This window comes from Sciurus vulgaris (assembly GCF_902686455.1).
Source record: "Sciurus vulgaris genome assembly, chromosome: 16".
Lineage (NCBI taxonomy): Eukaryota > Metazoa > Chordata > Mammalia > Rodentia > Sciuridae > Sciurus > Sciurus vulgaris.
This window is the reverse complement of record NC_136477.1, coordinates 17,458,107-17,579,370: the sequence shown is the minus strand read 5'-3', so window position 1 is coordinate 17,579,370 and position 121,264 is coordinate 17,458,107. Positions and strand designations below refer to the sequence as shown.

Genomic DNA, 121,264 nt, shown 5'->3' with positions numbered 1-121,264 from the left:
CCTTGTCACTGCTTCTGAGGACCCGAGTTCCACTCTGGAAATGCAACAGACCAGGTCACCTGGCCGGCCAGTGCGCTTTCCTCACAGCCAGCCCAGGGCGGCTCGCGCTGGAGACGTTTCTTACTGTCCCCTAAGGCTTCAGTTCCAGCCGAAGGGTCTGAGCCACACGGTCGCCAGCACGCGCCGCCCCCGGCTGCCTGTGGGGCATGTTTTACTGGGGGTCCTGGGCTGGGTCCGCTAAGCCTTTTCTTTTTCTGTGCTGGGAACCAAACTCTGGGCAAGGGCTCCACCACTGCGCGGTGCCTCCATCGCGGGGCTGGATTTACGAACTCACTTCCGAGGTTAGACTGAAAACCAGGGCAGCGCACGACGGCGCCCACCTGAGCCCAGCGGCTGGGGAGTCGGAGGCAGGAGGATCGCCAGTTCCAGGCCAGCGTGGGCAATTTAGCTGGACCCTGTCCCAAAATAAAAAATAGAAGGGGCTGGGATGTTGCTCGGTGGTAAAGGGTCCCTGGGATCAATCCCTAGTGACGCAGGCACGCACGCACGAATGAGTTCCCATTTCCCAGCTTCCCGGGACACCTCTACCAGTAGGGTTGGCCATGGACCCGGATCTGACCAATGAAGCGGAAGGGAGTATACAGCAGAGATTTCTAGCAAAGCCTTGTCTCTCCTGATACAAGGGAGATGCAGCTGGGTTCCCACCTTACCTCCTTCTTTCTGCCTTGAATATGAGTATGACATCTGGCGCGGCAGCAGCCATTTTGCAATCAGAGGGCAACAAGCGTAAGGCTAAAGGGCACACACCAGAGGTGGCAGACTCAAAAAGGATGTCCTGCAGTAGGAGCAGGTGAAGAAAGGAAACCGGTAGCTACCTCGTTTCGGATTTCTTTCTTTGCTCGTTTTAGTTCTGGATATCTTGTTATTGCCATTCCCTTGAGATGGTCTCTGGTTGCGTTCCCAAGGAACCACTACCTAACCCAGTGAACAAACTGAAACTTTAACACAAGATCTAACAAACAGCCAGATTTCAGTTGAGTTTCAGCCAATCACAAACACTTGAGTTTCAGCCAGTCACAGCCCGCCAGCGGACCGCGCCAGGCTCGACACATGACCAGCCGTATCCAATCAGTGGCTTGCGCTGCTTTGCCGCTGGGTCCCCGCTGCAGAAGCCAACCCGCAGTTCCTGCTGCTGGGTGGAGCTTTCTAGGAGCCTTCTGGTTCTGAGGTGCAGGAGGAAGGGTCTTTCTTGGGAAGGAGGTGAAGCTCAGTGGTAGAGCTCTTGACTTGGTTCCATGCGCTCCGGTGCCGAAAAAAAGTTATTTGCTCAAAAGCATGCTGTTAAGTTTAATTTGCTCACAGTGTTTCTTTTAACATTATGTAGTACAAATACACCCCCGTCGCTATGTTTTGAATATGTGGCCCAAGGCACCCTCCAATCCATGGCGCTATTGGAGGGGGTGGAGCCTTTAAGAGGTGGGGCTTTGTGGGAGGAAGTTAGGTCATTGGGGTTTGCCTTTGAAGGGAGACTGGGTCGCTGGTCTCTTCCTCTTTCTCCCTGTGCTTCCTGGCTGCGGGGAGGTGGGGAGCAGCTTCTCTGCCACGTTCTCCCACCATGAGCTGCTGTCTGCCACAGGCCCAAAGGCAACAGGGCCAGCCAACCATGGACTGAAATGTCCAAGACTGTGAGCCAAAATAAACCTTTCTTCTTTTCAAGTGTATCATCTCAGGATTTTGTTATAGTAACAAAAGAGTAACATGCATATGCTTAGGAAAAATAAATAAAAGACTGTGACTTGCATCCTGGGTGCTACCTCTCTTGGGTCACTCCCGTTGGTGGAAGCCAGCTGCCACATCCCAAGGTGGCCCCATGGCAAGGTCCACCTGAGCAATCATGGAAATGGAGCCTTCAGCCCAGCCCAGCCATGATGCTACCACAGCCCTGGCCAACACCTGGAAGGCCACCTCTCAGCACCTTTTTAAGCCAGAGGTACCCAACCAAGCCCCTCTCAGAGTCCAGCCCCTTATGTGAGGTCATAAGTGTGTGACGTGTTAAGCTGCTAGATGGGGGTCACTTGTCATGCAGCAATACGTAACTTATACAGTAGTTCCTTGGTATGCCAAGTGAAGGAAGGAAGGAATCCAAGATACCCACACAAGAATTTCCCCCCATTTCTTCCTGGATCATGCCCTATCCAGATCAAAACCCACCGCCATGAACCTAAGAATCATCTGCAGGAATCCAAATCCAGAAACGAGTGCCTTCTGCCACACCTTGGTAGCAGCAGGCCGATGGTTTGGCTTTTGCTTGCTGCAAAGAGTGACAACACAACCGGACAAACCATAGCTCCGTGCTGTGCCTGGGGTCCTTGGAGAGGGCGCTCCAGTGCCCAGTGATTCCTCAGACCAGAGTGGGGTCAGCGGGCCGTGGGTCAGATCTGCCTCTGAAAGCCCCCAATTCTAGGAATCTGAGCTGAGAAGGCTGAACGTTGTTGTGTTTTTAAAAACTGTGGTTAAAATACACGCAACGGAACTTGCTATTGGAAGTGCACAGTCCAGTGGCCTTAAGTGTGCTCACGTCCTTGGGCAACCGTCACCGCCATTCAGCTCCAGGACCCTTCATCTTGCAAAGCGGAAGCCCTGTCCGCGTTAAGCACTCCCCCGTCCCAGCTGCCGGCACCCGCCGTCCTACTTTCTGGTTCAATGAACACCCTACAAGTGGACCATAGAGCGTGTCCTTTGTGACTGGCTCATTTCACAGAGCATAGCGCCTTTAAGGCACATTCGTGTTTTAGGATGTGTCGGACTCTCCCCAGCCCCTTTTTACTTTCCGGTACTGGGAATTGAATCCAGAATGTGCTACCACCGTGCTACAACCCCAGCCCTTTTAATTTCTCATTAAGTTGCTGAGGCTGGCCTCAAATTCACCATCCTCCTGCCTCAGCCTCCTGAGTAGCTGGGATGACAGGAGTGGGCTGCTGCTCCACCTGATCAGAACTTAGGTCTAAATAACCTTCCACGGTGCACATGAACTGTTCAGTCATTCATCCACGGAAGGATGTTTGGGTTGCTTTCACTTTTCAGCTGTTGCAAATAAGGCTGTTCTGAACATGGGATGTAACTATCTGTTTAAGTCCCTGCTTTCTGTTGTTTTGGGTCAGACAGGAAGTTGATCATATGGCGTGGTTGTTTTTTTTTTTTTTTTTAATACTGTGGGATTGAACCCAGGGATGCTTACCTGAGCCACATTCCCAGCCCTATGATGTATTTTATTTAGAGACAGGGTCTCCCTGAGTTGCTGAGCGCCTCACATTTGCTGAGGCTGGCTTTGAACTCACCATCCTCCTGCCTCAGCCTCCCAAGGCACTGGGATGACACCACACCCAGCTCATATGGTAATTCTGTCTTCAATTCTTTGAGAAAGCTCCATATCATTTTCTATAGTGGCTATGACTTTTTTTTTTTTTTTTAGTAAATTGTATTATTGATTTGCTATTTTTATTGGGGTAAAATTTGCATAACACAAAATTAATGAAAGTGGCCCATCCACATAATATAGACAGCATCGTTATCTAGTTCCAAACTGTTTTCATCAGCCAAAAGGAAATCCTGTTCCCATCAGCCCTTCCCTAAGTCCCTGGCAGCCACTGATCTGCTTCCTGCCCCTGTGGCTCCGCCTGCTCTGGGCATTTCTTATCATGGGGTCACACGCTGTGGCCTTTTCTGTCTGGCGTCTTCCTCTCAGAACCGTGTCCAAGGTTCGTCTGTGGTGCAGCCTGTGTTGGTGCTTCATCCCTTTCTAGGAGGCTGGCTGCAGATTCTAAGTCTTTGATCACATGATTTGTTTTTTGTTTTTTTGGTTTTTTTTTTTTTGTACCAGGGATCGAGCCCAGGGGCTCTCAACCACTGAGCCACATCCCGGCCCTTTTGCCCTTTTTATCTTTTATTTAGAGCCAGGGTCTTGCCGAGTTACTTAGGGCCTTGCTAAGTTGCTGAGGCTGGCTTTGAACTCGTGATCTTCCCGCCTCAGCCTCCCAAGTCACTAGGATTACAGGCATGTGCCACCACGCTGGGCTTTGGCCACACGTTCTGAGGTGTGATCATTCGGCGACCCCAGGAATCCTGGCCTGCTGTCCCCGGTTCAGAGACCAGCGTGGCTGCAGCCTCCTGCAGCTCCCAGGGTGCCCCTCTCTCCTGCTGTGTGCTGTGACCTGACTAGAAGGCCTGAGGCACCCGTAGGCCTCTCGTCTCAAAAACAAATATTTGAGCAAGGACCGAATTCAGCCAACAGCCCGAGCCTTCGTGAGAGACGGCGGGCTGGGTGGGCTGGGGCGGGAACGGAGCATTAATGGGTGACCCAGCCCTTCAGGGACGCACGCTGCAGACCAGACTGTTGTACCTGGAGTCGACCCTTCTCCTCGATAGGCTGCAATCTGTCACCTCAGGTGTGTTTTCACTTTGTCCCAGTAGATAGCCCACAATCTGAGGCCTCTCTCCCTACTTCAGACATGGGCTCCGCCGGCCCCTGCGGCTGGGGGTTCCTTGCAGACTGTGGTTGACCTGGCCACACCTCTGGCCAAAGGCAGAGGCTTTCTAAGGCTCAGGACTTCAGGACTGTGTCCTTTCCAACACGCCCACTAACAGACACGGAAAGTCCCCGAGGTGACGTGGCCTGGGAAACGGGTGAGAAGGCCCTGCACTGACAGCCCTCATCTCCCAGGACGAAGGTGTCCCAGGTGGCAGCTGCAGACAGGGAGGGGGTTTATCACCCCTGCAGTGACGTCGCTAGGAGGCGTTGATCTCCTTCCATGTAAATCCTCTCCAGATGCTGCCCACAGACCCCCGACCCCCCAAAAGTTCAAACTGCCCAAGGAAACTGACGTGCTCACTAGACCACCCCTCACAACAACCTGTACAAACCCACTCCCTTTCTTTGTTCAGTGGCTCATTTTCCACCAGGAAAGTGGGTCCCCCGGCGCCATGACATCCCTTCGTCCCCCATTCCTGCGTGAAGCTTCATTTCTGAATGAACAGCGGAGATGCTTCGGGGGGCTGCGTCCTCCCCGTCCTTTTCTGTTTAACACACACACTTTTTTTATTTTTTAAGATGGGGTCTCACTGTGCTGCCTGGGCTGCCCGTGAACTCCGGGGCTCAACTGATCCTCCTGCCTCAGCCTCCTGAGTGGCTGGGACGGCAGGCATGTGCCACCACCCTCAGCTTACAGCCCCCTGGGCAGAGGCCGCCCGGGCTGAGCCGTCCAGGTTGAGCTCATGAGCAGCAACATTGGACTCCATCCTGGCTCGACTGGACCCTGGGTCCGAGGGGCCACCTCGCTGGGGCGGGGAGGAGGAGAACTGAAGGAACCAGATTTGGGTTTCATGTCACCATGAACTTGTTCCGAGGCCAGTGGGGACCCATGGAGTGAGTGGGGCAGGAGTAGAGGTGGGACAGAAAGGGACAGCAGGAAGGGCAGAAGACGCCAGGGCCCGGCAAAGAGCCTGGGGCTTGGTTGGAGATGGAACGGAGGGACTTGAAGCCCAGTGGGCACTGCAGATGCTGGTGACGAGAGTCAGGGTGGAGGCCAGTCCCCGGACTCTGAGGACCCAACACCCCAGAAACACCGAGCCAAGAGCTGAAAGCAAGTGTCACTCAAGGACAGAACAGAGGTGGACTTCTCCACGGAGAAGGGCCCTGAGCTGGGTCTCCAAAGAAGGGGATGCCCTGCCCCTTTTGGACGCTTTACAGTCCCTCTGTTCTCCTGGCCTCTCCTCCGCACCCTGCATGTGTGACCAGTGGCCAAGAACCCGGAGATCCTGGGCTCGAGGGGAGGGAGCCCAGGGCCTTCGCCGGTGAACAGCTCCTTGCAGGAGGGAGGCCCCTGGAGGCAGGTTGCCTTGGCGACAGGCGGCCAGGAGGGAAGGGCTTTGGCGACATCAGCTTTTTATTTCCTCTCCTGTCCAGCGGCCCCCATCTTCCCTGCGGGACCCAAGTATTTCTTACCCACGCCAACTGTCGTGTGGACCCCACCTCGTTCGCCCCTCTGGAAACACAACTCTACCTGCTGATGCCGGAAAATGGACCGTGACCACTCCAGCGGCTCCCGGCGACGAGGGGGCGCGCAGGGCAAGCAGCCTGGGCGTCCCTCTCAGGACCGTCTGGGGTCCGTCGAGGGGTCCGTGACAAAGCCTGGTTCAGAGCAGGTCTGAGGTCCTGGGGGGTGGGCGCTCGGACGGGAGAAACCAGAGGGCGTGGGCACCGGAAGGAGAGTGATGCCAATCCCACGCGGCAGCGCCCGGAGCGCGTCCGTGGACGTCAAGAAGCGCAGAAGCCACGCGCGGCTCCCCGGGAGGTGCAGGAGTGAAGACGTTGTTCCCACCACCAGGGCATGAGGACGTGGCCTCTCCTTGGGAATGTGAGTCCTCGACACTGCCGCCGTCATCAGGAATGTGAACACAGCACTCAGTGTTTACGATGTCTCAGATAAAGTGTGGTTAAGATAGAGAGCGCCCTCTGATTCTGCAAAGCATCTTTTTACTGGCATGACCCATGTTTAGTAGACACCCTTTGTCTCTGTTATCTGGGGTCAGAAATCACGCCGTTAGGTGGTAGCGAGCAATGAGCAGTGAGATGCCAGGGAAGGTCATAAAGTGTTCTTCAAATTGCTTTACGGTCCTTCTTCAATCCAGCTTAAGAAATCAGATGGTGGCAGTTAGTCCAGAAAGCAAACAAAAGCAAGGGAGCCATCTGCAAATCACGACCAGAGGAAAGGATTCACGGAACCAGCTCTGGGTGGCTCTTGAGGTGGCGTGGGGTTAGGAAGCATGGCTGTGGGGTCTTGAGTTGTCTGGGACCCCTGATTGGTGAGGGTTGCTGACCCCAGTTTGCAAGTCAGCCATAAGATGGAAATAAATCTTGGGACAGCGTTGTCCCCTTTGCCCTTCTGTACTGGGAGACAGCCCGCTGTCTCCCTCAAGTGCTCTCTGCTGAGCCTTGCTTTGCCTATACTTCACTTTCACCTCTAATAGAGTTCTCTCATGTGGCTTTCAGTGTCTGACCTTAGATTTTCTTTCGTAGGAACATCACCCGAGGTTTGGGGTCTCATCCCCCTGCTTTCCTGTGACAATACTGGCAAACACAGACCAAGCCCACCTATGCAGCTAGGAAGATTTCTAGACCTTAAATTGATTAAAACCATCTGACTCGTAGGGTATTGTTGTTGTTGTTGTTGTTGGTTTGTTTTTGGTCTTGGTTTTGGTACCTGGGATTGAACTCAGGGGCACTTGACCCCTGAGTCACATCCCCAGCCCTATTTTGCATTTTATTCAGAGACAGGGTCTCACTGAGTGCTTAGGGACTCTCTGTTGCTGAGGCTGGCTTTGGACTTTCAATCCTCCTGCCTCAGCCTCCCCAGCCACTGGGATTATAGATGTGCACCACTACACCTGGCTGATAGTCTCTTTTGATAGTTATCAGGCGCTCTTGTTTAAGAATCCCTCTTTTGTAGTCTTTAGTCTTATTTACTCTTGGTGGGGCTAACACAAGTGCACATCTTAAGTTATATTCAAAGAAGTATTTTCCTTTCTTTTAAGTGCCCAGAGATGGCTGTGCTTTGGTTATAACTATTTTTGCTAGGTATTTAAGACCAAGTGGGTCAAACTGATCTTATTCCTATCTATTGTTAACACTCAGTGGCTCCTCAGGGGATCACTCCTTGAGAAGCCTCTTAGCTCTTTTAATGCCATCTGCCAGGACAGGTTAGGGTCTCCTTGATGACGTGGCTTCCCTTGGAAGCATCAGGGATGTCCCCCTTCTCCAGTAACCCTCCTCTTTTGCAGCATGTGCACTGGTCAGCTTTCTATTCTGCAGGGTCTCAGTGATCCCCCTGACTGGGAGGTCATGTAACCCAGAGTTGCAAAGCCCGTAGAGAAGTTCCCTTGTTCCCTGGGATTAGGCTGACTCAGATGGAAAGAGCCAAATATTGACCATTTTCTTTCTTTTCCTTTTACTTCCTTAACTTTAGTTTCTAAGCCTTGGTCTTAAACGGTGAGCAAGCCAGTCTCATCTGGTTTAAAGTAAGAGTACTGGCTTTAACTTTAATGTCTATAACCTGACAGTCATTTGCCCCTTCTATTTAATTGGGGGCTGTATTAGTACTGGAAGTTATCATTACCTCCTGTCTGTCCTCTGTAGATGATGGCCTTTTATCTCAAATTAACTCAGATGGTTATGTCGAAAGTCATACTTCTGTAAACCACTAACATAACAAAGTTTACAAGGCAAATACAAAATGAAGTTAACCAGAATAAAAACATATTGAGTTTGCATAATAGCTATGCACCAAGAAACATAATTTTCATAATCTCAAACCTTTACTTTGAGCTCTATGTTGGAGAACACCACCTTGGTAAATGGTCTTTTAAACCTTATACTTTAAAAACTTGTATACTTGGAAGATATGAATACATTTATTATTCCATGGAGCCAGTAACAGCACCACAGTTACACTGATAGTTTTATGTTAACCAAGTTTAGTCTTCGAAGAAAAATTTAGACTCAGTAATGTAGGGTAGTACTCTAAAATAACAGTTGTTGTTTAACCAGAGTTGTACAAACCCTAATTCCTTTAAGGTCACTTGCTCTAAATAATAAAACTTAACAGATGCAAGATTATCTTGATAGATAAGAGCAGATTAATGTTTTAAGAAATCTTTGTTACTTCAGCCTATAGAGGATTAAACTTTGGTTTATATCAGTACTTTACTATTTGACCTTAGGGAAAAACCTTGAATAACTTTAACTGATTGTGCTACTTATATGTGACCAATTTAGTTACACACAAACTTTTTGAAATTTGTACTCCACAAACCTTTTGTAACTTACTTAGACATTTTACAACTTTTTACTTTATCACACAGAGGCTCTCACCCAGAAACATTTCCTTTCCTTCTACTTTCCATACTAAACTATATTTTCACACCTAAGACCTTCCTATCATTTTCCTAGCTGTTGACCCTTCTTAATTCACACTCTGAAACAACGTGATGAAATTTTTGAATTTAGATAAATAACTCCACTTTAATAAGATGAAATACCTTTATGTTTTTATGGTAATTTACTCAAAATCCAACAAGAAACCTCTCATATTTTTTTGTATATAAATTACACATGACAGAATCTTTAACTCTTAGTAACCTTGTTTTAGTGAAGACACAGAGACAAAGCAATATTAAACCTTCTTTTATTTACCAATTTGTGAAAACTCACATAATGTTTAAATACATTACCCTATGGAATTTAAGAACTTGAGAGTACTTGATTTTATATTTAGCAGTTAGCAATTTAACTTCGTAAATTAACCAGATATCTCTAACAAACACATTTATAATTAACCCCATTTATGTTAAATCTGTTTTACTTATTTTTAACTGTAAAAATCAAGGTATCAGACTAGTGTTTTTAACAGTACTGGCCATTCTCATTGAAGAAAAATCCTAGAAGCAATGGATAGTATATTCTAGACATTTTATAAAACCAACACTCTATTAATTGCCTGACCACCTAGAAAAACTTGTGAGTTAGTAATTTTAAAGACAACTTTATTTTCATCTGTCTTTAAATTAAACCCCACTTTATTTTTTTATTTTCTCATTTTTTAAATATATTTTTTCATTAACTTTTTGACAGTAATAAATTTTGTTCATACATGTATATAGGGTAATAATGTCTGTCTTCAATCTATTGTCCTTCCCATCCCTACCCACTTAACCCTCCCCTCACTCCTCTCTGTACAATCCAAAGTTCCTCATTCTTCCCTACCCATCCCTCATTATGGATCAGCACCCACTTATCAGAGAAAACATTCAGCCTTTGGTTATTTGGGTTTGACTTATTTCACTTAGCATGATCTTCTCCAGTTCCATTCATTTACCTGCAAATGCCATAATTTCATTCTTCTTTAAGGCTGAGTAATATTCCATTGTGGAAACATGTTTGAACATGTAAATGTTTAAGAAATAAGCAAAATAATGACATAGTTTGGATTAATAGGATTATTGGTTTTTTTCTCCCCTAGGAAACATAAATAATGATGTTTGTGTATTTCTTATGGAATGCACTCAAAAAGAACTTTTAAGAAATTGTGGATGTGAATACATTTCTCAAATAAAATTTAAATCATAAAATAGTTTTATCATAAAGTATTTACATTAATTGATATTTTAATATGGATGGAAGTTGTATAGATTCAAATAAATTAAAATCCATGATAAATACTAAAAAAAAATATTCCATCATGGATATGCACCACAATTTCTTTATCCATTCATCTGTTGAAGGACATCTAGGTTGGTTCCATAGTTTTGCCATCATAAATTGAGCTGCTATAAACATTGATGTGGCTTCATCACTGTAGTATGCTGATTTTAAGTCCTTTGGGTATAAACTGAGGAGAGGGATAGCTGAGTCAAAAGGTGTGACCCCCCTTTTTAAAGTCATGTGAACTAAAAGATATTTGCATCCATTTCTCATTTAAATTTTAATTTATGAGTGCTCATTTATCTGCGTGCCCATTTTGATACCATGTACACGATACATGGATGCAAGCACATATAGATACAACACAATACACAAATGTGCACACGTACACAAAACAAACAACAAGCAAAGACCTTTTAGCTTTTTATAGGCAGACCTCCACTGCCATGCTACAGATGTTTATTAAAGACTCTGTGAGATTTATTTCCCAGCATCACCTTGTCTATGTCCTACTTAGGATCTTTTTAGAGGAAATTGTCCCAATGTATTTGACAGCTAACCCTTGAAAATTGGCCCCTGAACAAAGGCAGAAGGTAAAGTCCTCTGTAGTTAGATAAAATAAGACCGATCAGAAAAATATATTAATTTAGGCACACAGGATCAAAAATGTGAATTCACCATGAAACAAAAAGATAGAATTTTTAAAAACACAGGAGTTCTAAAAAGAAACAACATGGCCATAATTAGTAAAGGAGTCTGCAGAACATCTTTATCAGATTAGGGTTTACTCTTTGACTCAGATTAGAGTGAGTTTGGGGTTGGGAATGTAGCTCAGTGGGTGGAGTGCTTGCCTCACAATCACAAGGCCCTGGGTTCAATCCCCAGCACCACGAAAAAAAAAAAAAAAAAAAGAAAGATTAGAATGAGTTCAGATATTGAAAGAATGAGAGAGAGAGAGAGAGAGAGAGAGAGAGAGAGAGAGAGAGAGAGAGAGCGCCCTGGAATCCTTGGGTGGAGATTCTCAGGGTAAAGAAGACTTGTATATATGAGGTCATTAGATTGCCAGATTGAAACCAGCCAGCCTGTCGGGTCTCACGAGTGGCTTGGATTTCAAAGTGACACCTGTTTTCCTGGTCCCAGTTGGTCCCCTGCACGCCCTACAGGCCCCCAGTTTACATTTCGGCACCAGCCTTGGCAAGACGGAGCTCTGGCAGAGCCCGGGTGGGCTGCGTGGAGCACTCTCTTCAGGCGTGGTCCCACGGTTTGTGTCCTCTGGAGACCGGTTTTGTTCCCCAGCTGGTAAGCAGGCCAGGTCGGAAGCAGAAATGGGTCAGTGGCTCAGACTCAGCCCAGTGTGCAGGCTGGCGGTGAAGCTGGCAGAGCTGTGGAGACGAAGCTGCCCTCTGAGCAACGCCCGGCCACGTGAACCCAGCAAGAGAACAGGACCCAGAGTGCTGTGCCCGGGACTGTCTCTTCGGCTAGGGGACGTCCCCCATAAGGCTCGCCCCAGCAGCCCCCAGACGTGCTCCTGCTGATCAGCAGAGCGTCTCTCCCCGCATGGATCTGCCCACCCTGGTGTGGGCTGCATGCCCAGATGCCAGGCCTCCGCTTTGCCCTGTGCCAAAGACCTGGGAGAATTCAGACTCAGAGACGTTAGGGACCCTCGGCCGCCATAAACTTTCAAATGTGATGACCCACACAGAAGCCCATGGCGGGCACATGTCTCTGCTGGGGGGCTAAAGGAATCTCTGGGGGTCAGGAGGATCTCGAGTGCTCCTTAGAAGCTTGACGCCCCTTTTCCCAGAGGAGTCCGCAGAAAGGGGTGAAAATTTCTTCTGGGGCCAAAGAAATTTGAGGAGCACGTCGGAGCCCAGGAGCCACACGGGCAGAACCCCGAGGATCCTCAGAGCTTAATATGGGACAGAGGGAACCCAGGCGCTTCCTTAGGAGCCACTCCACGTCCCTCTCGGGTCCCTAGAGTCTGAACAGCTTGAGTCTGATCCGCGAGGGGAGGGGCGCGCGGGCGGAGCGAGCAGCAGAGCGTGCAGGATGGTCCCCGGGCGGACGTGTGGCACTGGCCCTTTCCCTCAACGCCACCTGATTGACCGGTCGCCACGGACACCCCGTGAGGGCAGTCAGGACGGGAGCCGGGGAAGGAAGCCCTGAGGTTCGCGGCAGCTCCCGGTTGCTCTGTGGGTCTCCACACACCAGAGGCGACCCGGGAGGGAGCCGGCCACTCCCGCCAGAAGCCCCCGGGGCCTGGGCAGGACGGCCAACAGCTTCGGCAGAACCCAACACGCCTGCCCCTCAGGACAGGCGACTAGAAACACCTGGGCTGTGAGTCCTGTCACCCAGCCTTGTAGAACGGTGGCCGGCACTAACTGCATCTCGTTAGCCAAGCGCCCATTATTGTCCTCCAGAAAGGACAGAACGACGCCCCTCAGGAAGACGCGGGGTGCGGGTGAAGGCGTTCATCTCGGGGTCGCTCTCGGTGGGCCCTCCAAATGTGATGCCGGGACGAGAATAGGGCCGAGGACTGTTCCCCAGACGCTGAGGACCCAACACCCCAGAAACACCGAGCCAAGAGCTGAAAGCAAGTGTCACTCAAGGACAGAACAGAGTGGACTTCTCCGCGGAGAAGGGCCCTGAGCTGGGTCTCCAAAGAAGGGGGGTGTCCTGCCCCTTTTGGACGCTTTACAGTCCCGCTGTTCTCCTGGCCTCTCCTCCGCACCCTGCATGTGTGACCAGTGGCCAAGAGCTGGGGGATCCTGGGCGCGAGGGGAGGGAGCCCAGGGCCTTCGCCATGAACAGCTCCTTGCAGGAGGGAGGCCCCTGGAGGCAGGTTGCCTTGGCGACGGGCGGCCAGGAGGGAAGGGCTTTGGCGACATCAGCTTTTTATTTCCTTTCCTGTCCAGCGGCCCCCATCTTCCCTGCGGGACCCAAGTATTTCTCAGCTACAGGACTTTTTGTTTTGCAGCCACACTGGGAATGGGCAGGGGAGGCTCCTCAGTGTCTGGCTCCAGGTCACACACGCCCAGTCCCTAAGGCCTGCTGCCCACGCACACGTCCACACGTGGCCAACGCTCGCCCCACGGCAAAGCCGTTCCTATTTATACCACTGTTGTGTGGACGTTTTCCATGATTTCACCAAACTCGGGAGCTGTGGGGGAGGGCTGTGGATTTTCATAACAAGTCTTCCAGAACAATCTGACCCTTTATTTTTGGTATCAGGGATGGAACCCAGGACCGCGTGTATACTCGGCAAACTCTCTACCACTGAGCTACAGACCCAGCCCTCTTCATTTTGAGACAGAGTCTCTCTAAGTGGCTGAGGTTGACCTTGAACTTGCAATGTGGATTACAGGTGTCACCCACTGCCCCCACATTCCCTCTTTATTGTGTGATTAAAAAAAATAAATAAATAATGGGGGTGGGCAGGGATCTCAATAGAGGAAAGGGACCAGCAGGTGGGAAGACAGAGGGAGCAGGAAGGTGTTGGTGATTGACATTGGTCAAGTTATATTGCGATATTTTCTGCATGTCTGAATATGTGGCAACACATCCCACCATTATGGAGGACTGTAATGCACCAATAAAAAATGGGAAAAGCAGCCAGGCACGGTGGCACACAGCTTGGGAGGCTGAGGCAGGAGGATGGTGAGTTCAAAGCAGCCTCAGCAATTTATTAAGGCCCTAGGCAACTCAGCAAGACCCTGTCTCTAAATAAAAATGTTTAAAAATGGTTGCAGATGTGGTTCCATTTTTAAGCACCCCTGGGTTCAATCCCCAGTACCTTAAAAAAAAAAAAAAAAAAGGCAAATTTTAAAAAAAGATGTGTAAGATTTGATTTATAAGAATTGACCAGGAATCATGTCTGTGATTTACATTTTCATGGTTTTTTTGGCAGTACTGGCGATGGAACCCAGGGCCTTGTGCATGTGATCAAGTGCTCTATCACTGAGCCCTGGGTCATTTTTGATGAAATATAAAATACAAAAAGTTTGGGCTTTGTGTTGCTAAAGCAACTGTGGATTTGATTGGTTCATTGAATAACTCATTGCCAGGCTAGGACTTGGAGAAAGCCGTGGGGACAACCAAGAGAGGGACAGGAACAGGCTGTAGCTATGCAGCAATTTCACTGGGATTTCACACTGGTGGGTGAGAGGGTGTGATGTGAGCTAATTCTTGAGAAGTCATCAGTTTGGTGAGGATCCCAGTTTCATCCCCAGCCTAGGATCTGGTTCCGGGGAGGGCAGGATGTAAGGAAAATCTGCCACCTTGCACTTCATGTCTCAGGTGAACCTGGAGCCAGCTGTACCTGAAGCTGACACAGCATGGGGCTGAGGAAGAGGCAGGGGATCCTACAGGTGGAAACCTACCTGCTTCCTGCCTGATCTAGCATTCTGCTCAGTCTGGCTGCTTGACAAGTCTCCTGCTGCAACCAGAATGAACAGGCTCCAGCTATGGATGCCAAGGTCAGCGGGGGAGACTGACAGGAGGCTTTGACCCTAGTGGGGAGGGGTCCCACCTCCTGGCCATATAGGGGAACAATTAACAGAATGGGGATGGAACATGGAGGAGGAGGAGAGAAGGAGGAGGAAGAGGAGGAGGAGGAGGAGGAGGAGGCTGCAAGGGCGCTGTTTAGGGTGCCTGGGTGGGCAGCAAGGTAGGCCATGGGGGAGGAGCAGTTCCAGGAGGGGAGCTGGGGGTCTAGGGGAATGCTGGATTGAAGTCGCCAGATTGACTTTGTGCCGAGATTCCAGAATCCCAGTGGGAACTGACTCTGCTGCAGAAATGCCATGAATAGGTCAGGAGCCTTTGCTCAAAAATGCTAAAAAAAAATATGAGCAAATTGAATTCAGCTGTGCTTTAAAAGACAACAAGAGCATGTGGGGTTTTATTACAAGAAGGAAAGAAAAATGTGGTCTTTGAAAGCCTTTCAGTGAATGAAAAGATGAAAAGAGAAAAATACCAAGAGATCATCTCACCATGTAGGGAAGATATCAGATAACATTTAGCAATCACTTCAATTCTGTAAACAGCTCATACTAAACAGGAAGAGGGGGAAATTAGCCTGATTAAAGATAATGTTTGGAAGGGAACCACCTGCATCATGTTGGATGGAAAAATGAGAGAGAATACATATTCCAGGATGAGACAGGGATGCCCACAGCCAGGGCTAATACTTGATGCTGACGTAGAGATGTTGGCCAATGCAATAAGATAAGAATTATGCTTATGATCATCAGTAGAAAACAAAAAAGAATAAATAAACAAATAAATAAAGCAAGACCATTAGAGAAGGAGTACAAGGGAATTTTCAGACAGCAAAACTATTCTGTATGATACTGTGATGGCGAATGCATGTCATCACACATTTGTCAAACCCACAGAGTGGCCTGTCATCCCAGCAACTCGGGTGGTTGAGGCAGGAGGCTGGCAAGTTTGAGGCCAGCCTTCACATCTTAGTGAGAACCTCAGCAACTTAGGGAGACTATTAGGGACTCTCTGGGAAGCTGAGGCAACATGGAGACCACTGCTTCCCTGATTCTTGCCATCAAATCAGAAAGATGACAGTCAGGTAGCTCAGAGTAACAGGCATGAGTTTATCAGAAAGGATGGAAAAGGAGAAAGGGGACACTCTCAAGGGAGAGAGTGGATTCTCTCAGAGAGGAGAGGGACAGTGAGCCTCTCCTATGCTCCCAGAGAAGTTTCCAGAGAGTCCCTCTCATGTCCACCTTTTGACTTTTGACTGACAGCAGGATGACATCAGACTTTCAAGTCCCCACTGCATGACAACTGTAGGTCACCATGGCCTATATCAATCAGTTTCAATTGGATTCTTAACCATAAGTTCTTATTGATTTTATGGTTAGGAGAAATTATCCTTATCTGCCTGAATTCTGGAATATGGTCTGTAAAAAGGGTTACAAAATCTCCCCCTTCAGGGTAACTTGGGGTCCTCTTGTCAACATTATTTTGGGCCTGCATTTCTCTTGCAGATAACGCATAGTTTGAATGTGACATATCCTGTCCACTGACACCAGGCAGGGCTGCAGGTAAATTGCTTTTTGGAAAAGAAAGCACGTGGAGGTCAGCACCGTGGGCCCATTTTGTAGAATTATTCCCTTAACCTTGTATTCCCACCACTCACATCTGTCTGTTCCCTATCAAGACCCTGTCTCAAAATAAAAATAAAAAGGGCTGAGGATGTAGCTCAGTGGTAGAGAGTTCCTGGATTCAATCCCCAGTACTAGGAGGAAAAAAGAAAAGCAAAAGGAAAAGGGGAAAAAAATACTTCTAATACCAGTAAGTGATCTGGCACACAGTATATGCTCAATAAATGCCAATCATTTTGAAACATTTTTCTTTTCGGACTATAAAAATCAATGACTTTAAAAATTAAATATATGGCAGGGGGTGAGACTCAGAGGGTGTGGCGCACTTTCCTAACGTGTGGGACCCCAAGTTTGAGTCCCAGTCCTGCAAAACTAAATAAAATATGTGCCATAGGAAAGGAAACCTTAGATATGTCCTTATTGATTATTTAGAGGCATAGAAGAGTGATACTCAACCAGAGATGATTCTGCCCGCCTAGGGACACTGACAATGTTTGTGAACATCTTTGGTTGTCACAAGTTTGGGGGAGGAGGCCAAAGGGAGCCAATGGCCTGCAGTGAGCAGAGGCCAGGAAGCTGCTACACATCCCAGAAGGCACAGAACAGCCCCCAATGCAGAGAGTCACTTAACCCTGAAATATCAACAGTCTCAAGGCTAAGAAATCCTGGTATTGACTAATTTAAAAAAACTAAGAGGGACCTGGTTATAAATATCACTGGGTAACTTGGTGAATGACTTTTAGTACCTGTCACCTGGGCAGTCTCACCCTGACCTTTGTTGGTCAGTTTGTTGCTTTGCAGTGCTGGGGATGAGCCTCACACACGCTAGGCAGTTGCTCTACCACTGAGCTACATTCCCAAGTCCCTGCCTGGCCTTCTGTCCCCTGGAAACACCACATCTTATAGTCTAGGCGTTCATGCTGCACATCTGAGTAGCTGATTTTTGTTTTTACTTTCAGCATTTAACTTTTTCAAATCCTAGCATACTCAACATGTGCACCAGACCGATTCCTCCAGCCAGGATTGGCTGACGTGTGGAGACTCAGAGTCCCTGATCCCTGCTGAGGCTGGAGTGTGTTGCTATGAAGCTAGCCTCTGGGGGTGTAGCCCGGTGGTAGATAGCTTGCCTGGCATGTGCAAGGTCTTGGGTTGGATCTCCAGCACCATCAGCCAGAGAAATTTTTCACCCAAGAGACATTGGCAATGATTACAGACAAGTTTGGTTATCACAAATCAAGGGCCCCAAAGAATGATCTGGCCCAAATGTCAGTAGTACTGAGAGTCAGAAACTCTGGCATAGAGAAATACAGCAAAGCACCAGAATAGAGAGTCCATAAATAACTCCACATGTTTGTGCCACTTGATTTTTGACAAAGGTGCCAAGGTAATTCAATTGAGATTAGAAAGAAACCTCTTTTCAAAAAATAGAGCAAATCAACTGGATAAACATTGGTTCCCTACCTCACACCATACAAAAAGTTTGACTCTTAAAATAATACAGCCTCTAAAACAAAACACAGAAGAATGTCTTAGTGACGTTGGATTAGAGAAAGATTTCTTAGAGTGGGTGCTGGGTGTATAAAATTTGCCTATCATGCACAAGGTCTGGGATTCCATCCCCAGGGCGCGCGCACACACACACACACACACACACACACACACACACACACACATACACAAAGTTTTTTTTAGATTAAACACAAAAAGCATCAATCTTCAAAAAAAGAAAGAAAGAAAGAAAGAAAATCCTTGCACTACTCTAATTAAGCTGACAAGTGCACTATAAAACAACAATGAAAACCAAAGTGATAGACCAACTTCCTCTATGAATATTGTCGCAAAAATCCTCAACAAAATGCTAGCAAATCAAATTTAGCAGTACATTAGAAAGATCATACAGGGCTGGTGATGTGGCTTAGTGATATAGTGCTTACCTAGCATAATCAAGGCCCTGGGTTCTATTCCCAGTACTGCAAAAACAAAACAAACCAGGATTATACGATATGACCAAGTAGCATTTATTGTTGGAATGCAAGAATGATTCAACATATGATCTGTCAACGAAGCGTGTGCATACACAGAATGAATGGGAGACTGTGGTCATCTCAAGTGATGCAGAGAAAAACATTTGACAAAACTCAACACAATTTCCTGATTAGAAAACACTCACCAAACCGGAAATAGAAAGAAACTACCTAACCATGTGTGGTGGCACACACCTGTCATCCCAGCAGCTCTGGAGGCTGAAGCAGGAAGATCATGAGTTCAAAGCCAAACTCAGCAACTTAGTGAGGCCCTAAGCAACTTAGTGATATACCCTGTCTCAAAATAAAATATAAAAAGGGCTGAGGATGTGACTCAGTGTTTAGTGTCCCTGAGTTCAAGCCCTGGTACGAAAAAAAAAAAATTCTAGCCAAGGTATTAAGCATGAAAAATAAATAAAAATCATCTTAATTGGAAAGAAAGAAATAAAATTATCTGTTTTCAGATGACATGAAAAAGAGAAAGAACCTGTCAGAATAAGCAAATTTGTAGAGTACAAAATCAACAGATATTTTGTTTATATATACTAATAATGAATAATCTGAAAAGGAAATTAAGAAAACAATTCCATTTCCAATCATCAAAAAGAACAAAATACTGAGGAATAGTATTAGCCAAGAAAGTAAAAACTACAATATATTGCTGAAAGAAATTAAAGACATAGGTAAATGGATAGACATACCATGTTCATGGATTGGGAGACTTGATACTATGGTCAACACAGCCAAAGTGTCTAAAGATTCAATGTGATCCCTATCAAAATCCAAATTTTTTCATGTAGAAAAATCCATCCTTAAATTCATATTGCATATCAAGGGACCCTGTGGACAAAACAATAATGACAGACACATAAGCCAATGAAACAGAATGGAACATACAAAAAAACCACTGTTAATGTATAGTGAGATGATTTTTGGCAAGGGTGCTAGGACGGTCTTTTTCGTTGTTGTTTGAAACCAGGTCTTGTTAAATTGCTGAGGCTCTGCTCAAACTTGTGACCCTCCTGCCTCAGCCTCCCAAGTCAATGGGATTACAAGCACACGCCACCACGCCTGACTGGGAAGGACTGTCTTTTTGACAAATTGTGCAGTAAAGTTGGATCTCCACATGCAAAAGAATGAGGTTGAAGCCTCGACTTAGCCATATATGAAAATTACCTCCAAATGAATTGAAGACCTTATATAGGAGCTGAGACTATAAAATCACTAGAAGAAACTATAGGCGAAACTTCATGACCTTGGATCTGGTAATGATTTCTTAGATATAACCAAGAAAGCACAGATATAACTGACAATGAAAGAAAACAACAGATAGGTTGGGCTTTATAAAAGTTAAAGAAACAACAAAGAAAGTGAAAAGACACAGAATGGCAGAATATCTGCAAATATGTGTGTGCATATGTGTCTATGTATATATTTTTTCAGTACTGGGAATTGAACCCAGGACCTCATACATGCTAGGCAAACACTCTACCAGTGAGCTGCACCTCCAGTCCCCAGAATATAAATCTTAAAATTCTTAAAAGTCATCAACAAGAGCCAGGTGCAGTGGTGCATGCCTATAATTTCAGCTACTGGGGAGGCTGAAGCAGGAGGTTGACAAATTCAAGGCCGACCCAGGCTATTTAGTAAGACCCTATCTCAAAATAAAACGTAAGGGCTGTGGCTGCAGCTCAGTGGTACAGCATTTGCCTTGCACGTGTGAAGCACTGGGTTCAATCCTTAGCACCACATAAAAATAAATAAAATAAAGGCATTCTGTCCATCTACAACTATAAAAAAATTTTTTAAATAATAAAAATACATAGGAAGGAATGGGAGTCAGGGGCAGTGGCTCAGGCCTGTAACCCCAACAGCTCAGGAAGCTGAGGCAGGAGGATCGTGAGTTCAAAGCCAGCCTCAGCAACTTAGTGAGGCCCTAAGCAACTCAGTGAGACCCCGTCTCTAAATAAAATATAAAAAAGGACTGGGATGTGGCTTATGTTAAGTGTCCCTGGGTTTAATCCCCAGTACAAAAAGAAGGAAAAAGGAAAAAGAAAATGCAGTCATCCCACAGAATCTGACATGTGTGGGGACGATAACGACACAAAACCCTCCAGGCGCTCAGGGCCCTTGGGTAACTCCCATGTCTACTCCCAGAGATTTTCAATCACTTCACATTACCCGTGATACCGACTGCGATGTAATGTGTGTGTACATGCTCGCACATATGCATACACATAAACAACATGCTGTATTGTTTAGAGAATCACAACAAGAAAAAAAGAGTCCATGCGTGTTCAGTATGGACACAATTTTTTTTCCAAATATTTTCCATCAGTGGTTGGTCAGACCCACAGATACAGAGGGCTCGGTGTTCTGTTCATACAAGACTTGTACGTGAATGTTCATAGTAGTTTTATTTGTTATAGCCAAAATCTGGAAACCATTCAGATGCCATTCATTGGAAAAGGAATGACGCACTGTGGCCCATCCACACAATGGAATACTACTCAGCAATGAAAAGGGAAGAAATATCGATACACATAACAACGTGGAGAAATCTCTAAACAGTAGCCAGACCAGTTTGTTCTGCCCTCAGGGGGACCTCAGCCATGGGTATCCTTCATACTTCTTCCCATCCCAGATTCTGTTCTAAGTGAGGACCACAAACAGGTCAATGATTCAGTCATTGATTTTAAAATTGCAATGGTCAGTTCTAAGTTTAAATTTAAAGATATTCAATCAAGACAGACTGCACAGAGGGTCAGGTCTCAGAGGGGTAGAGAGAGGCTAGATCAGAGGGTGTGTATGAGTTTCCTGTGGCTGCTGTAACAACTTATCATAGACCAGGTACAAGAAAAAAACAAAAATGTATTCTTGACTCTTCTGGAGGCTAGAAGTCTGAAATCCAGACGTCTATAGGGCATGTGCCTCTGAGGGCTGTAAGAAAGAGTCCATTCAAGGCCTTTCTCCTGGTTTCCAGTGACTGAGGGCAATCCTTGGGATTGCTTGGCTTGCAAATGTATCACTTAAACCTCCGTCTCTCTTCCTGTGGCTTTCTCCCCTGTGTGTGTCCGTGTCTCTTCTCCACGTCTTCTAAGGACCCTAGTCACTGGATTCGAGTAATCCTATCCCTATGGACCGTTTGCCTTAATTTATTAGTCAATTAAACCTGCAAATACCCTATTTCCAAGGAAGCTCACTTTCTGAGGTTCTAAATGAATTTGGAGGGGAAGCTGCTCAACCCTGTATGGGGCCCTCATTGCAAGGTGACCAGGGAACATTCCCCTGAGGGTATAGGGAGGCATGGCAGCTGTATGGTCGGCCCAAGCCATACAGGCCAGGTGGTGTTTGACTCTCCCCCACCCACCCTGGGAGGAAAATGGAGGGGGGTGGTGTCCAGCTTCTGTGAGCCCCTGATTTTCCATATGGCATTGGTCAAGGTGCTACTCCTCTCTGGGCCTCACTTTCTCTGCCTGATAAATGGGGCACAAAAGGTAGGGCCTGGATTCCTCCAAAATCCTTGTTAAGGTTAAACACATTCCAGGGGAAAGTTGGAGTCTTTTTCAGGCCCCGGTGTTGGGTCTGGGAGTTTTCTTTTGCTTTTTCTTTTTTCTTCTTCTTTTTTTTTTTTTTTTTGGTGGGGGGCATACCAGGGATTGAACTCAGGGCACTCGACCACTGAGCCACGTCTCCAGTCCTAGTCTGTATTTTATTTAGAGACAGGGCCTCACTGAGTTGCTTAGTGCCTCGCCATTGCTGAGTTTGGCTTTGAACTCATGATCCTCCTGCCTCAGCCTCCTCAGCCACTGGGATTACCCGCCTGTGCCGCCACTCCTGGCAGATCTAGGGGTTTTCTATGTTGTTCAGAAGAGAAGCCAAAATCTTTCTCATTGTGGATAGAGAAAGATCCAGCCTCATTTTGTGGGGCAGGGTGAGAAGGGGTACAGCGCCTGGCAGGAGGAGCGAAGCTGGGAGAAATGACCTCCTGGTGGTGGAGCCTCGGGTCTGCAGTCCCAGGCTTATTTGCATCTTATGCTCTCCAGCCAATCAGAGGTGGAGCCTGTTGGCTGGTGGCCTGGGATTGGTCCACCATGAGATTCCACCCAAGGTGGTTGGTCCAGGCTGGCCCTGCCTTCAGAGGTTTGTCTCTCCATGGTCTTGATCACCCCTGTGTCCAAGGCTGGGGCTCCGGGTGCGGGCCTCTTCCAGCTCCTGCCCCAGGAAGAGAGGATGGGCCTCATCAGTGGGCAGGAATCCACGGGGCTTTTTGGTTCCAGGAAGGAATTCTTCAGGACCCTGAGGGAAGGCGAGAAGAAAGGCCCCATCAGACATCCTGTCCCCAGACGGGGATACTGATGATCTGGCAGGATCAGCTGTGTGCAGGGTCACACAGTCTCTCCTGTCCCATCCATCGTCTAGACCTGCCTCTCTGTCTGCAAACCTCCATCCACCTCTCTTCTGTCTGTCTGGGCCACCTGCAGTTCAGGCCACTAATGCTTGCCCAGATGCCATGGCTACCTCCTGCCTCTCTCTGTCTCTATTTCTCTTCAAGAAAAATATTTTCCCATAGCAGCTGGAGGGAGCTTTAAAATACTCTGGCCAGGGCTGGGGATGTAGCTCAGTCGGTAGAGTGCCTGCCTTGCATGCACAAGGCCCTGGGTTCAATCCCCAGCACTGCAAAACTCTGGCCAAACCATTCCCTCCCGGGTAAGCCTGTTCCTGCCAGGGCAGTGCACCAGCTGTGCCCTCTCAGCTGTGCCCTCTGCTCTCCCCATGGCTGGCTCCTCCTCATGTGCAGAGGGCGTCAAGTTTTCCAGGACAACCAGCGGACTTCCCTGGCTGCAGATGCTCCTCTCTGCAGCATCCCGCTTTATTATCTTAACCCCCGTAGCTGCTGGGATCCAACTTGTTTCTCTTTGTAGATGTCATCTGCTCCCACGAGCAATCACATGGTGTTGGCCAACATCCATCTGCCCCATCTGTATCTTATGTAAGATTTTTCTCTGAGTTGGCTCATTTTTGAATTAGACAATTTTATCTTAAGAAGAGACTATATAAACTATTCTAAGGGCAAATCACTTTCCCATGCCAGAGATAGGAAGTGATTGTTAAAAAAAAAAGATACAAGCAAGGCGCAGTGGTGCACACCTGTAATCCCAGCAGCTGGGGAGGTTAAGGCAGGAGGATCATGAGTTCAAAGGCAGCCTCGGCAACAGCGAGGTCCTAAGCAACTCAGTGAGGCCCTGTCTCTAAATAAAATACAAAAAGGGGCTGGGGATGTGGCACAGTGGTTAAGTGCCTCTGGGTTCAATCCCTGGTACCAAACAACAACAAAAAACAAACAATATCCCTCCCCTGAGTTATGGCCACAGCCCATGTGCCTAGAGCCACAATACTGTCCCCTGCTGTGGAAACTCAGCCTGAGACTGACCTTCACCAATCTGTCATCCAGGGTGGTTATTTCCTCCTTGGGGGCCACTGATGCCGTCTGTCGAGAGAGGTCCCACCAGAGCAACCCAGGGCCCAGGGCGCTGCGCTTGGTGGGGCCTGAGGGGCAGGGAAATTGAGGCCATTAGTGACAGGCGGTGGGGGCTGGAGCCCTGGGGAGGGGGGTGGGTTCCAACCCCAGCCCTGCTGGCAGCCCGCTGGCCCTCTCCGAGCCCATTCTTTATCTGCACAGTGAGGGGCTGTCAGCGCTGCTGGCTGAGGCTGGTTGGGCCAGCTTGTGCTCCCTCAGAGCAGCGTCCCCAAGGTCTGGAATGGCCCCTAGCATGGAGCTCAACAAGGCCTAGGGAATGGAATGCGGCCATTCCTCAGGACATATCCCTATTCATTTCCCTTTGCTTGTTCCTGCTTCTCTGTGGGAGTCAGAAATCCCAGGAGGGCACGGAGTCACCACGTAGATGAGAGAAAAGCATTTCAGCACCAGGGACAGCGCCCGCGGCCCACCCACTCCAACAGCAGGGACTCCAGCGTGGAGCAGGGCTGCTCACAGGAGCCTCATTTTCTGCCTCTGCAATAGCGCCAGCCTTGGAGGTGGAGGCTGTCGCTGAGGTGAGGCGACTTAAAGGGGTCCCACGTGTCAAGCATGGAGGTGCTCCCTCCTTCCTCTCCCTGCTGGGAGGGGCCCCGAGGCAGGGGGATGACAGGGTGACCCCGGAGGAAGCACTTGCATCGCTCACCAGTCAGGTAGCTGACGAGGGCTCCGCACAGCATGGTGGTCAGCGTGCCTAGGGCTCCGTAGTACAGATAGGAGATGGCGTAGAAGCTGTCCGCTAAGGCCGGCCTTGTCAGGTCCATGCTGGAGCTGGAGGTGGGAGTCATGGCATGAGCCTTCTTCTTAAAATTAATTAATTAATTAATTGACTTGGTACTAGGGGTTGAGCCACATCCCCAGCCCTATTTTGTACTTTATTTAGAGACAGGGTCTCACTGAGTTGCTTAGGGCCTCGCTGAGTTGCTGAGGCTTGTTCTGAACTCGAGATCCTCCTGCCTCAGCCTCCCCAGCCGCTGGAATGACAAGCTGAGCCTCCTTCTCCACCCCTGTCTACATCCAAAGCCACACCCAGGCCTCCCACTGCTTCCCATCTCCGCTGCCACAGCCTGGCCTGGATGTTAGTGCTCACTCCATGGGTTCCGCCAGGGGCCAGCGGCCAGCTCTACTTCCCCCGCGACGCGCTAACAGGCACTCTCCACGCCCAGCCAGAGTGAGTATCACTAAAATGCATCTCGATTGTCTCCTGTCACTGCCCATCACCATTCATGGCTCCCTATTGACCTGAGTCAAACCAAATTAAAGTCTTAGAAGAAAATATGTTCGAAAATCTATGACTATGGTTCAGACAAGGATTCTTAGATATGGCAAAGTGGACGGAAGCAAACAGCCGAGCGGGACTTCATCAAACTGACAACTTCTGCCAGGTACGGTGGTACACGCCTGTGATCCCAGCAACTCAGGAGGCTGAAGCTGGAGGTTCGTGAGTTCAAAACCAGCCTCAGCAACTTAGCTAGGACCTAAGCAACTCAGTAAGACCCTGTCTCAAAATAAAAATTTAAAAAGGGCTGGGGATGTGGCTCAGTGGTTAAGCGCCCCTGGGTTCAATGCCTGTTACCAAAAAATAAACAAATAAATAACAACTTTTAGGCTGGAGCTATAGCTCTGCAGTATGGCTGGCACTTAGCATGTGCAAGGCTGTGGGTTTGATCCTTAGCATCACCAAAAAATTTTTAAAAATACATAAATCAATAATTTTAATAGGAAGGAAAATTAAAATTAAAATATTTTGTGTATCAAAGAATACTATCAAGAGAATAAAAAGATGAATTATAGAAGGTGAGAAAATATTTGCAAATTCACACTCTGATAAGAGCCTAGTACCCAGAATATACAGACATATATAGAATATGTAAGTTAAAACTGAAAAATGAAAGGACAAATAACCACTGGGGCTGTGGCTCAGTGGTAGAGTGTCATGTAACATGCACAAGGCCCTGGGTCCATCCCGGCACCAAAAACAATTAATTAATTAATTAAAATAAAAATTTGGGAAAGAGACAAATGACCCAATTTAAAAATGGGCAGTGGGGGCTGAGGATGTAGCTCAGTTGGTAGAGTGCTTGCCTCGCAAGCACAAGGCCCTGGGTTCAATGCCCAGCACCGCAAAAAAAAAAAAAAAAAAAAAAGAAAGAAAGAAAAGAAAAAAATGGGCAGTGAATAGATATTTCTCCCAAAAAATATATGAGCAGCCAATAAACACATGACAAAATGCTCAGCGTCATTGATCAGGGAAATGCACATCAAGCCCACAAGGAGAGGCCACTTCACACCTTCCAGGATGACAGGGATTTTTTTTTTTAACGGAAAGTAACAAGCATCCGTGAGGCTATGGAAAAGCCGGAACGTCACACGTGGCTGGTGGGAATGTAAGTTCAACAGAATTAGCATCCGATCCAGTGTTTCCACTTGCAGGTACACACCAAGAGGAACGAAGACACATGTCACGCCAACACTCACACGCAAATGTTTACAGCAGCGACATTCACGACAGGCAAGAGTGGGGCGACCCAAGGTCCATCAGCAGATGAGCAGATAAAGAAAGCATGGCCCGAGCACGCAGTGCAGTTACTCAGCCAGAGAAAGGACCGGAGCCAGCAGGGCTGAGCCCTGAATGACGCTGAGGCCGAAAGGCTACGCTGCATGATCCCCATTAAATGAAATGTCCAGAAGAGGCAAATCCATAGCGAGAGAAGGGGGCTGGAGGAAGAGGGGAATGGAGAGGGAGTGCTAATGGGACCGGGCTTCTTTCTGAGTTGATGAAAATATTTTTGGGTTAGATAGTGGTAATGTTTGCATAAATCTTTTGAATATACTACAAGACCCCCTTTTTAATGGTTAATTCTGTGGTATGTGAATTCTATCTCAAAAAACAAATCCAATCCAGTGAAACCCTCTACCTGCATGATGTCTCCCACCCTTCCCTCCTCCCATTAAACCCATTCCAACCTCTCTGCAGCTGGACTGCAGCAAGCGGAAACTGGCCTCAGGGCCTTTGCACTCGCTCTTCTCTCCTCATGGAATGCTCTTCCCTAGCCACGCTCCTTCTTCATCTGGGTTCAGGGTTCCTCCCTGAACACATTGTCTCAGGCCAAATGTCTGCCACCTCCCAGACCAGCCTGCTCACCTAGAGGTCCTGCTGGAGGCGTTGGTAGCCAGGATCGAATCCAGAAGGACAGAGGTGTTGGCTGAGAGAGTCCAGCAGCCAGAAGTGGATGACGGCAGGACCCCCATGATCTGTGCACTGGGTGGGTAAAGCGTGGCACCCACGGCCACCCACAGTGAGAGAGACAAGCCGGCGGCCAGGCCGGAGAGGACACCCTGGAAGCGGAGCCAGCATCAGGGGAGGGGGCTGCTGGGCGCCCCCCTCAGGCCGTCAGCGCGCCCTTCCCCACTCACCCACGTGTTGCAGGCGGGAAGGAACATGCCCAGGACGAAGGCCCCCAGCAGGGGGCCGCTGATGACACCCATGACTGTGAAGGACCCCTGTGGGAATAGCGGGGTGGCGCTGAGGGCAGAGCCGCCCCCTCTCCTGGCCTCGGGTCACCCGCGAGGAAAGCAAGACCTGGGGGTTCCCTCGTGGGCTCAAGACCCCGAGCGCCTTAGCTTCCCTAAAGGGAAGGGACCCTGCTTCCCGCTTCTCTGGGCCGTAGGCAGAGATGCCATTCTCTCTCCAAGGCCGGGAAGTCCTTTCTGTCTCCAGGACAAAGCCCCCACCTCCCACCTCCTCTCGCCGCAGGCCAACCGGCGCAGGAAGTGTCCTACCCAGACCCTCCCTGGCCTCACTTCGAGGTGGACGGTGCCCCCACCCTCTTGCGGCATCAGGACGGGGCGGGCTGCAGGGCTCACCTGGAGGACACCGCCCCCCAGCAGCGAAGACAGAGCCGCCACCGCGAGACAGGCTGAGCCGTAGACGAGCGCTGCGGTGGAAGCGGGCGGCAAGGTCAGCGGGAGGCGCGCCCTGCGCCCCTGTGCCCCTGCCCGAGCCGCCCCGACTCACAGAGCCCCTTGGAGATAATCACGAGCTTCCGGGGCGCCAGGTTGGGCAGCCGGGGCTTGATGAGGTCTTCCACGGTGACGGCGGCCATGGCATTGATGCTGGTGGATGCGGTGCTGCGAGGTAGGAGATGAGGGGTGAGGCCGGGTAGGGCGTGTCGCACCCGCTCTGGGGTCCACCCTTTGCGCCAGCCACTCAGTTACCAAGCCGGCCAAGACCCCACTCATCAGGAAGCAGAGGTGGGGGTGACCAGAGTCCCCCAGAGTGGAGGAGAGGTCCACCGCCCGTCCTCCACCCAAGACATGAAATACTTCCAGGAGAGCAAGGGTACTGTGACCAAGGTCACAGAAGACAGAAAGGCTGGTTGCAGAGGGGAGTGAAGGCATGTGGCCTGAAGTCCTGGAAAATGCATAACCACCAGGGCGGGAGTGAGGGTCAGCACCGTCAGGACCGAGGACAGCAACAGCGGCCTCATAATAGGTGCTCAATAAACACTCATTAGAGGAGGGAGAGCAGAGGAAGAGGTTGCGTCCCCACTGGGTGATAAGGCGAAGACGCTGGAGCTGTGCTCAGGTGTGCCCTCTGCCAGAGCCCACATGGACCAGTTGGGATGAGAGGTAACTGAATGGGTGGACGTGCCCAGAATATTCCAGCCCCCAGGGAGCTGTCAGGAACCAGGAGGCCCTCGGGGACTTAGATGTGGCTGCTGAGCAGGCAGGAGACTCACCTGAGGGTACCACTGTAGGCACAGGCAAGGAAGAGCCCGGGGACTCCAGGCAGCTCCTTGAAGATGTCCAGCACCAGCAGGGGCATGTACTGAGGGGGACGCTGGGGTCAGGCTCCAGGACAGCAGCACCCCAGGGGAAGTCTCCTCTCTGTCCTGACACCCCCCATACCCAGGACACATGGGGCTCAGAGTGAGCACTGGGGGTGTGTGTTGACTGAGCCCGTAGATCCGAGAACTGTCACCGAGCCCCACTGTCCTGGGATCCCAGTGACACAGGGTCCCATGTCATCAACATGTTACTCATGAGGACTGTGAGGCCAGAGGTGGCACAGCTGGGGGGTCTGGAGGCAAACAGCAGATGGGAGGGCTTTGCAGCTTCTGCTGACTCGGAACCGCATGGTTCAAGCTCCAGTTGGGGTGTGGCCCAGGAATGGGTCCTGGTCCCAGCTCTGCCTGACCTGCCTGCTAACCTCTGGAGCTTTCTTCCCGTTAAACCCCAGTTTCCTCATCTGCAGGGCGAGCGCTGCGGCAGCCTTGGTCTAATCACACACAGGGAGAGCCAATGGCAAACTGACTGCTTGAGAAGGGAACAGCGTGAGGAACAGCAGGGCTCGAGACAATCAGCATCAACCTCACTTCATGCTGGATCACATTCCCTTCTCCTTTTTCCTTCTTTTTTTAACTGGAGGTTGAACCCAGGAGCATTTTACCACTGAACTACATCCCTAGCCCTTTATAATTTTTATTTTGAGATAGGATCTTGCTAAGTTGCTGAGGGTCCTACTAAATTGCTCAGGTTGGCCTCAAACTTGCAATCCTCCTGTCTCAGCCTCCTGAGGAACTGGATCACAGTGCTTGCCACTATACCCAGCTCCATCTCCTCCTTGATATCCCTTTGGGGCTCTCTGTGGTTCTCAATATGAATGTACCCCTCCCCTGCTCACCTGGCTCCCCATCGCCTCCCAGACTCTCTTTCCCTTCATCCCAGAGCCTCCTCTGAGCTCTTTCCTGCCTCTGGGCCTTTGCACAGGCTGTTCTTTCTACCAGAAGGCTTTTCTAGCTGCATCCCCTGATATTGGAAGTGGGGCACAGCACCAACCAGGATCCTGAGTGGGGCTCACCTGATCGGGGGCAGAGATGCGCCCCGTGAGGAGAGGGTCACAGTTGCTGTAGAACACGAACATGACGATGCCACAGAAAGCCGCGCTGGACACAATCAGGACCAGGCCCAGCTGGTTGATGAGGAGGGCCCTGCGGGGAGGGGCAGCTCAGACTGGGGAAGGGGGCCACGTCCTAGAGGCCGGCCCTGCCGCCCCCGCACTCACAGCCTGGCCTGTCCCTCCGAGCGGCAGGCCACGTAGCGCTGCACCTGGGCCTGGTTCACGCCATACATGGAGAGCCACACCAGCGTGCCACCCACCACGAATGTCCAGAACGTGTAGCGGCTCCGAGGATCGGGGTCGAAACTGGGTAGAGACAGGGCAGGTCAGTCATGCGAAGATGTCACGTTGGCTTCACCCTCCCTGGGACCCCCAGGTAACCAGGCTGGAGGTTCTGGGTCTGGAGGGAACACCAGCTGTGGGCCCTGAAGTGTGAGGCGGTGCTTGTCTGATTGCAGTGCATTTTATTGTTCACCGAGTCTTCTGTGGAAGTTCACAGAACACACTCTGGGCTGCGGATGTCGCTCAGGGCTAACAGGCTTGCCCAGCATGCATAAGGCCCTAGCTTCCATCCGCAGCACCAGAAAAAGAAAAAAGGGAAATAGATTGTTCTTTTGCTGCCTGACTCAGTGCTGCATGCATGTAATCCTGGAGCCTCTGGAGGCTGAGGCAGGAGGATCGCAAGTTCAAAACCAGCCTCAGCAACTCAGTGAGGCCCTAAGCAACTTAGCAAGATGCCTCTCTAAATAAAATATCAAAAGGGCTGGGGCCGTGGCTCAGTGGTTAAGGCCCCTGGGTTCAGTTCCTGGGACACACACAAATCATTCTTTCTTTGTCCAGGTGGGAGCTCCAAGAGGCTTCCGGTCCAGTGTGGGCCAGGCACGAGAGGCAGACCTGGACACAGACCTGCCTCTCCGCCCCAGCAGAGCCAGTTCTGGGCCAGAGGGAGGGACAGGGCTAAGGGAGTGCAGAGTGGCGGGCTGGGCTCTGTCTGCAGGGATGCAGGGGAGGGAGCAGAGAGGCTGCCTGGAGAGGAGGCATCACAGGTTCTCCTGGGGCACAAAGGGAGGCCACTTTCATCCTTTCACAGTGTCCTCCTTTCTAGTTCACTCACTCCAGCAGGTTGACCCTCGAGTGATTCTGAGCAAGCCTGAGCACGCGCCAGGGCCCTCCCATGAGCATGGTGCCACGGACCAGGATGGCCCAGAAACCAGCCAACATCACCACCACCTGGAACACATCCGTCCAAATCACAGCCTTCATGCCGCCCTGTGGGACAGAGCAGAGAGGGGTCAGCTCGGGACCTGACTGGCCAGCCCTGTCTGACTTGAGGACCAATGTGTCTCTCTCCCTTAGCTTCCTCATCTATAAAATAGGGTTAATAATAGTTTTGCTTGTGAGATTTAAATAACTTATTGAGTGAAAAAGACTCAGAACAGCACCTGGAACTTATAGGATTCAGTGAGTGACTACTGTATGACTATTACTATCACTCTGACTACTGTCATTATTAGTTATTGTTATTATTATTACCATTATTTGGTACCAGGGATTGAATCCAGGTGCACTTAACCACTGAGCCACATCCCCAGCCCTATTTTGTATTTTATTTAGCAACAGGGACTCACTGAGTTGCTTAGGGCCTCGCTAAGTTGCTGAGGCTGGCTTTGAACTCATGATCCCTCCTGCCTCACCCTCCCCAGCCACTGGGATTACAGGCCTGTGTCGCCACACCTGGACATTATCAGTTATTTTTCACCCATCCTACCTCATGGCTTTGCTTTCCCTTAGAAGTCTCTGGCTTTTTCTTTGGAGAAGACCCCCTCCCTCTTGCAGACCAGCTGTAAGAATAGCCAATCAGAGCATCCCAGTCCTGCAAGCTGTCTAAATGGTTCAGCCTGAACATGGACCGCAGACCAGAGTGAGCCTGAGGCTTGAGACTGCTGCTAGGCCGGTGCTAAAAGGAGTTCACTTTCTGCTGGTCAGGAAGTCAGAAGAGGTGAAAGCCTGGAGCTGGTGGAGCCCAGAGAAATGGAAGAGGGACACAGAGGACTCCGTTGGAGGCCCCGAGTCCAGCCATGCCTGAAGCTAGCTTATCCCTAGGTTCTCAGCAATTAGCCTTTGAGATCACCTTTCATTATAAAGAAGAGAACTGAGACCCGCCTAGGACAGGGGCTTCCTCAAGAGAAAGTGGGGGAAGAGCGGTGCTGGCCGACCAAAAGTCTCCCCCATAGAAGACCCAGTGGGCATAAAGCCCCCACGACATTCGTGGGGACACTCACCACAGTCGTGTAAAAAGTGCAGATAATTCCGGTGGACAGGAGCGACGCCCAGATGTCCAGCCCGGTCACTGCAAAAAGATGCCCCCCAAATGAGGCCTCCCTGCGGAGAGCAACGTCTTAGGCCCTCCTCTCCCTCCCGGTCTTCGGACCAGCCTTCTTCTCCTGGACACCCTCCCCTGCTCTCCCAGGCAGACCTTGGTTCAGGATGAGCGCAGGTGCATAGATCACGATGCCGGTGTAGAGCATCTGCAGATAGAGGGCGGGGCGGTGAGGCGGGGCGGAGGCAGCGGCAGGTGTGCGGGGCTTGGGAGCGGGTGAGGGCGGGGGTCCTGTCGGGTGCGTGGGCGTGGCCAAGGGGAGGAGCTACACCGCTACGTGGGCGGGATCTGGGCGGGGCTCGCTTGGTAGGGGCGGGGCCTTGGGCGGGGTCCCGGGTGCTGCGGGCAGGCAGTGAGCTCAGCGGACTCAGGCTGGACGCCGATCGCGCCGCGTGGGTGAAGGGGCACTGAGGCCACTCACCGTGGCCACCAGGTACTGCAGCGTCCCGCAGAGCCGCACAACACGGCTGAATCGTAGCTCCAGGTACTGCAAGAAGGAGCCGAGGACTTGTGGTCACTGGGACAGCCTCGAGGACTCTGAGGTCCCTGCCAGACCTCTTGGTTTCTGCCCTCCCTCTGAAGGCTAACTGCGCTGGCGGTACTTTTGCCGGAGCGCCCCGCACATACCCGGATCTGTCCACGCACACGTGCCACCCGGTGTCTTGCACAGGACGTGTGCCCTGGAGGAGCGATCCGTGCGTGTACACGCCCCCCACTCACGTGTGACCGCTGGGGTCGCTCCGCTTACACCCTACAGTACCGGCGGCCAGTGGCATGAGGCTACCGAATTCCGGCCCCGATTGTCGCTTTTCTCTCTGCCCTGGAGGGACATCTTATAAATTTCTGGCTTTGGACAGGCGGGAAGCCTGAGCAGAGACGCACCCTTACTCAAATCAAGGTAGAAGGAAAGGGTTAAGCCGGGTTTTGAACCCAGAGATGGGGGTCTTCCCCTCTGGGGCGCATGAGTAGGAGTGTGCGGGACATGTCGGGGACAGGTGCGTGCCTGCCCACACGGAGTACACGCGGGGCTTACGCCCGCCCTTGCACCTCCACCAAAGACCCAGGACAGCAGCTCCTCTCTTCCTCCTTCCTGCCCCTGGCCCCACCGCCTGGGGCCTCTTCCCAGAACCCTCCTGCAGGTCTGCCTGGGGCCGGGTCAACTCCCAGGAGCGGAGCTGCCTCCTCTTGCACAGTGGCTGGGAGCCCCGGGGCCTCCAGCACCTGTCCCCTGGGACCAGGCAGGTCCTGCCTCTGGGTACCTGGTAGGTGCTGGTGAGCCCGAGGCGATAGAAGACTGGCAGGAAGAGCTGGGCGGTGAGCAGGGAGTTGAGCAGCTGGCCCAGGCACATCCAGAGGAACTTGAGGCCGTAGCGGTAGGCCTCGGCCGGCACCCCCAGCACCTGCACCGCCGACATGAAGCTGGCCGCCAGGGACAGGCCCACCGGCAGGGCCGCCAGGCTGCGGCCCCCGGTGAAGAAGTCCTCCGCGCTGCGCTGGCCACCCCGAGCCAGCCCGACCCACAGCCCGATGCCGGTGGACACGAGCAGCATGAGGGCGAAGACCCCGTAGTCCCAGGCTCCGAACGTGGCCCGCGCGCCTGCCTCCGCGACCTCCATGAGAGCAGGTGCGACGGCCAGCGGTGTCCCGGGCCCTCCTGGCAGCTCCGTGTGCTGACAGCAGCGAGGAGGCTGCACGGGCGGTGGGAAGATGCTCAGGCCCCGCAGGAAGGCCACACGCCTGCCCCCTCCAGGTGGGGTGACAGCACAGGAGGGGCAGGGGCTCCCTGGGCCAGGGGTCTGTGGGTCCTCGCCGCCAGGCTGCGCTCTCCCTGTGCTCCTGCCGTCTATCTGTCCACCTCACCTCTCTCTGGACCCAGCTGCCAGACCCAGTGCCAGCAACTGGTCGGTCTGTCCCCCTCCCTGAGCCCTGTGCTCAGTGCTGACAGCGGGAGGTCGCAGTGAGGCTTAAAGAAACAGTTCCAGGTTGTGGGCTGCGGATTTATTGAGCTCAGGGGTCAGAGTGGCTCCGCCCCAGGCCTGGAGGCGGGCAGGACCCGCACCCTTTCAGCTCTGGGACAGACCAGCTGGGAAAGGCCATGCAGGTATCTGCTGAGGGTGGGGGTGGGTGGACCTCCCCCAAACTCCATTCTCCCCGTTCCTTCGGAACTTTTCCCTGTCAATGACAGCTGTTGACAAGTAGGGAAGCAGGCTCAGAGAGGGCATGCCATTTGTCCAAGCTCACACAGCCTGCTTCAAGCACTCGAAAGTCCTGCCTTGCTCTGCGGCACTCCTCCGACCGAGCAAGGATTCACTTTCAGGGTGCTGTGGGTGTCACAGGGAAAGCTGCCGGCATCAGCCCCTCCCCACAACTGGTGTCCGGATCTACCCTTTCCCTGGAGTCTCTGGGGAAGGCCTCATCAAACCCCTGCCCTTTGGGTCGCTGGGTGGGAGACATTCAGGGCTCACAAGTCCTGGGTGGGTACATACTTGGGGGATTCTTTGCTTCTCTATCTGGGAAGAGAATTCTCTGGGGTCTCAGTTTCCCCATCTGTAAATGGGAACAAGAGAGCCTCTGAGGACTACATTGACCTGGCGGGTGGGAGCGCTTCGCCCGTCGCTTGTGAGTTCACTGCTTTGTTGGTTCACTGACTCCTTTAGCAGAGCTGGGGAGCCATCCTTGCTGGGCAGGCAAGTGGCCAATGGAGGTCACGGGGTGATACCGTCGTGGCTGTGAGCCTAAGCACATGAAAACCCACAGCCAGGAGACCCTAAATAAGCCCACCAGCTTCACGAGCTCCTAACAGACTTAAAAAGCTCTAGACGCGGAGGCCACACCGTCAGAGGGGACAACGCTGGTCCCTCTCTGGCTTTGCTGTAGTTCACGCCTCTGATCTGTGGGTCGTGATGATAACGGTCGCCTAGGTTACTCTCTGGGGACTGGAAGACCACGTTTTTTGGTGGGGGCTACTGGGGACTGAACTCAGGGGCACTCGACCACGGATCCACATCCCCAGCCCTATTTTGTGTTTTACTTAGAGACAGGGTCTCAGTGGGTTGCTTAGGACCTCGCTTTTGCTGAGGTTGGCTTTGAACTTGTGATCCTCTCACCTCAGCCTCCCGAGCCACTGGGAGGACAGGTGGAAGGAAGGCCACTTTTGCTGCACACACCTCCTCTTCCCGGGGCCTGCAGGCGTGTGGAGGGAGTCTGGGTGGGAGGAGGGCGCTGCACCTCTGCCTTCACACTGGGGTCTCTTTTCTCGGGGCTCAAGAAGCAGATGCAGCTCCACTCGTTTGAGCTGTCCGAAACCCTCCTGTGGACGAGTGACCTGGACCCTGCTCTCTCTGCCCCTGCCCGCCCCCTCGAAGTCTGAACACTCCCCATCCCTGGCCACCATGACCTGAATCGCCAGACCGAGAGCTGGCACCCAGTTCCTGGAAGACCTGCGCCTATTCCCAGAAGGGACAAGAAGACGCCTCCCCCTTCTCCGCGGGTCCCTCTCTCATTCTCCCTTCGTCTGGCAGCCCTGCCCTGGAGCTGAGCCCCACTCCATCTTGGCCACCGAGCTCAGCTTTTCTACCCAGGAAGGAAGGCGGATCCGCAGGCCTCCTGTGCGCTGCACGGAGGGACCGGAGGCTCGGGCTGGAAGTCTGCTGCCTGGGATCAGGCAGCCAGTCCCCAGGAGCTGTCCTCTCCTGATCTCTGGGCGAGTTCCTGCTGTGCACCCGATGTCCCAAGGGACCTCACTTGTGGAAGCTCAGTGCCCTCTCCTCCAGCCTCCGCCGCCCCCTGGTGGTGTCCTCTGACCCACACACGACACCCCCAAAGGGTCCCACACTCCCCGCAGGTTCCACCTGTCCCCACCCCCCCCAATGGAGTTCATGCCTTGCCCCATGCTGTCACATGGGCAGCTGTTGCCTGCTAGCATGTCCCTCCACCGTGGGTGACCCTGCCTGCACCAGGCTTGGGCTGTGAAGCAGGTTCATTGAGCGCCTACTGTGTGCAGGCCCTGTCAGGTGCTGAGCCACAGCAGGACCCAGGAAGAACTGCCCGCGTGCTGTCTCCTGACACTGCCCCGGGCAGCAGTCATCTCAGGAGGTGATGTGAGAGGTGGAGAGGGCCCACGGCCTGGGGGCGGGGTGGCTTCCTGAGGCGGTGGAGAAGGGCAGCCCAGGAGGGGGCACTGGCCATGGAAGGCAGTGGGAGACTGAGTAACCCCTGGGCCATGGGGAGGGTGCTGGGGAGCCACTGAAGAGCTTGGGGGAAGCGAGGAGCCAGGTGATTTCTCATGGAAGGGGGCCATCCCCACGCTGGGGCTGCAGGGTGAACTTGGACATTATGGAATTCTGCTGAAGGCTGGCCTGCATGGTGGGTGGGGGGAAATGCCAGTCCCACCTCAAACTCCCGCGTTCCCAGCTTTGATGGGGTCTGCGCCCCTGGTCAGGAGCTGGCAGGGGCCTAGGGCAGCTGTAGCTGGTGGAGGGAGGGGCCTGGGTGCCAGAAGCTGTGACAGTGCTGGGGCGCTGCCTGCCCCCACCTGTCCCCCGGGACTACCAAGGGCTACCTGAGGAGCCAAAGGTGACAGTCTGAGAGCTGCTTTGTGACCTTCTGAGAGGCCTTGCTCTAGATTCCTCTTCTGGGAACTAGGAGAGACAATAGTCCCCGTGGCAGGATTTCAGCCCAGGTCACCAGGCTCCAGAGACCACCTTGAACTTCCACGTGGTACTTGATGGAATTCCTTGATTCTGTCCCTGGGCTTCAGGATGAGTCTGGGCTCTCCTGGGCCCCTACTTGCCTTGCCTGGCTCAGGTGTGCACACCCATAACCAACCCCAAAAGCTCAAGGGTGACCCCAAGTTCAAGGCTAGTCTGGGTGACCTGGTTAAAGTCACAGCAAAATTAAAGGGGATGGAGCTCAGCGGAACACCATCCCTGGGTTCAAATCCAGTACCAAACGGGAAGGGGACAAAAACCAAGACAGTAGAATGAACTGGACAGGACTTCCTCGTGTTCACATATGGATACGCGACCAACTCCATCCACCTTCTATGCAACCGGACAAGAACAGGAAGCGGTCCTCCCCGGATGTATGACAGGTCAAAACGCACTCTACCGTCAGGTGTATTTGAGAAGAATTTTTAAAAAGAAAAACCCGACAACCCTGCCCAGCAATCGACTGCAGACACCAGCTCAGCATGCCCACCTCCTGGGCCTCTGCAAACCCACCGTGCAGGGGCGGGTGTGCTCTGGACACCCCAGGCCTGGGGTTCCCAGGGTGCCCATTTCCTCTCAACCTGTAGGTCTCCGGAACACTAACAGAGGCCCTGCAGCCTGTCCACAGTGCCCACAGTGGTGGTCATTTTCCAAGTATGGCCAAGACAGTGAACGTGTCCTGCTGACCTTCAGATGAAAATACCAAGGATCAGAAAGCCAGGGCTGCCCAAGGTCACACACCAAGGAAGGACACTCCCCAAACCCAAGCTCTTGGCTGTGCCTCAGCTCCATCAGCCCTGGCTTAGCTTCCAGCTGGCCGAGGGCTCAGCCAGGGTGGCTACCTGCAGGGTGGGATTAGCTTCGTGCCTGGAATTTTCCAGGCCTGAAGTTGTTCCCTGGAGGCAAGACCTTAACCTCCTACCCAAGATCGGGGCTGCAGCAGGTCCCTAGGAGGGCGGGCAGGGGCCCCCATGTGCCTACCCAAGAATCTGGGGAACTCCAGATCCAGTTCTAAGCTGGTTTAGCCAGGACGGGAGCCTCGCAGGTGGACAGGGACGCCACCCCACCACCTCCAAGGACTCTGCCCAGGTTCAGGAGATGCAGAGTTGAGTCTGGTAAAGACAGTGGGGACAGATCCAGGGAACTACAACCTGCAGCCCACGGCCTAGGACTGGTGAACAAGCAGGGGCATCTCAGGGGATGGGGGAAATGTGGGTTGGTTGTTTGCACTGAGGACTTTAGTCCACAAGACTCAGCTCAGCTGCCCCCGGGGGCTGACCCCTCTGGGCTCTCACCGCTTGGTTCTGAGTTCCGCAGAGTGCGCAAAAGAAAACGCACGCTGAGCCCAAGAACCAGGGTGTTCCCAAGGAGTTTATTTGAGTAACCTTGGGGGGGTGTTACACCTAGAAGAAGGTGTTGGGCCTCTTGGTGGTGAAGCGTGGCTTGTGCTGGCGACGCAGAACCCGATGGGGCAGCGGGAACTTGATCTTGGAGTCCTGTGGGGAGGAAGTTGGTGAGGAGGGTAAAGGTCTCTTAACCACATCCTCTGGGGGTCAACCAGGTGTGGCAAGGCCCCCTACCCAGCACTGGACTACTGCGTCACCCGAGGCACCCCCCGCTGGGTGCAGCAGCCCAGCAGGGCCCTTGGGGCACTCACGTGGAACTGCTTGACTGCCGGCCGGCGGCACTTGCTGGCTGCAATCTCCTCCACCTTCATGATCTGGATGGAGTGGGCCCGGGCACGGTGCCGGGCACCCATGTCTCGGTCTGCACAAGGGGGAGCGACAGTCAGCCAGGCGGAGGCCGGGGGCTCCAACTGGGGGCTGGCTGGGAGGCCGCAGGCCCTGGCCCCAGCAGGCCTGGTCACAAGGAGTGTAGAACCTCCAAATTCACTTTGAGGGGCACAGCCACAGCCTCTCAAAGGCGACGAGATCCACTTGCTGTGCGCACCTCTGTTTAAACCGCTGTTACAAGAAACAGCGATTCTTGGGTTGAGGTGCAGGTGAGAGGCGTGGGCCCTGGGCAGGTGACCTGCATGGGGAGGATCCCTCAACCAGGGGCCTAGGGCGTGGCTGTGATGGACAATGAGGCCTGGGGTTCTTTCCTCTGAGCTAAGGTCCACCTGCTGCCAGGGTCCAGACAATAAGCCCTCTGGGGCCTGAGCCTCCTCCACTCTGGCCCCTGGGTGCGGTTCCCGCGTGCCCCTGACAGCTGGCCTAGGCACCTCTATTTGCTCTGCTGCCACCTCAGTCAGAAGGAACTGGAGACGCCCACAGTGTTAGCCTGAGAAGGGAGGCGGGACCAGCAACTCACAGCACTGGGTGACGGCGCCCGCGGTGGTCAGGTCACGGTATTCCCGGTACATATTGTGGGTGCCGCTGCGAGAGTCGTAGCGCAGCCAGATGCCGAAGTTCTTCACCCGCAGCGGGGACTTCTCAAACACCTGCCGAGGCAAGGGACGGTCGGCACAAGGTGCGAACGGGAAGCAGGCCTCACGAGCCCAAGTCCTGCCTCCAAGACTGCCCAACCCCCAGAGGCCAGGTTCTCAAGCTGCAGCTTCCCAGTGTTGGACCGCTAGGCACCCTCAGGGGACAGGCCAAGTAAGGGAAATACCCCAAAAGCCCAGTGCAGCACCAGTTCAGGTGGGGCTGCCTACCCAGTACAACCTCCAAGAACATGTAGGCCAAAGTGGCCAATGCACCTGCCCAGTTACAGGGCTTTTCCCCACTTCATGGATGTGGCCTGGGGAGGATGACAGTCTCAACCAAGGAGTGTTACCATGCCAATCACCCTCCTCCCTGGGTCCCGGGTTTTCTAAATACGGATACACATGGCGAAGCCCATCCAACACCAGGGCCCCGTGGCTCTGAAGACTGCCAACCCCATAGAGATGCCTAACGCCCGCCGGAAGGTGCGAGTCCACTCCAGATCCCATGCCCTCCACTCTCCATACCTGCCCACAGTAGACAATTTCCCCCGAAGACTTCTTCATCTTCTTTAGCTGAGATACAAAATACCAGAAGCGGGACTTGGCAACAACATGATTAGGTGCAAAGATTCGCATTCGGTAGAGAGGTGGGGTGTGACATTTTGGGGTGGGCAGGCAGCGTCCCACCACCTTGTACTCTCGAAGCTGAAAGAAAAGAGCAGTAAGGCCAGGACTGTGCCCAGAACCAAGTGTGGAGACCCACCCTGCCACCTTTCCCAAGACTGGTGACAGCCAAATTCAGGAAATAGAGGCAGGGTTATCCTAGAGCGTCCAATGGGAATTCAGGGGCCTGTGGCTGATACAACTGACTTGAGCTTTATCCACAAACTACAGTGAGGGAAGAGAGGATTCTGGGTTAGGAAAGCAAAGCTAGACGCGTATTTCAAACCTGCTGCCCCTCCATTTATTTTTATAAGTGGGAAAACTGAGACCTAGACCTGTAGCCTCAGTCACTGACCCATTAGACAGCCTTTTTCAGTCGTCATCGTAACTGCTCTGCAACCCTGAGAGTCACTCTGCAGGTCTAGCTACCACCCTCTTTTACTGGAGGGCCTTGAGATCTCAGATAACTTCAGGAAGAACCAGGACAGCTCAGGGTTCTCTGCAGCCGTGGGTTCCCCACAGAAGTAAAAGTGACAATGTTCTGACAGATCCTAACCCCGTATTATGGCAGAAAGTGAAAACCCAGCTTTTGCTGACATCAGTGAAAAGTAGCCACAACTTTCCAAGACTCTGCTCCTATTTCCTGCTCTGCACTGGACCCACTGGCCTTGTGACCACACATTCAGAAACGGAAAGATGCAGCCAGCCCACAACTGGTCCAGGGAGGTAACCGAAGTCGGAGATCTGTACTTCACCCATTTACTTTTCTTTTTTCTTGAGGCAGGATCTTGCTAAGCTGCCCAGGCTGACCTCGAACTCGCCTTTCTCCTACCTCCGCCTTCCGAGCGGCTGGGATTCCAGGTGGGCGCCCCCAAGCCCGACCCAGCCGCACGTTTTCCCCGTCTGTGTACCAGAGCACCCTCCGATGCTGCCCAGCAGGTACCACTGTCACAAGACCCGCGCTGCTTGTTTCTGTTCGACGTTTATACTTTTCTACTCCCCGCCACGCCTGGGGAAAAGCGATACTATCCCTTTCCAAGTTCACTTTGCAGACGGGCAAATCAACCCTCGGAGGCTAGACGTCAGGCCGCGGCACAGCCCTCCACGCTGTGCGACTTGTCCCTTCCCTGGAAAGCAAACTCGATCCCCCCGCATCCTCGCGACAGCCCAGGCGACCCAAGCCACGCACCGGCCCAGCCACGCGGCGTCCGCAGGGCCGCCATGTTGGCGGCACGTTGGGGCGTCGGCGCGCTGCCCGGGAGGACCCAGACAGGCGCACGCACCGCGGACTCGGCCAGCGCCACCGACCCGGGCCCCTGGTGCGGCCCGCGCCGTGTCCCCCGGCCCAGGCCACACCGCGCCAGTCTCACCGTGCCCGAGGCCTTCATGGCGCTCTGTCCGCGCTCGCCGCCACCCACAAAAGGAAGTGCTTTCCTTCACGCAGCCGCTCACCATGAGCCCACGGCAGGAAGTCCCGCCCTCTAGAAGCTATGCGCTCATTGGCTTCTTGTCCAGGCGCTCAAGGAGGTCCGCTCCTTCATTGGCTTCGGATCCATCTACCATTCACAGCCCGGCCTCGCCTCTCCACGAGACTACATCTCCCAGGTTCGGCGAGTTTCGCCTGTTCCGGGGCCGTAACCGAGCGTCGGTGCGAGCGGCATTCTGGGAGTTGTAGGCACTCGAATGGTCTCCTTGTGGATTTCCGTGTTCGTTTCCTAGAACTAGAAGTACTTATGCACCGAACCCAGAGACTCCAGAATTTATGATGAACTCGTGGGGCTTCTTCCCATCCAGCGCCTCTTCTCCCCGGGATTGTGCTACGGAGGTCTTGAGTCGCGTGCCTAAGAGTTCTCATCTGTAAATGGGAATAAAGATATTTTTGTCCTAGAGATGTTCAACAGAAGGTTGATTTAACAAGGAAATGCTAGTTATGTTACTGGAGATCTGATTCGTGTTTTGTAGTAGCTGAGATTCAAACACTACCTGTTTGCTTCCCGTTCTCACCGATCCTGGGGGACCTGGGGATGGTGGTAGAGGACATCAGAATTGTTCAAGGTTCAATCCTTAAGGATGGGGGTCTATCTCAGTGGTAGAACACTTGCCCGGCATGCACGAGGCCCTGGGTATGATCCCAGCACAGAAAGCAGGGGAAGGATGCCCCAAATTCCAAGATCCAGCCTTCACCCTTGAGGGGCTTCTGTCTTAGCAAGCTGCTCAGGCAGAAAGAAGTCTCTTGGGAGAAAAGAAAATAACTACAAACAACTTATTGAAAAAGAGTTATAAAGTAAAGCAAAGAGGAACAAAGATGAATAAGGATATTTATTTTGGAGGTAGGGAGCTCTTAAAGGGGATGACATTTGAGTCCCATTGGCATTTTTCATTTTTAAATTAAAATTTAATAACAAATGGGACTGAAGGTGCAGCTCAGTCAGTAGAGCACTTGCTTAGCATGGACCAGGATCTGGGTTTGCTCCTTGGTACATCATCATCATCATCATCATCATAAAACAATTAATAAGATTAATTAAGATTCCATACAATTCCTTTTTTTTTTTTTTTTCAGTGCTGGGGATTGAACCCAGGGCCTTCTGCTTGCGAGGCAAGCACTCTACCAACTGAGCTATCTCCCCAGCCCCCATACAATTCTGTTAGCTTGTACAATCCACTGGGTAGAGAGGTGTATACCTGTAGTCCAAGCTATTTGGGAGGATGAGGCAGGAGGATCACCAGAGCCTAAGAGTTCAAGGCCAGCTTGGGCAGCATAAAAAGACCTGTCTCAATATAAAAAAAAAAAAAAAAAAAAGCAAGCAAATAAATCATACTATCCTAGGATTTTTAGTACATTTGCAAATACACTTTCATATACATTTCATATATGCACAGTGTGTAACCATCATCACCATTTAGAACACTTTTATCATCTCCTGAAGAAACCCTTTACAAATAGCTTTCACTCCCCATTCCATCCCCCCAGCCCTGCGCAAGTGCAAATCTATTTTCTTTCTATGCAAATTTGCCTGTTCTGGCCATTGCACATAATCATATAAAATGAGGTCTATTGTGATTAGCTTATTTGATGTAGCATAATGTTTTTAAGGTTCATATGTTGGAGCATGGCTCCATACTTTATTTTTTAAAACTTTTTAATTTGTTCTTTTTAGATATACACGACTATAGAGTGCATTTTGACATATCATACGTACTTGGAGTAGAACTTCCCATTCTTGTGGTTGTACATGGTGTGGAGTTTCACTGGGCATGTATTCATATAAGAACAGGAAAGTTCTGCCCAATTCATTCCACTGTCTTTCTTATTCCCATCCCCTCTCCTTCATTTACTTTTGTTGCTGAAAATATTTGATTGTACGAATATGTTGTGTTTTGTTTATCTCCTCATCAGATGGGCAATTTGTTTTTTCCCCCTTTGGCTGTTGAGAATAAAACTGCTCAGAACATTTGCATTCAACTCTTTTTGGGGGGTGGGAGGGATGTAATGGGGATTGAATTCAACCACTGAGCCCCATCCCCAGCCCTATTTTGTATTTTATTTAGAGACAGGGTCTCACTGAGTTGCTTAGGGTCTTGCTGAGGCTGGCTCTGAACTCACAATCCTCCTGCCTCAGCCTCCAGAGCTACTGGGATAACAAGCATGTGCCACTGCGGCTGGCTGCATACAACTCTTTGTATAAATTTATATCTTCATTTTTCTTGAGTGCATAACTACAAATGGAACTGAGGGTCCTGTGGTGTCTCTGTTTAATCTTTGGATGGTTGCTTAGACTCCTTTTCAAAATGCCCGCATCATTTTACATTCTGACCAGCAATGTATGAGGGTTCTAATTTCTCCACATCCTTGACAACATTTTTATTACTTTATTTTCTTATTATAGCCATCATGGATACATGGAGTAAGTATCTCATTGTGGTTTGGATTTTCATTTCCCTGGTGGCTAATAATATTGAATATTTATTTCCTTTTTACAATTTTTGCAGTGCTAGGAATGGAAGCCAGGGTGCTTGGGCATGCTAGGCAAGCGTTCTACCACTGAGAAGCATCCCCAGCAAACTTTTAATTTTGTTTATTTATTGCAGAACATCTACTTGGCCACTTACATATCTTCTTTGGAATACTTTGCCCAATTTTAAATCCAGCTGCCTTTTTCCTATTGCGTTGTAAGAGTTCTTTATTTTTTCCGTAGATACCAGGTCCTTATCACTTATGTGGCTTGTGAGATCCTTCCGTCCTGCAGGTTGTCTTTTAACTTCCTTGATGGACATCCTAAAATGTTTAATTGGGATAAAACCCAGTTTATCTTTTTTTTTTTTTTTCACTGTTACTTCTTGTGCTCTTGGCGTAATTTTTAAGGAACTATCGTGTGATCCAAGGTCATGCTGTTTATGCCCGTGGTCTACCTTTAGCTCTTCTCGGGGAGGACCCACTTTCCTGGCTGGTGTCAGGTGAAAGGCAGCTCCGTCTTAAAGGCGCTGCCGCCAGTGTCCACCAGGTGGCGAAAGAACCTTTCTTTCCTTCTGCGCAGCGGAGGCTGAGAAGCCAGACCCAGGTCCGCGGTGCGCTCGGGTTCAAATACCGGTCCTCGGTTGTTCTCTGGCGCATCGCCACGCTGGCCTTATTTCCCCACCGGTGAGATGGGACCAATACAAGGGCCCAGCTCGTAGGATCACTGTGACATTCAAAGGGCCGCATGATTATTCCGACTCGGAAGGCCCCATCGCTCTGTGAGGGGACCGGACACCGAAAGGGATCCTGCAAAACCAACGAGGGAGTCCAAGGTTCCCAGTGGACCCTGAGAGCTGGGAGGACAGGGGAAGGACATTAGGGAAGGGGCAGGGAGGGGCCCGGGGAGAAGGGCTGGAGAGGATCCTGAGGCCCAGCCTTGGCCTTGGCAGCCTGGCAACTCCATACACGACCTGGGTCAGAGTGACCGGGAGAGGTGGGAGAGGCCCGGTGGTGTGGGCGGGGTGGGCTCCTGAAGGTCTGCCCAGTATTTAAAAGCTTTATTTACTTGTTTATTTGTTTTGCATTTTGGCCTCTCCTGTGCCAAGGGAGGGACCACTCTTGGGACATACCCTTCTGCCCAGTGAGCAGCCCCTCCCCACAGACCTCTCCTCTGGAATCTAGGCCTGACCAGTTGGTCCCGGGCAACCTGCTGATTGACCTGCAGACCATGAGCTCTGCGTCCTGGCTGCCTGTCACTACATTCAGCCAGGTGTGGTTGAGTTCCTGGTTGGCAGGGCCGGGCCGACCACCCCGCCCGGCTGTCTTTCTTCTCCTGCATGACCTTGAAGCCACCCGTTTATTACTCTGGGATACGGGCCACACCTCAGCTCAAATTGTATCAGTCGCGGTGCTGGTCTGTCCCCTTCCTGCTCACTCCGGCACTTGCATCCTGACAGGTCTCTGCAGGATTCTGCTCCTGGGACGAGGGTTCAAAGCCCAGCCTCAGCCACTTAGCCAGGCCCTGTCTCCAAATAATGTATAAAAAGGGCCGGGGGATGTGGCTCAGTGGTAGAGCACTGCTGGGTTCAGTCCTGGTACCAAAACAAACAAAAAACAAAGGATTCTGCTCCTGACTCCAGGCCCTGGATTCCCAAAATGTCCTGAAGCCATCTCCTCCCCTGACCCCAGGTGCCTCCAGACCCTGACTGTCAGTGTCCCCTGCTCCTCACCTGCCCAAGCCTCCCTCTCTGAACTCATTCACTGGGGCTGTGTTCCAGGCCCTGGTGGCCCTGAAGACACAAGTGCCCAGGCCCCTGGTTGGGGTGGAGAGCTTGCCTACTGAGGCCCTGAATTTGATCCCCAGCCCTACAACTTCCCCCGACCATAAAAACCCACAAACCCCAGCCCTGGAGAGTCCACCAGGCTGGTTGTAATGGACAAAAGCCAAACTAAATAAGAAAAATGCGTGCCATGGCAGAGCTGCCGAGTGCGAGGCAGAAAACGAGTCAGGGAAGCAGGAGCAGGCCCCGCGTCCTTCCCTGACCCAGGAGGGGGTCCAGGACAGGGAGCCACCGGCGCCTCTTCCTTGGTCACTTGCCCTCAGAGCCCGGTTCCCCATCTCTACGTGGGGATCGCGGTGCACGGCTCTGAGGTTGTTGTGACAGCAAATGAACTGCTACCTGGGACACGCTGCGCCGGCCCGGCGGGCAGGGAGCACTTGATCTGTTTGCCGTCCCCATTGTTAAAGCGATCAGGTTGCTTCCTGGCCAGCCCGAGTTTCAATCACTCTTTTTTCCATCCCCTGCAGTTGAATGTCTCTCTTTTAAATCAAACACTTCCCTTTAAACACCATTATTATGAAATGCACGTACTAACACGGAAGGTCAACCACATAACCGTCTCCCTCCTTGGCCTTTCATGGCTCCCGATTCCGTCCCCAGCTGGAAATAAAGTCTGTTCCCTTCCGGAGACATCTGGGCAGACACAGAGAGATCCTCAGTCTCTCTCTCTTTTTTTTTTGGTCCCAGAATTCAACCCAGGGGCACTTAGCCACTGAGCCACAAACCCAGACCCTTTTTATATTTTATTTAGAGACAGGGTCTTGCCAAGTTGCCTAGGCCCTTGCTAAGTTGCTGAGGCTGACTTTGAACTGGTGACCCTCCTGCCTCAGCCTCCCAAACCACTGGGATTATAGGCATGCGCCACGGTGCCTGGCTCTTATCATATTATCTTATTCTTTTATGAGCTAAACGATACCTTCGTTACTCCTTATTCTGGACCAGGCTTTCCATGAATTCAGTTCCAGTCAACTATAGTCTGAAAATATTAAGGGAAAAATCCCACCTGGATGCAGTAGTGCCCTCCTGTAATCTCTGTGGCTCCAGAGGCTGAGGCAGGAGGGTTGCAAGTTTTGATTCCAGAAACTTAGTGAGACCCTCTCTCAAAATAGAAAATAAAAAGGGCTGGGGATGTAGCTTAGTGGTAGAATGCCCCTGGGTTCAGTCCCCAGTACCAATATACAAATAAATGGGAAATGCCAGAAATAGACAAATCACAATTTTTTAACAGTCTGCTGTTTTGCATAGTACGATGACACCTCTTGCCGCCCCCCTCCATCCCCTCATGTGAAGTATCCCTTTGTGCAGTGTATCACACCGTATCCACTACCCGCACATTAGTTACACAGTAGATGTGTCTGTCTATTCTTAGATCAACTGTTGCGATGTCTCAGTGTTTTTGTTCAAATAACCCTAAGGAGTAGCCTAATGCTGCTTCACATCACCCCCCTCACTTCATCTCAGATTATCACAAGGGTGAGTACAGTAAGAGATCTCAGCTGGGCATGGTGGCCCACGCCTATATTCCCAGTGACTGGGGAGGCTCAGGCGGGAGGATTACAAGTTTGAGGTCAGCCTCAACAACTCAGCAAGACCTTGTCTCAAAATAAAAAAATAAAAGGGTGGAAATGTAGCTAAGGGGTAAAGTACCCTGGGGTCAATTCCCAGTACTGGGGTGGTCGGGGGAGACGGTGTAGGAAAAAAACAGCATATATGGACTTTGGTATTATCCAGTTTCAGGCATCCACTGGGGGTCTTAGAACATATCCTGCAGAGATAAAGAAGTACTCCTGTATTCCACAGTAAGACTGGCCATAGCTTTGTCAGCAAATCCCCTCTAGCTGGGCATCTAGGTTGTCTCCAGTTGGTTGTAGTTATAAAGAGATACAATGAATGAAAATGTGTGTCATTCCCAGAAGGCCCAGTTCCTGGAAAGAGCCGGGCTGGGCTCTGGGGCTGGCTGCTGGCTCACTAGCTTGCTCACTCTCACTTCCATTCCTCTCCTGCCTTCTTTTTCTTTTCTTTTCACCAGGGACGGAACCCAGGGCCTCACAGAAACCAAGCAAGTGCTCTGCCAGCCCCCAACCCCCAGAGTAATTTTTTCTCCCATCTCTTACCTGATCCCATCCCCAGGACCGAGTCATTGACACTCCCGAGAGCTGAGGATGAGGATCCCTGTCTGCACACCCTTGCCAATAGGCTGGGTTCTCGAAGGTTTCATCCATGCTAGGCTGGTAGGTGGGAAGCGGGTTCGTGTTACTCTCCCCCGTCCCCTGGGCCATTGTTCAAATTACTGAGGTATATTCTGAGTACTGAATCGCACAGTTTTACAATGCACTGCTGAGATGGAAGTAGAGTACTAAGCGTCACATATTTATAGAGCACCGTGAACACAGCTTTGACAAATGTGTGAGTCATGGCCAGGGTCCTGACCTTCTGAGGCCCACCACCCCAGCAGGCTCCTTTGCCCTTTGCTGTGATGACTTCCTTCCCCTCCACCCTTAAGCAGCTCTGATCCACCTTTGGTCACTAGAGTCCTGTGTGTGTTCCAGAATTTTATATAGGAGAGTCTTTCTTCCTCTTTTCCTCCCTTTCTTTCTGCTAGGGGGGGAACCCAGGGCCTCACACATGCCAGACAAGCCCTCTGCTTCTGAGCCACATCACCAGCCCTTTTAATTTTTTAATTTTGAGACAAGTTCTCACTAAGTTGGGGAGGCTGGCCTTGAACTTGTGATCCTCCCAACTCAGCCTCCAGAGTTGCTGGGATTACAGGTGAGCACCACTGCTCTCACAGACTCTTAGGATCATTTTGGGAAGAAGGGTCATGTTAACAATATGAAGACTTCCAAACCATGAACATGGTATACCTTTCTATTTATTTAGGCCTCCATGAATTTATCTTAGCAATATTTCTTAGTTTTCAGTATTGAAGTCTTTTGTAAAATTTGTCCCTAAGTGTCTGTCATAGTCTATTTGGGCTGCTGTAACAAAGTACCATGAACTGTATAGCTCATTGGCAATAGAAATTTATTTCTGTTTTGGGTCCTAAAAAGTTCTAGATCAAGATGCAGCAGATTTTGAGTCTGCTGAGGGCCTGCTTTCTAGAGATAGCACCTTCTCTCTGTGTCTTCACATGAGGTGAGGGGCAAGGCCTCTTTCTGGGACCTCCTTTATAAGGACACTAATCCTATCTATGACAATCTTCTCTTATGACCCCATCATCACCTGAAAGTTTCTGCCCCTAATACTATCCATCTGAAGGCTAGGACTTCTTCTTTTTTTTTTTTTTTTTTTTTTTGTGGTGCTGGGGATTGAACCCAGGGCCTTGTGCATGCAAGGCAAGCACTCCACCCACTGAGCTATCTCCCCAACCCCAAGGCTAGAATTTCAACACAGTAATTTTTTTCCCTGCGGGGCTGGGGATGAGAGGCAGGGCTTCATGCATTCTCAGAAGCATTCCCCCACTGGGCTGTGTCCCTGGCCCTCTGCACAAATGTTTGGAGGGACACTAACATTCAAATCTGAGGAGCAACTTATCTCTTTTGACATATTCTGTTACAAATGGGACTTAAAAAAAACAAAAAAACAACCTGATCTTCCACTTGTCCTCTGCTAGCATATAAGAATTTAATTTCATTTTGTATTGAATTCAATTACTTTTTAGAAGTTTTTTGGGGGTTGTTGATAGACCTTTATTTTATGTACTTATTTATATGCAGTGCTGAGGATGGAACCCAGGGCCTCACACATGCTAGCCACCACCCAGCCCCTTCAACTGCTTTTTAACCTATGCTTTTGTAAAGTTCATTTATTAGTTTTAGTAGTTCTTATAGATTTTCTTGGGTTTTCAAAATCATCAAGCGTGTCACCTGCAAATAGCAAGTTTTGCTTCCTCCTTTGGAGTCTTTATGCCTTTTATTTATTTTTCTTGCCTTTTTACAAGGGCTAAGACGTCCAGAACAATGCTGAATAGATGCGCTAAGGACTGGCATTCTTGTCTTGTTCCCAGTTTCAAGAGGAAACTATTTGCTCTTTCACCATTAAATGTAATATTACCAGCAGGGGTATTGTAGATGCTCCTCATCCACTTGAGGAAATTCCCATTCATACTTAGTTTGCTGGGAGTTTTCTTTTCTTTTTTTTAAATCATGAATGAGTGTGGCCATGTCCTTGGCTGCCGGAGAAGGATGTTGGTGTTTTTGTTTTTTTTTTTTGGTTTTTTTTTTTTTGTTTTTTTATCTATTACCCAAAAAACGTATCTACGCAATAAACACACAAGAGCCAATACTCTCTTTATGAGAGGGGGCGAGGCAGGTCCTACCACTCCAGCCTCTTACAACAACTCCCCCAACTCTCCTCTATTTATAGACAGACCGGTAAAGGGGGCAAGGATGGGGAGGAGCTTCTTCTGTGATGGACAGGATAGGGTGGAGTTAGGGGAGCCATCCTCTTGGGGGGAAAATTCCAGAAGGTGACAGGGAACCACTCCCACGCAGCCCCACACGCTTCCCGTGGGTTCTAGAAGCCAGGCCTCTGCGCCCCATGGCTCAACCTATCTGATTCTGCTCAATAAGGACAGCTTCCCACAAATGAGTATTGAATTTCTTCCAATCAGTTTTGCATCGATTGAAATGATCATGCGAATTCACTGTGTCGTGATTTGCCCTTCCATCATGTGCTACGTGTTGAATGAAGGCCTGGTTCCCCGCCGCGGAACTCCTGGGAGATGGTAGTGGAAGGACGTCTGATCACGGGAGGGTGCTCTCTTGAAGGGGATGTTGAGGCCCAGCTCCTTCCTCTCTCTTTGCTTCTAGGTCACCATGAGGTGACAGCTCAGTGTGGTATACTGTGCTGCCACAGCTCCAAGGCCACAGGGCCAAGTGATCGTGAACTGAAAGCTCTAAAAGCGTGAGCCAGAATAAATCTCTCCACGTTTTAAGTTGACTATCTCAGGCATTTTTGTACAGTATCAGAAAGCTGACGGACGCATTAGGAAGGAGGCTGGGCATTATTTCTGGGTTTAAGGGCTCTTCGCACTTCATTATTTTTGTGTGTGTGATTTCTGGATTTGTATCTCTCTAAGTTGTTGGCATTGTCTTATTGTTAGTATTGTCCACATGTTGCTTATGTGAGGAGAATATTTCAACTTTGTTTTCAGTTTCATTTGTTATTTTTTGACAATATTTATGAACTCTCTGCCAGAAGAAAATTTTGATTTGCTCATTCTGTCATCTTGGAGCCTAAGGAGGAAACAGGAATTCTAAAAGGCAATAAATCTGAAGGGTGAGGAGCACAGCTGGCTCTACATGGGATCTCTGGAACCAAAGGGAACTCCCAGGTCTTCTTCAAATTGAAGGTGATTGATCTGAAGGTGGAGCTTAGTGGTAGAGCGCTCACCTAGCATCATGAGGTCCTGAATTTGATCTCCAGAACCAGAAAAAAAAAAAAAAAATTGAAGGTGTATATGCCCAAGAGAAAACTGAACTCTATTTGTGTACCATGAATAGAACAGTGTCTCCTGGTGGCAAACCAAAGAAAAACATTGTATTCGTGAGCTTCCTGCTACTATAACAAAATCCCTGAGGCAATTTACTTATTGAGAGAAAAGTTTTGTTTTGGCTCATGGTTCTGGGATTTCCAGCCCAAACTCAGGTGGCACCATTGCTTCAGGTCTTCAGTGAGGGCAGCACATTATGCCGACAGCAAGTGACAGAGCTAACTGCTCACCTTGTGAACCAGGAAGCAAAGGAGGAAGAGAAAGAAACAGGTCCCATGGTTTGTGACCTAGGAATCTTCTACTTGGCCTCATCTCCCAAAGATCCCAGCACCTCCCAATAGTACCACCTGGGACGGAGCCTTCCACATATGGCCCTCTGGGGGACACTCATCAGGTCACAGCACAGAGCAATCTGAAGAAGGTGACTTGCGTCTATGGAAACAGTGGCGAGGCTGGTGCCAGATTCCAGAGCAACCTTCCTGCGAAGCCATCAGACACCCTCAAGGATTTAAATTATGAAAAATAAATAAAAGTGGAAACAAAAGCAACACCATCATCTCTTTTGATGTTTGTGTCACTTAAGTTCACAAGGCTCCGGGCTTTGCCCCTAGAAGTTCCTTACGGGCGGGCCACTTGTCCCTTCTCTGGGGCTGAAGATGTCACCATTGTCCTGGTCTCACTCTTCTTGCTTATTCTCAAAGGATCGCAGAGACGTCACGCTGGAATTGCCAGTGGCCCAGAAACTCGCCTGTCCTTCTCAAGGGCGGAAACCACAAGTCTTGGCCAGAAATGGGGGACACAGGTCTCCGTGCTTCTGGGCCGAAGCCACACAGGAAGTGAAAGAAAAGCACTGAGCTCAGCTCCCACCAGCTCTTCCTGCCACAACAGCGCTGCAGGTCCCTCAAGCAGAGGGAGGACACACTCTGCCCCGTTCCCTCCATCTTACCTTGCCAGTGAGTGTCAGCTCACCGTCCCTGAAACCCCGCCCTTCTCAGGAACACCCTGATCACTGCCACCTCGACCTCATGGGCCCTTCCCCAAACCACCAAAGCCTTAAATCGCTCTGGCTCCTCCCGCTTGTCACTGTGTCCCTGAAACCCTACCCTTCTCTGGAACACCCCGATCCCATCCACCCTGAGTTCATCCGCCCTTCTCCCCAGAAACCCCCAAACCTCAAACCAGTCTCTGGTCCTCCCCCTTGTCCTTAGATTTCAGTCTCAAAGTCATTTCCTCCAGGAAGCCCTCCTAGCAGCTTGGCTCCAGGGTCCTTGGATTAGCTAGCTCCTGGGTGACCATCTACCATGGCCTCCACTAGACAGCAGCTCTTCCAGGCAGGAGCTGGGCCCGCCTTGTCCCCCAGGCCTGTCCCATAGGTGGTGCCCAGCCCAGAGGTTCAAGTCAACAAAATAACCATCGAAGTCAGGACTTCTCGTGGGATTGCAGAGAAAAGAACTCTCAAATCCAGACTCGAAGCTCCCCTTCCTGCTGGGCAGGGTGGTGCTAGGGAGGCTGAGGCAGGAGGATGGAGAGATCAAAGCCAGCAACGGGGAGGCGCTAAGCAACTCAGGGAGACCCTGTCTCTAAATAAAACACAAAATAGGGCTGGGGATGTGGCTCAGTGGTTGAGTGCCCCTGAGTTCAATCCCCAGGACCAAAATACAAAACAAAACAAAACAAAACAAAACAAAACAAAACAAAAAAGTTCTACTTCCTGGGGTTCATAGCCTCTGGAGGACAGTGACCCAGCTGCCCCCCCCCCCCCCACCGCTTTTTGCAGTACTAGGGATGGATTCCAAGGGTGGTCTACCACTGAGCTACACCCCCACTCCTTTTATATTTTTATTTTGAGACAGGGTCTCTCTAAGTCGCTGACGCTGACCTGGAACTTGCAATCCTCCTGCCTCAGCCTCCCGAGTCGCTGGGTTTCAGCTGTCTCTCCCTGCGTGCTGCCCAGGCTTCCACCCTGGCCTCCCGCCCCCTCCTCCCCAGGGTGGCTCCCAGGCCATGCTGGATTCCACCAGCACCCACTCTGAACCTTCCTGTGGCTCCTGGTCACTCTGAGAACAAAATCCGCCCTTCTCCTAAAGACCCTGAAGTCCCCAGGATCTGGCTCCTGCTGACGCCCCTGCCTCCCACAGGGGTCTCCTGGCTGCTCCTCACACCACTGAAGTCCTTCTCCCCTCTGGCCTTGCTGTGTCCCCTCCCGGGCGCTCCTTCCCTGGCTGTTTCTCAGCCTGAGCCCACCTGAGCCTCTCCTGTCACCTGCCTCTTCATGACCCTGGATAATTTGGCCAGCCAGACTGAGGCTCCGAGAGGGCGGGGCCTGTCTGCCTGTCTTTTTCGGTTCAGGAGTCCAGGGAATGGTATGCAGAAGTGACGATTAGCTGTCCGCAAGTCTCATGGGAGAAGCATCTCAAAGGAGAACCAGACCATGCCTGGGCTGCTTCCCTGTCTCCTTCCTGGGGAGATCCAGCCCAGTCCCCCCAGGTGCCGGTCAGTTCTCCTGAGCCCTGGTGGGCACCAGTGGCTAAGCCACAAGGTGGATCTGGAGCTGCCCACTCGCTATGGCCTGGGCCCCTCTCTGTGCTGTCGCCCCTTCCCTTGAGTCTGGGGTCTCCGAGGCCTCTCTTGAGTGGGGGCTACCCACTGCAGAAAGTTCTGGAACTTTCTGGCCAGGGCCCTGTCGCCTGCCCTCCCCCACCCCCCTTGGCTCTGACTTTCAGTAAATGACAGAGGCTCAGGAAACCAAGGGGCCCACACAGGAAGGAGCCAGTGGGACTTTCCTGCAGCCGCCTCCAACTCTGCCTTGCCGTCTCTGTCCAGGTCCCCACCCGCCAGGTAGGAGCTGGCCGTGCCATCATGGCTCTGGCCAGACCCAGGGGGCAGGCGGCGTGGCCCAGTCGGCTAGGCTGGCGGGGGCCCTGCAGAAGCCCGGGAGACGGAGTCCTGAGACCTCAGGCCTCCAGCGGGCGGCGAGCTGGGCCTCGTCTCCAGGGCCGCGGGCCTCCGGGCTCTTGGGGGTCGTGTGGTCCGCCTGGAGGAACACCCCAAGCCCAGGTGGCAGCCCCCAGGCCTGCCCTGAGCCCCGAGGGTGGTCTGACTCCCACTGGAGACTCTGGGGTCGTTAAGAAGAGGGGCGTTTTTCTGGGCCCAAATTTTACCTGTGACGTTTATTCTAAAAAAAATTCATGTTTTAAGATTTGTTTTAAATACGATAGTATCCTGTCCAGGAGGCTGTGCGATTCTGGCCTCTGGTGACTGGGAACTTTCTCTCCAGTCCACTATGGTACCCACCGCACCGCTGGACCCAGCGTCCTTCCTGTCTGGTTTAACAGGCATTGTTGAGCCCTCGCTGGGCCGGCGGCCAGGACTGTGGGGCTCTCAGCCTCACTCTGGGCCTGGGCTGGGCCCAGCCAACCTCCTCCCTGAGGCTGGAGGGAGTTAGCCCATTTCACAGCTGGAAAAACTGATGGGATACGGTGGGGCTGGAATCTGAACCCAGAGCCCGGGGATTTCACTCATCCCCAGCAGAAGGCTATATTTTGGGGGTGTTAAAACATCATTTATGCTGTGTCCTCTTCCCCAGCCCTGTCCCCTGGACCCCCAGTATTATTTTTGAGCCCAGAAAAAAAAAATTTTTTTTTAACCTAACGTTCTCTCTGGATGTCTCTGCTCAGGTCAGTTGGAGTAGCTCTTGGAACCGCGGCGCCTCTTGAGTCCTAAGCCCCACCCCTTGCTCCGCCCAGTCGGGGGTCCCTGAGCCAGGCGGGCCCAGGGGAGGAACCACAGGTGGGCCGGTGGAACGGCGATTTCCTCCTGGGCCGTCCCAGGGGCATTTCTTGCTGTGGGAGCTGCGTGGAGCGTCGGAAAAACGACTGGTGGCCAGGCCTGCCATCTCTGCGACTCTGGAGGTGACGCAGGACTGCACATTCAAGGACCCCCTCGGCAATGTATGGAGACCCTCATCAACTAGAGAGAGCCTGTCTCAAAATTAAAAAATATAAAGGGCTGGGGGTGTGGCTCAGTGGTAGAGCGCCCCTGGGTTCAGTCCCCAGTCAGAAGGGTGGGGGGGACATGAGGTGGGAACAGAGCTAAAGGGGACTGTGACAGGGGGGACAAAGACAGGGGAGGGAGGTGGAAAAGGGATGGGGGGACACCCAGAAACCCTTGTTGGTGGTCACCTGAGCCACCCCCAGGACAGTGGCACAGGTGCAGAAGCCGTCAGTGACCCCAGGCCCACAGGAAGGTCAGCGTCTCTATCCTCTAAAGCCCCGCGGGCACAACCAGCACTCTTTTGGCTCTCTGGTCAGGCACATCTGCACATCTGTGATCGAATGCTCATGCCTGCCCTGGGTACGGGCTGGGCTGGCTGGGAGGGAGATTGGAGGCTGCGGGTATGCAGGTAGACATGTCCCCACTGCAGGCCCAGCACAGCCCTCACCTGGGGGCAGACGGCTCCTGACACACCTGCTCACTCAGCTCCCTCTCTGATCGTGTCTCTCCAGCCCTGCCCTCCTGGCCCCAGAAGCCCTGAACACTCTGCAGAGGACTAAGGGCTGTGCCCATGGCACCGCCAAGTGAGGAGACGCCCCTGATCTCTCAGCGCTCCTGTAGCCTCTCGTCCTCAGAGGCTGGGGTGCTGCACGTGCTGCTGCCTCCTCGGGGTCCTGGGCCTCCTCAGAGCCTGTCTTTCTCCTTTGGGGACCACTCGGCCGAGGACCTGTGTGTGCGGGCTGCCAAGGCCAGTGGTGAGTGGAGACTAGTGGACTGTGTCGGAGGGAAGGCTAGGACTGTGCGGGGCCCAGAATGGGAGAGGAAGCAGTTGCCACAGGGACCAGCGCTGGAGCTGGGACTTTGAGGGATGAATAGGAGTTTGGTTAGGGAGGAGGGTGGACATCTGACTCTGAAGCATGATGGCACATGAGAAGAGCTGGACATTCTTTGAGATCAAAGAAAGCAGTGGGGAGCCAGGTGTGGTAGCGCATGCCTGTCATCCTTGTGGCTCTGGAGGCTGAGGCAGGAGAATCATGAGTTCAGCCTCAGCAACTCAGTGAAGCCCTAAACAACTCAGTGAGGCCCTGTCTCTAAATAAAACACAAAATAGGGCTGGGGATGTGGCTCAGTGGTTAAGCATCCCTGGGGTTCAATCCCTGGCAGAAAGAAAGAAAGAAAGAAAGAAAGAAAGAAAGAAAGAAAGAAAGAAAGAAAGAAAGAAAGAAAGAAAGAAAGAAAGAAAGAAAAGAAAAGAAAGAAAAGCAAGCAGCAGGAAGGACTTAAGAATGAAGCTGAGTGTGCGGCCTCTCTCCTGAGGGTAATAGGGAGCTCTAGGTTGTGTGTGAGCGAGGGTGGTACCATGTCCTAGCTAAAGGACAAAAAAAGCCCTAGTGCACTGGGGGGTGCAGCCATGGTACCTGCTGGGAGGGAACTGATGGGCCCCTCTCCTAGGCATCCTGCCCGTGTACCACTCACTCTTTGCTTTGGCCACGGAGGACTTGTCTTGCTGGTTCCCCCCGAGCCACGTCTTCTCTGTGGAAGATGCGGGCACCCAAGTCTTAGTCTACAGACTCCGGTAAGAAGCCCCTCCCAGCCCCAGGATCATACAATTTTATTATCTCCCTGAACTTTGAGAACATTATCACTGCCCATTTCACAGATGAGGCTAATGAGGCCAGAGAGGGTGGGTCACTTACCCAAGGTCACACAGCAAATCAAGGGCATACAGCCTGGGCTCTGTGAAGCCTCGGCCAAGTCTGCCACTGCACCCCAGACCTCATCCTACTGAGGCCAGGTCGCCCCATCCCAGGGCTCTCTCCTTTCCCATGCAGCTTTTACTTCCCCAACTGGTTTGGGCTGGAGAAGTGCCACCGCTTCGGACTTCGCAAGGACTTGGCCAGTGCCATCCTTGACCTGCCAGTCCTGGAACACCTCTTTGCCCAGGTGAAGTCTGCACGGGGCTCAACCCAGAGGTGGGATCCCAGGGCAACATCCGGGCTACTGGTTGGTGGCCATGCTGACCCTGGCTGTGCTCCCCCAGCATCGCAGTGACCTGCTAAGTGGGCGCCTGCAGGTGGGCCTCAGCCTCCAGGAGCAGGGCGAGTGTCTCAGCCTGGCGGTGCTGGACCTGGCCCGGATGGCCTGTGAGCAGGCCCAGCGACCTGCCCAGCTGCTGAAGACCATCAGGTGAGGGCTTGGGCCGAGCCTGGGAATGGGCCAGGTACCCCACCCCAGGTCCAGCTGGACAGAGGTCCCTCCTCCCGCAGTCACTAGAGAGCTGTGCTGTCCCTGTCTGTCCAGTGGGTATCAATGGCCCTTCCCCACACTGAGGTCCTGTCTCCAGTGGTGTTCCTGAATGTGTGTCCCTGTCTGCCTGCTGCCGCCTCCGAGGCTGCAGTTCCCCGCTGGACTAAAGCTCGGTTTGTGTGAGACCCTGAAGGACCCTCCCCATGCTGAAGGCCAGCTTGCTCCCTTCCACCACCGCAGCTATAAGGCCTGCCTGCCTCCGGGCCTGCGCGACCTGATCCAGGGCCTGAGCTTCGTGACCCGGAGACGTATTCGGATGACTGTGCGCTGCGCCTTGCGCCGTGTGGCGGCCTGCCAAGCCGACCGGCACTCGCTCATGGCCAAGTACATCATGGACCTGGAGCGGCTGGACCCTGCTGGGACCACCGAGACTTTCCGCGTGGGTCTCCCTGGGGCTGCTGGCGGCCAGGATGGGCAGGGGCTGCTCCGTGTGGCTGGTGGCAGCGGCATCTCCTGGAGTCCCGGAGCACAGGAGGTGCGCGCTTGCACTGCACCGGGTCTGCACAAGGACCGGCCAAGGAGGAGGGACGAGGGGTGGGCGTGGCCAAGGGGCGGGGCCGAAAGGAGAGTGAGAAAGTGGGCGAGGCTCAGGGAGGGGCGGGGTTGGAGCCGTCGGCGGGGGTGGGTGGGCGGGCGGGGCTTAGAGAGTGGTGGGAGGGGTGGCAACGAAATGGGAGCTGAGAAGGGGAAGGGACTTGGCGGTGGGCGGGGCCTACGAGGGCTAACCGAAGGTCCAGGAAGGAGGCAGGACTAAGGGAAGGGGCGGGGCTCCAAGAGCTGGGACCCTTGGACAGGAGGAGGCGGGGCTTGGCAGGTGGAGCAGGGGATAGGTGACCGGGATGGGCGTGACTGAGACAGCCGGGCTCGTGGGCGTGGTCGGTGGGGGTCCCCGTTTCCAAGAGGGATTGGGGGACCTCAAGGGGTAGGACCCCCAGTCTCAGTCCTCTCCCAATTTCCCAGGTCTTCCAGCCCTTCTGTGACTTTCCAGAAATTGTGGACATCAGCATCAAGCAAGCCCCGTGGGTTGGTCCGGCCGGAGAGCACCGCCTGGTCACTGTCACCAGGACGGACAACCAGATCCTGGTGGGTACAGGACCCCTTACCCTAACAGCTTACCCCGAGGGTGAGGACGCGGGACCCCAGGCTACGCTGATCGCTGATGGGGGTCCTTCACAGGAGGCCGAGTTCCCGGGACTGCCCGAGGCGCTGTCCTTCGTGGCCCTGGTGGATGGTTACTTCCGCCTGACTTGTGACTCCCGGCACTTCTTCTGCAAGGAGGTGGCACCGCCACGGCTGCTGGAGGAAGTGGCTGAGCAGTGCTATGGCCCCATCACGTAAGGACTCAGTCCTGCTGGCCAAGTCACGGTCACTCCATTCTGGGCCCTCAGTGCCTAGCTTTTCAGGAGCCCTGGACAAGGGTCAGGTGCTCAGCACCACGGTCGGCGCTCTGTGAGGCTGGGGTCTCCCTTCTGCTGACCAGGGCAGCCTCTCTCCTCCTGATCTGGGGGGTCCCAGGGCCATTTCCTGGAGAGGACCCAGATGCCTAGCTTCACCTACAGCCTCTCCTTCACCTTCCAGCTGAAGTCCCTTGGCTGATTCTATAAATGGGGAGGGGGACCCGGAAGAATGTTACTTGATCAAAGTCCCAGGGCTTCAGAGGGACCAGAATTCAAACCCAGGTCTGGCTGGCTTGGTCTCTCTTCTCCGTCTGTCTGTCTCTGCCTTTGGTCCCCTCCTGTCCTCTCTCTTCAATCCCACCTTCCCTGCAGCCTGGACTTTGCCATCAACAAGCTAAAGACTGGGGGCTCACTTCCAGGCTCGTTCCTTCTCCGCCGAAGCCCCCAGGACTTCGACAGCTTTCTCCTCACTGCGTGCGTCCAGGTTGGTTCGCCTCTTGGGGCCAGGCCATGGCGAGCTTCCTGGAGGATGTGACATTTGCCCTGAATTGTGAATGAGCCTTAGCTCTCCGCAGAAGCAGGGAAAGGCAGTCCCAGGGAGGGAACAGCACGTGAAAGACTTGGCACTGAGCAAGCGTGTGGTGCTGAAGGAGGAGGGAGGAGGGGAAGTTGAAGCCCCATCCCGCTACTCAGGGGTCTCTCCCCTCTGCAGACACCCCTTGGCTCCGATTACAAGGGCTGCCTCATCCGGCGTGACCCCATCGGAACCGTCTCCCTGGTTGGCGTTGGCCGTCCTCACAGCAGCCTTCGAGAGCTGCTGGCAGCCTGCTGGGATGGCGGGCTTCACGTAGATGGAGTGGCACTGCGTCTGACCTCCTGCTGCACCCCCAGACCCAGAGGTGAGCCTGCCTTCTCCCCTGAGCCAAGCCATTGATCTAGGGCCCTGACTTTCTACATCAGTGACAACTCTTATTTGGTGGCAAATGGCAAAAATCACAAGTCAAGGTGGTTTATTGGCCCATGGGCTAGAGTGCAACCTTCAGGTATGGCTGGATCTAGGCACAGTTGGATCTGAGTGATATCACTAGCATGTACTTTCTCTCCATCTCTTTCCTCTTCTTCTGGGTGAATTTTATGCTCAGACGAACCCCTCTGAAGGGACAGCTCCCTAGTGGCACAGAGCCCTGGTTGCCTACAGCATCACCCGGTGGGCACCCCCCAAAGGGCTCCTTCCTTCCTGCTCACATCCCATGAGAGCTTCTTGGGATCTCCTTTCAACTAAACCATGTGCCCTGAGTCCTCTCTGACTTCTGGGGGTTCCCCAAACTAAGGGAGCACACAGACCCTTGGGGACCATTCTCTGACTTCTGATTTTCTCCCTCCCCCCTCCCCATAGAAAAGTCGAACCTGATTGTGATTCGGAGGGGCTGCAACCCCTCCTCCACCTCCGCTGTTCAGCCCCAGTCCCAGTACAAGCTGAACCAGATGACATTTCACAAGATCCCTGCCGACAGCCTGGAGTGGGTAAGGGTCCCCAGGAAGTGGGGCACTACCTGGGTCCAGGAATCAGAGACTCAGCTCTACATCCGCCTGTCCTGTGCAGCCTGAGGCCATGGCCTTCTGGAGCCTCTGTTTCTCCATCTGTAAAATGGGGCCAGCATGTGTCTCACATAGGCCTAGGGCGGGGGTCCTGCAGGAGCCCCTCACCGGCCCCTCCTGCTGCCCCTCCTGCTCCAGCATGAGAACCTGGGCCATGGGTCCTTCACCAAGATTTACCGGGGCTGTCGCCACGAGGCTGTGGATGGGGAGGCCCACGAGACGGAGGTGCTGCTGAAGGTCATGGACGCCAAGCACAGGAACTGCATGGAGGTGAGCCTAGTGGGCACCAGACCTTTGGGTCAGGACTGGCTGGAGAGAGGGTCTTGGATTCGGAGAAATTAAAAAACACGGTTGTAAAACAACAAAAGTGCACCCAGAGTCCTCAGGAGGCTGAGGCAGGAGGATCACCTGAGCCCCAGTTTCAAGGCCAGTCCCAGCAACAAAGCAGAATAACCATAACAAACCCCAGAAGTACAGCCGCAGCATCCTGCACCATAAACTATGAAAGGCTCAGGGAAGCTCGATGCAGACAGTAAATACACTAGACAGACAGGAGAGCCATGCAAGGGCCTGAGGCAGGGTGGAGCGCGTGGCTAAGGAGGAGTGAGGGGGCCAGTTGGCTGGAGAGGAGCAGGCAAAGGAAGAGAGGAGAGCAGAGCGGTTGACATCAGCAGGGGATGGATGCACAGAGGACAGCTTAAGCTCTTCTCTAACCCAATTCTGTGTGAAAGACTTAAGGTAGATGAGAGTAGGACTTCCACTCCCCATCAGAAAATCATCTTCAAGTGTTGGGTGCATTAATGGTGAACTTCAGGATCAAAGGGGGCCTGTGGCCAGTTCTCCTGGTGCAGTTTTGCGAGCACCAAGTCTGGGGTCCTTGGTTCCATCCCAGGGAACCCATGCATCTTCTCCCCCTTCCCGCCCCCCAGTCCTTCCTGGAAGCTGCGAGCTTGATGAGCCAGGTGTCCTACCCGCATCTGGTGCTGCTGCACGGCGTGTGCATGGCTGGAGACAGTGAGAGCCCGCCCCGCCCGGCGCCCCGCCCTGGCCGCTGCTCACCCCACTCAGCTCTTACGCAGCAGCACCAGAGATGGCCCCTAGTGACCACCCTGTAGTCAACCCCCTTGGGCGGCAGCAGTCCAGCTTCCCACGGGTCCCCAGCATGATCTCGAGTCAGAAGGACCTGGGTTCCAACCTCGCCGAGATGTGTCCTTGCTGTGCACTTCTGCACAGCCACGTAACCTCTCTGGACCTCGGCTCCACCAGTCCACTCAGAAGCTGGTGTGTGGCAGGAGCTAGCACACGGCAGGGAAAGTGACAGGCAGAGCAAGAAAGGGCACTGTGGATGCTCAGGGAACCCTTCTGGGTGGGCGATAATTGTCACCCGGAAAGTTAAGGGCAAGAATAGATGGGGCCGGGGGCGGGCTGATCCAGCAGAGGACGCAGAGCGTGAGAGGCTTGGTCGCCGGAGAGAGCCCCGCCCCGCCGCGTCCAGGCACAGGGTTCCCAAGCCGGGAGGTGAGGAGGAGCGGGGAAGGAGCCAGGCAGAGCAGAGTCCGAGACCCCTGAGCGCAGGCTGGGGCGGAGCCTGCGGGGCTGGGGCGGAGCCTGCGGGGCTGGGGCGGAGCCTGAGGGGTCGGGGCGGAGCTGCGGGGCTCAGGGCCGCTCCCTCTCCCTCCCTGCTTCCCGCTGCCCCAGGCATCATGGTGCAGGAATTTGTTCTCCTGGGAGCCCTAGACACATATCTGCGCAAGCGTGGCCACCTGGTACCAGCCAGCTGGAAGCTGCAGGTGATCAAACAGCTGGCTTATGCCCTCAACTATCTGGTGAGCGCTCCCTGCAGGTCCACCCCCCTGGGGTGGAGGAGGAGTGGGAGCGGAGCGTTTGGTAAGGAGCAAGGGGGCGTTTTAGAGAGGAATAGCCCGCGTGCAGGCTGGAAATGTGACAGCCCTGGAGGTCAAGGGAGCTGGAGTTGGGGGGGGGCGGGGGAAGTAGTGAGTGCTGAGGCTGAGCAGGGGGAAAGTCTTCCCCAAGTGTGAGCATTGGAATTGGGGTTTTGAAGGTTGCGTAGGAGTTCAAAAAGAGGAGAAAGGGAACAAGGTTCGTAAGACTGAGGAACCGCCGGGGCAGAGGCTTGCAGGCTGGAAAGGGTGTTGCACATCCTGGGGCCCATGCGACTTCCATTGGCAGGAGACCAGGGTGGGGACTTCAAAGAGAACATCAAGGCCCAGGGCTTTTACTTTGTCCCAAAGACAGTGGGGAGGCACAGGGTGATTGTTATTTGAAAAGGGGAGGGACACAGTCAGGGTGGATTAGAAGAGTCAAGACAGGACTCCAGGAGTCTGGGAAGGTTGCTGGAATTCATCGGGCAGTAGCAGGTGGGCTTTGAAGGATAGATAGGAGTTTGCCAAACAGGATTCATGCATCAAGTCCTCGCTGGCACTTCCCTGCGCCTCACCCACTTAGGAGGACAAAGGCCTCCCTCATGGCAATGTCTCAGCCCGGAAGGTGCTCCTGGCTCGGGAGGGGGCTGATGGGAGCCCGCCTTTCATCAAGCTGAGTGACCCTGGAGTCAGCCCCACTGTGCTGAGCCTGGAAAGTAAGTGCCTAAGGCAGGGCTTTGAGGGCTGGATAGGAGTCTGCCAGGCGGACCGTTGCTCCTCAAATCCTCCCGCATTTGCACGTGCCTGGCCCACGTGGAAGGACCAAAGTCTCCTTGGCGGCAGTGATCCCTGACGCCACGCCTGTCTCTCAGTGCTCACTGACAGGATCCCCTGGGTGGCCCCCGAGTGTCTCCAGGAGACCCAGACCCTCGGCCTGGAAGCTGACAAGTGGGGGTTTGGTGCCACGGTCTGGGAGGTGTTCAGCGGGGTCCCGATGCCCCTCAGCACCCTGGATCCCACCAAGGTCAGCCCTCCCATCGGACTCAAGTTCAGCTCGGGAAAGTTGGTGGACCCAGGGGGGGCCCCGGGTGGACTGGGGGTGATCGGCCTCTCCTCCTCCCTCAGAAACTCAAGTTTTATGAGGACCGGCAGCAGCTGCCAGCTCCCAAGTGGACGGAGCTGGCCCTGCTGATCCAGCAGTGCATGGCCTACGAGCCAGGCCAGAGGCCCTCCTTCCGAGCTGTCATCCGGGACCTCAACAGCCTCATCACCTCAGGTGCCAGGAGCGGGGCAGGGTGGGTGGGGCCGCAGGGTCACCTTGGGCCCAGTGGGAGGAGCGTGGTTTGCATTCAGGGTCCCCTGTGTGCCGGGGCAGGTTGGAGCCCTTGATGCCCAACAGTCAGCAGGAGCCACACATCTGCTGTAACAAACAGGCTCCTGAACTCCAGGTTCAACTCAGTGGGTGTTTAGTTCTCATTTGATGAGGACGTCCAGGTGCACAGGCACCTAGCACTTCGCGACTCTACCCAGCCCATGGCCTTGGGTCTCTGTTGGATCCTCTGCAGATAAGGGTCTATGGAGTAGCCAAGCTAGCTTTCCACGGGCCAGAACTGAGGGGCCCCGGTTCCCTCAAAGACTGATCTCATAGGTAATGGGCAGTGGGGTCTTGCCAGGCCCCTCTGGGTCTGTGCCATGTGTGCACTGCACGAGGAGGCTGCCTTTGCCCAGAAGGTGCCTCTTCCCATTTCCTGCAAGGTACTCTGGCTCACAGTGGTCTTGCCATAGTGCACAGAGACAGCTAGTATGCAGGTCAAGGTTACACAGCACACGAGCTCAGGACCTGGGCCAGAATGAAATGTGCTGCTCACCACTGGCTGTGCCCCTAGACTACGAGCTCCTCTCAGACCCAACCCCTGGCACCCTGGTGCCCCGCGACGGGCTGTGGAGTGGCACCCAGCTCTATGCCTGCCAGGACCCCACAATCTTTGAGGAAAGACACCTCAAGTACATCTCACAGCTGGGCAAGGTGAGGGGACTGGACTGGGGGGCGGGCAGACCCCAGGCGTGTGGATACCAGCCCCGTCTTTCCCCAGGGCAACTTTGGCAATGTGGAGCTATGCCGCTATGACCCGCTGGGTGACAACACGGGTGCCCTGGTGGCCGTGAAGCAGCTGCAGCACAGCGGGCCAGATCAGCAGAGGGACTTCCAGCGGGAGATCCAGATCCTCAAAGCGATGCACAGTGACTTTATTGTCAAGTACCGAGGTGTCAGCTATGGCCCTGGTGAGCCGCCCAGGAGGGGTGAACTACAGCCTCGGGGCGCTTCCAGTTGCACCTCGCCATTCTCCTGCAGTGGGCTGAGAATGCCAGCCAGGCACTGTGGACGTTTGGTAATCTAGATCCAGATGGCATTGGTGCAGACCCTGCCCATTACTGGCGGAGCGAGCTTGAACGGGCCATTTCACCTGAGTCTTGGATTTCCAGCTGAAAAATGGATCATTATGAGATTTAAATGAATCATATATGTTGTAGAAGGTGCTCAAAAGAAGTATTATAGATGCTGTTCCTATTTTGCAGACAGCAACACTGAGGTACCAAAGGACACATGTCCCACTGAGAACAGGAGAAAGACAAGTGGGAAGCCAGGTGCTGCTCAGGAGGCTGAGGCAGGAGGATGGAAAGTTTGAGGCCAGCCTCAGCAATTATAGTGAGATCCTGTCTCAGAGTAGAAAAGGTTGGGGAGTAACTCAGTTTACAGTGGCTGCCTATCATGCACAAGGCGTGCGTTCCATCCTCAGTACTGAAAAACAAACGAGGGGAGCTGCCAGGACTCTGGGGGCCTTCGGTGACACCTCCCGCCCCCTACAGGCCGTCAGAGTTTGCGGCTGGTCATGGAGTACCTGCCCAGCGGTTGCCTGCGTGACTTTCTGCAGCGGCACCGCGCACGGCTGGACTCAAGCCGTCTCCTCCTCTACGCCTCGCAGATCTGCAAGGTGCGGGGCGGGAGTGAGAGTGGGGCCACCCGGGACCTCGAGGGCTGAGTGCTGGGCGGAGACTGCGTGGAGGTCGCGGTGGAGGCCGAAGGGTGGAGTTTGGGACCAGGGAGGGCTGGGGTGGGTCGAGTTAGGGCTCTGTCAGAACTGAAAGGAGGGTGAGTCCAGGTAGGCTCAGGCTTGGGGTCTGGCGTTGGGACAGAATTCCAGATCAAGTTCACGCCGCCCACCCGCAGGGCATGGAGTACCTGGGCTCCCGCCGCTGCGTTCACCGCGACCTGGCGGCGCGGAACATCCTGGTGGAGAATGAGGCTCACGTCAAGATCGCCGACTTCGGTTTGGCCAAGCTGCTGCCGCTTGACAAGGACTACTACGTGGTCCGCGAGCCCGGCCAGAGCCCCATCTTCTGGTGGGGACCCACACCTGGGTGCCCGGCCCGCCCCCTACCTTTGCACCGGCCACGCCCCTTAATCATAGTCCCGCCCACCTCGCCCGGCGCCCCACCCCCGTCTGAGCTCCGCCCTCCTCCCCCTGTCCCATCTCTAGCCCCAAGCCCAGGTCCCGCCCTGCCCCCACCATGGCCGCGCCCACCTCTCAATGCTGGCCCCGCCTCCTCCCCCTACCGGGCCGGGCCTCAGCTCAGCCCCGCCCTCCTGCGCCCCGCTCCTGCTCCCTGCGCGGCTCGGTACCCCCTCCCGCGTCCTGGCCCCGCCCCCTCCCCGCCCCTTAGCGCCGGCCCCGCCCCTCCCGCGGCCAGGCCTCCGCCCAGGCGCCCCTGGGGTCGCACAATCCAGGTGTCCTACAGTCCAGGAGCTGGACCGCCAGGCCGCACTGGCCTCATAGCCCGCCTCGCCTGGACAGCCCTCTGGTCAACCCCGTCCTCGGCCCCTCCTCGAATCTCAGCCCTCCCGTCCCCGCCCCGCCAGGTACGCCCCCGAGTCCCTCGCGGACAACGTCTTCTCGCGCCAGTCGGATGTCTGGAGCTTCGGGGTCGTCCTCTACGAGCTCTTCACCTACAGCGACAAGAGCTGCAGCCCCTCGGCCGTGAGTGCCGTCCTGGCTGCCTGGGATCCCTCACGCCAGCTCCCGAGGCCCCTGGGGAGCACCGCCCAGCGCGCCGCCGAGGCCCCTCCCGTGCCCTGCCCCCTGCTCTGGGCAGACCCGCCCCCGAGGCCCCGTTCCCCCGCCGTCGCGGGCGGTCCGTCCCCAACGCGGACTCTCCCTTTTGGTCCCAGGAGTTCTTGCGAATGATGGGGTGCGAGCGAGACGCCCCGGCCCTCTGCCGCCTTCTGGAGCTGCTGGCCGAGGGCCAGAGGCTGCCGGCGCCCCCCGCCTGCCCTGGCGAGGTGAGCGGAAGGCTGGGCCTCGGGTTCCTAGCCGGTAGATTCTTCCGGGGTCTTGAGCTCCCCAGGCCTTTGTCTCTTGATTGACAGCCGGTACTGAAGGGGATCGTGATCCCGAGTTAGCCTCGGTCTCCGGTGTCACAAATCACAAACACTTTTCAGAACCTCAGTTTACTCATTTCCAAAATAGGGATAATACGGCCCTGTGGGGGCGGGGGACCAGACTAGTTAAAACCTGTAAGAGCTCAGCTCAGAGCCCAGCGCAGTCAGGGCTTCATAAATGACACCGACTCTCAGGGCGTACAGTCCTTACTTTTGTGTGTCTGACATGTGGTTGGTCATTCATAAATTCATCCATTCAGGCCACCCACGTTCATTGAGAGCCACCTGTGTGTCAGACCCTGTAGTGGGTGATGGGGACTCAGCAGATACTGCCCCGTCTGCAAGCTAACAGGAGCACTCGGTGGGCATAGTGCCTTGACATAAAAACCAAAACAACAAAAGCCTGGAAAGAAATAAAGAGGCAGAAAGGATGGGATGGGGTCGTGGGGAGGTCCTCTTCAAGGGGGTGAATGGAGGAGGAGAAGCCATCCATGGGTACAGATGGGAGAAGGGATTCCCAGTGGCAGATACAGCAGGTGCAAAGGCCCTGAGGTGGGAATAAAGTTGGTGCTTTTAAATAACAGTGAGATAGAGGCAGGTGTGGCTACGGGGGCAAACAGGGAGATTCTAGGAGGAGGGCTTCAGGGAGGAGTTCTGGTTTATTCTGAGATCCACAGGGAGCCGGGGCAGGAGAAATGTGATGGAGTCTAATTTGTGTTTTAAAACTGTGAATGGGAGTCTCCTCCTTCCAGCTGCTCTGGCCTGATGCCATTGTCCTCTCACCCTTTCAGGTTCACGAACTCATGAAGGTGTGCTGGGCGTCTAGCCCACAGGACCGGCCGACCTTCAGTGTCTTGGGTCCCCAGCTGGACGCGCTGTGGAGAGGAAGCGGGGGTAGCAGCCAGCGCTCTGTGTGCCCTTAGGCAAGGAACTGCCCCTCTCTGGTCCCCTGAGACCTTGTGAGGGTTCCCTGCTTCGAAAAGACCCCTCCTGGGGCAGATGACACTGCTCAGCTGCCTGGTGGCCCCTGGAACTTGGGAAGATACAAGGCAGATGTCTTCTGAGCTCTGCCTGCTGTCGCAAGGGACTGAACCCAAGCCCCTCCCACCTTCCCATCCCTTCCTGGCCTGGCCCAGCCTCCTGTCTTCTTTCCAAAGCGGATACAATGTAACTTGAAGTAGGTGCTCTCAAGGATAAGAGCCCTGCCCGCCTGGCATTTCAGGGGCAGAGCCTGTGTCTATCCCTGATGGAGTAAGGGGAGGGGAAGGCCATGCCTGAGTGTCCCTGGGCTTCAGCTTCCCTACCTGTACATAGGACCCTTTCTAAGGGCCACACGACAGGTGACATGAGAGCCTGGTGGGAACTTTTCAGGCAGCCAAGAGAGAACAGCATGCCAAGGGTGAAGGGGCTCAGAGTACAGAGGGGAAGAGCCCGGGTGTCGGAGCCCACATTGCTGCCACTTACTGTGTGATGGTGGGCAAGTTGCTGCTCCTCTCTGGTCTCAGTTCTGCAGAGACAGAAGTGACCCTTTGGTGGTAGAGAGGCAGCTTCCAGAGGCTGGTGCGGAGGTGCCTGGTTCGCTCCCGTTAAGCTCCCAGCACCGTTCTTTATCTGAAAGGTTTTCTACTTTTGCCTCCCTGCGAAACTCTCACTCATCTACCAGAACCCCAGCTGCCACGTCCTTGCGTGTGCCCCCTGCCAGCTGTGTCAGCCCTATCCTGCCCTCCAGCCTAACCCCGACCCAGGGCGGGGGCTGCGTCTGTGTCCAGCTCTGTCCCCCTGACGTGGGGGCTCCTTGGGGGCTGGGCTGAGGCCTCTGCCCAGGGTGGGCACAGAGTAGAGCCTGGGAGTGTTTGTTGAATGAATAAAGGATTCCCCGGGAAGGAGGGTTTGGTACTGTGTTTGGCATCTGAGGGGTCTGAGCTGGGAGCCATGTGGTTGGGGGGATTCTCAGGTCAGACTGGGGGTGGGCAACTGGGGGAGACCTTGGCCAGAGGACAGACCTCCCCTCTGGCCCCAGCTGCCGGCCTTGGCTCCGTCCTGGGAGAGCTGATTACAGCTGTGTTCCTGGCGGGCGGAAGGAACAGCCTGCTCTGGGGGCCAGAGGGCAAGGCTGGAGGGACCAGACCGCATCAGCTGGGGCCAGACCAGCCCTCCCTGACTCAGAGATGCAGAGGCAGAGAAGATGGGGAGACAGGGAGGCTGAGAGATGGAGGCTGAGAGATGGAGGCCGAGAGACTGAGGCAGAGCCTGAGTGCCACACGAGGCTCCGTCCCTGCTCCCTTAGTCCCAGAAAGGCCCCGATTTGCTGGGAAAGTGAGAGGGCGGCTGGGGTGGAGCAGGTCCCAGGTTCCCACCACCTCTCCCTCCCTCAGCTCAGTCTCAGCTTTTGGCAAAAGGGAACCAAAAGACGCCCTGGGCAGACACAGGACAGAGGGGAGCTGGGGACAGCCAGGCTCTGTCAGTCCCCAGGACCTCGGGCAGGCCCGGGGTCCCTGCTCTGGACCCCAGTTTCCTTATTTCTACAGTAACAGGGACAACGAGGTCTGAACATTGCTGAGCTCAGAAGACCCCTGCCCCGGGTTGCACCCTTCTGTCTGCTGTCAGTCTGTCTGTCTGCCTTTCTCTCGGTCACTCTCTGTCTCTGTGTCTCTCCCTGGGGACTGACCCCAGGCCTGGGGCATCCACGAGCTGCAGGCGGCAGGTCACTATTCCCAGTTAAGACGGTGGGGGAGGGGAAGAGCCCTCCGTGGCTCCCCCCCGCGGGCGCCCCCGAGGCCCCAGCCGACCCCACCCTTGACCTTGCCCCCGGGCCATTCCGCGGAAGGCCGCGTTCCTCCTCCAAGGGCCGCAGCTGGGCCGGCGGGGCGCCTATAAGGGGTGAGTCCCGATGGGCTGGGCTCCTCTGCACCATGGACCCCCGTCTGCCCGCCCGGGCCTTGGTGCTGCTGCTCCCGACCCTGCTGCTCGCGCTGGGACCCGCACGCGCCCTGGATGCGCGCGAGAAGCTGTGCGGCCACCACTTCGTGCGCGAGCTGGTGCGCGTGTGCGGGGGCCCGCGCTGGTCCCCCGAGGCTGGGAAGTCGGCGGCAGGCGGCGACCGTGAGTGGGGACAGGCGGGGACTGCGATGGGGGGCCTGGGTGCAGCAGGTGCAGGCGGAGCGGGTGCCCGACCTCACACACGGCGCGTGTGTGGAGGCAGCGGCGGAGGAGTCCCCTGCCCGGGGACAAACAGACGGTCCAAGCGCTCGGGGGGCGGGGGTGCAGTCTACTGAACGACATTTTGATTTTGATGATTTTTTCCCCTTAATTTTGATGTTTAAAAAACATTTTCATTTAGAGACAGAACCTCGCTAAATTGCTGAGGCTGGCTTTGAACTAGCGAGCCTCCTGCTTCAGCCTCCCCAGCCTCTGGGATTGCAGGCATGGCCACTGCGCTCCGCTGAGGCAGGAGGACCCCGAGTTCGAGACGGGCCTCAGCAATTTAGTGAGGCCCTAAGCCGCTCGGTGAGTCCCTGCCTCTACATTTTTTAAAAAGGGGGCTGGGGCTGGGGCTCAGTGGTAGAGCTCCTGGGTCCAATCCCAGTGGACATGGGCGGGTACTGCATTACACTTTTTTGTTGTCGTTTTCGCGGTGCTGGGTTGGAACCTAGGGCCTGGCGCTTGCTAGGCACCGGCTCTACCACCGAGCCCCACCCCCAGTCCCTAAAACATTCGTCTTGGCTGCTGCTGCTCTCCTCGCCTCTCCCTCTGGGAGAGGCAGCCAGCCAGCCTGGGTGCCTGCGTGGGCACATGCAGAGGGCTGGGCGTCCCCGTGCGCCCACGGAGGGTCCCGCCGACTCTGTGCCTCCAGGAGTCTGTGAGTCCACCTCCCACCAGGTCTGGAACCTGCCAGGGGAACCAGCACCCTCTGCAGTACCAGGAACCCAACATTCCTTGGGTAGGGCTTGGGGCACGCGGGCGGCATGTGGAGCAGTGCACAGCTGGGGACGTGAGTGTGGTACGAGGGTGGGTGGGGCGTTAAAGGTGCCTTGGGTGCTGCAGGCTCCTGAAGTAGCGAGCCCTGCTCCCACCCCACCTTCCCTTTCCTTTCCTTCCTTCCTTCTTTCTTTCTTTCTCTCTTTCTTTTTTTTTTTCTTCTTTTCTTTCTCTTTCCTTTCCTTTTCTTCTTTTCAGACCAGGGATTGAACCCAAGTGTGCTAAACTATTGAACCACGTCCCCAGCCCTTTTTACTTTTCATTTTGAGACAGGGTCTCGCTGAGTTGCTTAGGGCCTCACTAAGTGGCTGAGGCTGGCCTCAAACTTGCCATCCTCCTGCCTCGGGTCCCGGGCTGCTGGATCCTAGGGATTGCGCATAGCCACCCCTGCTTCTGTGTGCATGATGAGCGTCTGGTGGGTCCTGGCCAGGTGCACACGGTGTGGGTGTCCTCTGGATCCCCTTCCCTCTGACCCCTGCTCTGTCCGCAGGCGAGCTGCTGCAGTGGCTGGCAGGAAGACATCTCCTTCACGGGCTGGTGGTGGACGGGGACCCTGCACTAGTGCCTGGCTCAGGGGCTCTGCTCCCCGTTTCTCACCGCCGCCGCCGCCGCCGGGAAGTGGCCTCCAACCCCGCTCGCCGCTGCTGCCGTAGTGGCTGCACCCACCACGACCTGATGGCTCTCTGTCCCCACTGAGCCCGCCCTGGGTGTGGTCCCGGGGAGCCCGAGCCCCCGAGCCCACAGAGCACCTTGAAGCCCCAGTGACCGGGGCACCATGACGCCGTCGGGGACGCGCTCCAGCCTCGGCCCGAGGAGCCCCGTTTTATGGAGATGCCACACGGGGAGGGTCAAACGTCCTCTTTGCAGAGAAGCCCAGGCACTGCCCTCTTTTGTCCCCAATAGGAAATAAATAATCCAAAGCAGCTCCGTGTGTTTGCTCTAGAAAAAGGAACGCGCCTGCGTCAGCCCCTGTGTGGGCTCGTCCACTGGTGGCCTGTGGACCTGCCACGCCTTGCAGGAGCCTGGCGAGCCCTTGAGGGTCATCACAATACCAGGTGGGGAAACGGAAGTCCAGGGAGAGGAGCACTCGGTGGAGTCAGATAAGGAGAAGGCCGGCTGCGGGGCTCCTCCCCGGGCTCCTCCAAGGCCCTGGAACAGTGGACACAACACACACGTTTCTGAATGATGATAATGAACATTATTCCAACGCTGACTATTCCTCTCACTGCGTCCTCCCTTCACCCTGAGTGGGGGATTGTATGATAGGACCCTTTCATAAGACTGATGAAACATCTGACTAAGTGACCCATGTACTTAGTGTCCAGGGCTGCTGTAACAAATGATCACAAACTGGACAACTTAAACCACAGAAATGTATTCTCTCTCAGTCTGGAGGCCAGGAGTCTGGACGCAAGGTGTTGACAGGGTTGGAGGCTCTGCAAGAATCTTCCAGTCCTCTCCCTTGGCTTCTGGTAACTCCTGAACACTTAGTTTCTTGGTTTGTGGCCACATGATGCCAGCCTCTGCCTCCATCATCACAGGGCCTTCTCTTCTGTCTTTTCTGCCTTTTAAACACCACTGCTGGCTTGAAAGTCCACCCTGATACAGCATCTCAGTATTTACCTTAACTCCGTCCGTAAAGGTCCTATTTCCAGATAAGGCCAAGTTCCGAGGTTCTAGGCAGACGTGAATTCACGTGGGATGCCCACGGATCCAACCCAGGACCGCAGGGGAGTTGAGGAGCTGGGACTCAGACTCAAGGCAATGGGGAGACATGGAGGGTGTGTGAGTGTGAGCAGGGACTGTGAGGTTGGACCTGCTTGTTAGGCACTCCTGCAGCCTGCCCCTCTTGCGGCCCGATTTGTCCAGCTGGGATGGGGCCTCAGCCTCTGTGTCCCCACTCCCCCTCCCTGAGTCCCCATGGCAGCCATGGGGCTTCTTAAAACAGCAGCCTCCTTCCTTGCTCCGAAGGTGCTGTCTCTGTGCCTCCCAGCCAGTGCTTGTCCCCACCACGCTGCGTCCTGGCACCTGGCTCCGATTCTCAAAGCCCCAACCTTCTGGCAGCTTCCTGTTCAATTTTGCACAGGCTGGCTTTTCTGTCTGGACGGGACCCCTCCCCATGGAGGGAGGAGAGACGCAGGGTGTGAGGCACACAGGAGGCGCCCACTAGATGCTGCAGGGGGAGGGGCAAGGCACAGCTGCCGTCCTGGTGGGAGAAGGCAAAGGGAAGGGGCTGGGTGGTGACCCCACGGGATTCAGAGGAGGGTCTAGTGTCCCACCCAGCTAAGAGTAGTGTCACCACCTGCCACTTCAGGGCCTGCAGACAAACCCTCAGCAAGAATCAGCCTTGGTGGACTGTGACTGAGGGCAATAGGGAGCCACAGAGGGTGCATGAGGGGTGGGGTGAGGTCCCATCTGCCCACTAGAAACCTTCGTACCCTCCGCTCCAGTCACGCTCTGCTGTCGCTGGTACTTCCTCCTGGAAAGGAGACTCGAGGAGACGGGTGTGGACCAGTCTTTTGTGAACACGGAAATGGCTTTAGAAAAATAAATAACAGGCTCTCCAGGTTTTCATGAAATGCTTTATTCCCTGAGGACGCTCCACCCAGCTGCCCCTCATCCCCACCGGGGGCGGCAGGGGACCGGCGGCTCACTTGGACACCCGCACCTGCAGACACGTGGGGCGGAGGCCCCTGAAGACCCGGATGGCCCCTTCTCCGGGCAGTGGGCGCGCTCCGCTTGGCCGGCCCGAGCTGTTCCTGAACGCTTGGGGGCCAGGCGTGGGGACTGAGCCCGGCTGGGGACAGGAACACTGAGCTCCCGCAGCCTTACGGGCTCAGCCTGGTCTGTCCTCTGCTGCCACCGCTGTGTTGGAGCGTGGGACCCACAGGTGAGGAGGGCGGCCCCTCTCTCCAACCGAGGGCTCCGTCGCGCAGGGGCGTCCCGACAGGACCCCGCTCGCCTAGGCTGAGGACCTTCTCACTCCAGCAGACACGGGAGTCCCCAGAGGGCCTTGACCTCATCTCCCACGAGACCACCAGGGCCTCACCTGGAGGGAGGCTGCTGTGGAGGGTCCAGCCTGAGGGTCAGGTTGGAACTGGGCGTGGGTCACCCAGTGGAAAGGGTGTGTCCACAGCTGGAACCCTCGCAGAGGGGCTTCTCATCATCAAAAGGAGGTGGTCACATTTTCAGGGTGTCCTCCAGGCAGGCAGAGGGCCCCGGAGTGTGGCCCAGTGGGTTTTGCAGGGTGTGGAGGAGCTCACCTGGCAGCATGTTCACCCACCAGCACCCATCAGGGCTCCGCGACGCCCAGCTCGCCTGGGGAGTCAGCCCCAGCTCCCCGGGAGGAAGGTCTTGCTCCTTTCTGTGCCAGTGGGCCCAGGAGCCCAGAGGCCAGGCCCCGCGGTGACCTCAGAAGACCTGCCTCTGCTGGCCGCAGGTGAGGCCGGGCTGGCTCAGGGCGTCCCACATGAGCAGCATCTCGTAGGGCAGGAAGCGGTGGACCAGCAGCAGCTCCCGGTAGAAGCAGGGGTCGAAGGAGGTCAGGCGAGCCGATGGGACGTGCACCCCAGACGTGCGGACGCCACTGTGCGAGGCGGGCCTCAGCCCCTGGTGCTGCAGGCACATGCCCAGGAAGACGTCATCGATGGGGAAGAGCTCCAGGGCCGGGGCGGCCCGGCGCAGGGCGGCGGCCGTGAAGCTGGACAGCAGGAAGCCGCCTCCCCCGCAGTAGGGAGGGTAGCGTTCCTCCTGCGTCACCACTGGGGGCACGTAATACTTGCTCCAGGGAACCCGGATGGGGCCCACGTTTTGGATCAGATGCCCCACAAAGAGGTGCTGGCTGGGGTCAAGGCCCTGCAGGTAGGTGACCATGTTGTCCGTGTGTGCAAAGACATCGTCGTCCCCGTTGAGCACGAAGTTGGCGTTGGCGCACCTTGTCTCTTGCCACTCGAGGAACAGCACCTGCAGGGTGGGAGGGCATTGGCTTGAGGGCTGGAGCCACTGGTGGTGGGTCCCTGTTGGCTGCCCTGGTCCGGCAAGCCTGGGAAGGGCTGTGTCCCCACACTCAGGTCAGCCCGTGTCTAGAATCTCACTCTCCAGGGTAAGCCGCGCCTCGGTTCCAGCTTTCCCAGCAGGCCTCATCACAGCACCTGCCTCCAGAATCATGGGGGACCCAGGAAAAGGTATTTCGTAAAGAACCAAGACATCCTGAAAATTGTGCCATTTACATTTAATGGGATTCCATTCAACTCTGCCTGCCTGAGCCCTGGAGCTCGATGGTTACTCATGTGACTCCTAGCTGACACCTACCTCCCCTGCCAGTCTCTGTGCTCTCAGGGTGGGGACGGTGTCTGCCCTATTTTTTTCCATCTCCCCAGAACCCAGCATGGGTCCAGCATGCCGCAAGTGCTAGGTGCATCCTTGCCAGGTGAAATGTAGCACACTTTTGCTTTAAGGAATCCCAGTTACTTGGGAGGCTGAGGCAGGAAGATTGCAACTTCAAGGCCAGCCTTAGCAACTCAGCGAGGCCCCGTCTAAATAAAATACAAAAAGGGCTGGGGATGTGGCTCAGGGGTTAAGTATTCCACGGTTGAATCCCTGGTACCAACAAATTTGACCTTAGGAGACAGGTGACCCTCAATCCAGGTAAGGGAATGGACTGGGCATTGAGCAAGGTGACACGTGGAGAAAGAGCCACAGAAGCCTTGGACCCAGCCCTGCACGCCCCTGCCCTGCTCCACTCAGCTTTGCTCTTCCCGCTGACTTAGGCTGGGTACGTGGAGCCTCCAATTCCTCATCTCATATGGGTTGGGTTTCCTCTCTCCTGGGTTCTTGCCCACCAAAGGGTCTTTACTGACCACTATGTGCCAGGCCCGAGAAGCAGTGTGTGAAATAGACACAGACCCCAGCCCCGTGGGGAGATAGAAGCAGAACAGATGAATGAGATACTTCCACTGTCACTGCCAAAGTTAGCTGAGGCTGAGGCAGGATTGCAAGTTCGAAGCCAACCTCAGCAAGTCAGTGAGGCCCTGTCTCTAAATAAAAAATAAAAAGGGCTGGGGGTGTGGCTCAGTATTGGGCCAGTCGGTCACCTGTCCACATGCCTTACAGTTCAGTTTGGTTTGCAGTGCAGGGGGTGGGACCCAACACTTCATGCATGCTGGGCAAGTAGTGTACCTCCGAGTGACACACCGACCAGAGGTGCCTTACTGATACTGTCTCACACAGCCCTCAGAGGTGGGGGGTCTAATTCACATCCCATCGCCCAGATCAGGAAAAGGAGGCCCAGAGAGGCAGGTGAACTCTCCCAAGGTCCCACAGCAACCAAGAGGCAGCGCCTGGTTTGAACCAGTGCCACCCCAGCAGATCTGTGCAGCCACCTCGGTCCCTCTGCCCTTGCTCCCAGTCCCTGGGGAGGAGCAGGTCACAAAGAGGATGGGGAAGGGCAGTAGAGGGCTCAGTGAGGGCGGGTTCCTGTTCCCTGTGCCCTGCGCGCAGGGGGGACCTGCCAGCACCCCAGCCGGCCCACCTGCTTGAGCGTGAGGTTGAAGAAGGAGTCGTGGAAGTCCCACTGCAGGATGTCACCGTTCGTCCGCGCCTCCAGCTCCAGCAGCCGGTTGACCTTGCGGGCCTCGTGCGGGTGGCTGGCAGTGCCCACGAGGAAGAGGCGCCGCAGCCGCGCGCCCCGCACCAGGCGCTCCTGGCCCCACGTGCGCCGCACCAGCTCCCGGCGCTCGTAGTTGCTGGGCGAGGACTTGATGGCCAGGAGCAGGAAGACGGGCCCCGCGCACTTCTCGGCCGGCACGTCCTGCAGCAGCGCGAAGCGGCGGCAGTGCTTGTAGAGCAGGAAGTTGCGCACGTGCTGCGGCTGCCCCGCAAACTCCGGGTGCGCGGCCACCGAGGTGTTGGCCAGGCAGGGCGCGGGGCGGGCGTGCGCGGGCGGCGGCCGCCAGGTTCCGAGCGCAGGGGCCCCGGGGGCCTCCTCGGGCACCAAGCAGGAGGGTGGCGTGGACACGTGCACGCTGAGGAGAACCAGGAGGGTGACGGCGCCCACGGCCAGGGCGAGGCTCAGCTCAGGCCGCAGGGGGCGCAGCGGACACCGCATCCTGGGCAGCCCGGGCGTGGGGTCCGCGGAGCGGCCCTCGAGGTCTCCTGCGAGGAAGAAAGGCCTGGAGGGCTGGCGGCGGCAGAGCTACCTGGGGCACCCCAACACCTGGCGGGCCTCCACCGTGGCTCCCGCCGGCAAAGTGCGGGCAGCCCCTCCCTACCCCCCACCGAGCTCCCTTCAGCGCCTCCCCTAGATTGGCTCTGAGAGGGGCCCAGGCTCTGCTGGCGATTTTTATTTGCCTTTTTATTTCTTTTCTATTTTTTTTGGGGGGGGGTACTGGGGATTGAACTGGGGGGCACTCAACCACTGAGCCCCCTCCCAGACCTATTTTGTATTTTATTTAGAGACAGGGTCTCACTAAATGGCTTAGGGCCTCACTTTTGCTGAGGCTGACTTTGGACTCGAGATCCTCCTGCCTCAGCCTCCCCAGCCACTGGGATGACAGTGTGCCACGCGCCGGCCCTTCTTCCCGTCTGTAATGGTCTGTCTCAAGCAAAGCCATCTCCCTGGCAAACTGCGACCACCCCCTCAGAACCCCTTGCAAACGGCCATTCTGCAGAAAGCGCTCACTGATCCCCGCCCAGGGTCCTGGTTGCCATTTCGTCTAGTCCTCGCTTCCCTCCCTGGCTCAGTCCTGGTTTCCTGGTGGTCTCCATGTCTGGCTTCCTCCTTCCCACCGCGGCGGCAGTGTCGGGGTTCGGCATCACCCCGAGTGAGGCAGACACATGGGGAGCCAGGGAGTGTTTACCGAATGTACAGATTAAAAGCGAATCACTCCGTGTCTCCGGTGAACGTGCACACAGCCTTCGAAACCCCGGCGGTCGTGACCCTTCCTCCCGTGAGCTCTCCCTCCGCGTGCCCAGGTGCAGCCTGCCACCCCCTTCAAGTGCCTTCCTGGGCTTCCCTAGGTGCCTTCGAATCCTCGAGTCAGGAGAGAGAACGTCTGTGTTGTCCTCCAGTCGAACTCGAGGCTCTGCTCTCTGGAGCAGCATGAAGGTACTAGATTAGACTCAGGCGGGACTTTCCTGTTCAGCAAATACTTACTGGCACCAGAGAGACCTGGAACATCAGTCCTGGAGAGCACACTTCAGGGTCCAGCTTCTGGGCTGAAGCTGGATTCTACCACCCCCCAGCTGTGCCCCTCATTCCCTGGGTCTTGGTTCCCTCTGACCTAGACGGGCACCTCCAAGAGGCCCCCAGCTCACAGGGTTGTGGCCATTAGGGGGTGCTAGCCACCTGTGCACAGTGGACACTTGAGTGTTCCGTTGAATGAGCTTCTAAAGGTACTTACCTCACACTGTCTTGGGGTCTCGGACTGTGCTGAGCTGGGGTCTCTTCTGTCTCCCCAAAAACACCTGGAACAGTGCAGGGCAGTCAGTGGATCCTGTTGGGCCCCTTCAACCCCAAGGGACCCCACCCAGCTCCAATCTGAGAGCAAGGCACAGAGCAGCTTCCCGTTTCCATCTGGGGCCACAAAGTAGCACTGGAACCCAGGCGGGGGCCTCCTTCGCTGATCCACAAGGCTGTTTCCCAACACGTTCGTCCCAGCCTGACCAAGGTCTCCTAGGCCAGAGAAACGTGTGCAGTTCTCAAATAGGGCCCAGATTCTACACCACAGGTTGCACTGTGTGGCCTTGGGAAAGAGCCTGACCTCTCTGTGCCTTGATGTAAAACACGAAGAATCAACACCCTGGGCGTGGTCCTGCCTCAGGATCTTTGCACAAGCAGTTCACGCTGCCGGGATTGCTCTTCCCTCAGATCTCTAAGCAGGTCGACTCCTTACTGTCTCTGCACCAACGTCACCTTCCCAGGGAGACCTTTGTGGCTGGGACGCACTGTCTCACGGCTATCCCAACCCCCATTCCACCTCTTTTTCTCTAGCACAGTCACCTCCTACAATGCATAAGACTTTTAAAAGGGGTTTTTCCTTGACCCTTCCCTCCATCAGGACGTCTGTCCCATTTCCCATTTTATCCCTGCCTCTGGGTACATACAGGTGCTCAGTCAAGGTGTGATTATTGAATGGAGGAGGGCCCGGTTGCCATGGCACCTGATTCTCAGAATGATCTACTACATTCGTTCACGGGCTGTGCTCCTCCGATACACGAGGAGCTGGGGACACAGCGGAGGCCAGGCATGGGGCACATGAGAGTTCCTGCTATTGGGGGGGCCCAAGCCCTGGAGGGTGGCAAACTCAGCGAAGGAGACAGGAGAGGAAAACTCAGGAGGAGGGTAGCAAAGCAGCTCAGACTCGGTTCCCTGCTAGGCACACAGTCACCTCTGCGACCCAAGACAGGCGGGGACTTCTCACCAGTTGCCAAGCCATCAGTTCCGCGGCGGACGCCTGCCGGGTGCCCTGCGACTCGGTCCTGCTCTGACTCCCCACCTGGACGCACGGGTCAAGGCTTAGTCCCCAAGGTTGCCCCCATGCCCAGCCCCATGTGGCTTTCTCTGTGCTTTTGGCTACACAGCCTCTACCACGCAAGAAGCTTCCCGCTGGCCCGGAACCTCCGGTGCTCCTGCCTGCCTCAGCTCCCTGGAGTGGCCGTGACGACAAGCATGCCCCGCCATGCCCAGCCTTGAGTTCTCTTGCCAGACACGGTGGTGCACCCTGTCCTCCCAGTGGCTCAGGAGGCTGAGGCAGGAGGACCGTGAGTTCAAAGCCAGCCTCAGCAATGCAGAGGCCCTGAGCGACTCAGCGAGATCGTCTCTAAATAAAATACGAAGTAGGGCTGGGGATGGGGCTCAGTGGTGGGGCGCTTGCCCAGCACGTGTGAGGCACTGGGTTTGATCCCCACATAAAAATAAAGGCATCGTGTCCATCTACAACTAACAAACAAACGACAACCCAGCACGAACACAAGACTGAGGCGGTCTCAAATCCAAGACGAAGTTACCCATAAAGCCCAGCCCACAGTGGACGAGCTCGTCCGTGCACAGAACCCAGGGCTCAGGTGGCCAAGGTCAGAGGCAAGAGACGAGGACCAGGAGGGGCGAGGACCCCGGCAGAAACCCGGGTCCCCTGCTGTCACCAGGGACTGCTTTGCCACCTGATCCGTCAAAGTGGTTAATGGGCACAATTCAGGGCAACCCAGGGAGGACGATGTCCATCAAGCAGCCAAAACAGACGGTTGACAACTGTGTCAGAGTTGGAGAGAAAGTGACCTGGCGAGCTGATCATCCACCCACGGTCTGCCCAGCGATGCCCGCCACGGAGAGCTGGGACTTCCCCTCCCCGGGGCTGGTGGCAGATGGATGCCCCTGCCCAGGGGTCATCCACAGCACCGCGCTCCAAGAGCAGGCCAGGTGGAGGCTTTCCTCCTGCAGAGATGGCAGAACGGTGGTCCCCAATGCCACCTCCTCATCCACCGGGACCTGAGGGTATGTCACGTAGGTGGCCAAGCAGACATGGCAGATGTGATTGAGATAAGCATCTGGAAATGGTCAGACTGTCCCGCCTGTCCAGAGGAGCCAGGTGTACGGAGGAGGGAGGCCTCGGGTGAGGAGGGAACGTGGCCTCTGGGCACTGGCGGAGGACGGCCCTCAGTTCTCGCCTGGGCTCCAGGAGGAATCCAGTCCTGCCCCCCTCGACTCTGGCCCAGTAGACTGAAAGGCTGATTTCAGATTCTGACTTCCAGAACTGTAGAAAACAAATGCATGCTGGTCTTGGGTGGGAAAGGGGGTATCCCGAAGGATGTGGATGGAGAGGCTCATGGCGCGAGGCATACTGGGAAAGGCCTGAGTGTCCGTGGCCCCTGGGTGTGCCACTCTGCAGGCCCCTCGACCGTCCCCTCTGACTGTTCCCCGTCTGAAAGTCCTCTGGATCCCGTCCTCCTGGGGTTTTACGGAGGCTCCATTAAATAGGCTCGGCTGAGGAAGTTCTTGGCCAACTGTGATCAACTCAAGCCCAGGCCCTCACCGTTCCCTGAGGCTGGGAACAGCCCCCGCTTGAGAGGCTATCCAGGGGCCGCTGCCACCTCACCTCAGTAGACACAAAGACACTCTAGGACTTGTACTCCAGGAAAAGAGAGGAAGACCAAATATGTATTTTGCAGCACCCTAGGAGGAGATGCGGTCTGGTGGCTGGTTTGATTTTAAGGTCTGGGTGACATCTGGGCTGAGATGTGAATGGACGGCAAGGAGAAGCCAGCATGGTGGCCATCTGGGGCAAAGGTTCTGGGGTGGGAACAGCAGGTGCAAAGGCCCTGAGGCAGGAACTCATTGGGCAGCTGAGGGCCCTGGAGTCTCAGCCTCTGAAAGGTCCCAAAAAGTCAACTAGGAAAAATCATGAGGGAGCTAAATGTTGAAGATTTCAGGCTGCATAGGAAGGTGGCCTCCCAGCCACATCCCGAGCCTCCATAGGAAGACCAAATCACCAAAGAGGAAATTGAATGAAAGAAGCCAGGGCATCTCCTGGGTGGCCCAGCAGCCAGGGTGCTCAGAGGCTGGGGAATGAGGGTGCCTCACGAACCCGACTCTGGGGCATGGGATCCAGTGGGAAACAGGACATTCAGGACTTGTAAAAATTTGTAGGGTGACTGCCCCTGTCCCATTTACAGATTACACTCTAAGTCGATCGTTCTTAACTGGAGTGATTAGGTCCCCAAGGGACACCTGTCGGGACACTTGTGTATATGTGTGTGCCCCTCGGCTCAGCTGCAGCCCCCGCCCTTCTACATTTTCATTTTGACCAGAACATCGCTAGGTTGCCTAGGTTGGCCTTGAACTTGTGATTCTCCAGCTTTAGGCTCTCAAGCTGCTGGGATTAGAGGCATGTGCTGCTGCATCTGACTGTTTGGGGATATTTTATAACATCGGTTAATTTAAAAAAGTTTTTGAGCCAAGATCTCACCGTGTCGCCAGGCTGCTCTCCAACTTCTGGGCTCAAGGGACTCTCCTGCCTCAGCCTCCCGAGTCCCTGGGACCCCAGGCAGGCACCACCCGGCCTGGCTGGAAGGTATCGTCAGTGCCAGGACTCGGGTGGGGCAGGAGACGGCCATCGGCACTGGTGGATGGAGACCAGGGACATCGTGTAACATCTCGCACTGTTACAGGACAGCTTCTGCACAGTATCTGTCCCCGAATGTCAACATTTTCAAGGTTGAGAAATTCTGGTCAAAACCCACAGATAACCCAGAGTAGAGAATTCAAAGCGAGGCGTCAGGTGTGCGACTCGGGGACAGAGCACTGCCACAGTGTGCACAAGGCCCTGGGTTCTGTCCCCCAAAACCAGAAGGCAAAACAAGACAAACAACGGTACCCAGGCACGGGGCAGGGGCAGGGGTGAGCAAGACCATTGCCAGTCCCTACCACTGGGGTTGGAGCACCCAGGCGAAGTGGAACTTCTTGGCGAGGCTGTTTGACTCTAATGAACCCCGCGAATGCCTCCTCTTTTTCTCGCATTTCACTTTCTTGTTTATTCCTAAGAACCCTCTGCGTGTGAAACACGTGCACCCCTGGGCTACCTCTCTTCTTCCCCAGGCTGTTTTCTGTAAATGGGGAGATTCTCAGGTCGGCGATCAGCTATCCTAGCAGCTGCGATCCCAAAACCCCCTGTGGAAATCATTCACTCGTGCGCAGGTGGGCGATGGCTGCTCAGGTTCTTGGCGGGGTCTGAGCAGCGGAGCAGGAGTTGGAGGGGGAGGACTCTCTCCTCCGCGCCTGCCCGCCCGTGCCCTGGACTCCCACTAATGCAAACAAGGCGCCCCCTGAACTCCTGGGCCCTTCAAACCTCAGGCAGGAGCATCGGGGCAGGCCCACCAGCCTGGCGTGGGAAGCGCCTCTGGGCCGCTCCTCTGCAGGGCTGACCAGCGAGCCTTCACTGGTCTGTCCAGTGGATCTTCTAGCTGCCACTTTGGTCTCTGTTCCAGGCGGTACCAACCCATCCTCATAGGTCTTCCGATCACAGGGGCTGGGACCCACTCCCGCCATGGGAGATGCGGGGCACGGGGGTGTAGCTGAGGGCCAGGGACTCTTTGGCTGCGGAGGGCCGGGTATTGATGGGCAGCCCCTCCAGGCCCAGGTTCAAGTCTGTGGTCCCCACCCAATCCTGGGGTCAGTGACCTCTGAGAAGCTCCTGTTGCAAAGCCCCTGCGTGGAAATCACCCATTCATTCCATAAACACGCGCTGGGTGCTACTGAGGAGCCCAGACGTCCCCACCTTGGACAAGGTCCCAGGAGCCAGAGGGGTACATGCGGGGGAGACGTCGCTTACACACCAAGCAAGCTGCTAACGCCACAGTGGACGCCAGCCGGGGTTCCTCTAAGTCCACCCCGTTCAGACACCAGGTACCTGCAGTCGGGGCAGATCCCACAGGTTGAGGCTCAGTCCCCAAGGCTGTCCCCTCCCCCGCTTCTGATGCCCTCAGTCAACCCCGATGGGTCTCCCAGTGTTTCTGACCCCCCAGTTGGAAATTGGGGTTCCCAGGACCCCTTCCTTGGCCCCATTAATTAGCAGAGCACGGACGGGGACACCTCACTGGCACTGACCCAAGTTCTCGGGAAGGATGCTGCTGCGGGGACGTGCACCCGGTGAGCTGGGGAAGAGGGTTCCACCTTCCTTGGGCTCTCAGGGCCCCTTGCAGGAGCTGGCCCCTGCACGGCTGAGTTAGGCTGCTCTGCTTGTCACCGAGGTCTCCTAGCGCAGGCCTGATTGACGGGCCACCTGGGGCCAACCCCCCTCCAGCCCTCTCCCCTCCCTGGAGGCTGGGGCGGTAACAAAAGTCCCAGGGGACCAGCACCCCTCCAGAAGCTACTGAGGGGCTGCCCCAACCACCTCTTTAGCATACAAGGCGCTAGGACTGCAAAGATTCCAGAATATTCCAAAGGTTTTAGGAGGTATCTGCCAGAAACTGGGCTGAGACCAAATCTGCACTTGCCAGCATCACGCTGTCGAATACCAGAGCCCCATTTGTGGGAAAGCGAAACGTTCAAGGCCTTCTAGAAAGTGCCTGGGGAGCTGGCACGATGGCACACACCTGTCATCCCAGCAGCTCAGGAGACGAGGCAGGAGTGCAAAGCCAGCCTCAGTGACTTAACAGGTCCTCAGCAACTGAGTGAGACCCTGTCTCTAAGTAAAATGTAAAGAAGGGCTGGGGGTGTGGCTCAGGGTTAGCACCCCGGGGTTCAATCCTGAACCTAAAAAGGAAAGAAAAGGGAGTGCCTGGAGAGACCAGGTAGACTCCCCCCTCTCACAACTGCAGAGCCTTCCAGAGTCAGTCACAGGAACCGTGTCACGGGCCACACCAAACACGTGGAAGGACGGAGAGCCCGGAGCCCAGTTGCACCCATGCGGTGCTGCCAGTCCCCGCGCAGACGCCTGTGAACGCGTGGGCGCGCTCCAGGCCTGCTCTTACCTGAGGCACTGGCCTCTGGGCCACGGAACAGTTACTGAGCACCTACTGTATGCTGGATTCTGGGGCTGCCAGCTCTGCCCTGTGACACTAACATACTAGTGACATAGTAACCGGTGGCAGCTTTTATAAATGCTGTGGAGGGAAGAGGAATCAGCAGGGGACCTGATCCACCTGGGGACCTGGGAGATTCTGAAGGCTGTCACGGAATCCCCTGGACAGGGCCCTGGGGGAAGGACATCCCAGACCTGGGCACAAGTTTAGGGTGCTGGAGGGGGAGATGAGGGAGGCGGAGGGTGGATTCCTGGACCAGGCTGGAGTCAGACAGTAGAATCGGGGAGAACCTCTTATTTCATGTGAGGGGCCACGGGAAGCCGAGCAGGGTGTGTGAGCAGGAGAGGAGCCAAATCAATTTGTGCTTTTAAAAACGTCCCCTGTGGCCAAGGGGCAGAGGTAATCCGCAGGAATAGAGGGTGGGGCAGCATCCAGGTAGAAGTGCTGGGGCTGGGGAGGGGCAGGTCAGCAGGATACAGGAGAGTGTGCAGGCTCAGGAAAGATGACGGGAGGCCTTAGTGCTAGAACCCGGATGTGGGGGTGGAGAAGAAAGCACAAGGCACAGAATGGGAGCCGCCTCCACTCCCTCCCTGGACAGCGAGATGCAGCGAGACCCAGTCTGGGGTGTAAGAGCAGGTGGACACAGAACAGCGGCCTGGAGGCCTGCGGGCGCCGGACGGAGGAGCACCCTGCATGACCTGTGTGCTGCAGACCTGGGCTGGGGAGCACAAGGTGGGTGGAGGAGTCTCACTGAGGACAAGGCCACAGGAGTGGCATCCAGATGACCCTCCAGGACCTTTATCTGCCCCCCGTGGGCAGACCAGTCAACTTCCTGGGGCTGTTTGCCTTCATGCACGAGTGCTGTTCTGCCTAATCCAAAGTCCGCTTCCTCCAGCCCACACAGAAAAGCCACTTTGAGTTACTGGCCAAAACCAGGAGCCTCCCCAGGGGTTATGGCTGCCGGATGTGGCCCTCTCCACACCCATCTTCCCCCACAACCTCTGCCCTGCTCACCAGCTCCAGGCACGCTGGCTTCTTGACCAGCTTTTAAGCATCCAAGCTCTGTGCTGCCCCAGGGCCTTTGCACCTGATGCTGCCTCCACCTGGGACTCCTTTCCCTCCAGAACTCGTCCACCCAGTTCTCTTTAATCTTCAAGTCACAGCTCAAAGGTCACCTCAGCAGAGTTCTGACCTCTCGTCCAAACCACCCAGCCCACATCTGCTCTTCTCTGAATCATTTCAACCAGATGTCACAGGAAATTGACTTGTTGCTCTTGTGTTAGTCTCCAAGCCAGCCTGGAGCCCCAGAGGTGGGACCGGGTCCCTTGTCCTCTATGGCTATGTCCCTACCTGACAGTAACCAGGTCATTTCCTCCCGCCTCACATCAACCTCACCCTCTCCTTCCATGAGTACTCTGCCTCAGAAAATGGGTAGATCTGTAGCTTGTGGGGACACACAGCATGTGCAAGGTCCTGGGTCCCATTCCCAGCACGGCAAAGACAGAAAAAAAGACCACCGGGCAAGGTGGTCCACGCCTGTAATCCCAGCAGCTCGGGAGGCTGAGGCAGGAGGATGGTGAGTTCAGAACCAGCCTCAGCAACTCATCGAGACCCTGTCTCTAAATAAAATGTAAAAAGGGTTGGGGGTGTGGCTCAATGGGCAAGCACCCCTGGCTTCAAGCACTGGTACTAAAGAACAAACAAAACAAAACAAAAAAAGGAAAGTAAAGAAAGATAAGGGGAGTCCACGTGGAGCGGAAAGGGCAAGTCCGGGCTCCAAATCTTCCTAAGGTGCTGGAGGGCTGAGCAGTCCCTTGTGATGCATTTAATGAGAAAGAACCGTGGCAGCTCAAGGAAGCGGGGTCTCCCGGTGTTCGTACTACCGGAAGCGCGGTTGACCCTGCAGATCCTCGGGGGACCGTCCAGGACGGCTGTGGCTACCCAAATCCGCATCGCCGGAGCGCCTTCTATGAAATGGTGCGGTGTTTGCACAGAAACGACGCAGGTGCTCCTGTAGACTTTAGATAATCTCTCCATGACTCATAACACCTCACACAAAGTCAAGACTGTGAAAGGTCGCGACGCTGGGTTGTTAGGGAATCACGACCCAAAAAAGTCTGTCCGGGTTGAATCGAATCTGCAGATCCGGGACCCCTGGGTCCGGAGGGCAGAGCAGCTGCAGAGTACCTTCGTGACCCGTGAACCGTACCTGTGCTCAGATGAAGCGTGACAGGCCACTCAACAGTCCCCAGGCACCAAATATTTGTGGCCTCTGAATATTCATGAGGTGTGGGCACTGAATATTCATGATCCATTGAAGATTAACAAGCCCCAAGATAGGCAGAAGGGCCGACCCAGCTGAATTCGTTTTGGACCCCCTGGTGGCAGCACTGCAGCCTCATGTCCTCTGTCATCATTCCCAGGTGACAGCCATCCTGAACGCTGGTCCTGGACATGTGTGGCTCCAGGCACTTCTGTCCCCGTCAACAGGAGGCCAAGAGGGGCGGTTGAAGGACACAGGCGGCAAGACCCGCCCACTCCCACAGCCCGGCCCTGCCCTCTCTGGCCTACACTGATCTGGTAACTGGAGGCCTGTCTGACCCCAGCATGGGGGCCTCCACCCACTCCAGACCTCCCACTTTCCCGATGAGAAAACTGAGTCCTGGAACCCTCTCGGAACCTGTCGCCCTGAATTCCAGTTTTTGCACGGTATGGGTAGCACAGCGACCAGGCCCTGCCCCGTCCTGCCCCAGTACGGTGGGTTTCCCGACAAGGGTTCATCTCTGCCTTACCCTGCAGCCATGAGGCCCCAAGGAACTGATGTCCTTGAAGTAGCAGCCCCTGGCAGCCCACTGACCACCTGAAGTCCCTCTGGACCTCGGAATCTTCAAGTTGGGATGGTGGCAGCTGCCAGCGCATGTCCCACCAGCTGCAGGTGTGACCATTCTACATTGGTGTTTGCTTCCGCGGGTCCACCCACCCTTCGCTGGGATTTTGGGGGGGTGAGTGGGTGTGGAACCTTCTGAGGACTTTCTCAGAATGTTCTGGAACATTCTTAGACAAAGTGAGGGGCGGAGGGTGATGGAAGCAATGAGAAGAACCCCCTTTGTGTGCATACAGGTCACGTACAGCTCCACATGGTGACTTTTGTAAGTGATGTTTATGAAACGCCCCCAGTATTGTTACTATCAGCAGCAGCCACTGTTATCACCTACATAAGCCCCGAGGTCCTGGGTGTCCCAGTGCTGGGTTAGGTTCTTGGGACTCGGTCAGGATAACAGAGAAAAGCCCCCAGGCTCATGGGACACACAGAGAGGAAGCAACAGACAATTTTCTGGAGATGGAACTCCAGGGTGAAAAACTTGCCATCTCTGAAGGAGCCCCAGGGCCTCTCATGGGGCCTTCCAGGGGGGCCTGGGTTCCCAGGCGGGAAAGCTGGCACAGAGAAGGTACCAATGCCCGTGGTCACATGGCTGACTGAGGCTGGAGGGACAGAGGGCGGTCCCTCACCTGTTGGTACCGGCTTGCTCTACCCGTAATGATGGGTGAGCCCTTTTAATGAGGAACAGGAGTCACTTTATAAACAGAAAAGAAAGAAGAAAACGTCTAGTAAAGATAAGTCCTTCGAAAGGCTCGGCCTAGCCAGACCCTGCTTCATAAAACCCGTGGGCTCCGTGGGTTCTAGGTCAACCGTCCCGGTGCCCGGGGCCAGTACCTGGGCGTGGGGGGGTATGCTACCCTTCAGACCTTGGCTTCCTGGTTTCCAGGTCAAGGCTCAGTCATGGTCATAGTGATTCACTTAATGAGCTGGCCGGGCTCCGCGGAAACTGCCTGGGGCAGCTGGGATGGATCCAGGAGGGATCCGAGGCCAGGCAGGCGCCCCTGAATGAGTGCCAGCCCCGGCCCCACCGGGTCTCAAAGGCATCTCTGGGCTCACTTTTAGGTGCAGAGACCTACCCCGTGGAAGTAGGGTGGGCACCCTGGCTTAACCCTTCCTGCGATCCAGGGCTGATGGGGACAACGGCGTCCCATGGGCCCCACTGCTGGGGACTTCCTGGACCCCACACCTTCAGGCCCGGCAGGGTCCTTTGGTCCTGCAGTAAGTCATGCTATTATCATGCAGAGATGAACCCCGTGAGCGGGACGCAGGGAGCTGTGTGATCGGGCCTGGAGCTAACACGCCAGCTCCCGAGGGCAGCCCTGCCACAGTCTGCCTGGCCACACGTGTACTCGTGGAACGGCAGTGGTGGTTAGACTCCTGTGGAGAGGGACAATGAGGCACAGCACCCAGGACTCGCGTAGGAAAGGCTGGGTGTGGCCTGGGCTGCCTTTTACCACCTGACAGCACTTTCCTGTTGATTTGTGATGTTGATAATGAGCTCCCATCACGGGAGGCAATCAAGCCAGGCCAGAATCCCACCAGGCACAGAGATTGTTCGGGACTTTGCCCTGGCTCATGGGGTGGCCCCAGACAAGTCCCTTCCCTGCTCTGGGTCTCAGAGGCTGGTGGCAAGAGGAGAAGCCACTTAGTGAGACCTTCTCTGTCCCTTCTGGGCTGACTCAGCTCTGCCTTGGGTCCCTGGTCTGAGCTCTGGTCTGGGGCACACAGGCTCCAAGGCCCCTTCTCTTGGTTCGCCACAGCCAGAGCACCAGACGGAAGCTGCCACACCTTGGGAGTGAGGGACAGGGAAATGGAGGGAGTCCCAGCTGGGCAAACAGGCCCTGCTCATCTAAGCCAGGTGGGGCCAGCTGCCCAGCTCAGGGCCACACCTTCTCCTGATTCCTAAGATATTGGCTCCACTCTGCCCCCAGTAGTGGCCTTGGGAACCCTGGTGGAACCGATAGGCAATGAGGCATTTCCCCCTTGTGACCTGAATCCCAGATCTGAACTACAGATGAGAGTGTGCGTGTGCGTGTGTGTGTGTGTGTGTGCGTGTGCGTGTGTGTGTGTGTAGGGGGGAGTCCCAGTTTCCCCAGCTGAAAATGAGGCCACCAAAAATTCAAAGTGCCTGGAAAGGGAAGTCGGCCAGAAGGGTGGTCACATAATCATTATTAATATAGTCATGGTGACGGCTCACTGCCCCGTGTGGCCACAGGACTTGTCCACTCAATTCTGCTTCACCCTGGTTCCTGCCAGGAGTCCTACTTGACATAGAGGGAGACTGAGGCTCAAAGACTTAAAGTCACTTGTCAGCGAAGAGTCCCCTGAAGGGCAACCCATAAAAAAAATTCCCTCCCTGGCTGGGCAGTCGGCCACCTTCATCAAAGCTGGGTCACTGTCTCACCTCGACGAGGAGGAACCGAGGCCAGGAGACCAGGAGCAACTCCTTGGTGCCACAGAGCCCGGGCCTCATGTTCCCGAATATGGCCCAGCGCAGGGAGCAACAGGAAGAGGGGGATGGACTGGTTTCCTCCAGAAACGATAGCAAGCCCCCTCGGGAGCTGGGGGCAGCTCCTGGACAGCCACCCCCCGAGGGCTAACAAACGCGACAACAGTGGACGAAGGCTGAGCGCCAGCCGCGTCTCCGGGCAGACCCCGCCCAATCCTGGAAGGAGGCGGGAGCCGGGGTCCCCGGGACTGGGGAAGCCTTCCTTCCCCGCCAAGGCCAGAGCTGGCCTTGGAAACGCCGGCGACCCCTGTTGTGGGTGGGCGGGGACAGCCGAGTTCCTGCGACTCCAGGACGTCGCTACACCTTCAGGGCGAACGCGGCAGGGACTTGCTGGGGTCGCTCTGGGACCCTCCTCCCGCCGCCCGGTGTCCGCTCCCGGGAGCCGCCAGGTCCTCAGGGTCGCTAACACTCACCCGCCAGGCGACCGTCCAGGCTCTGCGCTCCTCGGGAGCGGGAGAGGGCTTTCACCTGGCGAGCCCCGCCTCCCGGGCTCGTCCTTCCCGCCGCCGGCGCCCAAGAGCCCCTTCTCGTGGAGGCGCGGAGCTTCCTAGTGGCCAAGGCGAAGTTCCCCGCGGCCACGCCCCCGCCCCGCCCTGTGGCCACGCCCCTCTCCCCTGCGTCCGCCTCGGCCGGTGTCCGACTCTCGGGGCTGCTTGCGCTCCCTCCCGGGCCTCGACCCCACCTGGGTCCCGCCGCCGCCAGGGAGGGACTCCCCGTGGCCGGAGGTGTGCAAGCCGCACCGTGCGGTCCGTTGGCCCCGGGCCCCGCGTGCGTTCACGGAAGAAATGAGGGGCCGGGAGGCAGGTTGAAGCCAGTGGCCCCTCGCGTCCCTGCAGAGGGTTGGAAGATTCCAGAGGCCCCAGAAACCTGTCCCGTGCACCTCCTCCTCCGGACATCCGGAGGTTGCGGCGTGGCATTCAGAAAGGTTCTGGAAATGTAAGGTCAGATTTGCGATTTGGGGGGTTTGGTCTTGGGGAGGATTCGAACCCTGTCCCCTGCGTCCTCGGGTGCCTAAAAGTTTCTAGGCTTGGCGTATTGGGATCAGGGGCTGTGGGGTGCGGGCTGCAGGTGTGCGTAGGCTCTATTCAACCTGCCCATCCTCCCATCTCCAGCAATGGCTTCCTGAGGGGGAAAGGTGAGGAGCCGTCTGACCGTGCCTCACTTCCTCACTTGTAAAATGGAAGAAAGAGCCACCGAGTCCTGTGGTTGCGACAACTCTGGAGAGTGGACTCTGCTCAGCGCACAAAAGCGACTGCAGAGTGATGATATCAAACATGGTTGCTAAAGACGGGGCCCCAGGACAGCAACTGCTCCAGACGCACGCGTGATTTCTTGCAGAGATAAATACTTGACCTTTGATTGGGAGCTGTGATCCCCCATGGGACCCCAGAGAGGCGCTGCCACATTCTTTCCTGTGGGAGGGCCCCACCCATTCCCCACCTTTGCCAGAAAGGGGCCCTTCCCTGGGTTGCCCCAGAAACAAACGTGCAGAACCACTGAAAATAGAGGAAGCCAGCTGTGCCCTCCCTGTTAGAAGTGGGAGGAGCTGAGACACCCAAATCCTGGTCCCCCCAAATGCTTCCAGGGAACCCTGGACACAGTAGTCGGAGTTCTGGGATCAAAAGCAGGGAGTCTCCTGGCGCTGTGGTGCACTCTTGTGATCCCAGCAGCTGGGGAGGCGGAGGTAGGAGGATCGGGAGTTCAAAGCCAGCCTCAGCAACTTAGCAAGACTCTGGCTCCAAATGGCAGTGTTGCTCAGTGGTGAGCACCCCTGGTTCAATCCCCAGTACAGACAACAGCAACGCCAGGGGCGACCTCTCCACCCTGTGAGAATCTAGCCTGTGGCCTTGCCTCTCCTAGTGGCAGTTCCAAATGAACCCAGAGTAGGTGTTCAAGCAGATCCTCGGCCACACCACCCCGGCAGCACCATTTACAGCAGCCAGGAGGTGGAGGAACCCGCACGCCCATCACAGGGCTGGGGGACACTCGAACGGGTCCATCCGCATAGTGGAAGGTCACTCGGCTGTAAAAGGACCGAAGCACTGACACCGGCCACAGCGTGGATGAAACTTGAAATCCTGACCCTGAGCAACAGAAGTCAGGCACAAAAGGCCGACAGGTGACTCCGCTGACAGAAATGACCAGAACAGGCCAGTCCAGAGACCAGGCAGATCCCGGGCTGGGGGAGGGATGGGGTCTCCTTTTGAGGGATGAAAATGTTCTAGAACTAGATGAAGTGACGGTCACATGTCTCAATGCACTGCACACCACTGGGTGGTTGGCTTTCGCATGGTTGATTTTCTGTTATGTGAATCTCACATTTATTTATTTAGTTTTGGTACTGGGGATTGGACCTGGGCGCGCTTCGCCATGGAGCCACATCCCCAGTCCTTTCTAAGATGTTTTTAATTTGGAGACAGGGTCTCGCTAGGTCTCCGAGGCTGGCTTGGAACTTGCGATCCTCTTGCCTCGGGCTCCCAAGTCACTGGGATTACAGGTGTGTGCGACACACACCCAGCTCGCCTCAATTTAAACCAAAGAAACCCCCAAAACCACCAAGGGACTTAACTGCTCACGCTGCAGACTGGTCACTGTGCAGAGCAGAGGTTTTAGGGCCACGCAGACGGGGGAGAGCAGAGCTGTAAACGGCTGAATGACACCACACCCTCTGGGGTTGGCCAGCTCGATGGGCCCCTGCCGTCCCTGCCGGGACCCACCCTCCTGAGATAGGTGCGTGTCACACGGGCCGGGAAGGCAGGGCACTCCCGAGAAAAATGCCTCCTGTGTTTTAAAGGTGCCCAGCCTTGCTCGGGATCCAGGGGAGGCAGATTAGAGGCAGTGCGAGGTACCATGTTCCTGCCGCTTATCAGATGGGCCGGAACCCATGCCTAGATAGGCCCGGGGAGAGGAGGTGGCCGCAGATGGTGGCCTTCAGGCAGCTCCAGGCATGCAGCTGGCCCACACCATCAGCCCTACGGCCACACCAAGACTATCTGGAGGGCCCAAGGCCACCAGTCCTGACACACATGGATGGAGGGGACACTGCCATAGGCTCAGGTGACTGCTTTGTCCCTCTATGGAACTGCGACTCCCTCCCTGATCCCCACAGCCTGCAGGGCCACTGGGGGAAGCCACACCTCAATGGCTGCAAACCCCGTGCTGAAGTCAGGGACGTGCGGACACTCCCAGCGACAGGGTTTCCCTCTTTTTTTTTTTGAATCTATGAAGAAGCGGAGGGAGGGAGGGCTAGCGCATCCCAGAGGGTGCCAGGGCTCCTCCAGGGAGTCAGGAGGCGTCCTATGGGAAACAGTATAAATGGGGTTTTGAGGTATGAGCAGGAGCTCACAGGACGGGGAAGCGCACCCCTCCCTGGCACAGCCGGCCCTTCCCTTCCTCTGCAGACAAGGTAGGAGGACCTAGGAGTGCGGGGCAGGTCTCAAGCCACATCCTGCTTCCTGCTTCCGGAGCTCCACCTGGTGCAGCTCGGTTCCCCTCAGGGTCAGACACTGAGGGTCCCAGGTGCCTGGCAGGACCCAGGCCTGCCTGCTGCACTTGGCCCTGCTCCCCAGCACTGGTGCTGTTGCCTCGTCTGTCCTGGTCCCCCCAGGCCACTCTGTACACGCACTCCTCTAGGGCGCATCTTCCCCATGGACACTGTTGAGGGGGGTTGCAGATGAGGAAATCGAGGCACAAGCCACTCAGAGCACAGTCAGTGAGGGCCATGTAGGCTCCGGACCCGGGTCCTCTGCTCCCAAGGTGTGCAGTGCAGCTCCTAAGAACTTTGTCTTGCTCACAGCTCTGACCCGCCACCTGGCATACTGTAGGGGCCCAATTAATACTCATGCAGTGACTAAAAATCGCTTTTTCATGGAACTCAAACTCTGCCTGGCGTGCCCTTGCTCATCTTGTAAACTCCTACTTGAACCTCAAAGCCCCGTTTACTTTGCCCCTCCCTAGGAGGTCTTCTTGACTCCTTGAGAAGAGCTCTGGGGGCCCCAGTCTGGGTTCCTCTAGTCCTTGTCCCTCCCTCTAGCCCAGATCTGAGCCCGTGGGACTGGTGCCCATGTGGCTTTTGTCCCTTGAATGCTTGGAGGATGATCAGCGTGGAAGTTTGGGGCCCACACCCCGCTCTTTTCCTCTCCACTCTGACATTAAGAAGGTCAAACCCTGGAGCAGGATGAGGTTTCCTTTTTTATTTTGTTAGAAAATAAAGTGTTGATTCGAAGAACATTAAAAGGCCAGGGCCTGCGCGGAGCTGGCAGGAGGCGGATCTTGGCTCAGCCGGGCAGGGCCTGGGGCTGGGGAGGCCCCATGTCCAGCAGGAGGGCGTCCAGCAGGAGGGCGGGTGGAGAGAGCACCTGTGCAGAGCCAGGTGGGCTCAGCAGCTCACCAGGTACATCCCTGCGGGAGGGACAGTGAGGAGGGGCTGTCCTGCCGGTTCGTGGGGGATGGGGTGGGGGATGGGGTGGGCTCGGGCCACCGGCTCCTCCAGGCTGCCCTGGGGTCAACCCAGGCCCCTTTCTTCCTTTTTGTTCGCGGCTGGGGGAGGGGCCTCGGGCCCCAGCCCCCTGCTTCCCCCCTGACTTCTTCCTCTGGGGCCCTGACCCCAACCTACTTCCCCAATTCTGGGTCTCCTGGCTCCGAAGCCTTCCTGTCCTTTCAAAGGCCCCCTTGCAGACTCCTCCAGTGCCCTGGCAGGGGCAGGGGACAAGCAGGGCCTGGCACGGCCCCGCCCCGCATGCACGGTGGCCAGTGGCTAGGCGCGGGTACCTGTGGCGAACCTCCTCTTCACTAGCGACATGCGGTAGCCGCTGCCCACCAGCTCCAGGTCCACGCCCGACAGAGTTGCCCCCTCGCTGGTGAACTGCGCGGCCACAGGGCTGGGCGCACTGGGCCCAGACAGAGGCTCCCAGCTGGCAGAGAGGTGGCCGGAGCCTAGGAAGGCCGGGTGAGCTGCGCCCAGCGCCGTCCTGCGGTCCCTGCACTAGGAACCCTCTGCCTACCCGCCACCTCTTGCACCCCTGCACCCTTTCCTTCGGGTTTACAAAGCAGTCCCACCACAGGGCCTTTGCACCCGCCACGCCCACCCCTGGGTTGTCTTCTCCCAGACTTTTCGAGCCCCGTCTCCTGGCTACGCCCTCTGCAGCCCCCCCCCCAGTGAACGAGTGCCTCCCCACTGAGATCCGCACACCCATACTCACCCCCGGCCTCGCACACATCTGGAAGCTTCCACATGAACCGCTTCTCCTCCAGGCTCCTGGTAGTGAGAGGGGTTTGCTCAGAGAAGAGGCTGGAAGCCCATGAGCACAGCGTGGCCACCTCCTGGTCACCTGCGTGGCCCCCACAGGCCCGCTTCCCGCCTCGCCCTGCTTCCCCATCTGTGATGGGGCAGCCGGAAGCCCTGCGGTGCTCTCAGGAGAGTCCGACCCTCAAGCCCGCTCCTTCCTGCAGCTTCCAGCTTCAGTACGAGGCAGGCGAAGGTGGGCTGGGGCCGGGGCTGCAGCTCAGCGGTGGGGCGCCCGCACGGTCGGTGTGCACGGGCCCTGGGTTCCCACCCCAGTATCGCCAAAAATAAATCAACAAATCAAAAGCAATGGTGTCCCAGACTGACAGTCTGGTGGGCTCGGATTTTGGTGTGACCTCAGATGAGCAGCGTGGCCTCCTTGGGCCTCAGTCTCCCTGGCCATGAACGGGGATGACAGGCGTCCGCACCTCGCGGGGTTGCTGAGAGGCCCGACCTCGCCTGAGGTGGAGGAGGCTTTCTGCCAGACATTATCATTCTTAAAATATTAATTATTTTATGCGTTTATCTGGGCGGTGCTGTGGTGGAACCCAGGGCAAGTGTCCGCTACCCCAGCCTCTTTTTTTGAGGTGGGATCTCACTGTGGCCCAGCCTGGCCTCAAACTCTGGGGCTCAAGCGATCCTCCTGTCTCAGCCTCCGCCTAGCTGGGACCACAGGCGGGTGCCACTGCACCTGGCCCCAGAATTGTCAATAAGTCATTCCCAGTTCCGAGCAAGGTGGGCACCGTGAGTGGTCCAGCCTTGGGCAGACCCTTGGTTGCCACGTGGCAGGAAGCTCTAAAGGGTTCGGGTGTGGAAGGGGAGGACAGGGCTGGGCCTTGGCCAGCCACCCTGTGAGAGTGTGACCCTTACCAGGTGGCAGCGGGCTGGAGGCGGACATTGGTCACAGGCTCCCCCACGGGCAGCAGGATCTGGACGTTAGTGAGCGGCGTGGACACGGCCGTGGCACCAGCGCGGTAGCTGTACTCCACGGAGACCTGGGTGAGCGAGGTGCCACACTGCCAGTGGACACTCAGCTGCAGAGGCAAGGACTGGGGGCCGGGGCGGGAGAACTGGGAGGAGCGAGAGGCACCACGCGGTCATTATGTCCTGCTGCCGCGACCTTGCCTCGCCACCCACCACCCCACCACCCCGACTGCAAGGCCATCATCTTCCCAGGCCCCCAGGCCCACCCCGGGGAGAATTTAGCGTCTGTTACACTGTGTCTCCAGCAGAGGGCAGGAGAGCACCTCATTTCAACAAAGCAGCCCCACAAGCACAAGTCCAAGGTTCTGGGCGGGGCCTCCTCCAATTTGCATAATTGTACCATCTGCACCAACCATGCAGCCCCCTCCCACCGGCCCTGCGGCCCCTCCCCAGGCAGGGGCCCACCTGGTACCGCAGCAGCACCACGTTGTAGTAGGAGGCTGTGGGGTTCTGCTCTGCCTGGCGCTGCAGGGCCTCTGTCAGGGCCGCCATGTTGAGCCAGAAGTCTTTGGTGTCTGGGTCGCTCTGGGAGGGGTCGCTGTACAGACAGGGACTGTCACCCCCGACCCCAGGAAATGCCCTCCCAGAGCTTTCCTCTATGCAGCGACTTCCTAAAGGCGTGGTCTCCTGCCCACCCTAGGCCCAACAAGCCCCCTACCTGGGTGGGAAGTGAGGGCAATAAAGGAGTCAAGGAAGGCAAGGTTCAGAGAGGGCGAGCAACTTATCCCAGGCCACACAGCACATTCCAAGAGGCAGAGCAGGAATTCAGAGCTAGGGAGCCCCTGAGCTAAAGACGCTTCCACTCCCCATGCACAGCACCTGAAGAGCAGATCAGCACTGGGCTGGAAGTGCTCAATGGGGGCCGTGTGTATGAGCCGGAAGCTGAGGACGGGTGGCGGTGGGGTCCCACTGAACACGCGCATGATGCCAGCTGGAAAGGTCATGGTCAGCTCCCCAGTTACTCGAGCCAGGCAGCTGAGGAGTGGGGGGGACGTGGTGGCTCAGGGCTCTGCTTAAGACCCCTTCTCCCCTTCCCTGGGTATACTGCAGCCCCGGGCTCCCAGTCCCCCTATCATGCCAGCACACCTGCCGTCCCTGCCTGGACGGCTCAGGAAGGAGCCACCCTGAGCCGAAGGGGAAAGAGCCCCTCCCTGTCCCTTTTCTCCTGGACCAAGAGGCTCAAGTCTGACGCGCCTCCTCTTTGTGTTTTGACTTGAGGTCTTTTCTGCTGATCCACCCCAGGGATGTCAGGCCCGGCCCTGGCTCCCCAGCTCACCCCGCCTGCCCCTCACGGGGTGCAGCTTCTGGTCCTCTCAGCCCAGTGCTGAGGCAGCCTCAGGGACGTCCCAACACGGCCCAGGCCGGCTTCCACACCCTCTGTGGCTCCCACTGCCCTCGGGACAAGGGCCTGTCGCTCAGTTCAGCGTTCCAGGCGTCACATGGCCGGGGACCACTCTGCCACTTCTGTCCTGAGGCCCAGGCACGGAGCCTGCTCTCCCCGACCACCGCATACCTGGGGCTGTGGCCACGGAAGTAGGCGTGGACGTACTCGGTGAAGGCTGTGGCCACGGGCAGGGCATCCTGCGAGCCGAGGACCACGGGGCTGGGGCCCCGGGAGACTCCTGGGGTGGCGAGGAAGGCGCTGAGCACAGGCCCCCGGAGCCACCCACCCGCCCAGCCCGAGGCGGGCACCTGAGGCCTGGGGCCAGAGCTGCCCACGTACCGTGCCCTGTCTGGGAGGAGAAGCTGGGCCGCTCCAGGGCGAGGCTGGGGGCGGAGGAGCCCAGCGGAGAGGGGCTCGGGGGCCGAGACTGGAAGGGCAGGAGAGCGGGCTGGAGGTGGAGGCCGAGATGGCCCGAGGCCCCCAGCCCAGTTTCTGTCACCTACCAGGTCACCATTGCTTCGGGTCAGTGGGCAGGACACCTTCCTGGAGCGGGGCCTCCGGGGCGGGGCAGCCAGGCCCTCCAGAGCGGTGCTGTCGGCCGGGCCCGGCGTGAGGTCTGGGAGGAGGAGCGGGACAGCTGAGGCCTCGCCTTCTGTGACTAGCGGGCGCGTGTCCGTGAACGGGCTCCACCCAGCTTCTCCCACGGGCCGTGCCAAGCGCCCTCGTCAGCAGCGCTGGGGACCATGCGTGGTCAGAGCCCCCCCAGCGCTTGGGGTCCGCCCCTGCCTGCTACCTTCCTCCAGCCCCTCTGGCCCTGCCTGCGCTACCCCAGGCTCCCTCGCGATGACACCTTCACGCAGCTGCGACGCGCCCTCTGGCCCCTGCCCCATCTGGCTGGCCCTGCCGGCCCTTCTGTAGCCTCACCCGGGGCCTGGCCGCCTGCTTCTCCCCATCGCCGCTCTTCCCTCGCCCCTTCCCCTCCCTCCCAAGCTGCCAGAAGGAGCATGTGCCCCCAAAGTCACGTCCTGTGCCTCCTCCGTTCACAGCCCTTAAGGGGCTCCCGCTTCTCAAGGAGCACGTCCCAGCCCCCCTCGGGCCGGGCACAGGTCCTGGCTCCTCCCCCGCTCACCGCTGTGGGCCGCACCCCAGCCTCTCCCTCCGGGTTCCTCAACCGTGCCAAGCAGCTCCTGCCCCCGGGCCTTTTCACAGGCTGTGCTCACCACACCTCCTCACAGGCCCCTCCACTCTTGACCAGGGGGCCCCATTCTTACCTCCATCAAATCTTAGCTCAAATGTCCCTTTCCCTGGGCCTGTCATCCCCTGCCTTGTTAAATATCTACCTCGTTATCGCCCCTGTAGAGGTGGGGGTCACCTCATCCCGGCTGCATTCCCAGAAGTCCAATCGGGTCCTGCCTATAGAGGGCGCTCAGTTCCCTCCCCTCCAGGTCCCCACCAATTCTCAGAGGCCAGGGCGCTGGACTCACCTGCTCCGGCCTCCAGTCCCCAAGGGCCTGGCGATGGTGCCAGGCGCTGCGGAGAGTCGGGCGGTGGTGGGGGACGTGTTCCCCTGGATTCAGGGGGCTGTGCCCTACAGGTGGGCGGGCTCTGCGGGGTGCCTGGGCGGGGGACCCAGGAATCTGGGGAGGGACCGGGTGCTGCATGGGAAGGAGAGTCCAAGCCCGAGTCTTCCACGTTTTCAGGCGATGAGGAGGAGAAAGGGGAGGGGCTGGAGGTGAAACCGAGGCTGCTGGAGCCTAGGGAGCCAACAGCCGGTCAGCGGCAGGCCACGCCCACATGGAGTCCCCGCCCATCCTTCAGGCCACACCCATGAGGAGGAAAGGTTGGTCCCATTCTCGGTTGTCCATCTCCCTAATGCCCTGTCCACTGTTACCCCGACTCTAGCAAAGACCTCCAACCTCAATGACCCCGCCCACTCACGCTGCAGCCCCGCCCACTCACGCATGCGTCTCCATCTGCTACAGCTCTGCTCACCCTCACAGACCAGCCTGCCTTCCATCTCCGCCTGGCCTAACCTTGCAGCGGCCCCACCCGTTCTCTCGCTAGCCACGCCCACACCCCTGTTCCCATCACCTGTAAAATCTTCATGGTCGAAGGCTGACTCCAGGGGTGGCCCAAAGAGATTCTTGGACACCTGCTCGTCCAAGGGCAGCTTCTCTGCACAGCTGTGGACCAGGAGGCCGAGGGGGCGGGGTCTGGCGGCGGTGCCCTTGACCCACCCCAGAGCCTTTGTGCTGCTGCTCTGTCCTGGGCTGTTCCTACAGTTCCACCTTGGCCACCTCCCACAGGTCCAGCCCAAAGTCAGCCCCTCGCGAAGCCCCCACCCCAAGTGAGTTACCCCTTCCTGTCCCAGCACTCGCCCCCTTGAGCTTCTCCACCACGCTCAGAGTACACTTGATTCATGTGCTGGACATTTTAATGAGCCACTAGAATGTGACTGAACAGAGACCTGTCTTGGTCATATGCTGCCAAACAGCGTGGCGCAAGTACACAGAAGGTGCTTAATGAGCCAGAAGCCCAAGGCAGAGACGTGGGGAAGAGGTAGGGACAGCTCACCTCTATGTCCCACCCTAAGAACCCACCTGCTGGTCCTTGGAGCAGACCGAGGCCTCTGTGGCTTCCCAGCAGTGTCCCCTGTGGGAGATCAGCCTCCGTGAGCTTTCCTGTCACCCTGCCTATGACATTCCTCACTGCATACACCAGGGCCATGAGACTCAGGGCCGTCCAACCAGCTGCCCACTGCCACCAGCAGAGATGCAAAGAAGGATCTGAAGCTGAGCACACCTGTCTCCAGGTTTTGGCTCTTTTTCTAGCCCCAGCTTCTCCTTTCAACTTTCACTTAACTTTACCCTACTTTGCAGAGGAGGAGACTGAAGGTCAGAGTGGTTAAGCAGCCTGCCCCAAGTTACAGCAGATCTGGGACTCAAATCCACACCCAAATCCAGGACTAGCTGTCCCTCCAAGTTTTCCAACCTACACCAAGACAGAAGGCTACTCACGTGAAGAATGGCGTTTCATCGTGCCCTGTGGACAAACGTAGCAGTGTCAGGCACAGGTGATCCAGCCAGCCCTGCTGCATGCCCAAGCAACCCTCCCAACACCTCACCCCTGGGCCCGGCGGAAGGATGAGGCTGCCAGCTGTGGCCCTGAGCTGTGCCGCTGCTGCCTCGGAGCTACAGGATGGGGCCCGGGCGGGGGCAGGCTTGATGTGCACGTGGAACTTGCGGGGCTCCTCGTCGTCAAAGTCAGAGTCGCTGGAGGAGAAACGAGAAGGCTCGGCCGTGCTTAGGCCTCAGTTAAGGAGCCAAGCAGACCCCAGCAGCGGCTACCCCACCGTGGCCTCCCGCTCAGATGTTTGGAGATCCCGCACCCTTCCATTGCTCACACTAACTGGCAAACTCCTGTTCAGCTGCAAAACCCCAACACTGCGGCCCCTTCCTCCAGGAGGCCCTTTGACTCTTCTTCTGGGACGGTCCAACGCCTCTCTCACTATGGCCCACCCCTCACCCCACAGAATAGGATGGGTTCCCTCCGCATAGAGGCTCCCTGTGGGTGTACGCGGAGGGTTGCTAATGGTGGGTGGGGTCACTGACACAGCTTTGTCTCTGCTGTGCCAACAACTGTTCCAAGGGACGTCAGAAGGATATTGTTCTGGGTCATGTCAGGTCGGACAGTGAAACCTTCTTCATCCACCTCTGGACACGTCTGGGGGTGGAAAGTGTGAGGCGGATCCCCGCACTGCACTTCTCACCACACACGCGCACACGCGCATGCGCACACACATGCGCACACGCGCACACCGCCAGGGCCCGACTCAGACCCCAACTACCTTCCCTCGTCCCCTGGTGAGTGGCAGGTCCAAGGGGTGGGCGCACCCACAACCCCGGAAGTCTGCTTGAGCCCAGCCCCAGCTGCGCTTCCTGGGGGGGCTTGACTTTGAAGGCCCAGTGTGAGAACAGACCCGCCCACCCACAGCCGCCCTCCCCTGGCACTCACCCCTGAATCGGGTTCCGGGAAATCCCTGGGGGAGGAAGAGGTGCCAGCATTAGCTCCCTGGGAACTGGGGAGACTATCCCAAGCCACCTTGGGGTCGTGGGAGTCTGGAGTTGGCCAATCAGGAGGTGTTTTTAAATAGCTTGCAGGGAGGCCCCTGTAGCTGGGCTTCAGGCTGACCTGAGGAGGCAGGGAGTGTGGGGGTCTGTGGGCAAGGCAATGACAGGGCTAGCCTGGGCAAGGGAGGAACCCTGGGCCAGCCTGGGCAGGGCTAATCCTTGGCCTCCCTGGCCAGGAAGCTTGGGCCTGGCTGTGGCCAAAGGATCGACTCCAGACGAGGGTGGGTGGTGATGCTCTGGAGCTCTCCTGGGACAAGTTCTTCCGGTCTAGTCTGGGGAGAGGGGCTCCTGGGCTAGCCTAGAGCTCACGTTACTCCTGAGCTACCCACAGAGGTCAACAGGCAATACTGGGCTAGCCTGGGTGGAGGGGTCCTGGGCTAGCCTGGAATGGAGAGGCTCCTGAGGGGGGATTTCTGGGCTGGCCCTGGAGGCGGACAGGGTCTTGGGCTAGCCTGGGCAAGGGCCAGGCGGGTGCTTCCTCACACAGCAGCTGGAGGCTCCCGCTCCCGCCGGCTGAGTCCCGGAAGGCGGAAGGCCTTCGATCCCCGCAGACGCTTCATTGCTGAGGACAGATGGAGGCAGCTGAGCCCCGTGGGTGCCCCTCCCACGCAGATCCGCCTCCTCCGCCCGCGGTCTAGCCTGGGCAACCAGGCCCAGACGTACTTGCCTTCCTGCAGGGCGGCCGCACTGTAGGTCTCGAAGTCCAGAGGTCCTGAGGAGGGAGGGGGACAACCCTGAGCGCGGAGGCAGCAACGCACTCTTGGCCACACCCGGCCAGCGCTGGAGCCCGCGGCAGACCCCGCAGGTCAAGGCCAACATGCTGGCCGCCCAGACACGGTCGTGAGCAGGGGTCTCAGGGGTCATGTCCAAGGCTGGCTGGGGGTGCCACCGAGCTACTCAGACACCTCCGGCACTGCGAGGTGGAACTTGGGTTGGTGAGGGAGCTGACCCAGGTGGGCCTGCAGGGCCAAGATGAGGAGCCTGGCCCTTCCCAAGACCACAGGGTGGCAGGGAGAGCTGTGAGCAGGAGCAGGCGTGGCAGATCTGGGTCAGAGTGGGGGCTCACACAAGGGGGTGGCCTGCGCAGGGCCTGAGCCATAGAGACAGCAGAGAAAGGACAGGCCTAACTGGCCTAGTAGACTTGGGGACAGGGACCATAAGTTAGTGAGCACCAACTGCATCAGCTCACTGAGCATTATTCTCATCCCCACTTTCCAGGTAAGGAAACTGAAGTTCAGAGAAGTCAAGACACATGTCCTGGATCACACAGCCAACAAGGAAGAAAGGACCCAAACCAGGTCTGATTCTCAAACTTGCCCTCGGTTCCTCTCAGCCCCCACATCTGGGCATTTCCAAATTAGTCTTTTGCTCAACAACACTCAGTAGCTCCCAGGGGCCCTTGGGGTAAAGTCTGAACCACCAAGCCTGGTTTCCAAGGCCTCTCTGCGATCTGGCTCTGAGACAGACACACCAGACCAGCCAGTGAATCCTTTTCCTACGTGGTGGAGGACTTGGAATCATCATCAGCCATCTCTCTGATGAAGAAACCGAGGCCCAGGGAGGACCAGTCTCCCGCCTCTCGGGTCCTGCTCCTGCTCCTGCTCTGTTGCTGCAGCCCCCAGCCTGGCCTCCACCGCCACTGACTCACCCGGCTTCTCCCGGCCGGTGCCCTTGCTCTCGGCAAACTTCCTGAGCAGCATCTCCACGCTGACGTTCTCTATGTTCTGCTTGAATTCCTCGTGCACCTGGGAGGGCGGTGGGTGGCAGGGCGTGTGACTGGCACGGCCCTCCTGCCCAGCCCCGCCCCGGCCTCATCCCGCACACCAGCCGCTCACCTGCCCGATCTGCACGTGGGTGTCCTCCACCGAGTGTGCGTAGGAGCCCAGCAGCGCCTTCATGTGCCGCAGGTGGCTCTCCTCCATGGCTTGGAAGCGCTGAGGCAGGAGGGGCGGGGTGAATGGAAATGCAGAATGGCCACGCGACCAATCCGAACATCCCAGCTCCTGGCCTCAGTGACTGATTTGGGGAAAAGCCAATGAGAGTCTGCCCTAGGACTTTGGCTGGACCCATGGGAAAAGATCCTTTCATTCCTGAGCCAATGAGGTGTTGGGATACAAATGGGAGCAGCTGGCAGCCACTTTGCTACCCACACACTACACAGTTGAGTACACACACACACAGGCATGTCTAATGTCTGCCCAGGAGTCAAGTCCCCAGGGAAGAAAACTGACTAGAGTAGCAGAGACACAAACTTCCTGAGACACCATTTGAGCACCTGAATCCATCCATGCCTGAAGCCTCCACACCCTCCAAAACAATTCTTCAGTTCATTGAGCCTATAAATCTCGTCAGTTTAAATAAAGGTTTCTAGCGCTTGCTGCTTGAAAATGAATTCTTATTCTGAGTCCTGGGGTTCTGATCTACTCTAGGTCCATGTAAGCCAATGGAGACCCAGAGAGGGCAGTGCCTTGCAAAGGGATGCACAGTTCCCAGGGGAGAGGGGCTGGATGGCCTTTCAGCCACCAAGAAATCTCTGGAGACTCTTGACGTCTTAACTTTGCCCTTCTTCAAAAATCTCTCTAACAGACTAGAAATAATAATAATAGTTTATGGTGTGGCTTCTGTGTACCTGGTACTAGTCTGAAAACGTCACAGACTAGTTTTCAGTGATGTTAACCTTCGCTACTCTATGAGGCAGGTGCTATTAGACTCTCCATTTTACAGATGGGTAAACAGAGGCACAAAATCATCTGGCTTCTAAAATAATGTCAACGACAATGACAACAGGCCTCAGGTTGATGATCCTAAGCATCCTGGGACGCGGGCCCTGGGGAGGAATCCTGGGCCGGGCCGGACCTCCGGGGCCTGCTTCTTACCAGCGCCGAGTCCAGCATCTTGTGCTCGAAGTCGGCTCGCGCCGAGTTGTACTTCTCCACCGCGCGCCGCAGGCTCTCTGCCGCCTTCTTGGTTTTGGTTTCTGCCTAGGAGGCACAGGGAGGGGATGGCGTTGGGATGGGGACACAAGGGGCTTCCCCAGCTCAGCCTGACACCTGGCAGGTGCCCTCCCGGGGTACCCGGGGCTCACTGAGCGCCTCTGTGTGGCACGTTTTCACTCTGCTCAGGCGGCCGGGGCCCTGCGGCAAAGTCCCCAGAACCGCGCGGGACAGCGGCTGCCACCAACAAACCTTGTCCATCTCCTTCTGGCTGGTGTTCTCTCTGCGCAGGCGCTCCTGGTCCATGCAGCGGCTCAGGTAGTTCTCGCGAGACTTGGGCAGCAGCTGGCTGACGCCCGCGAGCACCTGCACTGCGTCCAGGGTGCCTAGTGCCTCCTCCTTGCACTGCGTGGAGGGAGAGGGGCGTGTGGGTGCCACCCGTGCCCAGGAGGGCACCGTGACATTCCTGGCTTCCCAAGCACCCTGCGATTCTAGGTCTCCAGTATATTTCTGGGTATTTATTTGTATTAGATACCTGCTACAGGCCCGGGGTTCCCTCCCCAGGACCGAAGAAAGTGTGTGTGCACGTGTAGACTTGGATGGTTTAAAAAAAACAAGGATTAACCAAAGCAGGAAGAGCGAAGCAGGAGACACCACAATACCAGAACTTCAACTATACTATAGAACAACAGTAACAAAACAGTATGGTACTGGCACCAAAATAGACAGGCAGACCATTGGTACAGAATAGAAGACACAGAAACAAACCCACATAAGTACAGTTTTCTCATACTGGACAAAGGTGCCAAAAACATACAATGGAGAAAAGATGGCCTGTTCAACAAGTGGTGCTGGGAAAATGGGAAATTCATATACAGTAAAATGAAACTAAACCCCTATCTTTCACCCTGCACAAATCTCAACTCAAAGTGGACCAAGGACGTTGGAATTAGACCAGAGACCCTGCACCTAATAGAAGAAAAAGTAGGTCCAAATCTTGATCATGTCAGCTTAGAACCAGACTTCCTTAACAAGACTCTCAAAGCACAAGAAGTAAAAGCAAGAATCAATAAATGGGATAGATTCAAAATAAAGATTTTTCTCAGCAAAGGAAACAATCAACATCGTGAAGAGAGAGCCTACAGGGTGAGAGAAAATCTTTGCCACACACACTTCAGATAGAGCACTAATCTCCAGAATCTATAAAGAACTCAAAAAAACTTTACACCAAGAATACAAATAACCCAATCAACAAATGGGCTAAGGAAATGAGCAGACACTTCACAGAAGAAGATCTACAAGCAATCAACAGATATATGAGAAAATATTCAACATCTCTAGTAATAAGAGAAATGCAAATCAAAACTACCCTAAGATTTCATCTCACCCCAATTAGAATGGCGATTATCAAGAATGCAAGCAACAATAGGTGTTGGCGAGGATGTGGGGAAAAAGGCACACTCATACATTGCTGGTGGGGCTGCATATTGGTGCAGTCACTCTGGAAAGCAGTGTGGAGATTCCTCAGAAAGCTTGGAATGGAACCACCATTTGACCCAGCTATCCCACTCATCGGTTTATACCCAAAGGACTTAAAATTAGCATACTATAGTTATGCAGCCATATGGATGTTCATAGCAGCTCAATTCACAATAGCTAGATTGTGGAACCAGCCTAGATGTCCTTCAATTGATGAATGGATAAAGAAACTGTTGTATATATACACACTGGAATATTATTCAGCCATAAAGAAGAATAAAATTATGGTATTTGCAGGTAAATAGATGGAGCTAGAGAGTATCATGCTAAGTGAAATAAGCCAATCCCAGAAAACCAAAGGCTGAATGATTTCTCTTGATGGGTAGATGCTGATCCATAAGGGGGCGGGGAGGCAAAAATGGAGGAAGGGTGGATTGTATAGAGAAAAATGAGAGGTGGGGATGGGGTGGGGGGAGAAAAGATAATAGAATGAGACAAACATCATTATCCTAGTACATGTATGATTACACAAACAGTGTGACTCAACTTCCTGTACAACCAGAGAAATGAAAATCGTACCCCATTGGGGTAGAATGAATCAAATTTTAAAAAAAGGATTAAAATATGCAAATTCTACACAGAACTCTACACAGCAGCTCCTTGACTTATGGTGAGACTGCACGCTGGGTGTGGTGGCACACGCCTGTAGTGCCAGCAGCTCCGAGGCCGAGGCAGGAGGATCACAGGTTCAAAGCCAGCCTCAGTCACTTAGCAAGGCCCTAAGCAACTCAGTGAGATGCTGTCTCTAAATAAAACATAAAAAGGGCTGGGGATGTGGCTCAGGGGTTAAGCCTTCTGGGTACAATCCCCAGTACCAAAAAAAAAAGGAAAGAAAACATCGCAAGTTAAGACCACTGTACGTGGGAATGTGTCAACTCTGCCGACCCACCTGCACCCCAGCTTAGCCACAGGGCACACTGGGGTGTCCCCGTGTTCACGGGGCTCACAGGCGCTGCTTTCTACAGAATGCGTGTCACATTCGCACCATTGTGAAGTTAAAAAAAAAAAAAAGAAGTAAGTGAGCATTTTAAACTGGGGACCTTCTGGAAGTGCAGAGAACCTATGATTGTACGATTACACACTTCAAAGGCGTGGGGTCCTCAGTTTAAGGCTTGAACCACCCAAGATTTTAGGCTCTCTTTTTTGTTTCTTTTGTTTGTTTGTTTATGATACCAGGGTTTGAAGGGGGGGCGGGGCTTAACCACTGAGCCTCATCCTCAGACAGGGGATGTGACAGGGCCTCACTAAGTTGCTGAGGCTGGCTTTGAACTCACAATCCTCCTGCCTTGGCCTCCCGAGCTGCTGGGATGACAGGCGGGCACCACCACACCCGGCCGAGTCTGGGTTTTTAAGTCTAGAAATGTTAAATATCCAGACCTGTAATGTCCAAGGCTCTGAAGCGGGTTGATGGATGCTTTCTGTACAAGGACAGACGGCAGATGTGCTGGGCTCATCCCCAACACTGGACTCTGACCTCGGAGCACAAAACAGCCAGACGCCACGCACAGGAACGCACAGCGAGGCGCCAATAAAGCCGTGTCCCCTGGCACCGCGATCTGCCCAGCACAGTGTCCCCCACGACAAAGCAGCGCATCCTCTGAGCCCCGCAAAGGCCGGCAGGGGGCTGGGCCTGGCCAGGGGCTGAGGCGACTCCAGGGGTGGAACCCAGGTCCTGCCACTGAGCCCGCCCCAGCCCGCGGACCCGCGGCCTCGGGTGCGGTTTCTGTGGAGGTGGCTACCACCAGCGCCCGCCCGCCCGCGCACCTTCTTGTGCGTCTTGAGCTGCTCCTCGCCGTAGCGCAGCACGTCCTTGATGAGGTCCTGCAGTTTGCGCGTCAGCTCCAGGTGGCACAGGGCCAGCTTGTCGGAGGAGACTCGGAAGACCTCCCAGAGCGGGGCGAAGGTCCTGGGGGGGCCAGGTCACACCCAGGGTCTGGCAGGACCAACCCCCTGAAGTCCCCTCACATGGCTCAGCTGGCATTGGCTCGGGCAGCTACCTGTGCCTGGCCGGGCTAAGCCTGCACCCATCTTAACCTTTTAATTTTAATTTTTAAAATTTCCGGGGCTGGGGACAGAACCCAGGGCTTCCTGCATGCCAGGCAGGTGCCCAGCGGCTGAGCTCCATTCTTAGTCCAAAGCGAGAATCTTAAGTCCAATCTGGAGGCCCCAGGAGTCCTTCCTCTGGGTGTGGCCCACAGTCCCCCTGGTCTCCAGGTCCCCCGATTATTACCAGTGGGTGAGACTCAGGTGGGAAACCAGGTCCCCTGTGGACCATGCCCCTCAGGAAGCCCCTCCCACAGACCTCTCCCTGCTGCCTCCTCCGGCCCTCCCCACGGTGTGGCCCCATGGCAACCACAAGGAACTCTGCAAATGCCAAGGGACCACATTATGTGCTTGAGCCTCAGGCCCCCTGGCCTTTCCTCCTCCATCACTCCCACCTCCCCCCCCACGCAGCCAGGTGAGCCTCCTCCTTCTTCCTTGAACATGCCAAGTGTGCTGCTGCCTCAGGGCCTTTGCACTGGCTGAGCCGCCCACCTAGGTCTCTGGCCTGCGGGCATTCCCAGGGCCAGCTCCATGTCCACACTGAGGTCTGGGCTCCCGGGCCTGCCTACTCCAGAGGAAGTGCCCGCCCTCTCCTGGCCCGCCTTCATTTCTTGCCTAGCCCTCCTCACTCCAGGAAAGGACAGCTATGTCTAGTTGAATGTCTGGCTCAAGGGACATGGCACAAAGGTCCCGCGGGCAGCTGCAGTGCCTGATCCACAGAGGGTGGTCAGGAAGCACCAGCGAGTGAGCGGGTCGCGCCTCCATCCCACCAGGCCCACGGCAGGCGCGCACGCTGCTGTCCGGCTTCCGAGGGTGAAGACACCTCCGCCGCAGGAAGACCCCCGACACCCAGCGCCCCAGCCACCTGGTGACCTCTGCTCCACTCACCCCATGGGGGTCCCGTTGCTGGCCAGCTTGGAAAGTTTCGCCATGGCCTTTGAGTAGGTCTCCTCGATGGTGGCTCTGGGTGGGGGCAGGGAGAGGAGGGGCGTGACTCGGGGCACCCTGGGGAGGCGCCACCCCTGGACCTCAGGCGCCCGTCTCAAACATCTGAGCCGTGACTCAGTCGGGGCCTTTCGGAACCTCAAGCAAGAGGCCTAGTTCCTGTCAAGTAGCACATTGTCCCAACAACAGCGGTATTTGTAGCAGGAGCGAAAACAGACCCGAGAGCAGACCAGGCAGAGTGCGTGCTTTCTGCGGGCGTGTGGCTCAGGCGGATCCTGCTAAGTGCCCACCTCCTGCCTGGTCACATCTTCCCGCAGACGAAACCGCAGTTTGCCAGGAGCGGCAATGTGCCCGTTTAAAAGCCATGGCAGGAAGGAGGTACCTGGCAAGGCAGGTGTAGGACCAGAGGGGCGATGGGAGGGACCAGAGGAGGGGACTTCATGTGGCTGTGGGCGTGGCCACATGGCAGGTAGTGTGGGGACCTCACCTCTCGCGGATGAAGTCCGCCAGCTCCTTGGTGGAGATGGGCCCCTGCTTCACGCTGTGGTATAGGACCTCAAAGCCATGGTTTTTCTCACCCTGAGGGCATAAAGATGAAGACTGAGAACGGAGAGGGAAGAGGATATGCTGTCGCCTAGTAACGGGGGCAGGGCCCAGGTGTCACCTTGCAGAAGTCCATCCCTTGGCTGTAGGGACTGAGTCAGGCCTGAGCAAATCAGTATGTATCCTCTTGGCCACATGGATTGGCTCATGGACTTTAAGTTGGGCCAATCAGAAAAAAGCCTGGGATTCTGGGGCCCATAAATGGAGGGAGAACAATCTCAGTTCTTCTTTGTGTCTCTTTCTGTTTCTGTTTGTCTCTTCTTGGTAAGTCTCTTCCCGTTTTTCTGCCTCTCCATGAATGAGGAATAATATGATGACAACAGATATTAGAAGCCAAGTGGAAACCATGAACCTTGGAAAGATGCTGGACCAGAAGGAGTCGGATAATACACGTGTGTTTAGTCGAGCTGCTGGATCAAACCAAACCTGAAAGCCACACTGCCCCCACAACTGTCCACTTTTGTAAGCTGGTTGTTTGTAAGATAACCCCTGTTGTTTAAGTCACTGTCACTGTGTTTTCCATTCTTTTCAACATGGAAACTCCCTCTTTGAGAACTCAGGTCAGGGCATGGGGCTGAGTTCTTTTTCAGGACCCAGCAAAGCCCAGCAGGTGGTATGACCCAGAAAACACAAGTTTTTGAGAATGTTGAATAAATAAACAAATGTTATTTTGCTGCAACCAGGTAGTGCTTTTGTAATCAGGACTGAAAGATGAGGTTTGTGGACAGACCCGATGCCTTCTGTCTCTGTCTCTCTCTGCGGTGCTGGGGACAGACAGGGCTCTTCCATTGGGCCATGTCCTACCCCAGCCCCGGACTACTGAGTTCCCAAGAGAACCTCCCTCTGGCAGCGCAGGGCAGGTTCTGATAAATGGTAGAGTCCTCCACTCACCCTCCCAGTTACCGGGAAGCTGGAAGGCCAGTCAGAAGTCACTGCAAGATGGCCCTCCTGCTGCGCGCCCAGAGAAACGGAACCAGATTTAGCTTAGAGTTGCCTTTGGGGCTGTGGGGACTCTGACAAGGCTCCATCTGGCTCATCCCCCTATGAGGTGGCTGGCTCCCTGTCCCAGCTTAACAAGGCAGTACCTGCCCACAGGCGGAGAGAGTGACAGTCCCCCCTCACTCTAGAACCTCTGATGGCTCCAGTCAGCCGTCCCTCAGCTGCTAAAGTTCAAGGTCCCTTCGTCTGGAACTGCCTTCCCAGCCTAGCTCCTAGCTCCTTCCTGTCTCGCCAGCAAGACTGTAAATGGTGCAGACTCGTGGTCTTGTGCCACCGCACCTTTGCCCAGGGGTCCCACCACCTGCTCCTCAGCTCGCCGGCCCCTCCGCCAGCCCCTCCCACTCGCCGGCTCCTCCCACGTTCTAGCCCCTCCCACTTCACGAGGGCCGATCCGACCCATCTTCTCTCCTGCTGCTCCGAACCCCACCGCCCTGAGCACTCCGGCTGCCCCTCCAGCTTCCCAGGAATACTTCTCTTTTCCTGTCAGGGGCTCTATTTTCAGGCTCAAGTGCTACATCTCCCTTACATGCGCTGGGTGTCTCTGAGTTGGTGTCTTCACCTCTCTGGGCCTCAGTTCCTTGTCCAACAGTGAGACCACCCAGGGTCTTGGCGAAGTGGGGCTGGCACAGCGCTGGGCGGGGGCCTCCTGGGTCAAAGTGCGGGCTTGGCAAACAGCCCCGGCAGGGCTCACTGCCCCGGGGACCCTGGGGTGAGGCTGCTCCAGGCACCGTCACCCAGGCCAGCATCTGGGGCTGACTCCCAGCCAACCACTGGCCTGTTTCCCAGGGCTGGCAAGCCCCCAGCAGCGTCTGCCTTTCTTGGAGTGGGCTGGCAGCCGAGGGTCCCAGGAGGGACTGCCTTGGGTGTGTGTCTCCCACCAGAACCTCTGGAGCCCAGTCTCGCTCCAGTGCTTGCTGGGGCAGGGCCTTCAGGTCACAGTTGGTCAGGGCCCTCTCCTGCTCACGCTTCCCTATGGCTTCCTAGTGTGTCTACGCCTCTTGCCTTGCCCAGCTCAACAAGACTGAGGCATCCCTGCCTGTCTCGATTACCCCCAATGAGAGTCTCCTCTGGACCATCCAGAGCCCCTGTCCGCCCAGCAAAGGGCCAGGCATATGTGGGGACTCAAATACAAGTAACTGATTGCTGAGGGCTGGGGACGTGGCTCCGTGGGAGAGCGTTTGCCTAGCATGCCCACGGCCCTGGCTTCAATTCCACTACTGGGGAGAAAAAACAAAAAACAACGTCGCTGGATGCTTCCGTCATGGACAGGGTCCCCAGGACCCTCCGTGTCCCAGGAAGGGGAATTCCATCCCCTTTCCCACACAGGGTAACTGGGGCTCAAGGAGGCAGAGTCACCTGGCCCAGGGCTCCCAGCGGAACCAGGTTCGAATCCTGAGCTCAAAGCTCTGGGCCCCCTGAGCTGGGGTGTCTTTAGGTGGAGGTGGTTTCTATTTTTGATTCGCTCATCTGAGTTTTCTGTGGAGGGTTTGCGTGCTTCGTGCAATTAAAAAGGACCTAAAATAACTTAGGTGCCTCCTGCCATTAAAAGACATCCCCAGGAGATGTAGGTGCTGCTGTTGGGGCTCCAAAATGTGGGTGACTTCTGATGCTCCTACCCCCTTTACACAGAGGTCCTCACAGGCGCAGGGACACACAGCCCCTGGGTTGGGTCACACAGCCATTCAAAGGCATCTCTGGGGAGTCTGACCCTTAGGGAGAGGATGGAGGTCAGACCCCCGCGGGTGGCATGGGGGTATGGCCCCTTTAAGAAAACGAATGCGGGTAAGAGGAGCCCCAGCTGGGGAGGGAGTGAGGGAGGGCGCCTGCCTGTTGCCAGGGGCAACTGGTTGCCTAACAACGGGCTTCCTCTCTGCAAGCCCAGGGCCTGCAACTGAGGACCGGGCTTTCGGGCCCCTCCCGGTCACGCAGCCTCCTCCGAAGGTGCACAGTCCGCGGCTGCCTCTGCAGGGGGAGAGCATGTTCCCTGAGCGGGCCACCCTGTCACACCTCTGGCCTCTTGCCCAGCCCATTCCTTGGCCTGGAGTCCTTTACACACATCCTGGAAACCGGGGCCTCGCAGCCGGCGGCAAACACAGCTCCTGTGCCGGCTCCTCCCTGGGCACCCCGCAGGGCTGGCCCTGGCCCGCAGGGCAGCGTGTCTGGCTGGCTCTGTGGCCCCTAGGCCGGGGGTTCCTCCCTCGGAGCTGGGACGGAGATTCCTGGGGGCCCCGCATCTTCCAGAGGGAGGGAGTCCACGAATGGACACAGCCTGTCCTCTCAGTCCTCCAGCCTTGGGTCACACTACGTGGTCCCCATCCTGGATGGTGAAGCAGTGCAGGGGACGCAGGGGTCAAGCCAAGAAAACCCCCCAACTCTCCAGATGGGATGGGCACGGAAACCCCCTGGCGGGAATGACCTGCGTCCTGGAAGTTCACTCTGAGTCTGCCTTTCGCTGGGCAGCTTCAGTTGACAGATTCCTACTCTGGGCCGTCATTTCCCGGTGGCGCACGCGGTGACCTGCCTGAGGTCACACCGTCTGCGGTGGGAGGGTGTGAATGCTAACCCAGCCTGACGCTGACCGCTCTGACCTCTCCCGCCAGCAGACCCTCCACCCACTAGACACTCTGTCTCCCCATCTCTATAAAGGCCCTGCCAGGAGCCCCACCAAAAGAATAGGTCTTACCCAAAAATGATCCCCAAAATACGACATCCTGACGGCCTCTGTGGAGACCCCTCAGGCCCCGGCCGACACCTGTCTGAAGAAAGAGGCAGGTCTGAGCCCCAGTCCCACCCAGTGCCAGCCCGAGGGGGGAAGCAGGAGGCGGGAGAAGGGGAAGCTCAGAGACCGGCACGCCCAGGGCCTCTGAGATGACTCGGCTTTGGTCCTGGGCCCCGAGTCCAGGGAAACAGAACTGGACACACATGCCTTCGGTCTCATGGGGTCAGGGCTGCACTAGATGGAGGGATGGGCGGGAAGGAAGGGCATGGACCATGGGGTTTTTAGCACATATAGGAGTTCGTGGGCCAAGGTGGAGTGGGAGTGGGTGAGCCCCGCCCAGGCGGAAAAGCTCAGGCCCATTTCAGAGATGGGAAAATTGAGTCCCCTCTGAAGAGGGAAAGCCACTTGCCAAGGTCACGCAGCAGGAAATGACAGCAGAGCCCAGATCTGCCCCTAGCTCCTCGTGGGCAGCTCCTGTGGGAAGAGAGTCTGGTGAGAGGTGGGGGCTGGGGTCCCTGGAGTGTCCCTGAAGGTCCCCTGGGGTCTCTGAATCCCTCTTTGCTGTCCCCACCTGGAACTCAGCATGGAGAGCTTGCCCCTCGCTCTGTGACCCTGCTGGCGTGGTGGCCCCTGGGTCCCAGTCCTGCCCTTGGAGGCCAGTGTGAGCTTATCTGAGTCACTGTCCAGCTCTGTGCCTCAGCTTCCCCATCGGCCACCGGCGATGGGACACCTAGAAGGGTCTTGCTAGGGAACCCCGGCCTCTGCACAGGGGCTGGGCCGGGTGGCCCGATGGGGGAGGGCCACACGGTGTCCTTGGCATGTTCCGAGGCCAGGCTGGTCACTGAGCCTGCAGGCCTCATCCATAATTCATGACCCCGCGGGCAGCTCGGCAGCAGCCGGGAGCCTGGGAGGCACAGTGGCAGCAGGGACAGGGCCTGGTCACCGCAGGCTGGGGAGGCTCCCTGGGCCCCACCAGGAAAGGGCTGAGCGAACCCTTGGGCAGGGCTGCCCCTCTCTCAGCCTCAGGTGACCTCATCTTGAAAGTTAATTTCACCCACTACCCTCCCGCCTTCTGCCCGGACTTCATGAGTCACTCGGCACCTACCCTGTGCCCTCTGACCAGGGCACCGCCAGGTCTCTGAGATGATTTGGCCCTGAGCCTGGCCTCCAAAGCGCCCCCAGTCTAGGAGGCAGAGCTGGACACAGATGTCCCTGATCTGGGGAATCAGGGGGAAGCCCGAGGGAAGGCCAAAGGCTGGACTGAAGCAAAGTGCATGGTGCTGGGGCCGCTGGCGCACACCTGTTGCCAGCTCTCAGGAGGCTGAGGCAGGAGGGTCACAAGTGTGAGGCCAGTCTCAGCAACTTAGCAAGACCCTGTCTCCAAAGAAAATAAAAACACAAAAAGCACCAAGGAGGCAGCTCAGTGGTAGAGCACCCCGTGTTCAATCTCCTGCACTGCAAAAAAATAAAAGGGAGCGGGGAAGGGACACAACAGTTGGGGTTTTAAAGCATCAATAGGAGTTCACCAGGCACACCATTTATTTAGGCAGATGTACCCAACACCACCCTGTGTGGGCAATGCTAGGGCCCAAGTAACTTCTGCTCCCAGGGTAGCCCCTGAGCAAACCTAGCTTGGTGAGAAGAGGCATTCCGGGCTGATGTCCCAAGGGAGGAAAGTCCCCAGTCTCCTATCATTTCGGGTCACGAGCTGGACCATGAGCCGTGCTGACCAGTACGGGACCCCCAGCCCCAGGAGGCAATTTAAACTGAGCAAAACTGAGCGCAGTTCCACAGCACCTCTTCCCTGGGCCAGACTCCTCCCGGGCCAGCAGGAGCGGGCAGGGCAGACTCGGCTCTGCTCGGCACGTGGTCTGAGGACCCCGAGGTCCCAGAAACAACGGTCTCGCTCCTGCTCTCAGGGCTCAGCTCCGATGAGGTGGCCTCGCCCTCTCTGCCCCCACACAGCCTGCCGGGCTGTGCCCCAGCCCTCACACCTGGCCACAGGCCACGTCCCAGGACGCAGCCCCAGCTTCCAGACCAGGAGACAGGCCCAGAGAGAGATCGCTGCCTCTGGGGACTGTGGTTGCGCCTCTCATGCCTGCCTGCTCTTCAGAGGTGGTTCCTATTCAGTCCCCTGGTCCCCAACCTGTGCCACTGCTCAGAGCTGTGTCGGGGGCAAAGCTAAGGATGGCTCATGCCGACGGTGGCCCAGCCCAGGAAGTGACACCCGCTACTTGTTCCGAGACCAGCCCAGGCAGAGGGGCTTCCCTTCTGTCCCTGATGGGGCCCAGGAGGGGCAGGAGGGTCCCCTGGCCAGGACTCAACTCACCCCACGGGCGTTTGATGGACAGGCTCGAGGCGATGGCCACAGGCCCCTGCCACTTCCGTCGCACCAAACAGAGGCCGGTGTGCGGGGGAGACAGGAAGCTCACCCTGCCCCGCCTACCACCCAACTGCCACCTCGCCGCCCCGCCCTGATCAGTTCCCCTGGGACCCCTCTGTGCCCCAGGGAAGCCATGCAGGTGGGTAAACTGAGGCGTGTGACCCTGGGGCCCCAGCCTGGGCTCTCGGCCCTGGACAAACAGTAATCATGGTAACTTGGGGGTACAGCGCCCACAACGGCCAGCGGTCCTCCCCAGCACCCCAGGACCTGCTAGCCCGCGCTGGGCTGGGTGGCGCGATCGCCCCGTAGGTCCCGCCCTCCATGAAAAAGAAATTTAAAGTGACACTTGACAAGAGCACGGGCAGCAGGATGAGGATGCTGAGCTCGCTGGCTGAAAGGCTTCCTTGGACCCGAAACCTTCTCGGTTTTTTGTTTTTTTCCCCTGATTTGTAAAGAAGTTTAACATGGCTGTGAGCCCCTAAAAGTGCCGGGGGACTGAGACATTTGCCACCGCGTCTGATCCCAGGCTGCCCAGCCTCTGCAGTGCCATGGCAGAGCCCAGAGATGGCTAGACGCTTGCCCAAGGTTACACAGCAGTTTGCCAGCTGACCCCGGATGCCCCCCAGCCTGCTTTCCCAGCACCAATTCCCGAAAAACCGGGATGTGTGAGCTTTGCCTGGGAGCGGAGAAAATGGGACAGGGACCATCAGCAAGAGGGCAGAGCCCGAGCTCCACATCTGGGCACCGGGTGGGGGCTGGCTGGGTGTCAAGGCCCCTGACCTTTTGCTGGATGACCCTGGGCTGCCCCTGCCCTCTCTGGGCTTCCAGGATCTATAAACAGAACCTGACCCATGTCCCCACTGGGCTCCCGTGTGCACACTACAGGGTCCGTCTCTTCCTTCCCGCCAGTGGGCTGCGTGGAGGTCACGCTGTTCCCGAGATCAGCTCAGTCATGTCTCCCCTTGTGGCCCTGCCACCAGGACTGTCATCAGTTACACAGACCGGCTGGCTGCTTGCCTAGTCCAGGCAACGTCTCATCTGGTGGGGAAACTGAGGCACGTGCCCAGGTCCTGCGACAACTCAGCTGCAGGGTGGGCATCTGAGCTGGCGCTCAGGAACTTGTTCAGCTTTCCCGCCTGGTCCCCTCCCTCTCCATTACTTCACGTGGCGCACACCTACCGAGTGCCTGCTGTGTACCTGACTTTACAGACATCCCTTGGAGATGCCCCGCCCTCCTTCCCCTTCCTGGTCAGTTGTGACCCCATTTAGAGAGTATGATAATTAGTATGATAATGAGCACGTCTGCATTACAGCACCCCCTCCTCCCACAGTCCCCTCTGATCTTCGCAGAGGGAGTCAGCCCATTTCATGGAAGAACAAAGCAAGGCACAGGAGGGCAAAGCCATACGCAGGTAGAGGCAGGGGTCTCAGACGCTCATCCTGGAACTCGCCCCTGTGCCCACTGCTGGGGCGAGCTGGAAGGGACAGGGAGAGGCTGGCCCATCACCTCCTACCTCTTCCTCCTGCCCAGGACCCCACCCAGGAACTGGCTTGCCCCTGGCGTGGGTGGAGGTATGTGGGTCAGGGTGTGCCCCAGGCGGTGACACCGGTGAGACCAGGGTGGCTGGGCCCCTGTTCTAACAATTGCAGCTTGGTCATGTTTGATTGTGGATGAGACTGACGGTCCCCCTTCCCATCCTCAGCCCTCCGGTAACACTGACCTGTCATCATCAACCCATTTTGCAGTGCAGTAAACGGAGGCGCAGAGGCCAGCAAGGCTCACTGAGGGGTCTTCAAATCCCACAGTTCTCTTGACCCCATGTTAAGCAGGAGGAGAATTGCAGTCCACCAAAAAGAAGGGCGGTGGGTTCAGAAGAGGGAGGAGGCAGGGTCAGAAGCCCCGCATCTCAACTTTCACAAAAGAGGAAACCGAGGCCCAGGGAGGTGCTGTCACCTGCCCAAGGTCACCAGTGAGGCAGGTCCATTGGACGCTGCCTCCCGGTCCCCAGTGCGGCTGGGGCAGGCAACTCAGGGGATAGGAGGCAGATGGAGGGGCTGCCCACCACCCAGCCCTCCTCCGCACCCCACTGGCAGCCAGCCTCAGGCAAGATCTTAATTTACCTCCATTTATTTTCATCCCCAGGAACAGATGCTGGCTGCTCCCCCTCTCACACTCACCCTAAGAGGGACCCTCAAAGGCCAGGCTCCTGCCAGAAGGGGACCCCACACTCTCTCCTCCCCAGAATTCCAAACGTGGGGTCCCCATAGAGGTTGCTAGTGGAAAGACCTCCACCCCATCTTGGGGTGCTGGATCAGGACATTTAGATGAAGGGAAGGGAACTCTCTCAGTCCCTCTGGCTGCCAGGCCTGATGGGGGTTCACACTGGAGAAAAAGGGAAGCAGGTCCTTCATCTCAATCCCTGGGGGTCTGCAGGTCAAAATTGGGAAGAGAGAAATTGCGGGGTGGTCTTCGCCCCACCTGCGCAGGTTTGCAGGCTGGAAGGGGGGCGGCGCCCCCATCTTTGAAGCCCCACAACCTAGCCAGGATCCAGGCTTAGAATAAAGGGATTTGGGGAGGGGTCTACCTGCACAGCCACCCCGCTGCACGCTCTAATTCTAGGCCAGGAGACGGGGTGCTGGGGAGGGGTCCCCATCTTCGCCTCTGGACCTTCGACTGCCACCGGGGGGGGGGGGGAGGAGACCGGGCGCCCACCACGCAGCCCCCTACCCCCGCCGCCAGCCCTCGCCCGCCGCCGCGCCTTTGCCCGCCGCAGTCGCCAGTGCCGCTGGGCACAGTACGCGTGGGGGAGCTGCGATGCCCGGGGACGCGGAGGGGTCCCGGGGACAGCACTCACCTCTCGAGCTCGAGCTCGGGCCGACCCCGCGCCCGCCGCCACCTGCGGCTCGGTGGCTGATACCCGAGCCCGCCCCGCCCCTCCCTCCCTCCGCGGCTGCAGCGCGGCAGCCTGGTGGCTCCGCCCGCGGGGCGTGGCCTATAAAGTCTCCACCCCCTGGGCAGCGCCGGGAGGCAGAGGCGGGCTCAGTGTTCGCGCGGTCCACCATTGGGCCATTTAGGCGGCCAAGCTCCGCCAGCCCAGGGCGTTGATTGGCTAAGAGGAAGAGGCTCCTTTTTTATGTGTCCCTCTACGAGCGCGCCCCCGCGCGCGCACAGACACACAGACACACAGACACACACACACACACACACACACACGCACGCACGCACACACACTCACACACACACTCGCACACTTACGCCACCACCCGCAGTTCATTTGCATAATTTAAAGAGACAGGCGTCATTCCGTTCCTCTGGGTTGAGAAGGAAGGCTACCCCAGCATTTATTGAGCGCCACTGTATGCCAGCCATTGAACAGGGCTCATTTGCTTCCCCCTACAAGGCTGTCAGTGGGACAATATTGATCCTCATTTACATTTGCTCGGAGAGGGCAAAGACATGCTTGGAGGTCACACAGCAAGTCTGCAGCCTCCAGCCCCTCCCAAAAAATGCCATCATGCCACATAACAACTCTGACAGACTCCCATCTAGCTCACCTGAGTCTTCATAAAATGAGACTTATACACAGCCTGCCGATCCAGACAGAATAGGACCTTCTACACAGGGACAGAACACCTGGCTAATGTCCAGCGCCCCATGCTTGGTTATCCACCAACTTCCTCAGCTCAGCGAGGGCAGCCCAGGAGCATGCCCTGAAATCCCACCCTTCCCTTCACTGAGCACCCAGATGCCCTGAAATCCCACCCTTCCCTTCACTGTTAACACTTGGCCGTGCAGACCCTGTGTCTTTGAAACACCCCCAATTTGCCCATTTTTCTGCTCCCCACAGTGGCCCAGGTCAAGGCCAGCTCACTTACAGCCTGGATGCTTCCTCAAAAGGCCTCTGTTTCCTCCATCTCTGTCCCAGACAATCCCTGTTCCCATGGCAACCACATTTATCTGTCTATCCATCCATCTATCTGTGGCCATATGTATACTTAAACATTTCATCTCAGAGCAGTTTTAGATTTACAGAATCATCATGCAGAAGAGCAGAGCCCCACGCCCCGGCTGCCCCATCGTCACACTCACCAGTGTGGCACACTGGTCACCATCAGCGAATCAATATCAAGACACAGTTATGGGGCTGGGGTTGTGGCTCAGTGTCACAGTGCTTGCCTGGCAGTGTGAGGCCCTGGGTTTGATCCTCAGCACCACATACAAATAAATAAAGGTATTGTGTCCACTTACAACTAAAAATATTTTTGAAAGGAGGGGGACTAGAGAAGTGACTCAGTGGTTAAGTACCCTTAGTTTTGATTCCTGCAAAAAGACACAATCATTAACCCACGTGCACACTTCATTCACATTTCCTCCACTTCCCTGAATGTCCCTTTTCTATCCCAGGATGCCGCACGACTTTTTTTTTGGTACCAGGGTTTGAACCCAGAGGTGCCTAACCACTGAGCCACATCCCACACATCCCCAGCCCTTTTTTATATTTTACTTAGAGATAGGGTCTTACTGAGTTGCTTAGGGACTTGCTAAATTGCTGAGGCTGACTTTGAACTTGTGATCCTCTTGCCTCAGCCTCCCAGGGATTACAGGCATGCCCCACACGCCTGGCCCACATGACATTTAGTCCTCACGTCTCCTCTGAACCGAGACAGTTTCTCAGCCTTTCCTTTTATCTTGACAACTTTGATGGTTTTGAGGAGAACTGGCCAGGTGTTCTGTCCTTATCCCTCCACTGGATTTGTTGGATGCTTTTCTCTGGGTCAGACTGGGGTGATGGGCTTGGGAAGGAAGACCACATAGGTGACATCCTCCCCTCCCTTTTTTTTTTGAGACAGGGTCTCACTAAGCTGCCAAGGGCTTCACTAAGTTGCTGAGGCTGGCCTCAAACTTATGATCCTCCTGCCTCAGCCTCTCAAGTTGCTGGGATCACAGGCGTGCACCACCATGACCAGCTTGAAGTGCCCTTCTCGTCACATTGCAGCAAAGGTGGACACTGTCAACATGACATGTCACAGCTGGTGTTCACCTTGACCCCCTGGCTGAGGTGGTGTTTGTCAGGGTTCCTCACCATGAAGTCACTCTGCCGTACCCATTCTGTGCTGTGAGAGGAAGTCCCACAGCTCTCTGCCTAGGAGTGGGGGGTGATGGCCACCTTCTTGGGGGGCTGAGGAGCTATGTAAATTACTTGGATTCTGCCCCCAAAATACATATCTTCCCCCTTTTACTCATTTACTTAATTATTTATGTCAGTATGGGATTTGTGGATATTTATTTCGCACTCTGGGTTATAATCCAATACTACTATATTGATTTTGTGGCTCGTGTTGCAGTTTTGGCTGCTGGAAGTTCTTCCGGTTGGCTCCCATGTCCCTTTGACATTCCTCCCTCTTTGCTGGCTTTTATTTATTTATTTGTTTTTCCTGTGAGGACATCCTACTTTTCTGCCACTGTAAGATGCTCTGGATGCATATATTTCCTGCCCTGGTCCTA

General features: G+C 55.7%; 6 protein-coding genes and 2 long non-coding RNA genes across 19 annotated transcripts; 3 read left to right on the top strand and 5 right to left on the bottom strand.

Annotated features, from left to right (window-relative positions):
* Positions 1-20,800: 20,800 nt before the first annotated feature.
* On the bottom strand, positions 20,801-34,359 carry SLC5A5 (solute carrier family 5 member 5). Of its 3 annotated transcripts, XM_079116538.1 has the most exons (16): positions 34,080-34,358; positions 33,479-33,907; positions 32,641-32,706; positions 32,316-32,367; positions 32,122-32,189; positions 30,954-31,108; positions 30,005-30,145; positions 29,801-29,930; positions 28,680-28,768; positions 27,956-28,068; positions 27,805-27,875; positions 27,355-27,441; positions 27,083-27,276; positions 24,584-24,708; positions 23,833-23,948; positions 20,801-22,697 (listed from the first exon to the last, which is right to left on the bottom strand). In XM_079116538.1, the coding sequence occupies exons 2-16, from the start codon at positions 33,833-33,835 to the stop codon at positions 22,536-22,538; spliced, it is 1,926 nt and encodes a 641-aa protein (XP_078972664.1). In that variant the 5' UTR covers positions 33,836-33,907; positions 34,080-34,358; the 3' UTR covers positions 20,801-22,535. The 3 variants fall into 3 exon arrangements, with proteins under 3 accessions (XP_078972664.1, XP_078972665.1, XP_078972663.1); XM_079116539.1 differs by having other exon boundaries at positions 30,954-31,069; positions 33,479-34,359; XM_079116537.1 differs by having other exon boundaries at positions 33,479-34,358.
* Positions 34,360-38,281: 3,922 nt separating this feature from the next.
* On the bottom strand, positions 38,282-41,547 carry RPL18A (ribosomal protein L18a). The gene is made up of 5 exons (XM_079116081.1): positions 41,390-41,547; positions 39,882-40,061; positions 39,242-39,371; positions 38,586-38,695; positions 38,282-38,424 (listed from the first exon to the last, which is right to left on the bottom strand). The coding sequence occupies exons 1-5, from the start codon at positions 41,405-41,407 to the stop codon at positions 38,332-38,334; spliced, it is 531 nt and encodes a 176-aa protein (XP_078972207.1). The 5' UTR covers positions 41,408-41,547; the 3' UTR covers positions 38,282-38,331.
* Positions 41,548-42,123: 576 nt separating this feature from the next.
* Positions 42,124-52,411, bottom strand: LOC306647057. 2 transcript variants are annotated; one of them, XR_013760039.1, is made up of 4 exons: positions 51,935-52,411; positions 44,133-44,298; positions 42,705-42,790; positions 42,124-42,249 (listed from the first exon to the last, which is right to left on the bottom strand). It is a non-coding gene; the product is annotated as an uncharacterized lncRNA (long non-coding RNA). The 2 variants fall into 2 exon arrangements; XR_013760040.1 differs by lacking the exon at positions 44,133-44,298 and having other exon boundaries at positions 42,124-42,251.
* A 1,597-nt stretch (positions 52,412-54,008) lies between these two features.
* Positions 54,009-68,306, top strand: JAK3 (Janus kinase 3). The gene is made up of 24 exons (XM_079114109.1): positions 54,009-54,150; positions 55,818-56,060; positions 56,758-56,881; positions 57,138-57,249; positions 57,347-57,492; positions 57,793-58,087; positions 58,573-58,695; positions 58,789-58,946; positions 59,382-59,493; positions 59,722-59,908; positions 60,406-60,533; positions 60,747-60,878; positions 61,538-61,622; positions 62,307-62,434; positions 63,075-63,207; positions 63,364-63,515; positions 63,617-63,767; positions 64,378-64,517; positions 64,585-64,774; positions 65,360-65,484; positions 65,721-65,893; positions 66,411-66,528; positions 66,720-66,830; positions 67,721-68,306. Exons 2-24 carry the CDS (start codon positions 55,877-55,879, stop codon positions 67,850-67,852), a joined length of 3,339 nt encoding a protein of 1,112 aa, XP_078970235.1. The 5' UTR covers positions 54,009-54,150; positions 55,818-55,876; the 3' UTR covers positions 67,853-68,306.
* A 1,535-nt stretch (positions 68,307-69,841) lies between these two features.
* Positions 69,842-71,787, top strand: INSL3 (insulin like 3; the record flags this gene model as incomplete). Its single annotated transcript, XM_079115174.1, has 2 exons — positions 69,842-70,031; positions 71,398-71,787. The coding sequence occupies 2 exons, from the start codon at positions 69,842-69,844 to the stop codon at positions 71,601-71,603; spliced, it is 396 nt and encodes a 131-aa protein (XP_078971300.1). The 3' UTR covers positions 71,604-71,787.
* Positions 71,788-73,480: 1,693 nt separating this feature from the next.
* On the bottom strand, positions 73,481-90,349 carry B3GNT3 (UDP-GlcNAc:betaGal beta-1,3-N-acetylglucosaminyltransferase 3). 3 transcript variants are annotated; one of them, XM_079114994.1, is made up of 4 exons: positions 90,226-90,349; positions 78,304-78,371; positions 76,438-77,057; positions 73,481-74,870 (listed from the first exon to the last, which is right to left on the bottom strand). In XM_079114994.1, the coding sequence occupies exons 3-4, from the start codon at positions 77,011-77,013 to the stop codon at positions 74,319-74,321; spliced, it is 1,128 nt and encodes a 375-aa protein (XP_078971120.1). In that variant the 5' UTR covers positions 77,014-77,057; positions 78,304-78,371; positions 90,226-90,349; the 3' UTR covers positions 73,481-74,318. The 3 variants fall into 3 exon arrangements, with proteins under 3 accessions (XP_078971120.1, XP_078971119.1, XP_078971121.1); XM_079114993.1 differs by having other exon boundaries at positions 76,438-77,060; positions 78,308-78,371; XM_079114995.1 differs by lacking the exon at positions 78,304-78,371 and having other exon boundaries at positions 76,438-77,060.
* Positions 90,350-90,450: 101 nt separating this feature from the next.
* On the top strand, positions 90,451-94,012 carry LOC306646343. 2 transcript variants are annotated; one of them, XR_013759851.1, is made up of 3 exons: positions 90,451-90,753; positions 90,925-91,931; positions 92,233-94,012. It is a non-coding gene; the product is annotated as an uncharacterized lncRNA (long non-coding RNA). The 2 variants fall into 2 exon arrangements; XR_013759852.1 differs by having other exon boundaries at positions 91,786-91,931; positions 92,233-93,881.
* Positions 93,991-118,688, bottom strand: FCHO1 (FCH and mu domain containing endocytic adaptor 1). Of its 6 annotated transcripts, none has more exons than XM_079114973.1 (27): positions 118,614-118,688; positions 113,781-113,849; positions 113,340-113,408; positions 109,542-109,633; positions 108,998-109,072; positions 107,831-107,972; positions 104,780-104,932; positions 104,471-104,575; positions 103,430-103,528; positions 103,243-103,339; positions 102,258-102,306; positions 102,080-102,156; positions 101,479-101,503; positions 100,589-100,736; positions 100,482-100,506; positions 100,065-100,116; positions 99,556-99,647; positions 98,949-99,218; positions 97,968-98,080; positions 97,804-97,912; positions 97,594-97,702; positions 96,900-97,055; positions 96,486-96,618; positions 95,967-96,166; positions 95,014-95,069; positions 94,583-94,747; positions 93,991-94,213 (listed from the first exon to the last, which is right to left on the bottom strand). In XM_079114973.1, exons 3-27 carry the CDS (start codon positions 113,364-113,366, stop codon positions 94,191-94,193), a joined length of 2,592 nt encoding a protein of 863 aa, XP_078971099.1. In that variant the 5' UTR covers positions 113,367-113,408; positions 113,781-113,849; positions 118,614-118,688; the 3' UTR covers positions 93,991-94,190. The 6 variants fall into 6 exon arrangements, with proteins under 6 accessions (XP_078971099.1, XP_078971103.1, XP_078971104.1 ...); XM_079114977.1 differs by having other exon boundaries at positions 97,804-97,891; XM_079114978.1 differs by having other exon boundaries at positions 98,949-99,149.
* Between the last annotated feature and the right edge of the window lie 2,576 nt (positions 118,689-121,264).

What these genes read in the sequence shown, in the direction of transcription:
- FCHO1 (XM_079114973.1), bottom strand. Translation starts at nt 113,366, where the DNA reads ATGTCGTATTTTGGGGATCATTTTTGG. An exon ending in GATGAAACGCCATTCTTCAC is followed by an intron (nt 100,117 to 100,481) that starts GTGAGTAGCCTT and finishes GATCTCCCACAG; the next exon opens with GGGACACTGCTGGGAAGCCA. An exon ending in AGTGCTGATCTGCTCTTCAG is followed by an intron (nt 96,619 to 96,899) that starts GTGCTGTGCATG and finishes CTGTCTGTACAG; the next exon opens with CGACCCCTCCCAGAGCGACC.
- JAK3 (XM_079114109.1), top strand. Translation starts at nt 55,877, where the DNA reads ATGGCACCGCCAAGTGAGGAGACGCCCCTGATCTCTCAGCGCTCCTGT. An exon ending in GTCTTAGTCTACAGACTCCG is followed by an intron (nt 56,882 to 57,137) that starts GTAAGAAGCCCC and finishes TTTCCCATGCAG; the next exon opens with CTTTTACTTCCCCAACTGGT. An exon ending in GGACGGACAACCAGATCCTG is followed by an intron (nt 58,696 to 58,788) that starts GTGGGTACAGGA and finishes GGTCCTTCACAG; the next exon opens with GAGGCCGAGTTCCCGGGACT.
- SLC5A5 (XM_079116537.1), bottom strand. Translation starts at nt 33,835, where the DNA reads ATGGAGGTCGCGGAGGCAGGCGCGCGGGCCACGTTCGGAGCCTGGGAC. An exon ending in GATTATCTCCAAGGGGCTCT is followed by an intron (nt 27,876 to 27,955) that starts GTGAGTCGGGGC and finishes CTTCCACCGCAG; the next exon opens with CGCTCGTCTACGGCTCAGCC. An exon ending in GCCTCCAGCAGGACCTCTAG is followed by an intron (nt 24,709 to 27,082) that starts GTGAGCAGGCTG and finishes TCCCACCTCCAG; the next exon opens with CTCCAGCATGGACCTGACAA.
- B3GNT3 (XM_079114994.1), bottom strand. Translation starts at nt 77,013, where the DNA reads ATGCGGTGTCCGCTGCGCCCCCTGCGGCCTGAGCTGAGCCTCGCCCTG. An exon ending in TCAACCTCACGCTCAAGCAG is followed by an intron (nt 74,871 to 76,437) that starts GTGGGCCGGCTG and finishes CCCACCCTGCAG; the next exon opens with GTGCTGTTCCTCGAGTGGCA.
- RPL18A (XM_079116081.1), bottom strand. An exon ending in GGGCGCCGTCACCCAGTGCT is followed by an intron (nt 38,696 to 39,241) that starts GTGAGTTGCTGG and finishes CCCCTTGTGCAG; the next exon opens with ACCGAGACATGGGTGCCCGG. An exon ending in CGGCAGTCAAGCAGTTCCAC is followed by an intron (nt 38,425 to 38,585) that starts GTGAGTGCCCCA and finishes TCCTCCCCACAG; the next exon opens with GACTCCAAGATCAAGTTCCC.